General features: G+C 27.4%; 5 protein-coding genes across 10 annotated transcripts; all 5 read right to left on the bottom strand.

The window, feature by feature from the left end:
• Positions 1 to 2258: 2258 nt before the first annotated feature.
• LOC135926951 (polypeptide N-acetylgalactosaminyltransferase 5-like) lies at positions 2259 to 44485 on the bottom strand. The gene is made up of 13 exons (XM_065462884.1): positions 44296 to 44485; positions 44179 to 44230; positions 32136 to 32485; positions 24539 to 24686; positions 18249 to 18415; positions 13056 to 13220; positions 12789 to 13002; positions 12094 to 12211; positions 11861 to 12046; positions 5126 to 5254; positions 4082 to 4192; positions 2791 to 2919; positions 2259 to 2411 (listed from the first exon to the last, which is right to left on the bottom strand). Exons 1-13 carry the CDS (start codon positions 44483 to 44485, stop codon positions 2259 to 2261), a joined length of 2112 nt encoding a protein of 703 aa, XP_065318956.1.
• Positions 44486 to 48547: 4062 nt separating this feature from the next.
• LOC135927287 (polypeptide N-acetylgalactosaminyltransferase 5-like) lies at positions 48548 to 83436 on the bottom strand. The gene is made up of 12 exons (XM_065463245.1): positions 83384 to 83436; positions 71229 to 71808; positions 64197 to 64344; positions 61605 to 61771; positions 60058 to 60222; positions 59787 to 60000; positions 58149 to 58266; positions 57913 to 58098; positions 54769 to 54897; positions 54157 to 54267; positions 53455 to 53583; positions 48548 to 48929 (listed from the first exon to the last, which is right to left on the bottom strand). Exons 2-12 carry the CDS (start codon positions 71653 to 71655, stop codon positions 48777 to 48779), a joined length of 1947 nt encoding a protein of 648 aa, XP_065319317.1. The 5' UTR covers positions 71656 to 71808; positions 83384 to 83436; the 3' UTR covers positions 48548 to 48776.
• Positions 83437 to 85711: 2275 nt separating this feature from the next.
• Positions 85712 to 96806, bottom strand: LOC135927288 (tRNA (guanine(10)-N2)-methyltransferase homolog). Of its 5 annotated transcripts, XM_065463248.1 has the most exons (10): positions 96681 to 96806; positions 96571 to 96639; positions 96457 to 96530; positions 96329 to 96410; positions 94377 to 94463; positions 90836 to 90970; positions 90627 to 90783; positions 90503 to 90583; positions 87296 to 87420; positions 85750 to 85842 (listed from the first exon to the last, which is right to left on the bottom strand). In XM_065463248.1, the coding sequence occupies exons 1-9, from the start codon at positions 96744 to 96746 to the stop codon at positions 87308 to 87310; spliced, it is 864 nt and encodes a 287-aa protein (XP_065319320.1). In that variant the 5' UTR covers positions 96747 to 96806; the 3' UTR covers positions 85750 to 85842; positions 87296 to 87307. The 5 variants fall into 5 exon arrangements, with proteins under 5 accessions (XP_065319322.1, XP_065319320.1, XP_065319323.1 ...); XM_065463250.1 differs by lacking the exon at positions 87296 to 87420 and having other exon boundaries at positions 85712 to 85842; XM_065463251.1 differs by lacking the exon at positions 85750 to 85842 and having other exon boundaries at positions 87371 to 87504.
• Positions 96807 to 122811: 26005 nt separating this feature from the next.
• On the bottom strand, positions 122812 to 123405 carry LOC135926952 (DNA-binding protein HEXBP-like). Its single transcript, XM_065462885.1, has one exon. It carries the CDS (start codon positions 123403 to 123405, stop codon positions 122812 to 122814), a length of 594 nt encoding a protein of 197 aa, XP_065318957.1.
• Positions 123406 to 124950: 1545 nt separating this feature from the next.
• Positions 124951 to 133837, bottom strand: LOC135926352 (serine/arginine repetitive matrix protein 1-like). Of its 2 annotated transcripts, none has more exons than XM_065462195.1 (8): positions 133705 to 133837; positions 133577 to 133666; positions 133412 to 133534; positions 132870 to 133040; positions 126769 to 126839; positions 125623 to 125889; positions 125344 to 125434; positions 124951 to 125300 (listed from the first exon to the last, which is right to left on the bottom strand). In XM_065462195.1, the coding sequence occupies exons 1-8, from the start codon at positions 133726 to 133728 to the stop codon at positions 125112 to 125114; spliced, it is 1026 nt and encodes a 341-aa protein (XP_065318267.1). In that variant the 5' UTR covers positions 133729 to 133837; the 3' UTR covers positions 124951 to 125111. The 2 variants fall into 2 exon arrangements, with proteins under 2 accessions (XP_065318267.1, XP_065318266.1); XM_065462194.1 differs by having other exon boundaries at positions 125344 to 125437.
• Between the last annotated feature and the right edge of the window lie 10342 nt (positions 133838 to 144179).

Consider the following 144179-nt stretch of genomic DNA (forward strand, 5'->3'; position numbering starts at 1 on the left):
TCCTCACTGAATTTTTAATTCAACATGTTTAGAATATATATTTTTAGCAATTTGCTTTAAAAAAACTCAAAAAAGTTCAAAAATGGCGATTATGACAATTGTCACTTATCTATGGTACATCTTCACTGAAATTTTGATTTAACATGTCTACAATATATATTTTCATCTATTTCATTTAAAAAAGTTCAAAAATAACCATCATAACAAATGGCTCTTTTCTATGGTGCATCTTCACTTAAAAATTTTAAAAAATAACTATGATGAATAGTTAATCCAGAGCATTATAATTTAAAGAAGCTTTAAGTAACTTTCCCGCCTATAATATTAATATATACTAAATGTTATTTGACTTTTGGTCAAAAAAAATGATCTAGATATTGAGTTAAGGGTGAAAAAAAGCAACCCTAACTTTAAGTCATCTTTAAAAAAAAAGATCCATATTTTGGGTCGGATTAAATAAAACGACCCGATGTTTGAGACTGAGTCAGAAAAACGACCCAAACTTTGAGTTGGAGTCGAAAAATACGATCTAAACTTCAAGTTTGAGTCAAAAAATACGATCTAAACTTCAAGTATGAGTCAAAAAATACGACCCAAACTTCAAATTTGAATCGAAAAATACGACCCAAACTTCAAGTTTGAGTCGAAAAATACGACCCAAATTTCAAGTTTGAGTCGAAAAATACAACCCAAATTTTGAGTCGGAGTCGTAAAAAACGACCCATATTTTGGGTCGAGGTCGTTTTTTCGGCTTGGACTTGGGTCGGAGTCGAAAAAACGACCCATATTTTGGGTCGAAGTCGTTTTTTTCGGCTTGAACTCGGGTCGAAGTCGTAAAAAACGACCAAAACTTTGAGTTAGAGTCGAAAAAAACGACCCAAAATTTGGGTGAGCTGCGTTCGAGCCGACTCGGCTAAGCCGATTAACAACACTACTGGCGTTCTTTAATAAGAAACGATGTTTAGCTTATTTCATTCACAAGGAGACCTCAAACTTTATACAGTCTGATTTATATATATTAAAATCTAATTATTAAGAAAAATTAATATTTCATCACAAAATTAAGATTTTAACTTTATTGCATATAATTTACGAAACAAACATTTTTAATCTCATCATATTAATTATAATTATTTTAATAAAATTTATCATTAATCAACATTCAAATTTATTTAAACCCAATATCTTAAATATACTAACATTTGAATAACCCATCCTTACCTTAACCTAGTTTTAGTGAAATTAAGCAAAACAAAACATTTGTATTTATTCATTAATATTTTAATCTAACCAATTCTAATATATATTTAAAAAATTATATTTCGATTCGCTAAAATTTTGTGAAACCAGATTATTGTTAAATAATGGCCCGATTTGAAGCGATTTTTAAATAGGGTCTGATTAAGACTTTACTAAAATAATATTATGTAAGCCTGGAGGTTTTGGTCATAGATAGCAGAAAGGGTTGGACATCTATTTGCCAAATCTCGTGGCTTATTATTTTAGCTAAAATCTTAATCGTGTCGTTTTTAAAAATTGACCCAAATCGGGTCGTTTAACAACACTAACAGATTGTCTTGTAACTTATAAATACAAATAGCTATTTGTTTGCCACAATGAAGTAAACTTAAAAATAAAATAGAACTTGTAACCTATTTATCCATAATTACAACTCCTAATAAAATGTTAAAACTTAAGCAAAAACTATGATTGACCATGAAAGAATATTGTATTTTATTGTATTTGTCTGCCAATTATATTTTTGAATAGATTTATCATCGGCGTTTTAATAATTTTGGATAGATAAAGAATTTGAAAATTTAAATTAAGATATTAGAAATACATTATAAAACTGTTATTAACAGGAATCATCAGTTACCTCATACAAAATCAAAAACTTTACCAATAAGCTAATGCGATGTATTTTTAATTAACTTAATCTTATTGATAATGTAAGATTTATTTTATGTTGAATGTGAAATTGCATAATTGGTTATAACCCGGATAATAAAAGTAAATCTATATAGTTCTTACACAAAGATCACAATATAGTAGGAAGTAACTTTTTAGGAATTATATTTAAAAAATGTATTTGCGATTTCGAATTCGAAGGTTGATTTCAATAAAATTATTTTAATAAAAAAATTCGTAAATGATGAGCTCAATTATAAAAACGTATTTGAATTAATATAAGTGAATTGTAAATGAACATTTATTAATTAAATAAACCATAAATATATTTTATTTTATTTATTAGTTTAGACTTCGTTTGATATTTTATTGCCAATTTTATATTTTTCTAAATCCCATTGTTGATGAGGCGAGTTATTGCATTTTTCCATTGCTAATCTTATGCCATCTAAATTCATTTCTAAGCATAACTTGCTATTAACATGTTCGATTGACTTTTTCTATTTTATTTTCCAAAAAATTGCAATTTATTGTTAGCCAAAGCTATATATAAGTTAGGGTCAGGAAACAAAAAGTTTGAATTTAAAAAACAGAAATTTCAATTTTTTTTGGCAAAAACCAAAACTTCTAAAACCATTTTAAAAATTTGTTTTTATCCAGTTACTAATTACAATAGCAAATCAAATTTACTGTGTACAAGAATTTCCTTTCATAAAATTATCATGTATTAACAATTAATGTTATTAATAAATGATTTAGGAAAATATAAATTTTGTAAACAAGAAATTTTAAAACAGAATGATTTTATAATTCAAAATCAACTTTTTCAGCCCTATAATAAAATTATCAAAAATTTAATATTAATTTTAAATAATTTACAATTGGGTTGTAGACCCAATATTGATTTCCTTTTTGACTGTGACAATCAAATAAAACTGGAGATTTTCCAGCATAATCAAGGCACATATCATCTCGTCTGATTTCTCCATCTTTGCTTAACATCCAATACTAAAATTCAAAATTAGTAAAATTATAATAAAAATGAAATACTAAATTTATATATAGCTCTTTTAATCTTATTGTTTTTTTAATAAAACAAGGTGGCCTTTTGCAAATATCTTAATGTCTTTTTTCAATAACATTGAGCCTTTATTTTAGAAACAACATGTGACTTTTTGTAAAATGATAAGAAAAAATTGATGATATCTAATGCAAGCAAAACCGATCCAATTTGGACAGGTAGTAAGGCCAAAATGAATTTATTTATAAAAATATCTAAAAACCTTGTCAAAGTTAGCATTTAAATAATCTGGATAGGGAATGACTATAATTCGCTAATTAATATATTTTTAGACGTTAACAATTTTAAGGCTGCAAAATATTGCCTAAACAAGTTTTAGCCGAAAACTATCACTTTGGCCTCGAGGTTTTTCTTAAAAAGATAGCAGCTCAAATTTGGAAGAAACTAATATAAATTAAAACGCCTTAATGCTAGATTTTCTTATGCAAGCTAGATAGCACAAATTAGCCGACATCCCTAACCCTAATGACAAAAAGGGCATTATTATTTTCATCAGCAAGTACAATGTAAAAACTTCTAGCAAATATATTTTTTTCCTAAATTATAAATATAAAAATCATTCATTTTTTAAAAAATCAGAGTTAAAAATAAACTTAAAATTTATTTGAATTTTTCAAAAATCCCAAAAAAATAAAATTGGGACATTAGAAAGCCGGCCTGACATTAGAATTTTTATAACCTGGCCCTACAGCTAGGATTTTGAAATTTTTCAATGGGGTTGTAATATATTTCACGAAATTTGAACAAATAGCGTTAAAGAAAGATTATGCACATTAATAACTTTTCAAAAATGGTCTCATAAATTATAATTAACATATTTAAAAAGCAGTCAAACATGTGAATATGATAACGGTTCACAACACTATTTTGAAAAAAATGATATGAAAGTTGGTTTAATGTTCAGGGTTCGTTCTAATTAAACATTCTAATTCACACCCGGTCCCTGATTTGAATTTAAAAATATTTTAAACATTAATTATTCTTTGTATTATCTCAAATTATTTTAAACGAAAAGTGGTTGAAAACAATTACAACTATAATTCTAGTATAATTTTTCATGGAAACAAATAATTAATTTAAAAAGAATACCTGGTTTCCGCCTTGTCTATGGCAGGAATACATTTTAATCGGTTTATTAACACTTTCATGATTTGCAGCGGAGTCTAAACAATAATTAGAATCATTTCCCTTGTTCCTGATCTAAAAGAAAAAAAAAACCTTAAATATTTAAGATGCAAATGATTAAATGGCATTTTCAGTGGAGTAGTTAAGATTTTCTAAGGGGTGGAAGGTTGCAATTATATTTTACCATTTTTTTAAAATTAAAAGGCCTCAAAGAGCTCATCAAGATTGTCACCCAGACACGATTCATTATCATTCATACGTTAATGAAAAAAAAATGGAAAATTATAATATCCTGTTTGATGTTTCAGTGCGAGCTATCAGAAAATATCATTTAAATAATTGCAATCATAAATATAAATTATATTAGAAGATAGAGAAATTATTTTCAATTTTGATAAATTGAAGAAATAAAATATGAGGTTAAGAAGGATTTTTGACATACTATGCCCAGATGAAAAATTGTATAATCAAATTATAAAAACAACCAATTTTAGCCAAAAAACTTGAAATTAATTAATAATTCGCCAAATATATAAAACTTAATTATTTTAAAACTGCCCAGTCCAAAGTAATTAATAATGCTGCCCATTCCTCATTAAAAAAACTGTCTGAATAAGTTGTGGTCTTTATTTAATATATGTTTGGAATATGAAAGTTTTAAATTAATTTAATTCTGAGTTATAAAATATTTAATTTTGGGTTCATCTTAATACTACCTTGTCTCTTTTTTTTCCCACTTAAGCCATAATAGGTTAATAATAAAAAATGACATTTTCCTACCTATTATTTGATTAGAATTAATTCTTTAATTTTTATATCAAATTTATTGAAAAGAACCTAAAAATAGTTTTAAAAAAATTCAAAACAAAACTACAATACTAAATATTTACTAGTTCCTGTTTTTTGTTTCGTGTTAATCCTAGATAAATGGAGATTTTGAAAGACTTTAAATAAATCAGTCTGGTCTATGATCATTGCTAGGTCTAATCAAAAAAAACTATTAAATACTTCTCCGTTAGAATAAGCATCCGCGGGTACAAAAAGTTCGGGATACACATTATGAATGTACCAACTAAAATTGTGACATTTTAATCGTTCCCTTAAAGCTTTTCTCGCAGAAATATCGCCATATTTGCCCTAAATAAAATTAAATTTTCTAAAATTAATCAACTGCAGTAAAATTATTTATTTGAATATAAGCTATTCTCAATTAGCTCTTTATTAGTAAACTAAATAGTAATACCTCCAAAATGGTCACTAAAAAAACCGATTGATATTTTGACTCTGTAAAATTATGTTTCTAAATAGTTTCATGTTTTGGTATTGAATGATTTTTAACATATAAACATTTTTTGGAGAAAAAAAAGACCCATTTTAACTCTTATAATTTTTTAAAAAAATTCCATTATTATTTGAAAAGAAGTTTTTAATATTTAATTGTTAAAATTTTTGATGATTGTATGTTTTGATATAGTATTCATTGTATTTTGGGGGTTTGAATAAATTGCAAAAATTTCTATGTAATTTGCAAATGCCTATGTAAACTGCACATGCTGCAAGCATGTAAATTATTTCCATATTTAATCATGAAATAATATCAGAGTTATGCTTCTTTTTAAAGGCGCCACACATTTGTGGTCTTCCCACCTCAAAAGGATATATATCCCATTACAAAGTTTAGTAGGGTGCTCCCGATCCAAATTAAAAAAATAAGAGCCCTGATTTTTAGTCGCTCCTTCGAATTTAATTTTTATAATATTTCACAAAATAAAATCTTCTTTTTACCTATAATATTTTAATAGTTTTTATCCTGAAATGAGATATTTTTTAAATTGTAGGAGCTAACTTTTAAGAATGATATTGTTTTATTTATAACACTTTATAAATATATGGCCTTAATATTTGATTAATTTAGATGCACCTTTTTTAGAAGAGAAAAAAATATTTTCTATAGATTAGAAATGGAAATTTATATGTCTAAATTTTTTTCCCGTATGGGCGAATAAATAAAATTTTTGCTCCAATTTATATATATTTTTTATAATCGTAAATGAAATTTTATTCAAATTTTAAATGTAATAATAATAACACAGATAATAAAATGTTTTTATAAAAAACATATTAATTATTATATTTGGAATTTAAGGGAACATGACTCTCAAAGTTTTCATATAGCAAAGATCATCTTTTTCCACCAAAAACATCTTTGATAGATTAAATAATCTCTCAACTGGAGAACTATATGGGTTAGGGGTATTTTATTTTATGAAGAGGGATTTTAAAAGGCAAATTTTTAAATATTGTGAAATCGGATATGGGCTGATCTCTACTTAACAGCATTATTAAATATACCCAGTAATTTTTGCTATCCTGCAGAATTTGCAGTTTCATCTCAAACCGGTAATTTTGCTTTATTTTCAACACTCTTTACAAAAATTCTCATAAAATTTTTATTTATTAAATCTTCACAATATATTTATAATAATGTAAGGTTACAAGCCAAACCTTAGATAATCTCTTAACCAACGAATAACTGAGTTAGGATTTAGACTTGGATGCTCACTTACACAACCACAAGCAAACATGCTACCAATAACGCCCAACACAGCATTAACTGCACCCGTTGTCAAGGTCGCCATCTCTGTCATAAGCAATCAACAAAATCATCCATAACGCATTAAAATTCCTAACATCCTCTAACCAACTAAATTTTCAATGGCCTCAGACCCGACGGTTTAACCTGTACCCCCTGGTCCAAGCAAATCCCTTATTCGAGACGCAACCTGCGTCTCTTCCTTTCCTTCCTCAATTAATTCTAACCCTCTAACTACCGGAGAAAATCAAAAATATAATAAATATTCAAAACTCAAATATTTTATATTTCAGCCTATAGTCATATCAACTAACGGCAATTTTTCCCAGTCAACATATCTTTTTTTAAAAATTTTATCGCAGAAAATATTTAAAATAACTAAAGATTACCGCAAATCTATATTTCTCAAACATAAACTTCAACTTGAAACTTTTAAACATAATTATACTTACACTCATTGCAAAATTAAGCTCTTCTATACTTATAACGTCTAGCGACATTTTATCACGCGGCACTTTATCATGCGACACTTTATCACAACGACACTTTATCACTCAGTCATTTGATAACGTGACACTTTATCATGCGACATTTGAACACGCGATACTTTATCATGCGACACTTTATCATGATATACTTATAACTTAATTTAATATATTTAAAAAGTTAAATTTTGGTAATATCTCATTTTTTGACTTTTCAGTTTAAATTCTGATATTCAAAAAATTTAAATTAATTTTTTTTGCATTTTTTTTATTGAGAAAAACTCATATTTTAATTTTCATAAGTATATTTTTTTAAACTTAATTATCAAATTGAGGCATTTAACAATACTAAGTTACATCATTTTTTTTTTCACAAAAGTTTGAATTTAAAAAACACTATTATATTACGAAGATTTATTTTAGAATAGAAAAGCACCATTCCATTTATTTTATATTTAAAATCCAATTTCCGTTATTTTTTCCCCCCATAATTTATAATTTTTAGCCTAAAATATTTTTAAAATCAAAATTTTATGTTCTTTAAAAATAAAGAAATAAGAGACATAAGCTATAAAATTGATTACAATTTATACTTTTTATTAATAAGTAACTAAAGTAACTATAAATCAATATATCACGAGTAAAAAATATCAATTATTTATAAAATATTTATTTGAATGAAATATGGGCAATAGCCTTTAAAAATGTTAAAGAATCAGATAGTCCATAATTCAAACACATATCTGAAATCGATTTTTTATATCTTCATATTTCTTTGATAGGTAAGGTGTTGTTTCCCTTATGGCTTGAAGATATTAGGCCTTATGTTTTTGTATATATTTTTGAATCCCATCTAAAAAATTTCAAAGGTTGGGGGAGAACATTGGTATAGGGATTGAATTCCCCACCCTTCAACACAATTTGTTGTTCGGGCGACACTTTCTAACGTTTAATTGTGTTTGTTCCATAATTTTACATTATAAAGAGATTCTGCAAAATTATTTCGTTGCCCTATAAAGATATAAATTTACAACGAAAAATATAATTTTCAATTTTTAAGTGGTCGCGTGATAAAGTGTCGCATGGTAAAGTATCGTCGTGATAAAGTGTCGCAAGATAAAAGACGCGTGATAAAGTGACTGAGTGATAAAGTGTCCTCATGATAAAGTGTCGCCATGATAAAGTATCGCATGATCAAGTGACTCCAAATCACTTATATATACATTTATTTTTATTTATTAATTTTATATATTTTTATAAATAGTTAGAGTTATCATAATTTTTAAATTTTCCAAATATTTATAATGTAATATTATTAAGAAATAACAAATATTATCATTATTAAATAAAAAAAAAAATAATATAATAAATATCTAAAATATCAAAGCTTAATATAGAAATTTGAGTATTATATCACTGATAAGATTGAGGTAAGCTATGTAATGTAACACCTTACCACTTGCATAATTTCCTTCCTACAATAGAAAGAGTTAATAAAATTTAAAAAAAAACATTTGACATACAACAAAACATCTAAAATTGTGCTTCTTATATTAAAATCTTTGTTATGTTACAGTTAGACCTGTGCGCCGATGTCTCAATCAACGGCGGAGGTTTTTTAAAATTTTTTTATCGGCGTTCGGCGGCACGCCGATTTCGCCGCCGCCTACTAAATTTTCGGCGGCGGCGGCGCAATATTTATTTAAAAATTTTTTTTAATGAATTTAATTTATAAATCAATATATTTTTTAATGAATTTAATTTATAAATTAATGTATTACAATTTTTATAATTTATGTAGGCGATCTTTTCTAACACATTGCTAACATAGTTTAATTGATCTTAAATTATTTCCCGTCTCACTCCAATTTAAATTTATGTATTTTCTCATTCTCAGAAATAGAGTAAGGAATTGTATTTTTATTTTTACTCAATCAGAGTCATACCAACAACACATATAAGAAATATCCTATTGATTTTTATTATAATTAAAATAAATTTGGAATGCAGGCAAAATATGAAGTATGAAATATGATAAGTCAGAATTCAGATTTAGCAAAATTATAATTGTCATGAATAAACAGTATTTTATGAAGATTTGTAGGACATAAAGAACTCCTTTTAGCATTGAGTATTAATCCAGCAATGGAAAAAATTCTTTTGCTGAGTGTACTGGTTGCAGGTATGCAAAGAACCTTCCTAGCTAAATTAGCATGCATAGAAAGTTCCAGTCGCTTTTTCTTCCAAAAGCAATGCATTCTCTTCTGAAATGATATTTTGGCTGAGCAAAATATGGCATTCTTGTTTATGATTAGTAATATTGTTATAATCGCTAATAGGAAGGGATTGTTTTCGAGCTAATTTCGCTATATAAGAGCATGATGTACCATCCTCGACTTGAATTTCACGCTGATTCTATTGTTCTAAAAGTTTTAAATGTCGTATTAGAAATTGCAAAGATTTCGTAGAATTTGAATTTAAATATTGTGAAACAATATTGGGATTTTGAAATCTTAGATCAAGTAGAGTTGCTAATATCTAATGTTTAGAATATAATTTAATTAATAAAAATATAAAATAACTTGAAGTTCAGTGATCGGAAACCTATGATCAAGCTTTTTTTTCATATCTTCTTTTAAGCATATTATATCTGAGCAATCAGATTTATTGATTTGTATATGAGCTTCTATTTCACTGCTAAATGATAACCCTGAGTTTATTGTAGATCCTTTTTGGGAGGAAAGAAATTCCACCGACTCTCGGAATGGATTTACTTAAAGCTCATCTATCATATCCTATTCATTATTAAAGAGTTTTAAAGATTGTTTTCCTATTTTATTTAAAACATTATTTATAGGAATTTTGTTTACAATGCAAATACTTCCTAGCATAATTAATATGCTATGCTAGCGGTTTGGACAATTTATTTTTAAAGTTTTTGCATTAATTGGATTGGTTGGTGCAATGCCATTTCTATAATCCGATTCATCAGACATATCAAAATGGTAAGGTATAGATCAGAATCATCAATATCCAAGATATTACCTGTCTCACAAATTGACTGCAGACATTTACCATGTTCAGCCTCAATTTCACATTCCAAATCAGCTACTCGATATTTGAGGGCTGAAATAATTTCTCTAATTATTTTAATGAGAATATCAATCTTGGTAACTTTTTTTATGCCAACAACTGTAACCAAATTATGAAGTCCATGCCCTAAGCATAAATGATGCTCATAATCCCCTAATCTGACGCTTCTTTTGACATTGGCCCCAGCATCAGTTACTATTTGTATTATTTTGGTTTTAAATGGAAATCCTCTTCAATACTATCAATATCAGATAATATTGTTTCCCCAGTATGCTTTTGAGTCACATTTCTAGTTGAGGGTAAAATATTTTAAATCAAAATTTTCATCTAAATGTGATATAATTTCGACGCTTAAAATGATCGGTCCACAAATCAAAAGTGATAGAACAAAATTTTGGTCCAGAGTCAATCAAATTTAAAACATGCGCCTTCATAGATAAATAAACATTGCCTAGTGTATCCCGACTAATGGTTGTCCTATTTGGCAATTCTGACGAGGAATCAATTATCTTATATTTCTAATTTTTGAACAATTTATTTTTTAGTATCATTTTATATAAATTTTAAACCTTTAGAAAGTCTGTCATTCCTTTATTGTTTATAGAATCAAATGGCATTAAATCTAAGCAGACATCAAAACATAATTTCGCCTTATTAGATTTCATATTTATTTTAAACATTAGAAAGATATATAAAAACATTAAAATAGTTAGGGCTAGAATAAAACAAATTAAATTAGATATAGTATTAACTTTCAAAATAAAGCTTTACATAATTAATTTAATAAATTGTATATTAAGTTTATATTTTAAAAGATATTTAAAAACAAAATAATTAGAGCTGGAATGAAACAAATTATAAATTTGATTTAGTTTAACCTTTCTAATAAAGTTTTAAAAAATTATATATTAAATAATACTTTAAAAAGATATTTACAAAACACAAAATAATAAGGGCTGGAATGAAACAAATTATAAATTAGATTTAATGTTAGTATTCAAATTAAAATAATAATAATTTAATATATAAATATAATTAATATGCTTTCTAAAAATTACACACGCCGCGCCGCCGCCATAATAAAAATCGGCGGCGAGCCGGCTTCGCTGATCTCAATCGGCGGCTTTTCCGGCGTGAATAAAAATACCGGCGGCGCGGCGTGAGCCGGCGGCGCACAGGTCTAGTTACAGTTACTAATTAATAATATTTTTTAAATATTTCTTTTTCTGCTAAAACCTGAGTGGAATCTAGGCCCTAAGATGCTATATTAAATAGTTAATTAAAATAAAGAAAGATTGTTTGACTGGGATGGAAATATTTAATAATTATAAATATCAAAAGGTTCTTATATTCTAGGTTTTTATATTTAGAAGGGAATCAGAGATCCTATATAAATTCAAGTCTGCCCAAAATATATTTAAAAAAAATAAATAACTAGGAATATTATATCCCGACAGATCACCCTCAAGAGCATTTCTAGAGTCATTTTTTTAAGACTAATATTAATATGTAAGAAATTGTTATTTTATCAATTTAAATTTGAAAAAAAAGATATTTGTGGTTAATATTTACATAATCATGATTGATCCTTTGAAAATAATACTCGCCATATCCATCCAACCAAACCATCGCCAATCTAACGGAATTTTTTCTGAGAACATCTACTCCCGTGCTCCATTTGTAAGGACTTCTTTTGCGAAATATGTGCCCAATGTGAGAGCAAGGAATAAATTCTAACGTGCCTCCACACATCCATATCTATACAATTTTTATAGTTTTGATATATTGGTGTATGAATTAATTACTCTAAATGATAACTCTAAATTTTCTCCTCCCCATATATCCATAGCGGCGTCATAAGTTCCTATTTTTTCAAAATAGCCCCTGTGGATAGAAAATAATCCACCAGCCATCGTGGGAGAACTATAATTATGCAAAATTATATAAATAACAATAAAGCATAATTTTATCGCATAAATTTTAATTAGAAATTATAATTATAATCAGTGATGCACTAATACTGATTATCAATTTAAAATGTACTTTATATTAATATAATAATAAAAAAATTTAGATTATAACCAGCTATCGCTTATCTGTATTCATGAAATAAAAAAGAATACGAACATACGCTGAGAGTTTACGCATAAAAGAACAATCTTGCTAAAAATTTGAAAATTTTTTTAAAAAGAATTTAATTGTTATAATTTTATAAATTATTATTATAATAAAATATATAAATAACATTGATTTAATAATTAACATGAGCGCCAGTAAATTTTTTTCCAAGGTAGTTAAAAAAAATTGATTATTTTTGCAAAATATTTTAAGTTTCTAGTTTGACTTTTTATATATATAATCAAAAACAAATACAATCGAATAATTCACTATTTAGATTTGATTCGTAATTTATTTTTTTAAATATTATAAAATAATTCATACAAAAATATCTCTAATAATCATACTGCAAAAAAAGATATCTTTTGAAATATTAATTTACTAGAGAGGATCGATAGCCGACTTTCTTCTATTTTTCTCTCTTTCGGGAATAGGGTGCCAATTGAATTGTAGACCCCAGTCAAATCCGCCCAAATTAATACTTGTGGCTCCTGAATAATGATATTTAAATGTAGCATCGTCTATAACATCTATCACCGGGCACACCACGCGGCTTTCATCCTCCTTTATACGCTGCAATAAAGGCTCAGCCCAACCTTTAAAAAAATTTTATTGTTTAATAATAAAAGGTCGTAGGTTTAATACTAACCGTCAGCGCACTCAATATGAGAATCTAAGAATGTAATAACATCCCCTGTGGCATTAGCAGCACCGAATAATCGTGCTCTGATTAAGCCTTCTCTCTTTTTAGTTCTTATAACTCGAACTTTACCCAATTTAGCAACATATTTATCCAATTTTTCTTTCACGTGCTCTAAAATCCCAAAATAAAAATAACAATTATTATAGTATTAATTCTATAAATAATATAAACAAATCTTCCATCAATTCAAGAAATTTAAAAAGGAATGCACATTAGTGATCTGCATCGGGCCTAATTTTACAAGCCCGGCCCGGCCCGAAATTTTTTAAAAAAGTTTTGCTGGCCCGGCCCGAACCCGAAATTTTTTTTAAAAAAATTTACCGACCCGGCTCGGCCCTAATTTGTTTAAATATAGAAATTCATTTTTATAATTACGTAAAATAAAAGACATATTTTATATGTCGTTTAGTTTCAATAAATAAAATCAAATATTTTTACTTTACATAAAAAATTCAATATAAAATTGATAAATTTAGATATATTTTAAAAAAAATTCCAAAGTCCGACCCGACCTGGCCCGAATTTTTTTTAAAAATTTTAGTCCCGGCCCGAAGCCCGTTCGGGCCGGGCCGGGCCTAACTTTGCAGATCTCTAATATACATATCAACATTTATTTAACAGCTCAATTATTCTTATAAAAAATAAAAATTGAAATACAAGAGAAAAATTTGTAAATTATATAATTTATGGACCTTTATGGGAATCAAAAGTTTATAACTGATTGCACTATGATATCGAGTTATGAGGAATTATACTTAGAATCCAAAAATTGTTTAGTATTTCAAAAAGTGACCTATGTTTTGTTTTAGGTTTATATTTTTGTTTCAATTAGGCTCTTACTAAAATATTAACTGCAAATGAAGATCATTACAAATGATTGTGAATCACATATGGTAATCAAACACAAATGGGTCATAAATGATGAGATAGCGGTGAATCCCATGGTGGTGAATCACAAAAAGCCGTGAGCATAAATGGAAACAAAAATGGCGGTGAATCCAAAATGGCGCTAAATCACAAATGGTTGTGAATGTTCAAAGAAGATGAATCGTAATTAGTAAGGGATGAGTAAAAAAATATGACTAATCATATGATAGTGGAAAAGATAATTTAAAATTTTATAAACAAGTGATAAAAATTTATGGCATATATAAAAATCAATACGATAGAGTATATATTTATAAGTAGATTTTTTTTATTAAATATAAAATCAAATAATAATTCAGAACATAGAAAATTATAATCAAAAATAGTGATAAAAACTAAAGGGAATAGTGTATGATGTGAAAAAAATAGTATTAAAATAATCATGAGGAATGGGATAATTTGATTAAAAAATATATATTTAAGTAAGATCCTAATAATGTTAGGGTAAATAAACAATTTATATTATTTAATTATGTTATTATTTAATTTTAGTATAAATATATATATAATTGTCCATGAGCAAAAAGATATTAGGGTTTATAGCGGGACCTGAAAGAGTTTGGGAATGTAAAATTCCTATGGGTGTTATTATAATTATCAAGGGTATTTTGACGATAGAATAAGAACTTAGATATGATTTGATGCAAATTATTTCATCATTAAAGCAAAGAGCATATTTGTGGTATTAAAATGCGATGGAATAGGCTATCAATATTAGTAGATCAATCGAAGCCACACAAGAAACAGAAATAATTTTTGATTGGGATTAAATCATGTTGCAGAGTATCTTGACATAATCTGGTAAAAGATTCTAATCACTGAGTAATAAACCATTGCTAGATTTAAGCAACTTAATACTAAATTTATTCTGCTCGGTAAAGACGCTCATATAATCTCTCAAAGAAAGTATAAAAATTGATAAAATTACGTTACCTTCAAAATTATTATTATTTTGCATGAGATCTTTCAATTATCAACACAACGCATTGTATGTTTTTAATAGGTTTTGACAATATAATATCCAATGCCTGAGGAGATCTCAGATTTAATCGGGATAAAGTAGCATCAAATAATAACTTGATTGATTTAAAACTACTATAGATTATTATGCAACAAGCAAGATGAATTGAAGATATCCCAGAGTATTATCAAGAAATGTTTTGTCTAAACTATTAGGATCATCACATCGACAGTCTGTTTAATATATGGACCATCTCAAGAATGATCACCACAAAAGATAGGTAGAATGATACACTCGGGTTAAAATCTAATTTACTTTAATTTTTAAACATTAGATAAAATTATAAAGCATAACGCAAAAGTATTTATATAGCGAATAAGAATATATAGGTTTCTTTTCATAACAGGATTACAGGCAATATTGGATGTATAATAATCTATTTTCAACAGCTGATGATGCTTTTAAAAAATAAAGTTGTACCCGGAAACAGTATAAAGCATTATTGGGAATATCAAAATATAGGGTTCACGCAGGCAAACACTAAAGAAGAGTTATAAGTCTTAATTTATAAAATGGGTATGATAGGATTTTTATAATAAAATTTCTAAATGAAGGGGCAATTATTTTTTTATAATTTATTCTTAGTTATAGCAAGAATTTTTAATTTGCCATCAAAATGTTTTACAGCAAGAAAATTTAAAGAAAACACATTTTATTTAAAGGCACCGTGCAAATGCGAGGAGTGTTGTGGGGGGGGGGATATGATTACAGTGAAACGAGTGTTAAAAATCAACTAACAATAAAAGGGGATAAATATAATAAAATTGAAATTAAATATGGACAAGTAATTAATTAACAAGATTAATCGTTTTTAAAATAAAAAGAAATTATGTTGTAAATATATAATTTGTGATAAAAAATGGAAATTTTTTTTGATCTTCTTTGAGAATGTTCAAGTAAGATTTTTGATTAAATTTTATCTAAAATTCTAAATCATTTTTTGTAAAAAAGTCTTTTTGATATTTGGAAATATTTTAGAATTTCTTAAATGTAATCTAATTTGAATTTTGCATCCATTTATTTCGATAAAAATATGATAATACTATAAATTTTTATAATAACTTCGATAAAATAATTAATACATAAAAAATATAATTATAATTTATCAAAATATTATTTTGTTCCACGAATTTGATGATGGTACCTATTTAGAAATTAAAAGAGTTAATATTATAATTATTAATACAAATCAATTAAAAGGATTACCTAATTAATCAGTTGCCCGCGATAACCCAACTACAAATAGTTTTGCATGTGATTGTAAAAGTTAGTAAAATCATAAGGAATAAATCCGTGTAAGAGCTGAATAATATTCCCAATAATTTCATATCTTGAATTAGGGCAGGGGTTTATTGCTCGATATTTATTTTTCAAGATTCCAAAAAAATTTTTGATGGGATTTAGCTGAGGTGAATATGGTGGTAGATATTCAATCCTATCTTTATATGCAACGATAAGATGGCTTCTATGGATAGATGCATTATCCATCACAATAATTGCATCTGGTGGTAAGACACTGATAAGCTCTGTCACAAAATCACGGAATAACAACCCATTATAAGCTCCTTCGATTATTTTATAATGGATACCCCTCCAATTCCAATTGTACAAAGTATGCTTACATTTTTACCCTTGGAGGGTGGAATTTTTATTATAGACAGACATTGGTACAACGTGCAAGTTTATTCCAGTTTCATCTAAGAAATATAATTTTTCTCTTGGGGTATTTAAGATCTTTACACAATAGACTTGACGAATATTGATTGCCCCAGGAGTATTTCTTCTATCAGGCTTCTTGCCAGCTCTTTTTTTTGACCAACCTATATTTTTTATATATTTGCTAATTGTTGTTTTCGTTTTTGGACTACCGGGAGGTAAATTTCCTATTATCTTCTGGATAGTAAGAGTATTATTATCCATCAATAAATTTATGATGCGTCTTTCAATTATGGAAGTATCTTTTTTTTAACTTCCTCTTTTTTGAATATTATATTCTTTTAAAGATTTCCATTTATATCTGGGAATGTGTCCCGTCTAAATTTATGAACTGATGCTGTAGACATTTCGACGTATTTTGCAATGTCTTTAATCTTCATCTGTTCTCTTTCAGGCATTGATAACATTTTAGTAACTATACCTATTTTTTCTTTATTCCAATATTTGTGTATTCTTTTTGGTCTTTGAATTCTCGACGAAGATTGGGAGTTTTCATTTAAATTGAAAAATTAATATTACTATTGGATAATAAAGATTCTATATTAAACATTTTTTTTTTATTTAAGAAAAATTTAAAAAATTAATAAATATTTTTTTACTTATTTAAGAAAAATTTAAAAAATTAATAAATGTATAACACATTTTTTTATTTTTAATTAAATTTCCAACACATTTCGTTTCAACGATTAATTTTGTTAATTAATTACTTGTCCATATTTAATTTCAATATGTATTAAATTAATATAAAACTTTATTATATTTACCCCTTTTTATTGTTAGTTGATTTTTAACACGTTTCACTGTATTTTCAGTAATATAAAAATTATGCTTAATAAAACAAAGCATGGTATAAGCATATATTATTTTATTTTTCTAAAACTATTTTTTTTATAAATTAGCGACAGAGAGAAACGAATATTATATTACATTTATATTAAATACTGTATACAAAATTTGAGATTATGTTATACAAGTTGAGTATGATTCGTGCAAAATATTACGTTCAAATTTTAAAACTGAAAACAAACCAACAGTGTTTAAAAAATATCGAAAGGTGCAATGTGGGGTTTACAATAGAGACATTTGACTTGACGCAGCTTGTATTTCATAAAATATCTAAATAGGTAATGAATGCAATAATATTGAATTAATTAGGTTAATTATTAATTTATAATTGTCTTTTACATGGATTATATTTATAGCAATTTTAAAAAAATCCTGCACTACTTACATTAAATAATTTAAATTATAAACCTAAAATATTTTAGATTTCATTGTATAAATGTAACAAGAATGACCCATATATAGGACAGATTCATTTATATAAAAGAAATAAATATTTTCCAGACTATCACAGGGTTTTAAAATATGATTTTTCAAAATATTATCGGCCTGATTTGTTCTAGTAAATTAGGTGTGTTTGTACATCTTTAATGTGATGACTGCATATATAAAATTTTATGTGAAGTACATACCCATATCAGAAAAATCATCGACTAAAATAATTTCTTTGAGCAGGCGTGATGGTGTCCGATCTATAATTGAATGAACACCTCTTAACAAAACCGAAAAGGCTTCGTTGTGAAAGCACATAACAATACTTGTCGTTGGAAGATCATAATCATATTTTATCGCCAAACATCTATATTTTAGATACATATAAAATTATTAAAATTACCATGAAACCGACGATTATAAAAAAATATATATAGCAAACCCATAAAATATATGAAAAAGAAAAATATTTTAAAAAACATATTTAAAAAAAAACATATTTAAGAATAAACTTATTTATAAATATAACATATTTAAGAAAAAACATGTTAAAAAATAACATATTTAAAAAAACATACTTAAAGAACATATAAAAAACCATAACTAGATTTTAAAAAAAACTTAAAAAAGACTCAGGTAACCGTAAATCGAGCTTTCAAAGAGTTGAGCGTGCTCATTTTTCTCATTTGAACAGCGGAAATAGCTGTGAACTTCTCTGTGCAATTCCCTTCAAGAATTTAGACTTTTTTATCCAAAAAAGATATTCTACCATAGGCTTAAGATTTAGTTGTAACATTGTGTCACCTTTTTTATGCAAACAATGCCACATATCCTGACGCCATAGGCAGACATATTATTCATTACCATTCCTGCAAAAGCTATTTTCCTTATGCAATGAAACGATCAACATCTTCCTATACTATTTCCCCAACATTATTAAGACCCACTATTTATAATATAGATCTTAAGAATCAATAAATAAAGACCCACCCTTGGTAACTGAGATCTAAAGAACCAATAAATGCCTTAATTTATCCAGTTTATACCTTTTCTTCCTTTTCATTTCTATTTCCATATGTAAACTTCATCTCTTCGCTGATTTGAAGATACACAAGTCTTAAAATTTTTTTTTTTTTAATATTATTTTTTTTCAAATTATTTTATATTCTTTAAATTTTTTTTTTTATTCAAATAATAAAAAATATGTGATCGTCTGGATATTGGTGGAAATTTTTTGATGTAATAATAATTCAAAGTTTTATTACTCATAAGTTATAAGAATTGCATACTTTTTTGTTCAATTGCCATAATTTTAGATTAATTTTTTTATTAAAAATAATAATAACATTGTCTGGATTTTGGTGAAATTAAGGCGAACATCCCCAGAACTGGAAGAAAATCTTCCTATCATTTATATATATGTGAATATTCTTATTTTCGTAATATTAATAATATGTCAGATTTAAGTAAATTAATTATATTTTAAATGATATAAATTTATATAGAACTATTTATCTTTTTCCTTAAAATTATATATATCTATATTATCAATTTATATATTATGCTTATTTTGGGGTTTGATTAAACTGCAAATGCTAAGGCAAACTGCAAATGCTAAAGCAAACTGCAAATGCCAAGGTAAACTGCAAATGCTTAGGTAAAAATTTTTGATATATATTCTATTAATTGAAGTAAGATTCATTTTCTTATGATATGTATAACTTATAAAAATTATATTATTAGATATAATCAATAAAAAATGAATAGATATTAATAGTTGTATTTCCTTTTATCTCATAATAAATAGTTTAAATCCTTTAATATAAATAAATTAAAAAAAATTATAATTACATTTTAAAATTCATTAATATTAAATCCGCATGTTGGCCTATTATTATGTTAAGCAAAAAAATTACTAATTTTTTTTGTTTTAGTATATTTTAAAATCATATTATATTATTATTTAAAAAGGTGTTTGACGTGTTTCGTATGTTTGAGTAAACTGCAAATGCCAAGGTAAATTGCAAATGCTTAGGTAAAATTTTTTGACATATTCTCTATTAATTGGAGTGAGTTCATTTTCTTATGATATGAATAACTTATAAAAATTATATTATTAGATATAATTAATAATAAATGAATAGACTAATAGTTCTATTTTCTTTTATCTCATAATGAATAGTTTAATAAATCTAATAATATAATTATCTTAAAAAAAGTATTATAATAACATTTTAAATTACAATAATATAAAATCCGCCAGTTGGCGTATTTAACTTGTGGATTTAATATTAATGAAATTTAAAATGTAATTTAATTATTTTTAATTTAATTATACCAAAGGATTAAACTCTTTATTATGAGATAAAAGGAAATACAACTATTAATGTCTATTGATTTATTATTGAATATATCTAAGAATATAATTTTTTTTATAAGTTATTTATAGAATAAGAAAATGAACCTCGCTCCAATTAAGAGAGAATATAACAAAAAATTTTACCTAAGCATTTGCAGTTTACCTTAGCATTTGTAGTTTAGTCAAACCGAATAAATTGATTAATTATCTAGTATTTGATTTAATAGTCCAAGCTTGGTAGCATCCAATATAGCACACGCCTTTTTAAAATTTTAAATAATATACTCCACTTTTAATGTAAAATTAAAGAATTGTGAATTTTCACAAAAAAAAATTATAGTCCTAACTTAATAGCATTTAATACAGCACAAACCTTTTCCATTTTTAATGTAAAATTAAAGAATTGTTAAAGATTTTTACAAGAAAAAAATTTGGAATTCTTAAAACTTAGTAATGAAACCTTGAATTATTATTACATCAAAAAATTCCATATCCACACGATCGCATATTCATTATTTTTAAATAAAAAAAATATTTAAAGAAAAACTAAAAAATAATAATATTAAAAATTTCCCCGAGTTTCAATGAGTTTCCTCTTTTTTATATGTTTTTTTTTAAATCTGTTTTTTATGGGTACTTTATGTTATATAATTATTTTTAATGAAATTATTCTTGGTAATTAAAACAAATGATGTATTACAGTGTTGTGATGATTTAATGAAACACGTTGACGATTAAATTAAAACCCATCCATATAAAATATTTTGTTTGCAAAAATAATTAAAATAACAAAAGGAGGAATAAACGAATTTTCTATAAATCTAGATTTTCTTCTTCTTCCCTATTAAAATACCCCCCCCCCCCCTCCCACCCCCCTTCTTCCTCATATAATTATTTGCACTAATTATATTTCCATTATATCTATTATTATACTTTTTATTATGAAGTCGTTGTTTGAATTTTCTAGAATTATGTTTTGGACATGATTTTATTTTTATATTAATATAGAAGAATTAAAATAGATATGTTATGTATTATATTATTCTGTAATAAAATAAATTTATTCATTTAAAAATATTTTTATATGGATGGGTTTTAATTTAATCGTCAATATGTTTCATTAAATCATCACAACACTGTAATGTCTTTCCTTCAAAATAAATAAAAATATATATTTAAATATTTGGGTATATTAATGAAAATTATAAAAAGATAAAAACTTTTTTTAAATAATAAATATTGTCTGATCGAAATTTTTTCGTAAAAATAATATTATATATTGCCGTATAACTAAAAATTTTCTAGATGAGCTATAAATATAAAGATGCCAATGTTAAATTAAATGATGCCTATTGTCAACATTGTTTTCTTTCTATAGAAGAAAGATGTATAAAGTAAAGAAAGAAAGATAAAAAATAAGGCAACTAACGAGAATATATTTCCGAATAAGTTAATTGAATTTAGCAATGCATTAAACTCCATAAAACAAAGTGGCTTTGTGATCTTTTTCATTTAGGATTTTCTGAATATATCATATATCAATAATAATTATGGGAGTTATACATGACTCAAATAGGACTATCCATTCATCAAAAGAGATTCAGCAAAGTGATTCCTTAGGACTTGTTCTTTCTTGCTTAGACATACAAAATCATACACATCTCAACAACAAATGTAATTTATCTTTAATTTCAATATATGGTATCTTGATAATGGAACTCTACTTCTTGACTTCTAATCATCCACTATTTGGGAGATTCTGTTTCACTTGTTCACCAATTGGAGAAATGATTAGTTGTTATACCTATTATAAACAATTTTTTATTATTGTCTCAAAACTTCTTACTAATTCCTAAAATTACACATTGTTTTTAGCCATCTTCCGGTTATATAAATGATGCCATGTTAACTTTTCGAGAAAAAATTAAATTACTTATAGAGAAAATTATCAACCCTAAATTTTCACCACTTGCTTGACAACAAGCTACTTCCCCAAGCAGGTTTGGCGGCATTGACATTCGTTCTCCAAAAACCATTGCTTTAGCCTCCTTCATTTACAGACGGTTGTAATCTGACCACTATTTAACTTATCACGGATTTATCTGACAATCAGCTGATGGCTTTCTCTGCATGTGATAATGAAAAATTAGAAACCTAAAGCCCTGCGGATACATCAAAAATTGATAAAGAGACAAGGTAGCAGGCCATGATAAAACTATCAAATTTATTTAAGATAAAAAAAAAAAGATTAATTTTACATTACATTACAACATGTCTAAATTTTAAAGTTTATATAGTATTATAAAATAATATAAATTTGAATATAAAATAAAATGAAATAAAATAAGTTAGCAAAATTAGCGATATATTTTATAAAAGGTTTTAGGTAGAAATCACGATATATTTATAAAAGGTCATATGTAGAAATCGTGATATATTTTATAAGAGGTTACAATATTATAATTATTTTAATTTTATTTTAATTAATCTATTATTTTATTTTACATTTTATTTCACGTCTACAACAAATGGGATTTATCTTTAATTACTCGTTTCGTTGCTTTCACTAATTCGAACTTGCAATCTGAAGCAGAACCATATTTAAAGTTTGCCAATTTAGATAATGGCTATGAGGGCCTGAAGCTATCCCCAGTTTAAATTTAGAACTGTAACTTCGCATAGAAGTAGGTTTGCATTTGGAATGCCCAATTTTTTTTCTTTAGATTTGTATTTTAAGTAAGCGGCATTCAAGTACTACCATCCTCTCCACTTATAATTCATCAAGGAGAGAAGTATTCAACTGGGTACCCCATTTACACTGGACACCTTAGAATTCAACGCAGTGGACGGAAAGGCTAGATGGCATACTCATTCCATTCAATGAAGGTTAAGAATTAGCTTGAGATATACATGAATTTGCTTCTAGACATTCCTTTCAGGAAGGCATTGTCTAAACGGATACGTTGATATTTAATCCATTTTAACCACTATTATATTTATTCCATTGGGAACGACCACTTTAAGGAATTTTGACCCTAAAGCTATTAAATTTTTTAAAATTCTTAAGTAGTAAAATCTAATTAAAATCTGGAGATCCTAATAAATGGTTTTATCCAGAATAGAAAATCTCAAGGGCTATGTTCAAATCGAATCTAATCTCCATTCATGGTTCAATGCCAGCCATGACATAAAAAATTATTATTATTTTTATTCCTTTTATAAATGTTATTATTTTACCTTTTTTATAATTTTTTTAATGTTTAATTATTTTTATTTTCATTTTTTTAAAATGTTATTTTTCAATATATTCTTAATATACGATGTCTTTAGATTTTGTATAAAAAGAATAAATATATAAATTAAAAAAAAATAAAAGTACATTTAAAAAAAAACAAAAGTCGCTATTCGTTTAATTAATTTAATATTTTATACAAATAAAATTGTATTATAAATTCAACAATTATAAAAATAAAAAATCGACAATATTTATTATGAATGGCACAAAGTTGAGCAGTTTAAAACTTTTTGTTTTTATCATCATAAAATGTTAGAGGTTATTTTATATAATCATTTAGGCCATGTCATTGTCAAGTTTCATACATAATAGACATATTGTAGAGAGTAACTCCTATTTGGATCAGTTCTCCCTCCTATCAATAATTACTAAAATGCTCTATTATATTAAATTGAACACTAAAAGTTGGCCAAAAAGTAATCGCCATTCAGTGGTAGTAACCTTATGGATCTTTCTCTGTATACACATTAAGCTATTTAATAGCTCTAAACAAGGAAAGTTTTAAAAGTAACTAACTAAATTTATAATATAACGAAGGGTATATAACAGTAGGGTGGGACACTTAGGGGCTCGATCCCACATAAGAAATTTAAGAGCCTTCTAAATTTTTTTCAAAAATACATTAAAAAGGTAATTTAGAAAATATCAGTTAAAAAAAATAAAAAAAATTGAAAATATTATTTTAAGAAATTTCAAAAAAAAATTCCTTAACTTTCTGGGATTGTAAGAGCTAGTTACGCCATTAGATATACAAATCTATGTTTTAAATTCAAACAAACACTATTTTATTTAATATGAATACTTCTAAAAAACATATAATTGAAATAGCTGCTCACTCTTTATCTCTGATCTCAGGTAATTTACGGTGTAAAGATATACGATCACTAACAAATTGATTAAAGGCATTGTTTTTCCATCCTTCATCCATTTCTTTTCGTTGTTCAGGATTTAATTTTTTAAAAACAACAGCTTCACCATTATAACCTAAATATTTATAGATCAAAATTATATTGTTTGGCAAACGAATAAATTAATTTATTTATGAATATTTAATCAACAAGGCAAAAGGCTACTGGAGCAAATGTTCTTATAGTCCTTAATATCGTGTCTTGTCTAAAATTTTGGAAATATTTTATTTAAATACCAGAATCACTATAAATTTCCTTAATATATCCTTATAGGCACGGATGAGCTTTTGCCCGGCCTTCAGCCGAATTTAATAATTTTATTATTATTTACATTTATATATAAACGCATTTGATCCTTAACAAACCATATATATCTAATTATGCTGATTTCGATTTTTGAAATTATTATATTTAAGAGGTACATATTTATACAAAAATATAGTAAAACAAAATCTAAAATTATAATTGAAATTAAAAGCGTTAAAAAATAACATTTATAATATTATATATATGGCGTCAAATGTGTTTTTCCAATATGTGTTATTTTCTTAAATTTAAATAATTTTTTGAGGGCGTTTTTAAAATTTCAAAATCTGATTTTACAAATGTATGTCATGTTTAAGACACCTACTCTATGGATTTCAGATAACTTTTCCATGAACTTTTAAACTTAATATAATTTATATTAAATTTTCCAGATATTTTTTATGTAATTTATAAATGAACTCAAAGGTCAATAGCAAAATTGTCTACAATCATAAGATAGATATTCCAAACATGATGGAATATATTTACGTTAAAATCAGATTTTTATATTTTAAAAAATGCGTTCATAAATGATTTAAAATTGTAAATAAAACACATTGTCGGAAAAAACACTGACGCTAACAAAACGGTTTCAAAAACGATACCAAAATAAAAAATATTTGAAAAAAAAACAAAGTAGATATTAAAAATTATATGAAAATAAAATAAAATATAAATTTTTTTTTAGAGGAGTGCATGCTAAGGGAATTGGATCGGCAGATTTTGAGAGAAATCTATGACGAAGGTAGAATCCTTTGTTGGGGTCATCTGTAATCTGTCTTTCTTTTTTACATATGGTTTTGATAAAATTGAAGGCCTGGCTTCCGAACATGCCTAAGGTGTTGGTAACTATTGGTAAGAAGACTGTTTGTGAGACCGTATTTTTTTTATAGAACTTCTGCCTTTTCGATCGCAGAAAATGAGAGGTTAGTCTTCACGTAAAATCGATATAAGTGTAGTCCCAGGTCAAGGATATAATTATAACTAATAAAAGTGAGTCGAACAAGTTAAAATATTTTTTAAGTATATTATAACTATAATATAAGGCTTTAGTTTTCTATATAATAAAATAAAAATTATACACGAAAGTGGAAAGTAAAATGTCTTAATCTTATCATTTGAATCAGAAATCATGGATTAATTATTAAATAAAACTTTCACAGTGCATCAAGGCTTGCAAATTAATAATACAGCTATTAGTACTAGTTTAATTTCACATCTATTTTATCAGAATGAAATAGGATTAGTTAATTTAGATAACTAAATTGTTTTAAATGTTTAATATATGCTCATGCATTTCAGGAAGGGGCAGAAATTCTTCTGAAGGATCAGGGCAACCAAATGTATCCTCATGTAGTTATGTTTCTGATGAGAGTTTTATAGAATTTGGCCGGCCCAAATAGTCTATAATAATTAATTAGGAAAATTAGGAAACCCTCTAAAAAATTTTAATAGGTAAAAAGACATTTTTATAAACAAGCGAAAAGGATATTAGGAAAAATAATAAATGATAACTAATTGCATAAAAATGGATGCCATAGAAATGGTGTTGATATTATGATGGTTTATATTAGAGTTGTAACATGTTAGGTAAAACTAGTAGTTAAGGACATTGGTCATTATATTGAGTTATGACGAGGTGATTTTAAAAGTTAGGGATAAAAGAAACTAAGGCAAAGGGTAATGGTGATCGTAAGTCAAGACCGCCAGATTTTGTTGGTAGAGTGGTTGCAACTATTTTGGTGAAATTTTATGGATTTAAATTTTTGTTCTCTCATTTGTCAATGATTTATTTAGGAAAATTATTTTTTCCTAATTTAAACCTGAACCTGAAAGCGAGCCTGGGTTCAGGTAGATTTCCAAAAAAATCTAATCTATCTGTTTTTTTTGCCTAAACCGAACTAAACTCGGTTTAAAATTTTAAAGGGTTCACAAACCTGTTTGACACATATATATGCTCGTTATCTTAATTTCTGCGATACCTAACATGCAACGTTATCGTTTTACAGACGTGTGATAACTTTAGAAATATCTAGTCCTTTCTATTAAAGGATTAAATAATCGCATCTGACATTTGGCCATCTTTCATACAAATTCAATAACATGTGTTACAACACAAAGTTTTAAGTCGGATATGAGATAAATCTTTATATCCCATCTGTATGTTAAATAAGCAGCAGATTAGATTTTTAAGATGTCAATAGGAGGTGGTTTGATTTTATATTTATCATCACTTGATTGAGAAGTAGATTCAGTTTTAGCAGTTTTCATATCCAGGATCTACATCAGGGCTATGCAGCCAATAAACTTGATAATCAGTAGAAGTCTCGCAAGCCGCTCTCGGGTAAGTAATTTATTAACAAATGATAAATTAATACCAGATAGGTGAACTATGATCTCATGGACTCTGAGAAAATATCTCATTCTTTCTTGCATATTATCTTTCGCAGAAAACAATATTATGAGTTAAAGGGAAGTCAAAAATATAAATAAAAATAAGAAAAATTACCATAAATATTTATTCGCTGCTGCTTTACTGATTTTCTTCGACCCCTATAAATTGAGAACAATTAACCAATTTTCAACCCTTACCCAACTATATACAGAAGTCATAATATTGACTCCTTTTTTAAACATTATATCTTATAAATCCAAGATTAGAAGAATACATGTCGAGGTTCCACGTCAATTCGGCGCGGAAAATTCGGCGCACGACAATTCGGCGCAGAAAACTCGGCGCGGCGACAATTCGGCGCAACGTCAATTCGGCGCGGCGACAACTCGGCGCAACGTCAATTCGGCGCGGCGACAATTCGGCGCAACGTCAATTCAGCGCAACGTCAATTCGGCGCGGCGTCAATTCGGCGCGTATCTAATACAGTTGCAATTTATTATAAATTTATTAGTATAAAAAAAAGGATGATTAAATAGAAATGATTTTGAATGTTGGTCATATTAATTATTTCTTCGTATTTTTTTTACAAAAATCTCAATTTTATTTACTAAATGTGCAATATCAATAAAAAAAAATTAACAACCAATATTTATACCGATTTCCTTGCTGGACCAATTTACCACATTATAAGGTAGGGGAGACTGGGGTTAGTCGGACCGATTTTTACAAAATTTAGCTCCTGATTTTTTTAGATAATATAAAAAATAATATATGATTAGATACCTCCTAAAACTATACTCTATAAAGGTACCTTATAAAAATTTTAAAAATATAATCATTTTTTTTAAATTTAAATTTTTGAAAAAGTAAAAATAATATCCAAAAAGCCCCAATAGCGGAGTGAGGCAAATTCAAGGGGCTTCCTAAATCATTGGTTTTTTAGCCATAATAAATTGAAATGCATTTTTATTTATTAATAATGATACGCATAGAATAATTTTATTGTTTTATTGTTAAAAATATCATAATACTTATAAATTGAAGCAAATTATATATAAAAATTGAAACTTAATTTAGGTTAATTTAATAAACATTTTGGACATAAAGGAGATATTATGATTTCTTAGCATAAATCCTAAATACCAATCATAAACAGCCATGAAATTGCCTTTGTGCGTTAATTCGTTTTTGATTATTTTATAATAGAAAAAATTAGTTAAACATAATATATATTTAAAATGATTAATAGAATTATTTTAAGGATTTTTAATAAATCTAAAAAATGAATCAGTCTTAATTTGAATTTTATTGGATCAACATTAGTGTTGTTAAACGTCCGATTTGGGTCGATTAAGATTTTAGCCATAATAACATGTAAGATTAGAGATAGAAGTCCAAACTTTTCTTACATTTAGCGCAAAATCTCGCTTACATAATATTGGCTACTAATCAAAATAGGGGAGACTGGGGTTAGGTACCGGGGCTTGGCAAACCACTTAATCTCATCTTAAAATTAAATACACCAGATTTTATCATAATATAGTTTTTATTAGTTTACGTCTATAGACAAAAAATCTTTTGAAATAATTATTAAAAATTTTATTTAAGAAATAAAATATTGATGAAGTTTTTATAATTTGGGAAAGCTTTATGAGTATTTATTATATCCAGAAATTTAGAGTTAGCAGGGCTTGCTAAACCATACAAGTCAATTATGGCAGTTAATAATGAAAAAAATACAAAATGTTTATTAAATTAACCAAAATTAAGTTTCAATTTTTATATATAACTTGTCTTAATTTACCCGCTATTGGGGCTTGTTGGACAAAATTGTTCTTTTACAAAAAGTAAAATACAAAAAAAAATGATTATATTCTTAAAATTTTTTATAAGGAACCTTTATAGAGTATAGTTTTAGGTATCTAATCATATATTTTTTTTATATTATCTAAAAACCAGGAGCTATAGCCAATTTTATAAAAATCGGTCCGACTAACCCCAGTCTCCCCTACCTTATAATGTGGTAAATTGGTCCAGCAAGGAAATCGGTATAAATATTGGTTGTTAATTTTTTTTTATTGATATTACACATTTAGTAAATAAAATTGAGATTTTTGTAAAAAAAATACGAAGAAATAATTAATATGACCAACATTCAAAATCATTTCTATTTAATCATCCCTTTTTTTATACTAATAAATTTATAATAAATTGCAACTGTATTAGATACGTGCCGAATTGACGTTGCGCCGAGTTGTCGCCGCGCCGAATTGACGTTTCGCCGAATTGTCGCCGCGCCGAATTGACGTTGCGCCGAATTGACGTTGCGCCAAATTGTCGCCGCGCCGAATTGACGTTGCGCCGAGTTGTCGTGCGCCGAATTTTCCGCGCCGAATCGACGTGATACCACATGTCGAAAAATTTCCAAGAGCATTTTTAGAATTCAATTTTTTTTTAGAATTAGTAAAAAATATTCTTATATATGATTGAATTTATTGAAAATTTGAATATTTCATTTGGTAAAGTTTTAATTATTTACAAATATAAAGATATAGCATATATATATAATAACAATTAAATTAGGTAATAACATAGGTGAGATTGTCTTACTTGCATTGCTATCAGAGACCTTAATGAACCGGCCCGCGGCCTGCATGTCCATACCGACTCTCTGGTCCATAGGCTGAGCATGAGCCTAATATCATATTCTCTAGCGGCCTTGGCATTGGTTTTTTAAATATTTATTTTAATGGGCTGGCCTAAAGTTATTAAATTTAATTTATTTAAAAAATTGCTAATTTAAAGAAATGTTGCTATTTTATCTTCTAATAATAATGAATTTCAGTATTGTAAATAAAATGATCGCCTAAACACAGAAATATTGTTTTTTTTAATAAATACAATAAAACTAAAAATTTTTTTACTGCGGACCTGGACCGAGCTTGGTCTAAAAATTAAGGCCCATGAAGGTTTCTGATTGCTATATGGAACCATGAATATCAATGCTATTACTTTGATGAATAGCCATCATAATGGCTTGTTTGAAATAGAAGGCCTCTTTATGATCGCCACTTAAGAAATTCCTCACCTAAAATATATTGGTGACAAGGGAGATCAAATTATGCCATCAATGTCTGAATATTTATTTATTTTCAAAATTTCTGCCCAACTAATTGCTAATGTATTTCTGCTGTATCAAGCCTTGATGAGTATGCAATTCCAAACAACTATAACACCAGAAGACTAAGATATTAAGGCTAATATCATCAGGTCTTTTGTTGTTTCTTAAGCATACATGAGTAGGCTCTAAGGTATTTATGATACTGGTCCTTTTAAGAGCGTTTGAGAAAAAGTTATTTATGTTTGTATCCCGTGAAAAGCGTAATCTGTTATGAAATAATGTCCTTTGGAATTAGGTGGTAAAGAACAATTATAATTGAATGAATGCGCATCCGAGACGAAGAGAGGTTAAAGGAAGTCTCTTTTTAGTGGGAAGGAGGCCGAGATTTTGTTTGGAAAAACCAAAAGCTATTCGTAGCCCGATTTAGAATAGCTTAGCTGGGCATTGTTTTAATGAATCACTTGATAAAATCAATGGAGTGAGAGATTAGGAGATCCCAAGATTTCTGAAAGGTAGAAGCGAGTTCGCGAAGGTCAAAAATTGCTCATTCAAGAATAAATAGCGCTTTTTAGGTTAGTATCATATAGGTATTGAACTTGAACTGCTCAATTTTGAGAAGAAAAAGGCAGCAAAAAAGAGGGAGAAGGACCTCTCCAGCCATTTTTGAATGAAAGAGTCCTAGAGCTACGATTTGACAGAAAATTTTATATTGACTATAGTTAAGCCTTGTGCAGATATGTAACTAATGCATGAATGGGAAATCTTTGTAATGAAAGTAGGCTGATCTCATAGCATATGTGATCTTGGGTATGTTAAAATAATTTTTAATTAGAAAGAACGTCTAATGGGCTGTTCATTTGAAATAGGCTGTATTTCTACCAGATTAGAATACGTTTTATCTAAAAAGATCTTAATTGGAAAGCCAACCAATTGGAGAACTACAGTAATTCCTGAATTTATGTATATTTGATAGTGAGGATTGGTATAATAGAATTGGTGAGAGAAAATTCCACAAGGCAAAATAATAGTGAACAAAATGGGTCATTTATTTTATATTTTTAAAAATAGTATATTAAATTATGAACCTTATTTCAGGTCAAGAACCTTTATAAAATTGTGATGGTATTTTTGGAGGGTAAAAATTTATCACTTAAATTTGCAGAAACATTCTCTATTATTACAAGTATAATTGATAAATATCAATTTAATCTAAATCTTTATATTTACTCATATTCAGCTGACTAAATTATGTTAAATAAATAAGTATATATTAAAGCCCTTTACGGATTTATCCCACTCCAAATTCGATCTTAAGAACACAGGACGGTGGGCAAAGAAGGACATTATCAAACTATGTTGGATCTGACCTAATATTAATTTTGGCCGAATCTCGGCTATTTTAAATTATTCTCATTTCCCTAATGTTTTCATAAAAAAATTTTTTTAAGAATATGCTTATAATTTTTCCGCTCTTTGAAATATCGTACTTTTTCAACAATCAAATAATTTTTTTAAATTTTTTTTATCGGATCGGACTCAAACCTATTCCTAAAATAAAATTTTGTATAGGCACTAGGATATTTAAATTAATTTTACTAGGATTAGATAGTTTGGACAATTTTTTTTCTCGGGGATGGATCTGAAAAAATTGGTCCGAAGTAGGGTTTATATATATATTATTTAAAAAAATAAATTTTAGGAACCGTATCCTTTGGGGTTCATGATCTCCTCTTGATCCGGAGGTGGCAACACACCTACCCCCGCTTCATCCGGATGTCCGGCCCAATTATCCACTACCTCCGCTATATTTTGATAAATCTTTTTTGGTAAATTGACTATTTTTTGACCGAATCGATGAATATCGAATGGTTGAAGGGGAGATATATTTATAAGATCTTGCGAATCTCTGTTTAAGGCAGGTGTTACAATTTTAGAGGATATATCCTCGTTAAATGACAAAAAAATACATAAAGCTAGAATCCATAAAATGGCAAAACCTATTAAACAACGGCGCGAATAAAACGACGATCTCCCAGTTCTTTTCCTATTGTATCTTTTGGTTAAATTATGAATATAGAATTTTATTTTCGGTAAAAGCCTAGGACATATATATATCGTGGATGACATCCTTCCAGAGTTGTATTTATATCTCGATTTTAAATGATTTTAGGCGGAATAGTCATTGTTAAGTTGATCATTATGTTCTTTAGATTCAAAATAACAAATGATTGACGATTGTTAGCAATTATATTACCATAGATAGTAAAATCTTTTAAATAATATAATATATTATATAATAAAAAAAAAATGGAAGATCCAATTTAATTTTAATAAACCTATATTTAATTTTTTGATCTTTTATAAAGGCGATATATAATCCCAGTAGATCCCTACATTCAATAAATCTCTCTATTTTGGATGAAACTCAGCTCCACTGAGTAGTGTTGTTAAAGGACTCGTTTTGAGCCGATTTTTAAAAACAAATAACTCAATATTTTAGCCAGAAAAATATTGCCTAAGCCTTGAGATTTTGCTAATAGATGTTCAAACCTTTGTTCTTTCTACAAACAAAATCTTAAGTCTTGCTTAATATTATTCAGGATGAAATATTGAGTTAATCGTTTTTAAAAATCGGCTCAAAAAGAGCCGTTTAACAACATTACCACTGAGCAGGCGCGTACGCAGGAATTTGGTCTGGGGGGGGGGATAATAAAATTTTTTAAGAAATATTATTGTTTTTTAAAATTATCAAGCATAAATTTATTAGTACTAATAACTATTTCTATTGCACAATTTTAAATTAATGTGAATTATAAAAAAATTATATGTAAAGAATCACTTAAATGACCCAAAATAGAAATTTGAATTTTTTGAGCTTTAAAATTTATATATAAAGTATAAAAAATTTAAATGTTAGAAATATAAATTAATACACAAAAAGCTTAGGGAATAATTGTATTTTGTATGTTATATATTTACAATGTAAAATCCAATCTTCGTTGGGATTAAGCTATTTTTTCAATTATCTCATCCTTGCTTGTTGTCAAATGCCTATGAATATTCAAAAGATCCAAACCTTTCAATCTACTTTCAAAAGTTGTACTTCTTGGTATGTTTTTCAGAGACCTGCAAGCCCGGCCCCCGGGCCGGACCGTATTGCCGGGTCCGAAATTTAAAAAAAAACATCTAGGCCGGGCCTGAAATTTTTTTTTAAAAAAATATCCGGGCCGGACTGTATATTTTAAAACAGCCTATATTTGAAATCGTTATTATTAGCTATACCTACAAAAATACGAATCGAATAATAGAATTATTCGTATTCGTTTAAATCTAATAATTTATTTTTCGTATTCGTATGAATAATAAAATGATTATTCGATTCGATTCGAAAATTTTATTTACCATGAATTAAAAAAGATCTATTATAAAATTTATTTTGTAAAATTTAACTAAGGATAAAGACAAACAAATTTTATTAGTGAGACAAAATAGAAGTACATATATAATATATTTATATACAATGTGGAAAAATCAATATAATATTCATATCTATAATGTAGATAAATCTGACAACAGCCAATTTTTCAAACATAAAGTTTTTCGGATTGTTTCCTCCTTTAACGACATTCTGTATTATGTAACCATATGAGCTCCAACAGAAAACAGTGGCTCACATGGGGTTGAAGATCCCTGTATCGACAATATGTCCCTCGCCATTTTAGATAACACGGCATTAGCAATATTTTACAAATAAAGTGGTAAAAACTTTAGGCAAAAAGTCAAATTTATGATTTCTCCATCATCAAATGAAAGAGAAATATCAGGTTTGCCCGTCATTCTTGATGTGATGGGATTAACAGTTTATTATAATTGTATATGTTATGTGTTATATAAATTACCTTCTTCGTCCATCTCTATCATAAAAGAAATTTCTAAAGTAATGGTCTATTATGAGATAAATTAAAATGGAGTTTCAAAATTTGGCGCAATTTTCATTATTCCACTTGGAGATTTTATTAAATTGAAATAATTTCAAATAATTCCTAATAATAATATATGATTATTTTCCAATATATATTAATACTATAAATTATTTTAGTCGAATAATCTCGAATAATTCGATCGAATAATAGATAAAAAATTATTAGACGAATAATATATTTTCCTTATTCGAATTCGATTCGAATTTTCGAATCGAATAATTGTGTTATTCGTATTCGTAAAATACGAATCGAATTGAATCGTATCGAATATCGAATAACAAATAATTCGTTTTAGGTATATTATTAGCTATAAAAATCAAAAATAAATATAATTTATTTTTAAAAAATCCGGGTCGGGCCTGAAAATTTTATTTTAAAAAAGGCCGAGCCGGGCCTGAAAATTGAGCTTAGCCGTAAAAATCTTTAAAAAAATCTGGGTCGTGCCCTGCAAATGGTACCTCTGCAGGGCTCTGTTATTCTTCTTAAAAAAGAGGATGTTCTCTTATTAGTTTACTATTGGGAAGAGTTGCTAATATATATAAACCCTTTTAATACATTGGGAATATAATCTAAGATGTGTTTGAAATAATGCAGAGCATCCATACCATTTTTTGGGACTGTATCAACCATAGTTAATCTTATAAACATAGTTATTCAGCTAATAAGGCATCATAAGATACTTTAACATCTTCATGATAAAAATCCAACAAATATTTTTTTTTCTATTACCATCTGAAAAAGGTTGGGAAGGCTTTTATGAAAATAATATTTGCAGATTGGTAAGTGCTGCATAATGAATTAAAAATCATTCATTTATTTGGTTTATAAATGTATTTGTATCTAAGATATACTCTTCTACTGATCCTATATTAATGTTTTAACTATGAGCTTGCCTTGCTGCAAGTCGAGTGAGACAAATATTAAACACGTATAGCTCTGCTTTTGACTTAACAATAACATATAAAATATGAAAATATTCATAAACATTAGCCCTAATTTCCTTGAATTCTAATAAAATGCTCTCCGCTACTCATCTTCTTAATCAAGTCATCATGTTTTTGAAAAGCAATACATAAAATAGTTGTACATTCTAATGAGAAAAAAAATTTGCAATAAGCATTGAATCCAATAATTTTCTTGCTTCTAAGGAAAAATTTCTTTCAGGCCATTGCGATATGTCAGTAATAGCAAATAATCGGCTCTTCTAACTCCATAAAAGCTGTTACTGCTTGATGGCGGAGACTCTATCTCGTAGGACAAGGTTGCAATTTCTTTCTCCCTGTTGGAAATTTCAGAATAATTATTATTTGACTAGAAATTTAAAAATGGTAGATAAATATTACGCTACTAAAAATTTGAAAATAATAAGATAATATTACGCCGGAGAACTTGAAATCGAAATTAATTGATAAACTTAGTGATGAATGTGATAATAAATGTAATTAAATATATATTTAATATGAGATAGGAATAAATATTAACAAATATAAATTAATAAGTACTGTGTAAATTTAATTCAAAACATTTCCATATTTATTAATTTATTTGAATATAAAATTATTTGACTTGTAAAAAGTTGTTAAAATAACATATTTATATATTCTTATTTACAAGTTAAAATTTTTATTTACAAACGAATTAAAAAATATTGAAATGTTTTAAATTAAATCTGCACAACACTCTAAACAAAATTATTTTTGAAAAATATATCCGGCATCTGCATTTTTTGGCTTAAGGGGGGGGATTTGTCCCCCTGCCCCCCCCCTTACCCCCGCTGCGTACGCCAATGCCACTGAGTATAGCTTATTATATTTTATTTATTTTAAAGAATTAAAGGGCGATTCAAAATAATCTTTTATTTATAAAAATTAGAAAAATTAAGGGTGAGACATCAAAAAATAAGGTATTAAATTTTTGGCATCAGAAGAGTAGGGCAGGGTTGTTCAACATCGCTAAAATAAAAATTAGAAACCTATTTACTTTTATTTCTGAGAATTAAGTTTATTAAAAAATTTATGGATTTAAAGTTGCTTTGGTAAAACATTTATTTACATTTTAACAAAACAAAAAAAATGCAAATTTCAATTTTTTTAAAACGAATTTTTACTTCATAATTTAAGAGAATAACTTTTAAACATCCCTAAATAAAAAAGCCAGTGATGCATAATTGAAAATATAAGAGAATTCGCTTTAAATTTATAATTTACATTTAATAAGCCATTCCTTAATGTGTTAGCCTATAATTTTTTTTTTACCCTACCATCCAAAATAATATATAATTTCATAGGTGTTTAGAAAATTTAGGGCTACGTTTCACAGCCTCGGGGTTTTAGCAAATTGAGGATTTTGCAGAAAATGTATTCCAAAATATATTGAGCCGAGTTGTTAAAAAAATATTTTCACTGTATACTGATGACCGTTTTGCGTAAAAATTATTTAGATACAAACATAATATCTATAAGATACAATTAAGATACATTTTTTAAATAATATTTTTTTGATTTCAACCGGCTCGGAATTTTAGAAAGCTTTTTGGCCTATTTCGGATTTTTATTTTTAAGTATTTCCCTTTACAAGTTTTTATATGGTCCTAATATATTATTTTTTAAGGAGCGAGAATAATCAAAGAAGGTTTATCTAATTTAATTCTGGGTGCATAATGATTTTTATTTTTATAAAAAATTAAATGGCGCCTGACATACTCGAACAATCAAGTTTTTTTTAAAATTATACCAAAAATTAATTCAACAAATTAGAGGGTTTCCCATTCAAAAAGAGAAAAGTTTTAATCAAAAAAGAAAAGTGTCATAAAAGATAAAAGTCAAATCAAAAAAGGAAAAACCACAAAAGGAAAAGTGTCAATCAAAAAGTTCCAAAGACTTAGGAAAAAGTTCGATCAAAAAATGAAAAGTGTCAAACAAAAAGGAAAAGGGTCAATCGAATAAGGAAAATCGTTTTCTTTTTAAAGATTATAAAAAAATTGTCAATTTTTCTTAATTTTTTTTTTTTATACTCATTTTATTTCTAAATTTTTGCAATTCTTCAATTCATTTTTAATTTTTTAATCTTTTCTCAATCTATTTTTCGTCTCATCTTTGATCATTCTTTTTTGTGTTTTTAAAAATAATTTATTTATTTTTAATTTTCAATTAATTTTTATTTCTCATTGGTAGACAAATTTTTTTTATTAGTTTTTTGTATATAAAATTGTTTCATTACAATATGTGTATATATATAGTAAGAAAAAATTTATCAATCATTAATAATTTCCCCACTTCTACATTTTGGAATATAGGTCTCCATATTTCTACAACAATTCTTAGTATTCTCCTCATACATTCTTTCTTCATGCTTTATAAAACTAATTAATTCATCATCCTTAATTAGGATTTTGATTTCTGACAAAATCCTTTCATTGAAAAACATTTTCAATGGGATTAAGATAAGAACTGTATGATGGTAAATATTTTATTGTATGCCCCCTTCTTTTTATCGATTCTCCAATTATGGAACATTATCCTTCACAAAGATTACTTTCCTCTTTTCAAAATGATTTAGTATTTCATTTGCTATGGCCCCTGCAACAAGAACCTTTTATCTGAATATTCCTTCAATCGCGAGAGCAGCAGTGATGAATAATTCATTGTAGGACATTTTTAATAGCTTTTTTATTTATTTGTGAATATCCATTACCCGCCTTATTGATATTAAAAACCAGTTCTCATCGATACATTTTTATATATATAGGCTACATAAATATTTTTGCAAATCTCAATATTTGATTCTGTATTTTCTCTAATTGATCGTAGTGACCCTTTTAAAACTTTACCTAAATTCAGAGAGTACCCTTGATACCTGTTCTTTTGATATTTCTACATCATATCTTTCTTTAATTATTTCACATAACTGTTTTAAGGATAGAGTGCAATCTAAATTTAAAAAATTTAATATATACTCTCCCGTTTTTGATTTAATTTCTTGTGTACGTGAGACTCCTTTGGGTAAGCTATATTTTATTCTATTTTTGAGATGGGAGTATTTTATATTTGTCACTGTTTTATAGCTCACATTAAATTATTATCCTTTTTTAACTCGTCAATTATTAGAGCTTTTGTTGCACTATTAATGTTTTTTCCTTGTTAGTAAAATATCTTTATGGTTTTATTTTTTAATGCAAGAAAAAAATTCTTTTTATATATTTTTTTATCAAATGGTATGAATGACAAAAAAGTTTGAAATTCTTAAGATTATAACTTACCTCGTCTTTACGTTTAATTATTACTACTTGCAAAAAATTATTTACTTGCTCTAAAATATTAAATTTGTATAAATAAAATATTAAAATTTTAAAAATACGAATAAATATATATTAATTATTTTATTAATTTACATATCGTTTGGTATTTTAGTTCAAATTTATTTAATTTTAAAAAAGTACATTATAACCAAACGATTATTCTAATTAAGCAATTGTATTGAAATTATTTGAAATGCAAAAAATACTAATAAAAAAATTTTGTATGCCAATGAGAAAAAATAATTAAGTGAAATTTAAAATAAATAAATTATTAAAAGGACAAAGAATGAAATGAGAATAAAAATAAATTGAGAAAAAATAGAGATTAAAAATGACTTAAATGGATCGCAAAAGTTAGGAATAAAATAGGAAGGTTAAAAAAGATAAAAAATTTAAGAAAAATTGGCAAGAAAATTATATATATATTTTTTTAAAAATATTAAATAAAATAATAATTTTCCTTTTTTGATTGAACTTTTTCCTAAGCCTTTGGGGCTTTTCTTTTTTTTGATTGACACTTTACTTTAATTTCCTTTTTTGTTTGACATTTTTTTATTTGGACTTTTTCTTAAGCCTTTGGGAATTTCTTTTTTGATTGACACTTTAATCGGGCCTTCCTTTTATGATTGACACTTTTTCTTTTTTGATTGGGATTTTTCCTTTTTTAGATGAGAAACCGTTTATTATCAATTAGTTAGAAATAAAAAAAATTGGTAGGCTTAGGAAACCCTTTTGAAAAAACGTTCTATCTAAAAAAAAATTATAAATATTATCATTTATGAATCAAAAGATTTTTTACTATAAAATTTCAAGCAAGTTTTTATTAAAGACTAAGTGTAATTATTTAGGGATCGATTGGTGGTCCTAAAAAACTGGTTCACTTAACTTCAATATTCAACTTTATTGAAAATTCTTTAATGAATATAAATGATGTGTGTGGTATTATGGCAAAAAGAATTACTTTTTAAGTGCATCCTCAATTGGACAAATAAGAATAAATCTCTTTACATCGAATCAATACAAAGGTAAATAATGACTTTTTAATAAATTTCAATACGTGTATATTTTTAAAAATAAATCAAATGATCGAAATATAAATTTCGGATAATTCTCTTTATTAATCTTTTGTGTATTATTTTTTTATAAATTTAGATGAAATACTAAAAAAATATTAAGGGTAAATGAATAGTATTTCAAAGCGTCAAAATTGTCTAAAATTTAGAGTATAGGTAGTAAATTGTCTCTTTCTGATCAGATCCGATTTTTCGAATTTAGCCCTCAATAAATGATTTAAAATTTAAAGATTCCAAATTCCCATGAATTCAGTACACTATTACGATATTATATATACAAATACAATATTCTATATAATTTAATATAATACTTTATATCCTTTTAAGTGAATACGATATAGAAATCAATTATCATAAAAGAAATAAGAATAAACGAATAATTTTTCTGATATTTTAGACAATATAAAACGTGTAAAATAATTTGGAAATAAATAAATCTATTTATCAAATGAAAAAAAAAATTAATATTTACAAAGTAAAATTAACCTAAAAATATATATCATTTGTAAATAAAAAAAATTATTCGTGTCTTTCTTAAATACGGATATCAATTCGAGGGTTTTGAACCCACGAAGACTTTATACTAAGTTTGGTTCTGGTATATAATGAAAAATGGAATTGGGATGGAATTTTATTAAACTTGGTTTCAGGAGAATATATGGTCAAAAATATACCTTTTTTGAGAAATCGTAGAAAATAAAATTAGAGTTTTTATCAAGATCTAGGGACTTTTTAAAAATTTTATTGACTCAAACAGGGAATGGAGATTATGATCCAGCTAGAAATCTAGCATTTCGCAATCTTTATTAAATCATTTATGGAATGCTTTTTTTTTAATTTTGAAAGATTTCTTTTTTGTTATACACAATTTCTTATTTACTTTAAAAAATAATCGAGGTAAAATTAAAAGTGAATTTTTTATGGTAAATATCCCGAAATTGATAAGGTAAATACTTAACATACGGTTGCCAGGTGTCCGGGAGACTCCCTAAATTTATCCCTCAACTCGCATAGAATTCTAGTTCGCAAATCTCGGGCAATTTTTAATCTACCGCGTAAATCTCTCTCAATTTTAAAATTTCTCCCATATTTTTCACATTTTAACATTACTAAATGAAATAACAATTTTTAGAAATATTATTTGTTTAATTTTATTATTTAATAAATAAATTTAAAGAAGAATTATCAATAAACATGTCTAGTTTGTTTAAGCAAAAGATCTAACCTCAAAGGAGGAAATTTCAGGACCTTCTTTCTTTCTTTAGGAAGTCAGTTTTTAAGTTATAATAATAAATATTTTTGACACGAGCACAATATTTTATTTTGGTGGAATAAAGAGAAAAACTGATTGCTTAATTTTGAATCAAGCAAATTTTATCAATATTATATAATTCTTTTTTGATTGATAATTTTAAAAAAGATCATATTTTATATTAAATATATATTTTAAGGTAGTCAATATGTGAGAAATAACATTTTGTAAAAAATACTAGTTTATTTAAATATTATTTTTCCAATTAGTACCTTACTTACCATTTGACAAAATATTATTTGAAATAAAATGTAAAATAAAAGTGTTAATTTGGAAGCTTGATAAAGAATAGTGATAATGATTTTAAAAACGATAAATATAAAAGATATTAAAATAACCTTATCTGCTCCACTTCCATAATTTCAAATTTTTTTTTCCCTTATTTGAAAATTTGGAGTACAATAGCAAAATCTAGTTTTTAAAAATTAAAAAAATTTAGCTCTATAAATGATTTAAATTTTAAAGATTTTTCCATACCGAATCCAATACCGGATTACATTCCCTAAAGCCCTACTGTATATTATATATATAATAATAAATTTATAATATTCTTAATTTTATATTATATACGATAATTAAATTGTATAGGTAGTATATTATAGTGATCTACATTAAAAATAATTTTCCAAGCCTCACCCGAAATTCTCAAAAAATATGTCCAGCCAGGGCCGATCACGAATGAAATCTATTTGTCCCAAAAAACCAGACCCGAAATTAAACTTATTTGTCTAGTTGGCCCGCTTGAGTTGACTAGCAGATCTCTAGTCTGTTGACTTTTATGCATAATATTTTAAATAATGAAAAATTATCTTAATTTTATTGATAAATTAAATATATTAAAAATAGAAAGAAAAAATATATAAAAATTTAATAATTTAGTAGTAAAATATTTATAATATATTTTAAAGTTATGAATCATTGCGGTTAAAGAATGCATATTAAACGTATTTTTTTAAAAAAATGGTGGTATTTTTGTTTTATGTCTTTTTGTCCAGGTAAATTTTGTTAATTATTCCTTTTATTTCTATATTTAAATAAACAAAAAAGTATGATAAATTTATATGATAAAAAATATTTAGAATCGGAGTAAATCCTTAATCCATTTAGATGATAGATTTTAAATCTAATTTTATAATCCTATAGTCATAATAATCAGTAAATTATTAAATATAAAATATTGTAATAATAATATGCTGACAAATATTTTATCAAAATTTAATTTATCGCTAAATCTACCATCAAACTTATTACTGATGATAGTAGAATATATGAAATTGGACAAGCTGTTACTCAATTTATAATATAATATTAATGAAAATGAAATCAATAGTCAAGCAATTGGAAATGGGATATAAAAAATTCATTGATTGCAAAGACCTGAAGGATCGGTGAGCTGAGGGGTAAAAATTTAAATCTATATTTATAATTATATATATGTTTATTACCTTATTGTATAATTATCAAAATAGGTACTTTATTCGCATCGCTTATATTTGAACCGCATATATTCGCTCCAATTATAATCGCTTCGTTTAAATTCGCTCCGTTTTAATTTCCGTTTTAATTTGCTCCGCCTTTATTCGCTACGCTTTAATTCGTTCGGCTTTATTCGTTCCGCTTTAATTGGCTCTGCTTTTATTCGCTCCGCATATATTCGCTCCGCATATATTCGCTCCGCTTTTATTCGCTCCGCTTTTATTCATTTCGTTTATATTCGCTCCGCTTATATTCGTTTAGTTTATATTTGCTCCACTTATATTCGTTCGGCTTATATTCGCTACGCTTATATTTGAACAACTTTAAAAATGTTATTTTACTTAGAGATTTGCAAAGTTAGGCTCTGCTCGTACCCGGCCCGAGTCGAGCTCGGGCCTAATTTTATTTAAAATAATCGGCTTCGGGCCAGGCCGGATCTAAATTTATCAATTTTATATTGAATTTTTTATGTAATATAAAAATATTTGATTTTATTTATTGAAACTAAACGACATATAACATATGTCTTTTATTTTGAGTAATTATAAAAATTAATTTCTACATTTAAATAAATTCGGGCCGGGCCGGCAGGGTCGGTAAATTTTATTTAAAAAATTTCGGATTCGGGCCGGGCCGGCAAAACTTTTTTAAAAAATTTCGGGTTCGGACCGGGCCGGCAAAACTTTTTTAAAAAAAATTACGGGCCGGGCTTGAAAAATTAGGCCCGATGCAGATCACTAATTTTACTAACTACATTTTTGCATTTTTATTAACCTTAATGATATTTTATAGAATAGATGCATATTTTGTATTTTGAAATTATATCATCAGGTAGTATAAGATTTAATTTTGTTTAATTCTATAATGAATATTAAATAGACTTATTGTTAATTATGTCGATTTTTATTAAATAATGTAGTATAATTTATGATTGTTAAAATTATAACTTATCATATTACTATTAAATGAGAACAAACAATCATTCACCATAATATATTTATTAAATCTAAAATTTCGTAATAATAATATGCTGGCAAATATTTTATCAAACTATAATTTATCGCTAATCTACCATTAAACTTATTTCTGATCATAGTAGATGTATGAAATTGTAGCATTTTAATGAAATATATGGTAGTATTGTAAAAATTTAAAATGAAAGATATACAAGTTGTTACTCAATTTCTATTATAAATAATATTTATGAAAATGAAATCAGTAGTCAAGCAATTGGAAATGGGATATAGAAAATTCATTGATTGCAAAGACCTGAAGAATACGTTGAGCTGACTGGCAAAAATTTATATCTCTATTTATGATTTTATATTTGTTTATTACCCTATTTTGTAAATAATAAAAAAGGTACTATATTCGCACGCCTTATATTCACTCCGTCTGCTCCGCTTATATTAACTTCTTTTGTTCTCCTTATATTTGCTACGATAATATTCGTTTGGCTTATATTCGCTCCGCTTTTATTTGCTCCTCTTATATTCGCTCTTAAATTCGTTTCGTTTATATAAGCTAAGCTTATATTTGCTCGGCTTATATTTGTTCCGTTTATATTTGCTACATTCCTTCAGCTGATATTCGCTACGTTATTACCTCTTACATACTCCTCGCTTATATTCGTTTAGATTCTGGTAAAAATTTTTAACTTTATAATTTTATATAAGTTTATTACCATATTTAATAAATCTCAAAAAGGTCTTATATTAGCACCGATTAAATTCGCCCCGTCCACTACTCTTATATCAATTTCTTTCGCTCCGTTTATATTCACTCCGGTTATATTCGCTCCGCTTATATTCGTTTGGATTATATTCGTTCCGCATATATTTGCTCGGTTTCCCAAGCTGACATTCGTTCCGCTTCTTTTCGCCTTGCATATATTCGCTATCCGTACATTCATTATCCGATTATATTCGCTATCCATTTATATTCGCTATCCGCTTATATTCATTTCGCATATATTCGCAATCCGTTTATATTCGCTTCGCTTATATTCGTTATCCGCTTATATTTGTTTCGCTTATTCGCTTCGCTTATATTCGCTATCTGTTAATATTCGCTTTGCCTATATTCGCTATCCGCTTATATTCGCTATCCGCTTATATTCGCTATCCGCTTATATTCGCTATCCGCTTATATTCGCTATCCGCTTATATTCGCTATCCGCTTATATTCGCTATCCGCTTATATTCGCTATCCGCTTATATTCGCTATCCGCTTATATTCGCTATCCGCTTATATTCGCTATCCGCTTATATTCGCTATCCGCTTATATTCGCTATCCGCTTATATTCGCTATCCGCTTATATTCGCTATCCGCTTATATTCGCTATCCGCTTATATTCGCTATCCGCTTATATTCGCTATCCGCTTATATTCGCTATCCGCTTATATTCGCTATCCGCTTATATTCGCTATCCGCTTATATTCGCTATCCGCTTATATTCGCTATCCGCTTATATTCGCTATCCGCTTATATTGGCTATCCGCTTATATTGGCTATCCGCTTATATTCGCTATCCGCTTAAATTCGCTATCCGCTTAAATTCGCTATCCGCTTAAATTCGCTATCCGCTTATATTCGCTATCCGCTTATATTCGCTATCCGCTTATATTCGCTATTCGCTTCGCTTATATTCGCTATCCGCTTATATTCGCTATCCGCTTATATTCGCTATCCGCTTATATTCGCTATCCGCTTATATTCGCTATCCGCTTATATTCGCTTCGCTTATATTCGCTATCCGCTTATATTCGCTTCGCTTATATTCGCTATCCGCTTATATTCGCTATCCGCTTATATTCGCTATCCGCTTATATTCGCTATCCGCTTATATTCGCTATCCGCTTATATTCGCTATCCGCTTATATTCGCTATCCGCTTATATTCGCTATCCGCTTATATTCGCTATCCGCTTATATTCGCTATCCGCTTATATTCGCTATCCGCTTATATTCGCTATCCGCTTTATATTCGCTATCCGCTTATATTCGCTTCGCTTATATTCGCTATCCGCTTATATTCGCTTCGCTTATATTCGCTATCCGCTTATATTCGCTTCGCTTATATTCGCTATCCGCTTATATTCGCTTCGCTTATATTCGCTATCCGCTTATATTCGCTTCGCTTATATTCGCTATCCGCTTATATTCGCTTCGCTTATATTCGCTATCCGCTTATATTCGCTTCGCTTATATTCGCTATCGCTTATATTCGCTTCGCTTATATTCGCTTCGCTTATATTCGCTATCCGCTTATATTCGCTTCGCTTATATTCGCTATCCGCTTATATTCGCTTCGCTTATATTCGCTATCCGCTTATATTCGCTTCGCTTATATTCGCTATCCGCTTATATTCGCTTCGCTTATATTCGCTATCCGCTTATATTCGCTTCGCTTATATTCGCTATGCCGCTTATATTCGCTATCCGCTTATATTCGCTTCGCTTATATTCGCTATCCGCTTATATTCGCTTCGCTTATATTCGCTATCCGCTTATATTCGCTTCGCTTATATTCGCTTCGCTTATATTCGCTATCCGCTTATATTCGCTTCGCTTATATTCGCTATCCGCTTATATTCGCTTCGCTTATATTCGCTATCCGCTTATATTCGCTTCGCTTATATTCGCTATCCGCTTATATTCGCTTCGCTTATATTCGCTATCCGCTTATATTCGCTATCCGCTTATATTCGCTATCCGCTTATATTCGCTTCGCTTATATTCGCTATCCGCTTATATTCGCTTCGCTTATATTCGCTATCCGCTTATATTCGCTTCGCTTATATTCGCTATCCGCTTATATTCGCTTCGCTTATATTCGCTATCCGCTTATATTCGCTTCGCTTATATTCGCTATCCGCTTATATTCGCTTCGCTTATATTCGCTATCCGCTTATATTCGCTTCGCTTATATTCGCTATCCGCTTATATTCGCTTCGCTTATATTCGCTATCCGCTTATATTCGCTATCCGCTTATATTCGCTATCCGCTTATATTCGCTTCGCTTATATTCGCTATCCGCTTATATTCGCTATCGCTTATATTCGCTATCCGCTTATATTCGCTTCGCTTATATTCGCTATCCGCTTATATTCGCTTCGCTTATATTCGCTATCCGCTTATATTCGCTTCGCTTATATTCGCTATCCGCTTATATTCGCTTCGCTTATATTCGCTATCCGCTTATATTCGCTTCGCTTATATTCGCTATCCGCTTATATTCGCTATCCGCTTATATTCGCTATCCGCTTAATATTCGCTATCCGCTTATATTCGCTTCGCTTATATCCGCTTCACTTATTTTCGCTATTCGCTTATATTCGCTATCGCTTATATTTCGCTATCCGCTTATATTCGCTTCGCTTATATTCGCTATCCGCTTATATTCGCTTCGCTTATATTCGCTATCCGCTTATATTCGCTTCGCTTATATTCGCTATCCGCTTATATTCGCTTCGCTTATATTCGCTATCCGCTTATATTCGCTTCGCTTATATTCGCTATCCGCTTATATTCGCTTCGCTTATATTCGCTATCCGCTTATATTCGCTTCGCTTATATTCGCTATCCGCTTATATTCGCTTCGCTTATATTCGCTATCCGCTTATATTCGCTTCGCTTATATTCGCTATCCGCTTATATTCGCTTCGCTTATATTCGCTATCCGCTTATATTCGCTTCGCTTATATTCGCTTCGCTTATATTCGCTTCGCTTATATTCGCTTCGCTTATATTCGCTTCGCTTATATTCGCTTCGCTTATATTCGCTATCCGCTTATATTCGCTTCGCTTATATTCGCTATCCGCTTATATTCGCTTCGCTTATATTCGCTATCCGCTTATATTCGCTTCGCTTATATTCGCTATCCGCTTATATTCGCTTCGCTTATATTCGCTACGCTTATATTCGCTATCCGCTTATATTCGCTTCGCTTATATTCGCTATCCGCTTATATTCGCTTCGCTTATATTCGCTATCCGCTTATATTCGCTATCCGCTTATATTCGCTTCGCTTATATTCGCTATCCGCTTATATTCGCTATCCGCTTATATTCGCTTCGCTTATATTCGCTATCCGCTTATATTCGCTTCGCTTATATTCGCTTCGCTTATATTCGCTTCGCTTATATTCGCTTCGCTTATATTCGCTTCGCTTATATTCGCTATCCGCTTATATTCGCTTCGCTTATATTCGCTATCCGCTTATATTCGCTTCGCTTATATTCGCTATCCGCTTATATTCGCTTCGCTTATATTCGCTATCCGCTTATATTCGCTTCGCTTATATTCGCTATCCGCTTATATTCGCTTCGCTTATATTCGCTATCCGCTTATATTCGCTTCGCTTATATTCGCTATCCGCTTATATTCGCTTCGCTTATATTCGCTATCCGCTTATATTCGCTTCGCTTATATTCGCTATCCGCTTATATTCGCTTCGCTTATATTCGCTATCCGCTTATATTCGCTATCCGCTTATATTCGCTATCCGCTTATATTCGCTATCCGCTTATATTCGCTTCGCTTATATTCGCTTCGCTTATATTCGCTTCGCTTATATTCGCTTCGCTTATATTCGCTTCGCTTATATTCGCTTCGCTTATATTCGCTTCGCTTATATTCGCTTCGCTTATATTCGCTTCGCTTATATTCGCTTCGCTTATATTCGCTTCGCTTATATTCGCTATCCGCTTATATTCGCTTCGCTTATATTCGCTATCCGCTTATATTCGCTTCGCTTATATTCGCTATCCGCTTATATTCGCTTCGCTTATATTCGCTATCCGCTTATATTCGCTTCGCTTATATTCGCTATCCGTGTAAATATATTTTGTTTTAGGCAATGTAAAAATATTTTATTGCAATATAAATAAATAGTTAAAGGGTATAGCACTGTACAATCACCCTAAAAAAAATTTTATAATCAAAAAAAAATATTAAAAGTAATTCAATATCCTCATAAAAAAATCACAATGTAACAGGGAAGTAACTTTTTTGAATTATATATATAAAAAAAGTATTTGGCGATATAAAATTCTATGCAAGTTTATTTCAAGCATAACAAAATTATTACAATAAGACAAATTCATACAAAAAATCGCATTTTAATTAAAATAAGTGCATTGGGAGACCGAATATTTATTAATTAGATTAACTAAATAAAGTTAATTTATATTTATTAGTTTAAACTTCGTTTGATATTTTGACACCATATTTATATTTTTCTAAATCCCATTGTTGATGAGACAATTTATTGCATTCTTTCATTACCAACGTTTGACCGTCTATATTCATCTCTAAGCATAATTTGCTATAAAAATGTTCGATTGACTTTTTCTATTTATTTTTTTTCCACAAATTGAAATTTATTGATAGTTAAAGTTACATACTAAAAACAAAAAAAATTTGAATTTCAAAAAAAATTTTTTTGAAGTTTTAAAAATTTACACTATAAAACTAACATTTCAAAGGCTTATTTTAATATTTAAAAATAAAAAGTTTTTATCCGACATGCTTGTTAATAGATCCCTTTAAAAAGGATTGATTCAGTTTTTAAAAAAAGATCGCGATTACGATTTCAATTTTTTTATGGATCACATAAATCACGCACCTCGCCCACTTTTTCAATTTCAATAAAAATTTATATGAAAATTATATATATTATATAGTTAGAACGAAAACAAAAATTAAACTCTTTAGTTTTTATATTATCTGATATATTTGTAATTATAGGTGCAAAACGAAGTAATTTTAATCTCTTTTTTTTTATTAATTAAAAGCTAAATCAATATGAACAAATAAATTTGATACTGAGATTGATAATTAAATAAAAAATTAATAATCCCAAAGTTTTCACTGGTAATTTTATATCCAATTTTAAAAAGGAAAATGACGACAAATTCTTTAAAAATTTATATTTTCACTGATTACTAAGTCCTGGTTTCAAATTTCGTTCATGTTCAAACTATACCCAAATATTATTCAAACGAATTATATCTCAATTAAAAGGGGTCAGCTGAAAATAACAGTTTTTATAGATGTGATTACCCAACAATAAAATTTTTTACAATCCGGATTGCTTATTTGTTAAAATACTGAAGAAAATTTTAGTGTAATTTAAACTAATTTTAATTTTCTTGATGTATAAAGCAAAAAAATATATATTTCAATTTGATTTTAAAAGTTTATTTAAAAAAATTATATTTTATTTATTTATCATGTAAAAGTATTAAATATTTTTTTTAAAGGAAAGTATCCTTCATAGTAAAAGGATCGAATCGCGATCTTCATTTTTGATAACAAATCTGTATCTAGTTAATAAACTACCAAATCGAATTTATTGTATATTTTAGAAACAAAGTGGATACTTATGCATCGCTCAATCATGATTTTTACCAGAGTTGTTAAAGGATTGAATCAAAAGATCGCCCATCCTGGATTCGATCCTAAATTTGTCAATTTTCTCGGATTTAAGATCCTGACCTTAAAATGTGGAAAGTGTTCGAGATCATTTTTTTAAATATTCGATCCCGATCCTTTTAAAAATTATTTTTTTACTTAAAAAGCAATAAATAAAATAAAAATTTTGAAAATTAAATTTAAATATTATTTAAAAAAATATATCGCTCTCTACATCATATTCTATCAACCACCATTCCACCAGATTTTATATTTCAACAATTTTCCAAATTTTTTGTAAGAACAAGTTATATTTATTAATTATATTATAATATAAATTCTAGGTTTTAATAATGTCCTCCATTAAAGATTTAGAAGATGATATATCTACTTCTATTGATGTCACAGCAGATATAAGTGACAATGAGAATCTTTTACCATTTCATAATTTACGTAAGTATTTTACTTTATGTAAAACGGATGGAAGTAACCATACAATGATCTATGCAAATTGTTCTTTATGCAAAAATAAAATATCTTCTTCAAAGATTTGCAGTTCAAACCTAAAGAGGCATTTAGAAGTAATTAATTCTTTTAAAAATACAATTTTGTTATACTTATATTATATTATTCAATTACAATAAATTAATTAAAGATTTTATCTGAACATTGTAAATATAATCTATATATATATTATAATAATATGTTATTAGAAAGTAAATAGATATTAGTAAATCACAATTATATAAAGTCATTAATTCTTGCTATTTTTTATTGATTGAGATTCAAGTTCCCTTTTGGCGTTAACATTATAATAGGCACAAAATGGCCAAAGTCTATCCTATGCATAGTGTTCAATTGGGGGGTTTCAGATATTGAAAAAATAAAGCTGAGACAATTGTATTTTACTATGTTTATGGATATTCTTTGGCGTAGGTAGAATCCCTCGTTGGGGTCCTCGGTCCTAGCAGAGATCCGTTTTCCCAGCTCTTTAAAGAAGGCCAGGGCATGAGAGCCGAACGACGTTAGAGTAGTGGCGATTAATGGTAGGAATGTATAATTGGCGGGAAGAGATGGCGAATATTTAGTAGTTTATTCGCTTCGGCATCTAGTATGACAACTCTATTTATATTGGAAGGGCCAAGAGGATCGATGCATGAGAAATCCCAGGTTAGGAATTCCCCTTCTTCCAAGGGATCATAGTCGAACCATCGGGCCCTTACCATCGGAATTGTAAAGGCCGGTAGGTTCGAGGGTTGATAGGTTCCCGACGGATTTTAAGGCCCTGGCAATGGTATCATTGCATTTTGAATGCCTAATGAATCTGCCTCTACAGCGCTTGGAGTGTAGAGAGAGATGGCCTTTGGAGTTGACCGACGTTTGACAGAGGATACAGTGATAAGGCATTACCATATCGCAATTAAGTCTAAGACCTATGGCGTGACGTAGTACATCATTGCTTAGGAGCTGGTCAAGGTTCCGCGATGGGAAAGCCTCATGAAATTCGTATCCACTACCTGCGGAAATGGAGAAGAGTAGAGAATGGTCCTCTGATTGGCTCCTCGATTTAAGGAATGCAACGAAGTTGCCAACTAGAGATTAATCCCAATCCTTCTGTAGTGCCGACGATGGAGGATTGACTAATGAGAGGGACTTCCATAGATCAATTGCCTGTAGGAGTAAGGGGTCAGGATGTTTGGTGAGTGTTTGTATGATGGACTCGCAGGACAGGCGAGAGGATATGAATGCACTTATGCCAATGCCGCTGGATTTGGTTGGCAAGGTAGCCTGTAACCATGATAATTCCCAAATTTAAGATTGAGTATATCTTCTGAGAGGTGTTTAATCTCCAGTTCGTGTGCAGCGAGGTTGACGTCATATTGAAAGATCCGTGACGATCGGAGTGTATATAAAATTTTTGGAATTAGAAGGTAGTTCTTTAATAAGAAGAAAGCTTGGTGAGCTGGGAGGCGAGATAGTGTATCGCGCATAAAGGATATCTCTCGTAAAATATCGTCAAAGAACTTGATAAAGGACTCGTCTTTACTTACTGGAGATCCGAGATGTGTTAAAGCGTTCAATGGTGTATGATTGAACATAGTATCGCGGTTAAGGTCAATGGTCCCAAGAGGACAATATTCGCTTTTGTCTTGATTAACCTAAGTCTCAAACTTTTCTCGCTGGATTTTATTATTTGGATTGCCCACATAACTTCAGTCGGTGGGCCGCCTAGTATACCATCGTCGATATACCAGTTATGAAGATTTAGCTTGCATTGGTCATTAATGTCTCGTATTAGACTATTAATGCCCAGACAGAACAAAAAGGAACCTAGAGGGTCACCTTGTTTTATATTTTTTATATTAGTTAACTTTGTATCGATCCTCCTTTTTTTTAAAAGGATCGATTAACAAGCCTGGTTTTTACTATAAATGAGGTCTTATGCTCGTCCTAGTTCGATTTATTATATTAAATTCTATTTAGAATGGCAGCGTAGACACAATATTTTGGATTTTTTTTTTAAATTGTAGATTTTGATATAAGGTAATGATATCTTTAAAATATGTCTAAAGATGTACATTTCTATTTTTAAAATTCAAAATCGCTTTTAAAACAGTTTGAATTCAAAAAAGAAAAAATTCGAGTTGATTTAGGAGGCTGCCTTGGTCTTTAATGATTGATTAAGAAAAATAAATTTTGTAAACTAAAATATATAATTTTTAAACAAAAGATTAACTTTAAAATTCAAAATAAAACTCCACCTTTTCCTTTTCCCAGTTCTATAACAAAGTTATCAAAAATATAAAATTGAATTTATATAAATTATAAGATAAAACATTAAAAAGACAAAAATGAATACATAATTAATTATAAATTTAATAATTGTGTTCCCAAAAGTAACAATATTTATATCTAAAATTTCGATTTAAATGTTTGTCTAATGTATAGAAATTCGTTGGCCTTGTCAGTAAAATGTTTACTTTTGCTGCGTCAATGTTAAGTTGAATGTTATTTAATGGCTGTTTATTGATGGAACTATAGGAATGAAAAGAAAGTTGCTAAGATTTTAAAATTTTTTTACTTTATGGTTTCGGCTTGGATTAGCGGATGGATGTTGGTGTTTGAAAGGAATGAAGACATGCAAATATAGTTCCATATTAATGATTCCAAGGGATAGTCGCCATACAATCCGGATAAGTGGATGAGCTAGAATGGTTGGGAAATTGTGAGGCTTTTTAGCCTCGATTTCGCCAATAACATTCAAGTTATTTTAAAATATAGGCAACAAGATTAGACATTTTACCAACGAAGCGAAGGAATTTTAGACAAAAAATTCAAATTGAAATTTTTAGATATAATTTTGGGAAGACAATTATTAAATTTAGTCTCTTTAATGTTTTATTTTTAAAAAAAAGATTGTAAATTATAAAAATAATGAAATCTGTTAAATTATATGATTTACAATAGGATTGTAGACCCAATATTGATTTCCCTTTTGACTATGACAAGGAAATACAACAGGAGCGCTTCCAGCATAATCAATGCACATATCATCTCGTCTGATTTCGCCATCTTTGCTTAACATCCAATACTAAAATTCCAAAAATTTATAATCAGCAAACGATATAAAAATTTCATACTAGTTTGATATATTAAAATAATTTTAATTCGTTTTAATCAGGGACCCACCCGATACATAATGTTATTAGGTTACCTTTCACGTGAAACTACGAAGATTAGGTGTAGAGGCTTAAAATGATAAAAGTGAAGGTGGTTAAAAAATTGAAAAAGATTTTTCACAAATTTGATAAAATAATGAGAATACGTGATTTGATTAGTTTAAGAAAAAAATAATTATATGGCCGATAACTTTTCAAAGGTCTTAAATTACAATTGAAATAATTAAAGGTTTAAAATGTTCAAGAAAATGACAAAAGTTAATTTTACTATTTTATAAAATTGTATAGAGATTCATGAAATAAAAAAAGTATGCTCTGTAATTTAATAGCTTCTTTAATATAAAATGTTCTAACATCTCATCCCTTGAAATTTCTCAAATAAATTACAATGATAAATTCTTTTGAAGGCAATTTCAACCAACAGAATTCGTTTAAAAGATGTTTAATTTTTCATGAAAAAAATAAATAACCAATGATATACAAACCTGGTTTCCACCTTGTCTATGGCAGGGATACATGTTAACAGGTTTATTTATACTTTGTTTATTTGCAGCGGAGTCCAAACAATAGAACGAATTATTTCCCATATTCCTGATCTAAAAGATAAAAAAACATCAAATATTTAATTTTTTTCATGTTTCCTTATAAATTTTGATGAAGCACAAATTATTTATTCAAAGAAAACTTTAAATAAATTTATATATTTAAACAAATTTAAATGTAAACATTTGATTTTATTTGTTAGTTATGTTGAAATCCAAATTAACTCCTTCATTGATTTTTGCAACATCAGATTATAATTTTTATATATACCTTAAAATTTCTGAAATAGGTTACTAGAACTTTTTTATACATAATTTAGCAAACAAAATTTTAATTAGGTATTAGAGCAAAAAACTAGGAGACAGTAGAATTAAGTATTCGATTTATTTAAATATTTTAAAAAATAATAAAACTAGTTATGTAATTTATGCAATTCAAATTAATGGATCAATAATATAATATATTATGTTAAATTAATTAAAACGGCTATTTTTAACATACTATTCAAAAAAATAAAGAAATAAAACGAATAAAGGATCTAATTAATTATATACCTCTCCAGTAGAGTAAGCATCCCCGGGAACAAAAAGTTCGGGGTAGACATTATGAATGTACCAGCTAAAGTTGTGACATTTTAATCGTTCCCTCAGAGCTATTCTCGAAGAGATATCGCCATAATTGCCCTTAATAAATACACATATTTTTGGTGATATTAATAATAATTTTTTTATAATAAATTTCTTATTTGGATATTCTTAATTACCGAATATTTCAAAAAAACATTCGCCATAATAAAAAAAATGGATAAAAATGGTGCTTCCTTAAAACTTGATAGAATATATATATTTTTATCTATCCAGGTCCTAATTTGTCTTTATTAAATTTAAATTTGAAAAGGATATATTTAGAATCAAAATATTTATTTATTTGTTGATGTTGATAAAACTTAAGGTGAGATGAGAGAATAATCAATAATAATTAAATTAGGAAATATTTCTTTAGTTCTGATATGATTTTAAAAGAAACTAAAAGAGAAATACTCCCCTAAGATTTAAAAAAAATCTAACTTAAAAAAAAAAAATTGTATTAACATTTAGTCAAAGAAAATTTTTATAGTTAAATTTAAATCCAATTGGTTCTTCCCTATATTTATGATATTATATATCTCCTTCCTAGAGTTTTATGAGTAAACACACTTTTTATTCTATTTAAGAGTTGTTTTGTAACTACCCATCTTTTAAATTGTTAATTTTCTTCAAATTATAAGCATTTTTTACAAATTTTTTTTAAAAATCATTTTGAATACAGAAAGATATGTTGATGGAAATATATAAGATATTCCAGTATAACATCATCAAGAGTATTTGGGTTCCATGACAAATCGACCAATGATTCGGCCGACCATCTCAAAAATGAATGAAACTTTGCATGTTAGTTATTTATGTTGTAAATGTTAAGAAAATCAAAATTTTAGAGTGCTAGCTCAACCAGATCCAAAGATATACGCCTTCAAAGTCGAAAATCGCGAAGTGCGTTATTTCTTTAAATCGTGTTTTTTAAAAAATACTTAAGATAGAGTTACATATTATATATCATTTTATAGCCCTTAAAATTTTACGTGTTTTCTTATTTCCGGTAAAAATAAAAAATTAACATTGTTAGGAAGGGATTTTTTTTGGGTGTTAATATTCACTAAAAATGTTTAATACCTTTATATTAAACGATTTAATAAAAAACCTCGATATCCATTTTTGTTTTTTTAATTTTTTATTATTTTTATAAATAAAAAAATGCAATATAGATGGCGTTATATTAAAATATATAATTTTAAATAAAATTTAAAAAATCAATTGAGCATAACCAAAAATGATGTCCTGGGGCGATATGTAGGCAGGCAGCCCATACAGATGTTATTTTATTGACGCTATATTTTAAAATTTTATATTTAAACTATTATAATTTCGCGCTTATTATAGAAATTCCTAAGGTAATAATCTGTAGATATATCCTTTCATTGTTGTGGATCTACTATCGTTATTATTTGAAAATTTATCAGATTATTTTATTTTTTTATTCCTATCATCGCTACCAATCAATCATCATATATTTCAAAACTTAAACATTTTTTACAACCAAATGAATTTATGATAATTTTTGATTTCTCTGAAAATTATGCATCTATAATCTAAGACACTGTTCAATAATGTTATTGCAGTAAATTTATACCAGACAAAAATGATAAAATTTTTGACTAATCAATTCAGCATATATTACTGCTCTGATTCATCAGCTGTGCAATATAAAAACAAATTTTTATAAATCTATGTTATCATAAATCAGATTTTGGTGTAGCAGCTGAATGGCATTTTTCAGCTACATCCCATGGAAAAGGTCCATGTGACGGCCTTGGCGGAACATTAAAAAGATTAGCAGCACGTTCAAGCCTTCAGCGCGTCAATTCTGGGAAAGATTCAATAGCTCGTCCCATTTCAGGAACTCGGGAAATACATGCTGTATTTCCTTTGAGTTTAAGTAAACTTAAATCAAAAATATATTCATATGCAGAGGACTTCCAAATTAACAATATCTCAAATGCCGATAATTTGTCTTCCGATATTAAAGGATTTGTAACATGTGTTTATGACGATTTTTGGTGGTTAGCCACAGTACTAAAAAAGAATGAAATTACTGAGGAGATATATATTTCCTTTTTACATCCCCATGGACCATCACCATCCTTCTTTTACAAAGATATGGTTACTTATTAATTAAATAATAACAGTAGTAGATCCTATTACAGTGACAGGACGTACCTACAAATTATCGTCTCAAGAAATTCTATTAATAAGCACAAAATGGGATAAGATAAAAACAAGAGGTATTTATTTTTATATTGTTTGTGTATATTTAAAATATGTTTATTTTACAATATAGCGTCCAAATAAAATAATATCTGTATGGGCTGCCTGCTTACATATCGCCCAAGGACATCATTCTAGGTTATACTCAATTGATTTTTTAATTTTAATCACAATACTATTCATATTTTTATTAAAAATTATATATTATAAAAATATTTCAATATAACTCCATCTATATTACATTTTTTATTTATAAAAATAATAAAAATTCAAATAAAATTAAAAAAATAAAAATGGCTATCGAGATTTTTTATTAAATCATTTAATATAAAGGTAATAAACATTTTTAGTGAATATTAACACCCAAAAAATCCCTTCCTAACAATGTTAATTTTTTATTTTTACCGGAAATAAGAAAACACTTGAAATTTTTTAATTTTATTTTTATATTTTCCAACGTAAAACTTTAAGGGCTATAAAATGATATATAATATGTAACTCTATCTTAAGTATTTTTTTAAAAAAACACGATTTAAAGAAATCACGCAAAATAACGCACTTTTTCGACTTTGAAGGCGTATATCTTTGGATCTGGTTGAGCTAGCACTCTAAAATTTTGATTTTCTTAACATTTACAACATAAATAACTAACATGCAAAGTTTCATTCATTTTTGAGATGGTCGGCCGAAAATCTCGTTTTTTTGGTAATCACCCATTTTTAAAACCAAAATTATTGCAATTTCGTTAACCTAATATTAATATGAAAGAAATGTTTGTTGTATAAATTTTAATTTAAAAAAAATATATAAAAATGTATATGCTAGGTTAATATTTACATAATCATGATTGATCCTTTGAAAATAGTAATCGGCATATTCATCCAACCAAACCATTGCCAATCTAACGGAATTTTTTTTTAGTACATTTTCTCCCGCTTTCCATTTGTAAGGGCTTCTTTTGCGGAATATGTGTCCGATATGAGAGCAAGGTATAATTTCTAACGTACCACCACACATCCATACCTATATAATATATATATAGTTTTGATTCACTGGTGTTATGAGTTAATTACCCTGAAAGATAACTCTAGATTTTCTCCTCCCCATATGTCCATAGCGGCGTCATAAGTTCCTATTTTTTCAAAATAGCCTCTGTGGATAGAAAATAACCCACCAGCCATCGTGGGGGAACTATAATTAAGCAAATAACAATGTTATAATTAAGGTTTATATTTTTCCCAATTAGGGAAGGCCGGGGATAAGTTTTTGCTCAACAAGACAGATAAAAAATTTAAAATTCCCTTAACCAAATAAATTTAATATTAATTTGTAGCCCAAACATGAATCTATAAAAAAAAATTAAAATCCAGGTTATATTTCTTGTAGTTTCTTTTTAGTTACATCATTAGTCATTTTTTTGACATATACTCAGTGTTAATTGGTCATCCTATTTTATTCAAACAATTTATTATTACTAATATGAACTATATTAAACCAACCCTGAAATGTTATTCTTATTTGAGCCCAATATATATTTATTTCAGTTAAGATTCTGGCTTATAAAAAATATGTTTACTACCTATAAATATTAAAAACTTATAATTTTACAAATATTTTTATTTCATATTAAAAGAAATAAAGTAATTTATAATCTTATTAGTAAAATTTTACATTATGGTTATAGTCACTTAAACCTTAGCCAGTTATTACCTTCCTATTTATTATTATTAAATAGTTTTTATATAGTGCTAAATTTAGTTGATTTTTTTGAGATACCATAAGGTACAATGATTCTATTGATATAAAATATTATAAATTTGAATGCGTAAATTCTTTGTTAACAAAAGAATGCAGAAAGGGATTTTCGTTCAATAGGGTATTAAAAACGTTTGTTTTTTTTAATTGGATTAATTAATCGAATATATTAACATATCTAAGATATGTAGTATAATTATATTTTGAGAAATATTCAGATAAAATAGTATAATAGATATGAGGTTAAAAATCCCCGGTCCCTTCTAGTAATTTTATCGTAAAAAATGTAATTATATATATAATAATCAGAGATATAACAGTATAGGACCAACACTATCTGTATCGCCGATAATTTTAATACCTGATACCAAATTATATTTAAAAAAAAATTCCGATTATTTAAATTAATCGTTTTCTTTTACTTTATCATATAAAAATAAAAAATATTTCTTTATAAGTTATCCACCTGAGGCCTTTATGAATCCGTGAAATATAAAGGAATATGAAAAAAATCTCCTTGCTAAATAATGTTGAAAATTATTTTTGATTAAAAAGAAATTACCTATTTTGAATTTCATATAACAATTATTATAATAATAAAATATAAGAATTAAATTTGGGAAAAATATCTTAGAACAAACGGGATTCGTACCTAAGTTTGAAATGTGTAAACTAAAAATAAAATATAATTTCTTTCATGAATTTACTTAAATAAAATTAACTAATGATTTATTTTAAATTATGTGTCATGTATAGGTGGTATTGCCTAAAAAATGGTATCCGTTTGTGATAATAATAATAGTAACCCTGCATTCACAGTTAACGTGAATTGGCGGTGAAGTATACAAAATATATAAATTTTACATCCATTTTTGTATACTTCGACGCGAATTCGTGCTAATTATAAACGCACGGCAATACGGCAAAAAAATATATAATGCAAAATATCAACTTACAAAAGGGGATCGACAGCGGACTTCCTCCTTTTTTTCTCTCTTTCGGGAATAGCGTGCCAATTGAATTGCAGATTCCAATCAAATCCACCCAAATTAGTACCTATGGCTCCCGAATAATGAAATTTAAATGTAGAATCATCGATGACATCTATCACAGGGCACACCACGCGACTTTCATCTTCTTTTATACGCTGTAATAAAGGCTCGGCCCACCCTTTAAAAAAAATATTTATTTATTTATTATAACGACATAGAAGCTTTACATACTAACCATTAGCGCATTCAATGTGAGAATCCAAAAAAGTAATAACATCCCCTGTGGCATTAGCAGCACCGATTAATCGTGCCCTGATCAAGCCTTCACGCCTTTTAGTCCTTACAACGCGAACTTTACCCAATTTAGCAATATATTTATCCAATTTTCCTTTCACGTGATCTAAAATCCCATAAATAACATAATATGGATGTAATGTTACAAAAAAAGATTTGTATAAAACTCATCGCTATCTATATGGTTTATTAAATAATATTCACAATAAAATTTTTATTTTTAATTGGAGTAGTAACTCGGAGGTAGTTAGAGACGACACATGGGCCATAAAAAAATCGTGTGATTTGTTGATCAAACTGATAACTTACAGCTATTTGATTACAATGGGGTTTATCAGTTATGTCTAGGAAACCAAAAAATTCAAATTGATTTGTTTAAAAGGTGACTTTTAATTTGCTCAATTTTGGTCTTATTTTTTTAAAAAAAATTATTTTTTGGTTTATTTTGTCAGAAATAATGTTTTGCATTTTTTAAAAAAAATTATTCTTCCTTTTATACCTAAATAATCGGATAATAGTGTTTTGTAAATCTTAAAAAAAATATTGAATTTGCAGCGACAAAATAAAATACTTTATTGCTATGGACAAAATAAAATAATTTATTGTAATTCAGTCTATAGGCAATTAATGTTAATGAAAATATAATTTTTTCTGTTAATCACTTGAAAAAAAAATTAATTTGTTGTTTTTTAAAAAAAGTGAGATATTTCCTCTAGCGGTAATAATATTATTAAAAAAATATACTTTTACATATATAATAATATAAGAGTGTTTAAAAAAATTAAATAATTTATTACTATAGCTTAAGCGATACTAAAAAAAATGTTTATACCATTTCTTTCAATTGTATCTTTCTTAGGAAATGAAAGATTTTAAATGTGTAACAATAGTGTGCAGAAACATTTTGGTGTTTATACTGAAAAATTTATATTAATAAAATATTTAAGATAAGAAATTTTTAATTAACAAAAGAGATTACATTAACAGTTATGTGATTCCTATAAAATATAATGGATTCTAATATTAATAAACTGAAGCCAAACCAACAGTAATTTAAAAGATTAAAAGGTTGAGAATAAATTAGTGTTTGAAATATTTGACCTAATTTAAGCACAAGTATATTATAAAAAGACTAAAAAGTGGCAATTATTTGGAATTTATACTAAATAAAATAATTTATACCATTTCTATCAAATTTAATGGATTAAATTATAATTCAAAAATATTTTTTTTTAATTTCAAATAATGAACTTAAAATTTAATGCAAAGACCTGCAAGAAGTACCCATACTATTCAAATTTATAGCAAAGTGATTTTCAGAAATATTCCAAGTTTTTAAAGTGTTATCATTCTTTTAACAGCCAGGCCCTGGTTACAAAAATAAATTATTGTAATATTCTAAGGCCGGGACTATACCCAGTAAATTGGATCTAGCTTGTAGGTCTCTATATAATGAGTGATAAATTAAATTTTATATGTAGTACCCACCCATATCAGAAAAATCATCGACTAAAATAATTTCCTTGAGCAAATGCGATGGTGTTCGATCTATAATTGAATGAACGCCTCTTAATAAGACCGAAAAGGCTTCGTTGTGAAAGCACATAACAATACTTGTCGTTGGAAGATTATAATCATATTTTATCGCCAAGCATCTAAATTTTCGATACATATAAGTTTATTAAAATATTTAAGAAATTAATTTTATTAATTCCTAATTGAATGAAAATTTTCAATTTAAACTGAACTGTATTACTTAAATTAATTATAAAAAGTTTAATTTCTGCTTAAATATTAGTATTATAAAAGTTATTTTTCAAAAATAGTAGAACCTTTCTTGAAATGTAACTGGTTAGGATCATTCAAATCTAATTGTTACATTATGATTGCCTTATTTTTTTCAACAGATGATATTAATTATATTACCTATTTAATGTATTAAGCAAAAGTAGCTTTAAGAACAAAAATGATATTATTTATTGTATATATCGTATAAGTTTAGCAAGGGCTATACGCTACCACATAAAACAGTGCTATAGGCACGGGGGAGGGAAGTAGAGGTTCAAACACTCCTCAATTTTTTTTTAAATTTACCAAATTGATAATATAAATGCCTAAAATATTAAAAAAAAACTATTTTTATGTTTTTAATTTATAAATAATAATTTTGATCTACAATATTTGATTATTTATATATTTTTTAATAAATTTCCTATTACAACAAATGTTAAGCAGTGATATGCGACAAGTCAATTTAACTACATTTTTAAGCTGCTATTAAATATAAAAGCATCAAAGCTACAACAACAACAAGTCTCATATTTTAAAAGATGATAGGATTTTTTATAATAATAATAAGAGTAAAACTTATTTATAGATATATCGTTTATTTAATTTTTTAATTGATTTTGTGTTTCTAGAATCTTCATTCTATCTTGTTTAATGAATTTAAATTACTTTTAAACAAACTGAAAAGAAAAAATAACATCTATAAATATCATAGAATCATAAGATTCAAAAAATCTTGAATCGGGGAAAGAGAAACCTTAATGTATTCAGGGAAAATTGATCTTTAATCGTAATTTAAAATTAGATATTTAAGATTTAACCTGACGTGCGGTAATTTTTATTATTAGTTTCTATTTATTGGCTGAAAAAACTGATCGATGAACTAGTGAGTACTAAAAATGCATTACATATGTTCAGCTTCTGCATGATGCCAATCTTGGCGATTTATTTTATTTGCGAAAAATATTTTTCTTTAAACTATTCAACAAACGAGTTAAAGTTAAGAAGTATGAAGTAAACACTAATTATTGACATAAATTTCCGAGAAAATGCGTCCAGATGTTTGGTTAACTATATGCTTAAAACCACAATTAGTTTTTGATTTTATAATTCTGTTATATTTTAGTGGCTGGGGAAATTGATTAAAGAATTAATAGGGCACTAAATATTAACGCTAACTATATAGTTAGAACTTCTATATCATGGGTTCTGGCATAATGTTAATTTTGAAAATTTTATCAATATCTCTTTAAACCAATTATTAGACCGAATAAAGCAATAAAATAAACTAATAAAGCTCTACTTAATGGTTTAATATAAGTTTCAGAATTAGTGTTTCCAAAAGCTTGACTAACTTTACGCTTAAAACATGACGTCATAGTTTTTATTTTGTTTAAAACTATTTCTCTTTGAGGTTCTCGTATTTAAATGAGGAATTGAAAGTACTAGTCAGGCATTAAATACTAACGCATGCCAGATATGTGGTTTTTTATATTTTCTATTTTAGCACGATATCTATCTTGCCAATTTTCCTTTTTCTTTATAATGTCTATCAAGCGGATTAAATTATCATACAACTAAGCTCTAAACATTGATAAAATTTACATAGCACTTTTTAATCTTAAAGTCAGTCAAAATCATGTTACCAATAATTTTTTCCTTTATGCTTGCTATTATACTGGTTAAAGTAAATACTAATAAAGCACAAAACAATTGACATATTTTAGAATTAGGGCTTAGATTCTGGCTACCCCACTGACATATGAGTAAATATGCAGTGTCATGCATAATAAACATATATAGAAATAATAACATTAGTAATTGATTTGTTATATAAATAACAATTTTGTAACATCTTATAAAATTGTTTTACTTGCCGTAATTCTTTTTTTAAATTTTCAATATATTTTTAGAATAATTACAGCAAATACAATTTTTGTATAAGAAAATTGTTAAATAGATATGGAAATACTTTAAAGTAAATCACATTATTACTGTAGATATACAATCTCTGCCAAATTCCTATCAATTTATTAAAATGACATTGACCAAAAGAAAAGGCGTTTGAGATGGTCACACTATGGATTTTTCATGTCATTATTACCTTATTCAATCGCTATAATAAACAAAGACAACTTCAAAAGTAAAACAAACTTTACAACGAACGATATATGTAATATGGTTCAATTAAAACAAATTTTTTTTATTAAATACCACCTCATGCATGTTAATAGGCTTTAAAAAAATATCATCAATCATATAATTTTATAAAATTGTATTAGTTACACTTACTCTTTATCTCTGACTTCAGGCAATTTACGGTGTAGAGATATGCGATCACTAACATATTGATTAAAAGCGTTGTTTTGCCAACCTTCATCCATTTCTTTTTGCTGTTCAGGATTTAATTTTTTAAAAACAACGGCTTCGCCGTTATCGCCTAAATATTGATACAAAATATCAAAAAAATATAGCGTTTATTAAACGATTAAATTCATTTATTTGAAATATTTTAATCAATAAAATTAAAAATCACTCGGAGCTAATACTATTGTGGTCTAATTCAAAGTTTTGGGCCTATTTTTTCCATATTATTATGTTAAAGCGATAACCACCATAACCAAAAATATGTGAGTTGAGTAGTGATTTTTTTAAAAATAATTCACAAAAAAAATAAAATATCTTTTCAGAGTGACCTTAATAGGTTAAGCTGAATATTTTCAACATCCGGTGCAAAAATTTTTGGAAGAAAGTGATAGTACTGTATTTGTACTGGTATTTATTTTATTTAATCATGTTTATTTCTAGGTTTGCTCACATTCTAATTAATGGTAAAATTAATATAGCCAAAATATCCCTCCCATAATCAAATTTTTTATTTAATCAGGCATGGGCTTTTTACCTCTCTTTTTATTTTCCCATGGGCGTTTAAGTAAGGGGCTTTTCCGCTTCCGCGCACAGGTAACTGCGGCCTGCCCCAAAAACGTGGATGGCCCTCTTATTTATTTAATTATTTCCCATTCTTTTATCCCAGTTAAATGGGCTCTTATGAGAGAACCAAGCGTTGCTCTGTTATATATATATATATCAGATATATATATATAACATTTTAGGGCTAGTACGCTTAATTCACGTATCACGTAAAATAATCATATTTCAAAATATAAAATATAAATAAAGCCTCGTATAAAAGCAAAATGTCAGATTTTTTGTATTGACTAAAAGGCTATTTTTATTATAAAATAAAAATCGTACATGAAAAAGAACAGTAAAATTTCTTAAATAATTTGAATCAGAAATCGTTGAGTATTGATTAATGTTTCATATATATATATATATATATATATACTTCAAGGCTTGTAGCTGTAATAACTAAGAATTTTTTTCTTAATTTTTTGAATATTTAGTCTATATTAGGCAAAAAAAAATTTGTATATGAACCCTTGAGACTAATAGTACTAGTTTAATATAATAAATTATTGAATATTCATATAATAGTATTGTTGTAAATGACTAATTTATGAATATTAGATCATATTTTTAATTGGAATGACCATATTGTTATATTTTAATATCTTATATATTTTAAAAAGTTATATTCAAGGCTATTTGAATATTATATTATTGAGGTCAATCTAATTGCGTAATATTAGAAGTTAAATTACATAATTATAAAATACTATATATAGAAAAGAATTTAAAATGAGATACCAATTGTTTTGACTATAAAACATATATTAACTCAAAAATTCGTTGGAAGGGGATGGACAATTTTTTGGGTGGATTGGCTCCCAAAATGTAGTTACGACCTTAATGAGCATTTTTAGTCAAAAATTAATTTTTTATATATATATTAATGTTAGTATCTAATTTATGCATATATTATTTAATTCAGTATTAGATGATAAATTAATTTACATATTTTTAGTTATCTAATAAATATTTTTAACAGCTTTTTCCAATCATTGATTAAATAATTTATTTTAAAAAAATGTTTCTATCAACTAAATCACTTTAATAATCCTACAAATATAAAAATATTAGCCTTCCTTCCCCATATAATATGCACGTCTGGTGCGTCTAAAGTACAAGTATTGTCAGTCAATGCCTGATATTTTAAATATGCACGGGCTGGCTTTTTGGAATGTTAGATTATATTCTCTAAATATTAATATATCAATTTTAAAAAAAATTATTGCGCCCTATAATCTTCTAAAACGTAAAAATTTTGTTATTCCTTGGAAACAAGAAATGAAGTGGAAAGACTCTAAGAAAAACAGGTGGACTAAATAATTTGAAACAATGAACGGGCAGCTTTGTAGGCTAAAAGCCGCTCATGCTTATATCTATGTATATTTTTTTATAAAAACTTTTATTTATTTTAAAAATATTGAAAACATGTAAAATATTTTTAAAAAAAACATTGACACCTAATTGCATAATAATGTAATGGCATGGAAATGGTGTTGGTATTAGAAATTGAAGTTGAAATTTATTGGTATATTAAGATATTGGTATTTAAATTAAGCAATTATGACGGAGCTGATCTTGAAATTTCCTGTAGTTACTCTTCACCAAAATTAAGTTATCGATGTCTACGTCGATGATTCAGATAATAGTCGTGCCTGCTGATTTTATTTGACATTATAGATATTAGGTATTGATCAATGTAAATTGTTACAATTTTTAAGACTTTTATTTATTTAGTTTTAAAATCATAATCTTTATAAAAATAAATTATGCATTTTCTTATTATTTTAATCATATTTTTAATTATTTACTTTGTTATTTTTAATTTATCACTTCATAAAATTAATTATACATAAACTTGATAAATATATTTTATAAATTAAATATCATTGCTATAAAATTTTTAAAATATACGCCATTTTATCAGATCGGAAAATTTAATAATATCCACTGATAACCGATATTTGGAAAAGAGGAATAATGTTCCTATTCGATAAAAAAAATTGGTTAGTATTTGACTAAATTGCATAATATCTCCTTCAATAAAAAAATTGATACCTTTATTATTAAGATGATAAAATTAGGCTATCTATAGGGTACTCATAAAACAATGTTAAATTTTTTAAAAACTTGAAGATCTAAATGTTCCAAACCTTAAGTTGTTCATGAAATAATAATATTTATCGAATCAAATATTCCCGGCCATTTGATTTTTAGATATTTTTATTCATTGAAATAAACAGACATTTCTCGAATATTATTTATTATTTTTTAAAAAAAATTTTGAAATTAAAATTAGAGGGTCTGGCATTTCCTGAAGGACAGGCATGTTAGTTAGAATTTTTTGCAACTATTTAGAATTAAATGACTATAATTAATAAAAATTTGTAAAATTCATATAACAATAAATACCGCAAGGAAAGAAGAAACGAAAAATAAGCATCTTAAAGATATGTTAAGAATACTTAGATCCCTTTCATAAACTCTAAAAATTTAAAAATGTTTATTTTATCAAACACAATTAATAGCTAATAATAGCAATTAAAAATATACAGCCCAGTTTGATATTTAAAAAAATAAATACGGCCCGGTCCATGATTTATTATTATATCTGGGAAAACTTTTAAACCATCAACAAATTATACGAAAGACAGTAGAATTGATAGTAGTGATTCGCAAAATCAACCTAGGTAGATTTCTATTATTAAAAATAATATTTATTTTATATATTATTTATGAATTGTAATTAGAAGAAAGAAAATATTAAATATTTTTTGAATTATTAAAAAATACGATTTTATTTTTTAAAATTAATTAATATTATTTGCTATAAATTTGATTTGTAACAATCCATATAATACATGTTAACTCACTTTTGGCAGGTCTGTAACCAACGTGCTAGACAAGATTAGGATAGTAAAAAAGAAAAGATATTGAAATATTATTATATATTTTATTCTTTTAATTTTTGATGTTTAAAATATTTTTTATAATAAAAGGAAATTTTAATTAATAATTTTTATTTTATTGCCATTATAACATATATAAAATAGCAGGACTAAAACAATTATAATGGATGCAGCATTGCAATACCCTGTAACAAAATACAGTGTATTCTTGCAAGCAAAACCTTCTTTTGCATGGAAACATTTTGGATCCTTAATATTAAAAACTGACACAAATAATAAGAGAACCAGTGTTGCTACAGATAAAGTCTCTTGTAATATATGCTTGCAAATAGCACTTGATAAAGATGGCGAGGATTCAGAGTATATTTTATGATTATTTTTAAAAAATTTGTGAATTTTTTAATTAGTTATCTAATCAAATCTTTTCAAAAAATATCAGCACATCAAACATAATAAAACATTTACTTGACAAACATGACTTATCATGCAAAGAAGAAATATCTAAACAAAACTTAAAGTTATTTTTCAAACCCATTGTAAAAGATACAACTGACCCTATAAAAGATAAAAAATGTCTGGCAAGGAATTATGTTTTCATGTGTTGCACAGATTTAATGTCATTCTCTTCTATAAATACCGGAATGCAAAATTTTCTAAAGGTTATATATAAAATCATCATAATTTTTTGTAGGGCAATCTTAATTTTTATTTTAACTGTTAAAATATTTAACTATTTTATAATAGAATTAATTATTTTATAAAGAATATTTAAATAAAACTGATCTCATCCCATAATTAGTATTTTTTTAAGGCATAATGTTTTTATTATTAACTTTTTATTATGTAGAAATATGGCATTATTTCAGATATAAAAGATTTACCAGATAGAACAATATTTAGCCGGAGTGGATTAGATGATGTGTATTTATCAATGAAAGCATAGCATACATATCTCAACAAATTAATATAGGTCCTAAATTTTGTGCTATCGAAATTATATTACCTTTACATTTCACGAAATAGATAATAATTTTAATATTGTATTTTATACCTTAGCGCCACATCATGTCACTCAAAAACATACCGCTGAAAATATTCTTTCAGAGATAGAAAATGTTGAAAATGAATTTGATTTAGGGTCCAAGAAAATTCAAATGGTTATGGATGCAGGACCCAATGTAAAGAAAAGTGTTCGTCTAGAAGAATATGACCATCATTTATGTTTGGGGCATGGATTACATAATCTAGTGACAGTCGATGGAATAAAAAAAGATAATAAAAATAGAAAATTTCATTAAAAAGGTGAGAGAAATTATAGTTGCCTTAAGATTCAAAACCACGGATTTTGAAAATATAAACGTTATCGAAAATAGGAAATGTTTTGAATAGATATCATTTACATCGGATATTTTAGATTTGGATGATAATGATTCTTTTTATGAAGATAGTTTGGGGTTTGATGATGATAGTGCAAATCAGAAATCATATGGGAAAAAACATAAAACCTTAAAATTAAATGTGCCTACACGTTGGCATATTAATAATGTTGAAAAGTGTGACTGGTAATTACAAAAATCCTATAAATATTCTATTAAATAGAATGGAGAAACTGGATCTCAAATTATTTAACTCCGATTGGGACTTTGTGCATGAACTTTTAAATTTTCTTAAAACCTTGAAAAAAACTGTTGAATTTTTTTCCGAAAAGGAGTTACTATAAATTTATCCTTATTATTTCGTAGTGAAATTACAAATTATTTAATGGTAAAAGAATATGATAGTCCTCCCTCCCAAAGCATCCCTTAAACAAAATATGCTTACTAAATTTGATCATGGATTTCCAATAACCGATCTTCAGGTAGTATTTTAAAATACATAAATTAGTTCTTTTTATATTATTTCTCTTTGTTTTATTTTTTTTACTTAGGTATAAGGAACACTTTTGGACCTCGTTTTCAATCTATAAACATAGTAAATGAATATTTAAAGAAAAAAAATATTACTCCGGTGCAATTTTTATGTCAACACGCTACCTCTCTATTGCCTTACACGGACAAATTAATCGAATGTGAAACGACGGAAGTTGCTTCAATTCGATTATCTTAAGTCATTGGCTACGAAACATTCATCTATTAACAATAATCTGGAACAACAAGGCTATTTAGTTTAGAAAAAGAGTTTTATTCATTATTTTCGCTTTATAATTTAAGGGATAAAAGATGTCTTAGATTTTCGGAAGAGCATTGGATCTTCCTAAACTTTTAATATTGGCTAGAAAGGTCCTGTGCGTTCCAGCTACGAGCACACCCAGCGAGCGTGTATTTTTCATAGCTGGGCTTATTCTGAACTCTAAAAGATCATTATTATAAATTTTAAATAAAATAATATTTATACATAATAATTTTAACTTGATAAAATCATTAGTTATAAACATAATAAAGCATAAATTTTATTTTAAAAAGTGTTATCATGAATTTATAATTTTAATTAAAAAATTTAAGTTAGAAAAATATTTGACGCCGCCGCCGATAATGCTGTCGGCGCACATGTCTAGATATATGGCAATTTCGTGCTAGATTTTCCCAAAGCCTCGCCTAAAAGATTAATATAGGACACAATCAAAAAAACCATTAAATTTTTAAAACCAGTTAGTGATTTTTATCTCTGGCCACTAATTAATAGTGTATAAATGGATTTTCGATAAGATAGAAACTGATATTGTTTCATTTTTTTAAATCATTAAATGTTAGCGCCAATATGTAATTTTTTAACTTGAAATCAATCATTTTTTGAGCGTATATTTTTAATTTTAAAAATACAATTTTGCAGGAAATGTATCTCCTCCCGCGTGTATAAAAAATCTCTTTGATTTATAGTAAATTTTTCCATGAACCTTTTAAACTTAATATAATTTATATCGTTATTCCATAGACAAAATTGTCAGAATAGGGTAAGTATTTTAAACACATTGGATTATATTTTCGATAAAACCAGATTTTTTTAAATTTAAAAAAACCATGCACTCAAAAAATGATAAAGTTAAAATAACACGTACTAAAAAAACACATTAACGCTAACGTGTCCAATAAATTCAAAAAAAAATTATGAGTATGCTAAATAAAAATATCCCATTCGAATAGTTAACTTATTATATAATTGAATTTCAATAATACCATTTGGGATTGTAAATTCTTATAGACATAGAGTATTAATATATTAGATTGTTTACAATTCAAATATTTTATTGGGTAAAATAATATTTCTTTCAATATTGTTTAATATTAAATCAGGGATCACTTTTGTATGTAAAGGACCTCCACCTAAACTTTTCTATGGGGGATTTAAGTGTTTTCAAAGGCTAATATTTAAATAAATTGTTTCTACATAAACTTAGACTTATTCTAACAAAATAATATATTTATTTTTTAAAAGGAAATTTAATAACCATATCCTTTAGGATCCATTGTCTCGTCTTGATCTGGAGGTGGCAGTACACCAACACCAGCTTCATCCGGATGCCCTGCCCAATTATCCACAACTTCTGCGAAATTTTGGTAAAACTTTTTTGGTAAATTGACTATTTTTTGACCGATTCTATGAATATCAAACGGTTGAAGGGGGGATATTTTTATAAGATCTTGCGAATTTCTGTTTGGAAAAGATGTTACATTTTTTGCGGATGTGTCCTCGTTAAAGGACAGAAAAATCCATAAAGCTATGATCCATAAAAAGGCGAAACATAATAAACAACGGCAAGAATAAAACGATGAGCTCCCAGCTCTTCTCCTATTGTGTTTTTTTGCCAAATTATGAAGATACAATCTTAACTTTTGCGGTAAAAGCTTAGGACATATATATATCGTAGATGACATTTTTTTATGTTTGATTTATATTTTGATTTGAAATGATATTTCGCGGATTAAATAATCATTGTTGTTCCCTTGAATTGAGCATTAGTTCAATTTATATCCCAAATATCGATTAAGTCACAATTTGTTGATAATTATATAACCATAGATTGAATTCTATTTAAATAAAATATAATAATATATAAATTGGTATGAAGGTCCAGCTATTTAAAAAAAAAATTCTATTTGATTTTTTTAAAGATGAAAAGAAAATTGACATAAGATTTAGGGTATCGTGTCATTGTTAAATGAAATGATTTGCTTTTTAATACATTTTTTTTATAAATGTTCTTTATTTTTGATAATCTTTTATTTTATTATAAACAACTAAATGGGAATACATTTCAAAGATTGAGAAATATCAAACGGCACGGCATTACAATGCTTTAATTAACAAATAGCTTTAAATTTATAATAAGCCCTACTTAAGGTATAAGCTGAGAGTATTTTTTTTTAAATTCACCTTGACACCTAAAACATATTTATATAACGCGATTTTTCATTATCACATAAAAATTTAAAAAATAAATTAAATTTTTTCGAAGAAGGAATGACATTAATTCAGCAATAATTACTTTTATTTAAAGTATGCTGAATATATTTAAAATGATTAAAAAAATAAAATAATAAAGGTATAAAATAAATATAATGCGGTGAAAAGAAAATGGAAACAGATTTCGAAGGAGCCAATCCATATCTGGAGGATGAAGGTAGATTTTGCATTAGTGATCTGGCAGGATAATTATAATCCTATTGATTTTTGTAAAAAAACGACAAAATAAATAAATTCTATCTTTATGTCAAATTGTGCAAATTTTTTTTGAGCCTTTCCTTAAAAATATATGTATTATAGAGGTCTGCAATGAGCGTCTAGCCAACAAGCCCACTCACTCGTTGTAAAGAATTCTAACCCCCCCCCACCCATGATTTTGAAAAAAATATAACGCCCGCCCATTGGTTTTAAATTTTTTTACCAGCCCGTTCATTATTTAAAAAAAATCAACTCAAACTCGTCCTTTTCTTTCAATTTTTTTAAAATATCTACTAAAAAAAATGATTCAGATACACATACACCTGCAAAAATATTTTATAATTTGAGAAAATACAATGACCCATCATAACACAAGACTAAAATCACAGGGATATCGTCATGCATTATATAAAAAATGTTTTCTAACATTTCATGCTTTGTATTCCATTTTATATCAATATTTTTTTCCAGGGTCTTGCTTAGATATTTTATATTCCCACTTTAAATATGTCGTCGAAACGATTTGGCGGTTGATAAAATATTTTATCTGGGGAGTATTCCCAAGATTGAAATGTATTACTTAGAATTGTGTTCAGCATAGAAACTGAACAATTTTGTCTAATATATTATATTTTTAAAATAAAGGGAAAATATCCTATGAATATTTTTTATTTAGCAAAGCTTGAATATCTCTAAAATTAAAATGAGTTTTATAAATTTTACCCTTCCTTCCTCTTTTTTATATTAGCTCCTTGATCTGTCACAAATACAAATAAAAAACATTGTATTATGTAGTAGCGTCACTGGGAAAGGGGGAGCTCAAGCCATCTGAAAATTTTGAAATGTTTTTTTATATTAAAAAAAAAGGTTATTTTGTAAATGTCAGCTAAAAGGTCTTTTGAAAGTAATTTTAAAACAAATTTTTGAGCCCCCTAAGATTAGTGATGCTTGGTATTATGTATAAAATTATATTGCTATATTATGAAATTTAATTTCCAAGAAATTTTTATTTATTAGATAACAATATACTTTATTAAAAAAGATTTATAATGTGCATTTATATCTATGACAAACGATGACAAAAATATTATCATAAAACATTGTATTATAAAATCACTGATATGTATGTCCTGGGCATAAATATTTAAAAAATTAAATAAGTATTTTTGTCTAATGTCCTTTTGTTCATAAATATTTTTGTCCTAGATCTTTTCGTTTAGTGCACTTTTGTCCGGGTATTTTTTTGTCCAGGACATTTATATCAGATTCATAATTATGGATGTATATTAAAATTATATTGCCAAATAAGGAAACTAAACAGGTTTCAATTTATACGGGAGGGCATCGCTCATTATTTAAAAATTATTTTAGCCAGCTCGCTTGCCCGCCTATTTAAGATATATGGGCATGAGCAAGGGTTAAAAACTGACCCACTGCAGACCTTTAATATGTACTATGATTAAATTTAAAACTTTTTTTAAAAATCGCTGGGAAAAAAATTAAGCTTATATTAAAGACCGAAAATTCATTTTCAAATAATTTAAATTCTACACATTATTCAACATTTAATATTTTTTTGTTGAAAGAATAGAATGAGGTTACTGGTTTAAATTGGAGTATTATCAACCCCATATAGATAATAGAGGGATTACATATTTAATAATGAGAAATTTTATTATCAAGTACAGATAAATATAGGGATTAGGAAAAACTGTAAATTATTATTTAAATAAATTAATGTCGTAGAAAAATAAATAACAAAATGTATCTAATAATAGATGGATATAGTTAAAATATACCGCATCTATGTATCTATATGCTTTAGCCAACTCTGTTGTAAACAATTTTTTCTAAACATAAATTATTATTACTATGTGTATGTATGTTTAAAAAATATATAGTTGTTTGAAAATTTTATGAGGCTCGTAAAATTATTAAAAAACACTTTATATTATTACCAAATGCTTGATATAAAATTTATAACAGTTTTATTTTCAAAACAAAATTGGAATTTCTATTTTTTAAAAAAAATGAAAGGTATTTTTCCTTTATTTTTTTGGAAAGATTTTGATATAGTATCTTGATTTATTAGATAGCACTTACTTATTACTCGTTTTTAAATATATTTTATTAAGAAATAGTTCTTATAGCAAAATAATAATTTCTAGATGTGTCCATCTCATGGAGTCAAAATTGTCATCATGCTTAATGAGGGCGACGAGACAAGGTGTAAATCTGTTAATATAGTGGTGTTCTAATATGATACTCGTGGATTTTGGATTAGAGATACTATTTATAATCGTTACAATAAACGAAAGATCATTTAAATCAATAGGTGACAATTGGTTTGAAAAAATCTTAAATCCAATGGTATGGACAACTTTTTAGGTATTAAGCTAAATATACGTAATCAAATTATAGAAACAGACAATTAACGAGAACAGGTTAATAGAGAAATTAAATGCCAACTTATATCTGAATCTATGGTTAATCAATCGACTTGAAAAAAAAAACTTTAGTGTTGTCAGACATAATATACAAAATATAGAAGGGAAAAGAATAAATTATCCAAATTAATTCCCAAAATAAAATATTTCAAATTTAATAAATCATCTTCCTCGTCATTTATCCGATAAAATATCAGTTGGTAGCTCATTTTAAATATAGAATCCAAAGGTTGGTTCAATAATTTTATCGCAGTAATATAATTGTATATATTTGATCATGTTGAATTTATTTATCTATCCTAATAGTTTCGTTAACAAAATTTTTTTCAAAACTAGAGTTCTTAAAGTTATTTTTCTATATATTTATGCCAATAATAGTTATCAAATCGACTAACCGCTACCATTTTAATTAATATAAAGCCGTCACTCGATTCATTTTTTTAATCGTTATAGATTTGGCTGTTTATGTGTATTTAATTTATTTATATTCTAAAGAATTCTCCAACTTTGATAGTAAATTTAAAATTTATTATTGGTCGGAAGACACTACATCAATAGCTTTACATAACAAAAGAGAGTTGAGCAAAAGGAATATGGTTATCAAAAGGAAAAGTGTCATTATCTTATATAACACTTTTAACTTCGTTTTTTATTTTAATTTTTCATAAAAGTTTTATCCCAAATACTTCAAAAATGGCGGATAGAAAATATAATAAAATTTTTGAAAAAATATAAGATAGATAGAAGTGTTATTAAAGCTCGACCTAGATTTTTCTATATTTAGTCCAGTGAAATATAAGTTTATAGACTAACGCATTAAAATGCAGTTTGAAGCGTCACTGAGTACAAATCTAATGGTGGCAAAATTTTGGTTTTTCATATAATAATTTTTATAAATATTAAAAAAAAATGAGCGGTTTCAATTTAAAAAACTAAATACAAATATGAACAATATCAAATTAAAAATATATTTAAAAAACAAATAAATAAATATATATTTATAAATTTTTAGCTTAAAAAAAGCAACTTTAAAAAACGGTGCATATCACCCTAGAGAAGAGTGGATGCTTAAGAAATTGGATCGGCAGATTTCAAAAGAAATCTGCTGAAGGAGGTAGAATCCTTCGTTGGGATCGCCTGTGATCTGTCTCATTTTTTCCCCAAGTTTTAAAGAAATTAAGGGTCTCACTTTCGAACATGCCTAAGGCATTGGTAACGATTGGTATGAACACTGTATTGGTGAGGCCAGCATGTTTTTTAAAAACTTCTGTCTTTTCGATGGCAGAAAATGAGTGGTTGGATTTTACTGCAAAATCGACACATGTATAGTTTATAGTTTTCATAAAATTTTAACGTAAATTATTTAAATGGGAATCCAAAATGGTGTGACATCAGCTGATTGTATTGATATTCATTTAATTGTCTGAATAGTCAGTCTAGGTAGTATCATATCATTGATTTAATCCCAAATAATTTTTTTTTTATTTTATATATGGTTTCGTTTCAAAGTAAGATTAAAAATATAAGAAGCTAATGAATGTTATCACGTGTTATAAATTCAACATTGGACATTTGATTTGATATTATTTATTTTAATGATATGTTTCAAATTATTCATTCCTTATAAATAAATTTTTGGTTGAAATGATATTATTAAAAAGATTATCGAATGTCGATATCAATTTTATGTTGTGTCGGTACACGTTTATAAACTAAATTATTGACAGTTAAAAATTTTTTTAAAAATGCACATCTCTCCTTTCCCACTATATAGCGCCTACGATCTCACGCAAAAGCAAGCTTTGCTTTTCAACCTGAAGAAGCATACTATTGTTATGAACACCATTGGAGAAAAAAGACTTAGTCATTATTCGTCAATAAGCATGGAATAAAATATGCGTAATTTAATATGACCTCGAGGATAATAATTTATATTCGTTTACAAAACGTGAGACGCAGTAAAAAAATTATCATTTCTTATTTGTGTTTTGTTTTAGATTTTGAAATTTTAACGCCGGCTCGTATTAGAAAAATAAATAAATAATTTTCAAGTTATGCCCAAATTTCATATTTTTAATTATTTTACCCTTTCCACCCTGATCATTTTTAAAATAACGTCATTTAGAATAATGGCTGTATTTTGTAAATTGTTTCAAAGGGGAATTTACCTATTATGCAAGATTTAAAACTTTCAAATAGAAAAAAACGAATTTAATTATTTTGTCTGTTTTGAACACAGCCTACTAAAAAATTATCTTTAAATAAATTTTGAAAATTTCGATCTTAAAAAATGAAATATATATAGAAATTAGCATATCCGATAAAAAATATAATATAAAAAAAGTAGGTCACCGTGATTCTTTGTGAAATACCGTTCTGCGCTCAGGCTTTCATTTTAAATTTATCAATAAAAGGTTGTCTACTTTAATTCCGGTTTTATCATTTTAGTAAAATGAAATTTAAATTTCCGAAATCGAAATTGTAATGTTAGTGGCTAGTGTTGTTAAACGGCTCGATTTAAGCCGTTTTTAAAACGGCGACCTAAATATTTTAGGCAGAAAAATATTATGCAAGCCTTAAGATTTTGCTCATAAATAGCAGAAAGAGGTGGATATCTATTCATGAAATCTCGAGATTTGTCCAATACTTTCTTGGCTAAAATAGTTAGCCTTAAAAATCAACTCAAATCGAGGTTTGACAACACTATTAGAGGCAATGTATTATCCATTTTAAATCATTTCTTGAGCGTGTTTTTTTAAATTTAAAAATCCGATTTTACCAGAAACGTATTACAGCATATTTAGAATATGTCTTACGAATTGTAGATAATTTTGCTATTTGAAGTCATTTATGATATATATATAAAAAATATGGAAATACTAATATAAATAATAAGTTTAAAAGTTAATAGCAAAATTGTCTCAAATTCTTAGGGTAGTTATCCCAAACATGAAGGAATACATTTCCGGTAAAATCAGATTTTTAATTAAAAAAAACGCGCTCAAAAAACAGATTTACTTAAAGATAAAATATAATAAATATAAATCATTTAGTAAGTACAAATGATGAATGTGAATAAATGATAACGAATGTAAATTTAAATGCAGCCACAATTAACAAATATGAATAAATCTCTTTATATCATATCGATACAAAAGGTAAACGATTTATAATTGACCTAATAGCCTTTTTAAATTTCAATATGTGTATATAAAAAAAGAATATATCATATGATTAAAGAATACTAGTATATATAAATTAAATATATTATTCAATTCAATATTAACTACTTTATATCCTTTATTAAGTTGAATATAATTTACAAGTGAATTATAATAACTGTTACAATTGTATAAGGAATAAGGATAAACTAATAGATTTCGATTGATAATTTTAGACAAATAGAAAACGTGTGATGATTTATAAATCAAATTACAAATAAAATGACTAATATTTACAAAATAATATTGACATAAAATACATATATTTTATAAATGGATAATTAGGAACTCTAAAGATAGAATATATTTAAATAATATTATATAAAATAATTACCTCCTATTATTTTTGACAAAGATTTGATTAATTATAAGTTCGAAAAATTTATGCCAAAATAGTCAAATAATTATTAGGTGTGATATAATTTTAATTAAGATTCTTTATTTAATATTTGACAAATAACATCAAAGATTTTTAGATAGTTAATTAGCCGGAAGTAAAATTGAAATAGGTAATTTGCTTATTTCTATGTTTTTTGATAAATTTTAGCTGTCATTGTATTAGTCCAACCATGAGTAATGCAATGTTAAGAGAATTGCGCTGAAAACTCTAGGGGGCAAAGAGGCAAATGTTTAGAATAAAGTTAGGGTATGATTTTATCAACTAAGAAGTCTAGATTATGGTTTAAGCTATTCATTTTTATATTCTCAGTTAATTCGAATTATAAAAACCTAATATGCTTCCTAAAACTATATTTTAGAGTCATTTTTTAGTGTCGCCAACTTTTTAAAACGTTGGTTGTTTGTAAAACAATTAATTCAATGCAAAAAGGAATGTTAAAAATAATAATTGAAGTTATGAAATAAGCCCGATTTTTTGATCCTATGTAGCTAATTAAATTCAAATCATTGTTAAATAAATGTGATTAATTTATAGAACTAATTTTCACAAATCTAAAATGGCCATGGCGATGAATTTATTAAAACACAATTTTAAAAATTATAAATCTAGGGTTAGCCAATAAAAACCAATTTGATAAAAACAGCATAGTCAAAGATAAAAATTTAGATTATATTTTAATTACTATGTATATAAATAATTGTTAATTTTAAAATCTATGTTGTGAGAATTATTTAATTTTTCATATTAAAATAAAATATAAAACTTAAACGAATATATATACTAGAGATTAGCAAAACCCCACTAGTTAAAATTATTCGCCCAAGTGGCCCAGCCTGTTTTTAAATGTTTGGATGACTCGCTAATTTTTTTTATAAAACGCCTGGCCAGTTAAAATTGAAGGAAAACGTTAAATTTTTTAGGTGAATTTTAAAGCCAGCACATTTTAAATGTCTATAACCATATCTATTTTTTTCAATTTCTATTAAGGCTTTTATATTTCTACTTTATACAGCTATATCTCTTTCTATAACAACAATTTTGTCAATTATGTTTTAATATCAGTATTGTGTATTTGTAAATAGATCATATCACAAATAACTTTGTTAATTTTTTGTGAGTTTAATATTTTATTTATAGATTTAGTATTTTGGTTGGATAGCTCTTAAGATATAAAGAATTAAGCATATTGTAATTTAATTTCAAATAATATTAATCAAAATATTAGTTTGAAATTTAAAAAAATATATCAAAATTTTAATGCCCAGGTTGGCCCATTAAAATTTTATATAAAAGTATTTTTAATATATGAATTGTCTAGCATAGACAGTTTATTTTTTCTGCATAAATTCCAACCCAGCCCATTTAATTTTTTGACAAACTGGGCCATTATAATTTTTTAAACAATTTACCTGCTCAAGCTAGCAGGCTGAGCGTTGTATATCTCTACTATATAAACATTTTTCTTTAAAAAATATTGCTCATATGGTTAATGTCGAATGCTAATAATTCGTGTTAACCCTTTAATACTCCAGTGAAAAAAATGACGTTAGTACTTGGGTGGGGTATAATAGACCCCAATTTCAAATGTATATATCTCCAGTAATATTCATTTGCTATTTGGATATAAGAAAGATCTAACCTTAAGCTTGATAAAATATATTTCTTAAGCCCTAGATTAAATATGATGTGGATAATTATAATTTGTGCCAAAATTTTTAAAATAGCTACCTTTTTTAAATTTCAAATATAAAATTAAAAAAATAACTTATCCATCATATAATCATGATAATTCATAATATGGATCTTTATTCTTCAATATAAAAAAAAATTACACTAATACATTCAAATATAAAAAAAATATAGAACATACAAATTTAATCTGGTGGGGTCTCACAAACTCTAATCAGTCTCAAATGTTTATATCTTATAAACTACTCAACCGAAATATATGAAATTTGGAATATAGATTCTAAGATATATTTGATGAAGCTACTGAAGAATCCAGATTATAATATTTAACCGTTTTATGTAATATCATTTCTAGCATGCCTGGGGTTTCATACCCCCCCCCCCAGAGTATTGAAGGGTTAAACAGCTCGATTTGAGCCGATTTTTAAAAACGGCTAACTCAACATTATAGCCAGGAAAATATTCTAAACATGGAGATTTCACCAATAGATGTTCAATCCTATGTGCCATCGATGAGCAAAATCTTTAGACTTGCATAATATTTTTCTGGATAAAATATTGAGTTAGCCGTTTTTATAAATCGGCTCAAATTGAGCTGTTTAACAACACTACTAAAAATGCCTTTATAATAAAAAATTGAACAGTTTGTAAAATTAAAAAATAACATTCCAAATAATAATTAACCTCTATATTGGTATGGTATTTGAATATATTTAAAAAAATATATAATTCTTTAATAATTCATAAGTTTGGAATGCACTCCAAATTATGAGACTCTTTAAACTGAAGTTGATGATAAGGATAATATAAAATAATAGTTTTATTTACCCCGAAATAAATATTCCAACACTAATCATCATATTGAATTGGTTTAGCTATACTTATTATTTCATCTTAAAAAAGAATTTTATTAACCCTATATATTAATCTTATAGACAAATCACCTTCATACTAATCTATCTTAAATATTACGACAATATAAAATTTTAAATTACTTTAGAATGAATTGAGCATTAAGAAATTTTTTATTGTAAAATAATCATAATAGGTTTTAAATAATATGTTTAATTATAAAAACCACATGGCAGCATTGTGCTTGATATATTTGAAGATGCTTTTTTTTGAAGTGTCCACAGATAGTTGTCGTCATATGCATCAATTTTGATAGGCAAACAAATAGATTTGGGAAAATTTTCCCTTTCTTCCAATGGGTGTTCCCTAGAATATCTCTGATATCCATATAAGAGGTTTCAAAGTGATGAAAAAATCATACATTTTGACGTATTCATAATTTTTACAAGCAAAGTATTCTAATTCAGAAAATAATGACAATGGAAGTAATTTTTTTTTAGAAAATATTTTTTTAATAAAAATAAATACTAGTAAAAAAATTATATACAAGTGTATCTAAATATATAAATTTGGATATTTGTCAAATACACTTAGTAATAAATAGGAGTGTAGTATTCCTGGGTTAAATGGGTCAGCCCTGTGTTGAACTTTCAGATAGACAATATATTTCATTGCTAGTTAGGTCTCCTTATCTTCTAAACCAGCATATTCCAGGTTTAGAAAATTAGATCACAAATATGCCAAAGTTGAATAATATGATTTTGATATATTTAAAGGATGGGTTAGTGTTATAAAATAAGAATTTTAGCTAACTCCAAAATGGCTGTGGCCAAAACTAGTTAGTCAAAAATTAGGCATTGTCTAATGAGCTCAATCAGCATTACTATAAATAAAATAATTATACATAAATAAAATAATTATACATAAATAAAATAATTATACATAAATAAAATAATTATACATAAATAATATAATTATACATAAATAAAATAATTATATATATATAAAAAAATTATATATAAATAAGTTCACATAATATAAATATTCAATAATTATGGCTAAGCTTAGTTTTCATAATTGTGGTGAACATTTAGCTGAGTTCCTTAGCCAATGCCTAATTTTTGACTAATTAGTTTAAGCCAATTTTAAAGCTAAGCCTAATTAGGCTTAGGCAAAGTTTTTAGCCAATAACATTTTACAGACAGTAACACCCTATGATAATAAATTAATTTAAATAATAAACTTAATCTTTTTAATTTTGTCAAATCAATATATAAGCATATAAAGATGATTAGCTTTGCATTATTTTATTTGTATGATCTTTTACTAACAATTGATTCACCTCAGGCTCAAGAAAACAGTCACCTATTGATTAAAACATATTTATTATTTACAATTTAAAAAGAACAAATAGAATGAGAGAGAATTTAAAAACATCTTGATTTAAAGGTTGCCACAAATGATTTAAACAATACTCATAATAAATTTTTCAAAAAATGAGGAGATAAATGAGTGAATATTTCCTTATGCACTTTGACTAAATACATGAGGACACTGAGTTGAGAAATAGCAATAGCAAAAATTAAGATAACTGTCATCATTTTTTTAGTATAAATAAATTTAGTTTAAAAGTTTTTTTTAAAATATAGAAAAAACATAATATTAGTTTAAAAAAAAATATGGACTGATCTTCTTTTGATAATTGAATGTTTTAAGGGTGTTAGTTCCAATATTTTCATTCCTGACTTAAAAATATTTTATTGCCTTTTATATGCATTTTGCACAATGTCTTTTAGGGCTAAGAATGTTCAATCTCCACTTTCCAATTTTTATACTGAAAAATATTCCAAGCAAGAATTTTTTATCAAAACTACGATAACACATTCTTGATGAATTTCTGTTAATTTATCTTGTCTATTTTTTTTTAAACTGGGATAAGTTTTTATTTAATTATTTAAAAGAAGTTCAAGCTAATAAAAAATTTATTCCTTAATTAAAAAAAAGTAACTATCTGTTATTATGACAAAGATATTAATGATTTTTATTTTAATTATTCTTATTAGTATTTAATTTCTATTTTTAATTAAATTTTTTAGACTGGGAGAGTTTTAAAATAGTTATAGGCCAGGGTCACATAAAAAAAATTCTTGGGACTAACTTAAAAAAATTTAAAAGGACTTTAGCTTCTATTATATTGGATTAAATTAAGCCACTTAACAAATGTCTTATGAGGTTTTATACTCATACATTGAACCATTTAAATATTAGAAAATAATAATATTCAAACCATAAATTGGGTTCTTTTTCATATATTTTAATAAAATGTTCTTACCAAGTTAAGAATTCTATTTCTATATTAAGGATAACTGATTTACCATGTTGACTTAACTAATGCTAAACGATAACACTACCTGTCAAATAGACAATACACATACATTTCAATACACTCTTGGTGCCAATAATATAAAAAGACACATATTATTTTATAGAAATAATGTAAACCAACATGCGATTTAATTCCTTTTAAGTTTCACAGACTTGAAGACAATTATTTCAAAAGGTTTGTGGATTAGGGTAATATATTTGTCGAATTTATCCTTTAATATTACTCTTTAAAACTTAAAGAATTATCCTAAATATAATTTTTTTTAAATATCTGTATCTCAAAGATAATGTGTTAAAAAATATATATTAGAGTATTTAATTATAAATATTTTTTTTAAATTTAAATAAAAAATTTAATCCGAGTTTAGACATTTCAATTGGCAGTCATATAGCAATCTGCAAAACAAACAACTACCATATTTATTAAAATCTTGATGCATCTATCAAAACCCCTTATAACTATCAAAGATAAATGAAAAAATTTTTAAGTCACCCAACATGAACAATAAGAAAATTATTAAAAAATGTAAATGCCACAAATTTATGTGACTTTACAGACTCGTCATCTAATTTCGTAAAGCATTTAAACAAAAGAATATATAATTTCTTTATTCCCAAATTATATTCTCTTCTCGATCGTCTGCGGAAATTGAACAAGATTAACTTTTAAGTTATAAGAAACTATTAGTGATTAAATACAATCAAAGACCACACTAATTCTTAGAATAACTAATAATTTTAATCAATTATTTTCTAGATTTCCCTAGTCCTCATATCATTTACACTTAATTTGATATAAATATTTAATCACAATTGCATATTATTTTAAAAACTACAAATAATCATCAAGAAACATTAAATTACTTTAATGCATTTAAATCATCAAAATAATTAATCTTTTTTTTCTTCTCAAACAAGAAAATATTTTTATTTTATATAAATTATATATTAAAAATTACAAATTTATATTCCATTAAAATAATAGAAATAAAATAATCTTATATTTAAAAATAAAACAATTAAATACCTCCCTCATACATATAACAACCAAACTAAAAAAATTCATTTTGCCAATATATGTATTAATATACAATATACTCAGAGTTGGGCAGTACCGCGAATACTTGTATCTAAGATACAAGATCCTTTTGTATCTTGTACTCAGTATCTAATTGGCATTTTTAATAAGATACTAGTATCTGTATCTAAGTTCCTTTATTTTGAAAAGAATCTTGTATCTTTTTCATTTTCTTTAAAAAGATTAGTATCTGTATCTAAGATCCTTTATTTTGAAAAGAATCTTGTATCTTTTTCATTTTCTTTAAAAAGATACAGATTCTTTTTAATATTCTTGTTTAAAACATTTACATATCACACAATGTAACTTTATTTTATTCGTGAAATCTTGTATTATTTTCTTTATTTTTTCCCACTATATTTTAAATATATTGATAACCAAATTAGTTGGAAATGTTATAGGTCACAAAGATAGATAAATTAAAAATAACAACACCAAAACTAAATAAGAGAAGGATATATTTTATATGTAATATTTTTTAATTTGTAAAATGTTTAACAATCATGGTAGTGAAGATGAAATTATGGAGATGGGTTCTCCTGAATCAAATCCGAATCTTAAAATTCTAGATGGAAAATTTTATAAAATTCATGTGAAAAAGAACAAGGTACAAGCTGAATGTCAAAATTGCACAAGTAAAAAAGTTATTAAAGGTTCAACAAACTCCTTTACAAACTTTGTTAAACATATTAAAGTATTTTATATTTTTATTTTATAATTATCAACATAATAATACCTATACTTAAGTCCCTCTTAGATAATTGTTATTAAAATTTTTTATAGAAGATGGTTGATTACAAATTAAAATCATTTTGGATATATATTTTTTAGGGGTGTGTCGATACCACTTTTTGGAGGCCGATCCGATATTCCCGATATTAAATTGATATCGGCCGATTACAGATCCGATATCATATCTAATTTTGTATTCTCTAAAGATACCAATGCTTTTAATTTTTAATATAATTTATTAGTATAACATCTATAATTTAGCTATACCATAACTTATGTCATTTAAATATATTATAATGATGAGTTATAGTTTATATTCAATTCAATTGCAATTCTAAAAGTATATAAAATATTTTTATTATTAAATCACTTTTTATAATAAATAATAACATTAATCTATATACATAATAAGTAATAAACAATTATATTATGAAATTTGAAATAAATATTTAAAATAATATTTAACATTAATATAACGAAGATTTCTTTTTAGAAATACCAATATTTCCAATTTATCAGAGGTCAGCTTGCGGCAATAATAACTGTCAATATCACCAGCTTCACTAAAAACAGATTCTGAAGAGAATCTCGCACACCTTTATAAACAGAATGCGCAAAAAAATAACAATATGGCAGAATATTTATTAATTAATTATTAAACATAATAATTTTCTTTAATGCATTTAAATTGATTAAATTTTGTAAATAAATACTGTAATGTAATTTTACTTATATCATAAATAAATAAAAGTAACTAATAAAGTTAAATTCTACCTTATTATAATTATTTTATTAAGAGCCTTTTAAAATTATCTAATATTTTTATATATCAATCGTATCTTAAATATTTTCTCTAATAAGAACTTGCTAAAATAATTATATATAAAATATATTAGGGATGTGCTGATTTTTTTATCGGATCGGATCGGGCCGGTTTCACCCATTTTAAAATATCGGTTATCCGCCAATATTATAAAATTTGATCCGATATAAAATGGCTTCTTTAACAAAAATAAAATGTTATAAAATTTTTAAAAAAATTATATATAAAATCATTTATTTTTATAAATAAAATCGAAATCCATTTTTATGTATATTTTTTTAATAATAATTATGTATTTAATAATTATAATATAAAGTTGTACATTATTATGATATTTTTTATATATAATTAATGATTTTGCAAGAAATATATAAAAAAAATTTGAAAAGAGATTTAAATGATATTTATATATATGATATTACAAACGCAAGAATTAACAAGTCATATTAGAAAATAAACTAATTTAAATAATACATAAAAATCACAAATAAGTAATGATAAATACTTATTAAAGATAATGAATAAAATAAAACTAGTATATTTTTTTTAGAGATGCCATTTAGCCATATACTCCGAATATAAGCTATATTTAAAACAACACAGAAAATAACCTGCAAATTCTAATAAATCATTTGATTTAATTTTTTTTTCTTATTTGCAAATTTTCAACTCCCATTAAATATACTACTCTCTTTTCCCTGTTTAAGCGATTAATGGGCAAAAACTAATATTAAAATCCCTGGTTATTATAATTAATTTATTAATAAATATTTTATATTCTTATATGTGTATGCTATGTTCTTCACAAATAAATAATAAAAACGGTATTTTATAAACTATTCTAATTTAATTGGTATTTATAATTTAAAATTGTATTTAAGATACTCTAATTTAGTAAAAGATACAAGTATCTTTTATCTTGTATCTTTTTGATATTTTGAAAAAGATACTATTATCTGTATCTAAGATTCATTTTTTTATAAAGAATCTGTATCTGTATCTAGATTCTTTTTCTGGAGGACCTGCCCAACTCTGAATATACTAATAATAAATATTTAATAATTCCAACTAATTTAATAAAATTTACCCTATAATCTTCAATTTAAAATAGTCTGCTTTATCTCAATATCTATTATAATCTCAAATTAAATTGTAATCTTTTCTTATAATAAAAACGAAATAAAAAATATACAATTTTCTTTTATGCTGAATCTATAAAAAGGTACCGTAATCCGTCTTTAATTAAAAGGACCCTGACAGCAGGGTAAATTACTGCCAATCGATGGATGCAAATTTACTGCACTAGAGAGGCCCTTTAAAGAGCGGCGGAAGCCACTAAATTGTAAGTTTCCTAAGTGAACGACACGATATAACTTTACTAAAAATCGCATTTACAATGATATTCATTTCACATTCAATATCACGCATCCATTATCTAATTGATTTATTTGTTTTTTAATAATATGCAAGTATCTTATTGAAATTTTATTAAGTATCTAGTGTCTTAAATGCAAAATTTTAAAAAACATCTGTATTCGGCCATAATTTTCTGAAAATTTGCCCAACCCTGCTCGCTCTGAGACCCGGTTTATGATGTAATATTCAATAGTTCAACAACTTTGAGGCTCAAGAAAGGGCTAAAATGACTTTAAAAATATATAGTAATTACAAATGCAAAAAGCTCAAATTATAGCGCGCATTTATTTATTGACATGAATGAGAATTAAAATATATATCCCTAGTAGAATCTAAAAATTTCAACTCATTAATATTTATTTTTGTATAAACAGAAAAATCCGAAACGTTTAATATTTTTTTCCTCATGCATACAAGAAACCGACCCATTCTACTTCCTATGATCGAATGGTAATCACAATTCTCAAGTTCGAATAAATGATGAAACGGTAAAATCTGTTTTTTGATTTTAGAAATTATATCCGAATTCAAACTATCATAATTTTTAATATCTTCCATAACAAACGGGAGCCAAAACACTAATCTTCCACCCGGATTTAAAACGTTTAATGCGATATCCAACAAACTTTTGTAAATATAGCTCAAATTATATTCCTCCTGATCTAGACTCGAGCTATTTAAAGTATCAGATCCAGTTTGATTAAAATTTTTAGAGCAGCTCTCTCTAATCCCATATGGAGGATCTGTTATTATTGCATCAAATAATTGATTTCGAAATAAGGGAAGTGTGGAATCGGATAAGACAACGTCTAGATAATATCGCTCAAGATCATATTGCTTAAAATTATTCCAAATATTTTCATCTTTTGTCTTCCATTTTTGACCATATCTACTAGATTTTCCTAAATATATTTTTTAATTTACAATTAAACCGTAAAGTTCAAAAACCCCTAGAACCATGATTTTCTAAAGCGAATGACTCTAAAAAATAGTTCTGGGTCGATAACCTTTTCATTATAAAGGTATTTGGTAACAAAAATTTAATTTATTGTAAGGTAAGATCATAAAATTCATAATCTAATTTTAAATTTGTGGCCATTAAATTATTAGTGTTGTTAAACGGCTCATTTTGAGCCGATTTTTAAAAACGGCTAACACAGTATTTTATTCAGAAAAATTTATGCAAGCCTGAAAATGTTGTACATAGAAGGAGCAAAGCTCTAGACTAGTGTTGATAAAGCGCTCATTTTGAGCCGATTTTTAAAAACGGCTAACTCAATATTTTAGCCAGAAAAATATTGCCTAAACCTCGAGATTTCGTTAATGTATGCCTAGACCTTTGTTCCTTCTATAAGCAAAATCTTCAGACTTGTGTAAGATTTTTTGGATGAAATATTGCGTTAGCCGTTTTTGAAAATCGGCTCAAAATGAGCCGTTTAACAACACTGGTCTAGACATATATATCGAAATTTCGAGGCTTAATCAATATTTTTCTGGCGAAAATATTAATTTAGCCGTTTTTAAAAATCGGCTCAAAACGAGCCGTTTAACAACATTATAAATTATTATCTATATTTGTTATTGTTTCTGAATTAGACGGCCCTTCTCTTCGGACTTGGTCGTGATTAATTTTTTCACCTGGCCTGATTTTTTATCCGACCGGACTTCTACAAAAATTTTAATTATTTTTTTGTTTCTTTAATGCTTTTATAGATGTATGTTAGTGGCAATGTGTTATTTTTTCAATTTTACATTTACTGAGCACGTTTTTTTTAAATTTATAAATCTGATTTTACCATAAATGTATTTTAGCATATACCTAACTTATGAATCTTAGACAATTTTACCGTTAAATTTTGAGTCATTTATAATTTGTATAAAAACTCTATGCAAAAACCAATAAAAATAATATTAGATTCAAAAGTTCATGGCAAAATTGTCTTAAATTCATAGGATTATTCTAAACATGCTGGAATAGATTTCCGGTAAGGTCAGATTGTTAAATCATAAAAGATGCACTCAAAAAATGATTTAAAGTTGAAAAAATAACATATTGCCGGAAAAAACACATTGTCGCTAACATACATTAAGGTCTTAAAACCCCAAAAATATTTATATTTTTTAAGAGTTTTCCTATAAATATATCGTTTATTTTTTTTATAATTCCTCATTATCTTTAGGTCATATTTTAGTTTAAATAATATCTACTAAAAATAATATTTCGGGCTAGATCGGACTTTCGAAAAAAAACGGATTTTAAAAAACAGAACAAGAGGACTCTCTATATCATAACTGTTTAGACTTTAGAGAAATCCGATCTATGTTTTATTGACTCGGGTTTAAAAAAATTTTAAAACTTAGTGCATTTATAGCGCGCGTTATGTAATGACCAAATTTTGTCAGAAAAGTATTTCAACATATATCGGAGTATATGCGAGAGGTCGATGTAGCCTAGCCTGCAGGTTTGGGAAATTTTTGGGCGGGACCAATAAAATTGCTCATGATATTTTTACGAGCATGAAATTTTGAAATAATTTTAAAGCTGATTATTCGGCAAATCAAGGTCGTTTTCCTACATAAAAAATTATTATGAGTTGAGCCGGAAAACTTGTAAAAAATATTTTTTTACCATCCAGGCTAGATAAATCTAATTATGGGACGAGCCGAAATATCAGAAACAAATTTCCATGGGAGGGCCCGTCGCCTTCTAGTATAAATCCTGTCTATTTTAGACATTTTCGCAAATAATTTTTGCCTTTAAAAAAAATTGTATGAAAAATCTTTAAATTCAAATTAATAAAAAGCAGTAGTTGCCTGAAATCGGTGTGTAGGCCTAGGCACTATATAAATGATGAAGTATAATTCCGGCTTAATCTTTCAAAATTAAATAAAACCCGCGATATAATTGTAAGTTTTAAAAATTTCCTAAAAAAACCCGACTTACTAAACTCCTACAATAATATAATATTGAAAATAAATTGATGAAAATAATGAGTAAATTTAAAAAAACTAAAAACCTGTAGCATATAACATCTTTTTTTCGATATCGATACCGGATACATATGCTTCGTGGTATGCCGCGCTCAATATCAAACTACCTTTACAATATAATATTGATCGTTTAAATAAAAAATAAGTTACCGCTTCCAACAAATGGATCTAAAACTAAATCCGTAGCAGTTATTTGAGCTATATTAGTGAGCAAAAATGATAGCTTAGGATCCATACTCGTATTACCTATATATTTACGATCGGAGAGTTTAAAATTTGAAGCTATTGCTCTCAGGCCATTGGATAACTTAATATAAATAAAACGAGATCAACTTCATATAATTTGAAAGGTAATTTACCCATCGACCAAAATATAAGTGAGCATTATAATCGTCTATCGTTTGTGATTTTTCATCGTAATATTCTAACCATATAAAAACTTGTTCAGGATCATTTAATTTGACGCGACCTTCGAATGGTAAAAATGAGAGCATCTAAAATATAATATGATTAAATTATATTTAAACAATAGTAAAATTGTACACATCCTTATTTAATACTCTAAACTTTATCTTAAAACATACATAGAAGGATTTTTCATTTCAGTAAAGAGGACAAAAACGTGAAGGGAGAATCCTCTTTTAAAAATTAAATAAAAACTTCTGAATTTTAACTAATGTTTCATAGTAATTCAATTTTAATGACTCAGAGTTTGAAATACTCTTCAAAATAAAAAATCATCAATGATTTTTTAAATGCAGATATTTTGAGAATGCTCAGACAGAATTTTTGATTAACCCTTTCGCGCCCATGGATAACTTTTGGAATTATAATTTTTCAATAGTAATTTATATGCATTAAAAATGGCCACTGATAACTTTTTAAATCATATTTTTAATTTTTAATATTTGCTCTTTCGTATTTTATCACTAATTCTTTTGTTTCATATGTTATTATATCATATTATAGTTTTAAAAAATCAATTTTTTCTTACCATTTTCGCGCCAAAATTTTAATTCATATTTTCGGTTATCAAAACTTGCTAAAAATATAAGTAATAATTTTATTATTAATATATATATACATACATACATTAATATTTTTATATAAAAAATATCATCTTTTTAAACATTTTAGGTGCTGGAATTTGAGCATAATGCCATTTGGCATCAATGGTCATTTCTTATGCACTAAAATATTTTTTTATCAATAAATGGGAATTTTAGTCAAATTATTTAGGATATTTAGATTTAGGGTTAAAACGGAAGTGGAGGGGGGTAATCAGATTATATTTTGATAATAGTTAACGGTATTGATTATTTAATGTCTAATAGTATTCTTGGATATAAGGAGAAGTCCTAATAAATATTTTATATATATAACATGTAATAATATGAGATACTTTTTAATCACTATGCATTTAGATATGACTACACTTATCCCCAAGGGTGATATTTCTGAAGCTGATATAGAGAGCTCAGATGAAGAAGACAATTATTATCCTTTGCTAGGAGATGATTTGCCAACCTCATCTTATATTACAAATGAACTAGGTCTTGAATTGGAGGATATAATCGAAAATACTACTATAACTAAAATAAAAGATAACCCTCTTTAGTCTAAGAAAGACATTGGAAACATGAATACAGAATTTACTCCTATGATGGAAATTCCTGAACCAGATTCAACTCCTCTAATCTATTTTCGTAAATTTTTGGACAACCAAATGATCAGCAATTTTGTATCAGAAACAAATATTTATTCCTTCCAATGTTGTGGAAAATCTATAAATACTGATAGCAATGAAATCGAAAAATTTATTGGAATACATTTGTATACTAGCTTAGTAAAGATGCCTTCTATACGGCAGTATTGGTCGGTTGAGACATCTATTCAACGTATCAGAAACTATGTCCCCCAATCGTTTTCTTTTGATCCGAAAATTTTTCCATATTAATAATAACAAAAATATGGTAAATAGAGAAGACAAAGGTTACGACAAATTATTGAAAATTCAACCTTTCATATGCCAGCTAAAAAATTCAAAAAAAAATCAACTCGAAGAGAAATTCCTTTCAATAGGCGCTCTAAATTAAGGCAATACATTAAATCAAAGCCTTATAAATGGGGGATAAAAGAGCTTGCCCTATGTGGCTATTCTGGATTTATGTATGATTATCTGCAAATGGCAGGACAACAAAGCTGTTATTACAATATCTAATTTTATAGGTGTTTTACCTATGACCAAAATTAAACGATGGTCTGTATCGGACAAAACCTTTATAAATGTAGAAATGCCCGCTATAATTAAAAACTATGAGGGAATGAGTGGAGTAGATCTTCACGATATGCTGGTGGAGTTATATAGGACAGATATTAAATGGAAAAGATATTAAATGCGAATGGTTTTCCATTTATTGGATTCTTGTGTAATAAATTCATGGCTCCTTTATAGACGCCATATGAAAGCAAATAATATCAAATTTATGACATTATTGGTACTTAAAACTCAAATAGCAAAAGGGCTGATGCTAGCAGGAAAGGATAATAACAAAAAGACTGGAAGACCTTCCAGTATAGTTGTAAGGAGAAGAAAAGCCATAAATATTGTCCCCATGATATAAGATATGACCAAGTAGGTCATTTGCCAAAGTCCGTAACAATTAAACAAAGGTGCAAGTATTGCGTAGATGCATATTCAAGAATTATGTGTCAAAAGTGTAATATTTATTTATGTTTAAATAATAAACGAAATTGTTATTTGTCATTTCATATGAAATAAAATATTTTTTTAAATGAACTTGCATTTTGCCCATTGATGACATTTGGAATCATTGAATATTTTTTGATAGAAATACTCGAAATAAGTTTTTTTGATAAAAATGTGTTATTTGTGTCTATAATAAGTATCTCTTAAAAAAAAATTTTTCATCGAGGGAAAAAAAGTCGGGCATGAAAGAGTTAAGATTTATTAAATTTTTAAATCTTGTAATTTTTATGCATAAAAAATTTTTCATAAAATATTAAAAGAGTACATAAATACAGAAAATTAACAAAATTTAAATGATAATTTAAACTTTGGGAAAAAATGTTTAAATCTTTATCAAAATGCAATGTTCCAAATCAGGTTTCCACTCATATTATGGCATGATTATATTCTATTATATCATATTTTAATATAAATTAACACACACTCACATCTTACTAACTTTGTTTAAAATTCAAATTGCAAGTTTAATATGTATTTTTTTGACAATTTTTAACAAAAAATTTCACCATTGTTTCCCTGTGATTATCGTATTTTTTTAGGTATAGCAAGATCGCTTTAAACAATTATTATTTTATACCTAATTGTTTATATTTTTCTCTGCAAGGCAAGAAAGAACGTAGCAACTATTAATTTTCAAAGAATAACATTAGATAATAAATTAAATAGTTTTTGATGATAAATATCCTATGCAAGGCAAGAAATTATTGGATAACAAAAAAATTAATCACCTAGATTTATAATCAGATCCCTCTTTAAATTGGTTATATAATATTTATCATTATAAATTTAAAACTAACCTTCAATAGAAAGAGGGAATTGGATTTCTTGGTTGTAAAATTCTATATTTTGGGGATACTCTGAACCTTTTGGATTATGGATTATTTAATGTGTATATATTATTAAAATAAAATTGGAAGCCTTCGGTTTTTAAAACCTCAGTGTCCGTAATTTTTTGCTGAGATGTGAACAGAAATTACAGGTGCATTTAAATCATGTGAGAGGATAATTATAAAATTCATAATTGGAAACATTATAAACCAATATTATGTTCTACAGAAGTTATTATTTATATACCTTATTTATATGTTCTTTTAATATAAATTGCACAAGTTATTAAATTTTAATTTAACCTCCATTTTGTCCAACTTTTCTTCTTGTGAAATTGTTTGCCCAAAACAATGGAATTTGAATTTAAAATTTGAGTGTCTGTATTTTTCCTTTATTTTATTATGATAAATATATGAGACAAATAAAAAAATTGATAGTAACAAACCAAATAAAAGCAAACATGAGGGTAGGCTTTCTAAATCATAATCAACTAAATTTTACTTAATTTATTAATTCTTTCCAAAACCTTTATTGAAATTTTTACTGAACGATAGGAAAATAATTTTCGCACACCCCTTTAGATTTTGGTAAATTTGGTATGTAACAAAATGAAGAATAGGCGAAGAGCCCCAGGAAAAATTGGAACAATATCTATGGAAAATAAAAATTCAAATTAAAAATCAATTTTATTTAGTGGGAAATCCATGTATAGATAAAATCTAGTATAATTTATAGCTTAATTTGTATTCAAATTAAAAATCAATTTTATTTAGTGGGAAATCCATGTATAGATAAAATCTAGTATAATTTATAGCTTAATTTGTATTTTTTTCTGTAAGTAAAGGCCTGGAAAAAACCAATTCCTTTGATCCAACTCAACCTGTAGGAGGAAAATAAATTTTCCAACATAAAATTAATTGCATATTACCAACCCAATCCAACCATAAAATCAAATTTATTTTCTAGTATGTTATAAGAAATAATTGTAATCTGTATAAAATTGTAAAAAATATATCATCCTATCCAAAACCATCCAAAAAATAAAATAATTGCATTTTTTGGTTGGGAATATTTTCATTTTATACTGGTAAAATCCTGATTTAAAACTATATATCATAAATTATAGAAATACAAGATCCTATTTTTTTTAAATTCACTTAAAGCTCATATAGCAGAAATTTCATTTTCATTATTTTTTTTTAAAAAATGGTACTAAATTTACTGCAAATACGATTCAATAATTAAATCATGCACCAAAATGACATGTAAACAGATGCACCAGTAATTCTTAAAATCAAAATGCTATTAAGCTTAAATTTTGCTTGTTCAAATTAGGGTTGTGCCGATATTAAATATCAAATTGGCAATTTATATTTAGCTTTTTCAGGAAATTTAAAATTTGGACAAAATTTTTAAAAAAAGTTATCTAATCCAATAGTTTTATTGCTCTGGGTTATTTTGTGATTGTATAAATAAATATATAATCTTTTTCATTTAAATTTTTTACATAATAAATCAATAAAGGGAATTAAAAAACAATTTATTTGTTGTAATTTTTTAAGTTAAAAATTTTGCAATACTTTTTGTTTGACTTAATCTGCAACAAGAAAAGGATTTTAAACATTTAAAGTGTTCTTATAGACTCAATTTCACAAATTTTTAAAAGCAGTTAACTCATAATTTGTCAAAAGTAAATTACAATTGATTTTTCTCAATATGGCATAAAAGTTTGGACTTTTATTGGCAAAATTTTGAGGTTTAGGTAATATTATTTATTTACTTTCGATCAGTTTAAAAAAAATTAAATACACTTAATCATTTGTGAAAATTAATTAGTTTTTTTTAAAAAATAGAAAATATTGATATTTTTATAACATTGGTTTAAAGATAGATGGTAAAGAAAAATTGTTATGAATCTCGGATTGATATCAGTACAGTGTTTTAGTAATATCACATCAAATCAGTGAAAGATTTGTAAATTGGCATAGCCCTAATTACAAATATAATCTTCACACAAATTTTATAATTGTAGGGTTCACCAGAAGATGTTCCTTTTATTTTTTCTAATGGAATTATTCATTTTAAAAAAAAATATCTTAAAATTTATATTAAAAATGAACTAATTAAGAGTGAGCTATTTTTAATACAACTGAGCCCAGAGAGCTAACATATCTAATACAACTTAATCAAAAAATAAGTTATAATTAATATGCATAACTTTTAAAATTTATTATAATTAATAATTTAAATTTACATAAAAGGATATAGGATATGATTTAAGCTTGAGAACAAGTAGGTCAGAACTAGAAGAATTTGCCCAATATTCAAGAAGATACCTAAATTTTAGTAAATACAAAATAAAATAATCATGGCATTAAAAACTTTATCAATATTGATCGTTTAACAATATTAACCATTGAGGCTTTGTCACAACTTTCAACAATAATAAATGGATTCTTATATTTTTATAATAATATAAAAATATATATAATAAACTTTAGTTTTAAAATCATTTATGGAATATTGAACATTGTTTCCAAATAATGAATTGAGTGCTTTAAACTCCTAATAAAATTATTTTATATTTTATTCAAAATATTTCTTACTGTCAGCCTAAATTCTAAATATTCATTTGCGTATACTAAGATATATTTGACCAGAACTTTAATCATTGCATTTAAAAAAATTTATCAGAAAATAATGCTATTTATCCTAATCCTTATCTAGCACGTTGGTCATAGACCTGCCTAAAGTAAGCGAACGATATTATGAGGGCCCATCCAGTTGTAATTTAACAAAAATGAGTGGAACTTACCCTTCCCGATTTCGTAATAGTAAGATTTAGAAATATAAATTTAGTGATCTTATCTATTTTTGAATCCATAGAATAACCACATCAATATGTAGAATGAGTTAAGAATGTATCCATAGAATTACCACATCAATAATATATAATGAATAGAATATATAGTAGTTTCCATTTCATCGTTAATTTTTAATTCATTGAGTCTACAAATAAACATATGATTAAATAAAATTAAATATTAATTCAAAATACAGTACAACTACTTATCAATAATACTAGATCAATTAATAACACTTGTTAAGTCTTCCAAAAATTATTGCACCGGATGAATACCAGAGAATATCCAATTCAAATGGAAAGCTTTGCTATGCCGCCACATTTTGGCCGAGGGTAGGTGCAACCCAGATGAATTATTATAGCCATTATGTACTTGCGAATCTCATGTTATAAAAAGGGATCAATTGGAGAGGGTTTGGAATGCTGGCATTAATTAAGTTAATATATAAATTTATTCACATTGAATATGTCTTCAATATATAAATCGGTCATGTTGATTAATAGCCCGTTGGGTCGATTTTGGACTACCCGATTAAAATTTTAACCTAAATACTATTATATAAGACTGGAAATGTTGCTCATATATTATAAAAAGGTTTTGATTTCTACTTGCCAAATTTCTGGGTTTTCATAATACTAATTTGGCCAAAATTTTAAACGGGCCATTTTAAATAATCGGGGTTTTTAACAGGCCATGACTGCTACTCCGTGATATTTAGTGAAAAAACTAAATATCACATCTGCGATATTTAGTGAAAATATTAAATATCACACCCTAATCTCGTTTATTAAATATGTTTAACACCATGTGCCCACGATATTTAAAATCATCCATTTTATAAAAAAATATATTTTTTAAGTTATTTATGTATTATGTTTATATTTCAATAATTAACCAATTCACAATATAATTTTTTTTATATATTAAATTTAAATATTCTCTGTGTAATGTTTCATAATTAACCCAGCATTCAAATTTAAATAATAAATATTCACTGGTTAGAGCAAAATATTTTTTGATTCCACTTCTCTACTCCCATAAATTTGCTTATGGAAGGCACAATCAGAAAAAGCACAAAATTAAACAATTTTTTTTAAATCTAATAATTAAACATGACATGAAGATATTTTATGCTATTCTAAATACTTTTTCAGTTGAATTCAGTTCAAATGTTATAAATTTTATAAGCTAATTTCTGGCTTAGTTAATAGCTTTTATTATATATTACATAAATATCTTACTTCATGATGGAAACTTTAATTCTATATTAAGTTATGCAATGAACTATATTTTTAATCATTATTGTATAAAGTCTGTTGACACCAAGATGAGGTAGATAAGGTTGATCTAATTATAAGTGATGGAAACTGTTTTTTCAGGTATTTTATTATTAACAACTTATAGAATCTATTCTATATATTATTATAGATGTCTTAGCAAGGAAATCAGCAATGTTGAGCAACATCATGAAATGATCAGGACTGTTTGATATTTTATATGCTTCAAGAAAAACATCAACTACTTTAGTGGATTTATAGGGGATAACACAATTGATTACATTGTGAAAAACATAATGACTGCAATGGCACAGGGCTACAAATATTAAAATTTCCTGTGCTGCTACATTGCATCAAGCAAATACCTTTGTTTTTTAAAATGACAAATGGCTTTTATTTCATTCATGATTTATTATTCCTGAAATAAAGAATTTATTGGTTGTATATATATATATTTTTTTCTTTTTAACTTTCACCTTTTCTGGTGGAAGCTCCTTCACTTATTTATTCTTGCCATTTATTTTTATCTTTGTATTTCTGAACGATTTCACTTGTATCGATCACCGGTGTATCACGAGGCCAAAGTATCTTGATCTCCCCCATCGGTGCATCAAATCAATATCGACCAGATATCCCACCGGTGCATCAAATCAATATCGACCAGACCCACCTGAGTATTCCTCACACTGAATTATTAAATCGACAGATATTCCAATCCTGATCTCTCCCACTGGTATCAATACCGATGGATCTCCCACCAGAGTATCGTTATCAACTCCATTGTGACTTGGTTAGTGTTGTTAAATAGTCGAGTTTTTACGACTCTGAACTCAAGTTGATGTCACAAAACTCATTTCAAATTGAGCGGCTCAATGAGCCGCATGTCGGCTTCAGAGTCGGAAAAAATTTATTTGGAAACCGCCTGCTATTATTATTTACTCCACGATAAAATATTTAAAAAATTACCATTATGGTTCGAGAATTTAAATATTTTAAAATGTATAGTGTTAATTTGCTTGGTCGTAAAATTTACAACCAAATTATGGGCTCAGAGCATTAAAATCTAACAATCATTTATCTTAATTATATATATTTGTATATAGATGCGATATCAGCTCAATAAATTTTTTAAGTCAGTTTCTGCATTGATATTCAATAGTTGATGTATCGGTATGTAGATACGTTTTTTATAAATATGGTTAACTCAGTATTTTATCCATCAAAAATATTATGCAAGTCTGAAGATTTTGCTCATAACTAGAAATCTCAAGCTAGGTAATTTTTTTGGAAAATATTTAGTTCACTATTTTTAAAAATAAACTCAAATGGGGATATTTTGCATCACTGATATATTTATATCCATTTTTAGACGATGAATCTGGAACCATTTAGAAAGTATAGGGTAGCATAAAAAATTGTATTCCTATTAGGGATCTGTAAAACACCACCTGGCCCGGGTATATTTTCTAGTGTTGTTAAACGGCTCAATTTGAGCCGATTTTTAAAAACGGCTAACTCAATATTTTTTCCAGAAAAATATTATGCAAGCCTAAAGATTTTGCTCATAGATGGCACTGGCACATATTGAACATCTTTTAGGGAAATCTCGACGCTTAGGCAATATTTTCCTCGCTATAATGTTGAGTTAGCCGTTTTTAAAAATAGGCTCAAATCGAGACGTTTAACAACACTAATATTTTTATATAATGTTGGTTCGGGCTGGGTATAATATTTTTTAAATTTTCGGGCCCGGTATAATTTTTAAATGATATCATTATATTAAATTGATATACTTTTAAATTCTTCCTGGTAAATTTAAACATAAAATAATCGGATTTTAGTTTTTATGCTATTATTCAAGTTATTGCCCACTAAAAAATAAAATACTTTATATTTGGTATAATATAAGATTTAATACATACTAGAGGAAACTAGGGTTAGGTAAACCCCGGGGTTTGGCAATCCAGTTAATCTCATTTTAAAATTAAGTACACCAGAAGGTTAAAATTTTATCCTAATATAATTTTTATTAGTTTACATCTATAGACAAAAAATCTTTTTAAATAATTAATTATTAAAAATTTTATTTAAGAAATAAAATTTCTCTTGAAAAGGCAATTTCAGGCTGTTTATGATTGGTATTTAGGATTTATAATAGGAAATCATAATCTCTCCTTAAGATCCTTATTTTTTTATATCCAAATCATCAAATTAACCAAAATTAAGTTTCAATTTTTATATATGATTAGCTTCAATTATATTTTGAACGATAAAACTATTCTAAACATTTCAATTTATTATGGCCTAAAAAACTAATGGTTAAGGAAGCCTCTTGAAGTGGTTTCTCACCCCGCTGGGGCTTGTTGGGCAAAATTTTCACTTTTACAAAAAATAAAATTTAAAAAAAATGATTATATTCTTAAAATATTTCATAAGGCATCTTTATAGAGCATAGTTTTAAGTGTCTATTCATATATTATTTATATTATCTAAAAAAAACAGGGGTTATAGCCAATTTTGTAAAAATCGATTCGACTAAACCCAATCTCTCTTACTTATATTTAAAGTGTAATAACTGTTGGTCCACTCTAGGAATTTCTACAAATATTAGGTAGAGTGTATGTCAAAAAAATTTAAAGTAAAAAAAGATCAATTTTTATTTTATAGAGCCATTTAGGCTTATTTTCAATAAAGTAAATTATATAATATTAAAGGGCTATGTAATATCAAAAATACATTATGATTATAATTAAAAATTAATCTTATCTTATCTAGCACGTAGGTCATGGGCATATGAATTATATGTAGGCCCGCCCTCCATATAATTATGCCGTTCTCAAGGGTATCAACAAACCTTGTAACTTAGATGTGTTTTATAATAATGAGTGGAACTACACCCTATCTAATTTAAAATAAAGAAGAACAAGATTTTTTCTTGTTTTATATCATATCACAAAATTATCAAAATATAGTATATCTTACACTTAACTAAACCCCATCGAAAATTTTTTTGGCCATTTGAAAAATCAATATCGCTCTATATATCCCAAACAAAATAACGGAATCCATAAAATCGAGGCAATTACTAGCTTTTTGCTAAATTTCACTAATTATGATTTCACAGCCTTCTATTCACATACGATACGATAGATCGAAGAGGGAATCCGATCTATTCTTTTGAACAATTAATTTAAAAGATAATTACACAAGATTATTATATAATGTAGATATATTTTTTCTTTATATTATGTGCAATGCAATACGAATAGTAAATTTTATATTTTTTGATCTTTTATATAAATAAAATAAAGGTTTCACAAGTCATTCTCGAAACTAATATAAGAAAGGTAACTTTATAGAAAATAATATTAACAATGAAAAATAAGTTAAAAAATAATCATAATTTGACCTTAAGCTTTGCCCGAAAAGAAATTTATTTTTTCTCCAAATTTGGGTATCAAACTGGGAACATGGAGATGGAGGATATTTCCTCCATTTTTAGCGATTTTTTTAAAATTTTTAACTTAAATACAAGTCTCCCCTGGCATCTTAATATTAATTTCAAATTTACTTTAAAAAATTTTCTAGGAGATATAAGCGAGATTCCCAATTTTTGTTTTCGCGATTTAGAACTTTTTAACTCATTCAAAATTTTTTCCAATACCCTTCCCTACAAAGGAGGGGTAAATAATACCCCCGACTTTTATAATCTTGATAATAAAAAAACCTGAAGATATTTTGACCTGGTTTTTATAGTAGTTTAATATTTTGTTATTTTTAAATTTTTTTATAAATTGCAAATGTGTTATTTTCATTATTTATGCAAGAAAAAGACTTTTATTTATATGGCTGCGTTTTAATTTAATCGTCAATATGTTTCATTAAATCATCACAACACTGTATATTATCTTTTATATGGTACTCTATATTTTAAAACATCACTTTAAAAAAAAATCAAATGTTTGTTAAGCTATATAAAAAAATTTTTTCCCAGATGGATTTAAAAAAATAAAAGAAAACTAAGTTATCAAAAATATAAAATCAATCCCTTATTTTTTTAATGATGGATTTTTTATAAAATATATTATATTTATTTTTAATATTTATTAATAACTAATTTTTTTCCCATCTGGTTTTTTTTATTATAAAATTTTTTTTCTTATTTAAAATTAAAAATTATATTTCCATTATATTTCTAAAAAATTTATATTTTATTTCTTCGTTTTAAGACTTAATATTAATTTTAAATGATAAAAAAATCTCCATTCTATCATATATAAAAATATTGACAATAATTGTGGTAATTTAATATCTTCAAATTAAATTTTAATTAATTGTGAAGACATGGGGCAGGTTTTGATTTTGGCGGGGTGCCTATTAGCCATTTTTAAGCAGGGATTATCTTGAATAAAAAAAATTCGACCAAATTTATCAAAACATTAAAAGCCACTAGTTTTTCTTGGGCCACGAATGACATTATGAAGATGATTGACTTATTTTTTGTAAATTATATGACAGTTTTAAGTGATAATAAGTTCTTCCGGCTAATATATATAATATAGATGAACCTAATAAATTTAACATATTTGACAATTTATTTCTATTTATTTAATTAGAATTAATATTTTTATATAAATTTTTTAATTTCTACCATAGAGATATATGTAAAGAATAAAACTACGTTTAAACATTTTGGAAAAATTGCTTCGTCTATTTTTTATAGCACTTAAATTTTTTATGGACAATATAACCCCGGTCTCCCCTATAATATATTTAAAAAAAATCATACCCAGGTCTGAATATTGTTTTAAAAAAATCTTTTTTTATATATATTCTAAATAATTGTATAGGTAGTCTTGTTAAACGGCTCGATTTGAGCCAATTTAAAAACGGCTAATTAAACATTTTATCCAGAAAGCTATTATGTAAGCTTTAAGATTGTGGTCATAGATGGCACAAAAGTTTAGACATCTATCAGCGAAATGTCGGGGTTTAGATAATATTAATAATAACATAATCATATTCTTAAAATAATACATTTCGAATTTAAAAATATTTAAATTTTCGAACCATAGGGGTTAAATTTTTTTAATATATTTATCGTGGAGTAAATAAAAATAGCAGGCCGATTCAAAATAAACCTTAGACGACTCTGAGCCGACTCATCGAGCCGCTCAAATTGAAATGAGTTTTGCGACTCAAAACTTGACTAGATTTTAGGCTAAGTCGACTCGACTTAGCCAATTAACAACACTAGACTTGGTAGACAGACATTGAGCTTAAACGGCCCCCGAGGTCACCACCATCCCATCATCCTAGCGCTGGCCAAGAAATCGTTATCATCTGACCCACGAGTTCAGCTGGCCGTCTTTTTTGGATAATTGGACAAGTATCCTAGCACCCGGCTGTCCAAGCCTGTCGGTGACCGGGGTGGCATTTCTCAGCTCAGAAATTTATCATATCATATGTCTAAAGCCATACACCATCGAAGATAAACCCGAAAATTTTTAGCTCCTTCCCAGGATTGAACCAGGGACCTTCGGTTTAAAAGCCTTTATCACACACCGACACCACTGCAATAAGAAATTTAAATATCATTATAATATAGTTTTATCCTGTCATTTCAAAACATATATCCCTGGGGCATTTTTTATATTTTAATAAAGAAGTTACTAGTCAACTAATTGTATTTGTGCATAAAAGTATATTTGTAGCCTATTTTTATCATGTAAATAATATATTATCAATTCATTTTAACAACTATTTATTAAAAATTTTTATTGTTTAACTCTTCAAATCAGGTGAAAAACCCACATAATGGGCATGATCAGGTGGGTCTATGCAATCCCAAGCTCCAAAAAACCATTATAACTGTTGAATAATAAAACAAAATTAAAAATTATTTTGCAGATATATACTTTACCTACAAATATTAAGCAAAAAAATCCATGCAAAAAAATAGGTAATAACATTTTTTATACAACTAGAGTATGTATATCCCTTCTTCCCCTAAATGCTATAAGGGATTAAGTATTTTTTCTGTATTTATCATTTTTAATTATTTTATGAAAAGTAAAGAAAAATTTTCTTATCAGTTAGAATAATTTATTATTAAATTTTAGAAGGTTAATTATCAGTTTTGACTATTGGTCATAGTTATTAAATGTGAATATCGGTATTTATCCATGTATAATAAATAAAATTCAAAAAAAGCAAATTAATGCCTTAGAATTGTAGGAAACTTAAAATCTAAGAAACTAGATTAATATAAAAAAATGTTTTTAATTCTTATTTATTAAAAAAAAATAGAGTCTTTGAGATTATTACAAGGCAATTAAAATTTTATAAATTAATATTTTTTGTTTAAATATTAGGGTGTTTTAAAAAAAACTTGGGTTCAAATTATTTTTTAATTTGCAGATGATAAAACTAAAAATAAATTTTATGTCAAAATTCATCAAAAAATTGTACCATATAAAACTAGTGAATGTATTTTTAGGAACCTTTTTTTATTTTTATTTATATTTTTCATATTAATATGGTTCAATTAATGGGCATAATCAAAAAGTATTTATTGCATTTATAAACCCATATTTATATTTTTTAGTTTTTCAATTTGAATTGTTTGCTATAGGGAATTGTGTTGTGCATATGTAACTCTTTCAATTTTATAAGCTTAGGTTAATAAGTAGGTCTTCTTGAATGCCATTATAACCTTTAAAAAGGTGTATCTTTACTTTATATTAGTTATTTCCTAATCCTTTCAAGCAGTTTTATTTGAAATATCAGAATTACAGATCTGGACCATGCTTGATTTTAAAAATTGGGCTGGACTATCATTTTTCATTTTCAGAATTCAGCTAAAATTATTTTGATTTCATTTGCAGAATTCAGCTAAAATTATTTTGAATGATATTGATATTTGAAAATATGGCTAAGTTCATCTTATATTCCTTTTCATTGTTACTCCATAAGATCAATAAAAATATTTTTAGATTATTAATATAAAATATTACCTTAGTAGATTTTCACAAGTAAATTAAAATTATAATTATTAAAAAATGTAAGAATTAAAAAATCTTTTAGATATAAGAATATATCAGTTTTGAGCTTTAATAAACGAGGGTGTGATATTTAGTATTTTCACTAAATATCACGGGCGTTAGTAGCAGTCACGGCCTTTTTAACATTAGAAATTAAATTGGCACCTTTAAGAAATTATATAATTTTTTTTTATTATAAATTGAAAAATTTCTAAAACACTCTCCTTTATATAACTAAGCCAATTTAAAAAAAATGAAGCCTAAATCGTGCCATTTAACAACACCAATTATTGCGTACATATCATTTTTATATTTTTTGATTTATCGTGAATAGTGTTGTTAAACGGCTCGTTTTGAGCCGATTTTTAAACATGGCTAACTCAATACTTCACTTAGAAAAATATTACGCAAGCCTGAAAATTTTGCTCATAGAAAAAACAAAGGTCCATATATATATATATCGAAATCTCAAGGCTTAGGCAATTATTTTCTGGCTAAAATATTAAGTTAGCCGTTTTTAAAAATCGGCTCAAAACGAGCCGTTTAACAACACTAATCGTGAATGAAAATAAATAAGAATAAATGAATGAAATATTCGAATATTTTTAATATCCAAATCATGATACATCAAAACGATTTTTATATACGTGCGTTTTAAATTGTAATATACTAATATTAAAATTTTTAATGATATTTTTATATGTTTATATTTTTTAAGATTTTAATACAGATTATATTAATTTTTTAAATTTATATTCAAATTTTATATTTTTAAAATTAGATGATCCAGTAAAAATCAGTGATCCATCAGGTTAATGCGAAATAGTATGCACATATTCCTCTTTTAAATTACGGTTTAAACTTTACTCACCTATTCTTTAGTTTAAATAGTATCTTATAATCCTTAAATAATTTTTTTAATATTCGCGGTGTCCAAGTTTTAATTGGATTATTTCTTAGTAGTTTTAATCTTATATATTTCACTTTGTTTTGAATATTGACTTATATTTAGTGCTGTAAACGAACGTGTTCAAAAGGAGCACGTGAACGAAGTTCGTTTTTTTGACGAACTTTGAACGTGAACGCGTTCCTTCTTTATGAAGTACGCGTTCGAATTTAACGATCGTTTAATTAAAAACACTTTCTATTTTTATTTATTTGAAAAATTAATATTAATCTGAATTTTTTAAGAAAAAAGTCTTATATTTTGTAATCAACTGTTATTTCCTTTCTCGCATTTAATTTTTTTAATAAGCCATTATTATAGGATATTAATTTAAATATTATGGTTTATATTTTAATTTAAGATAAAAATAAGCATGGATATTATTATTCCAACATCATCAGCTGATTGTGAAAATTTAAAATGAAGACTAATTAACATTACCATGGCCCAAATATGATAAATATTTTACAGTAACATCCTATATTGAAGGAACTAATTCAATGCTTACCAAATGTAAAATGTGCTTAAAAAGTATTATATCATTTCAAAATCTTTAAGTTACAATTTAAAACGACATTTGATTGTAATATTAATTATTTTATTTTATAACTAAGTAAAATAATTAAATTTGAAGAAAAAATGCATTGGCTATTTGACCACCACAATAACGATAATTATTTTAAAATTAAAAAAAATTAGTGTCCTAAGACATGGTTAACCATTATAGATGCAGCATTAAATCAGATTAATAAAAGGTATTAAACCTATCACTATCAAATTAATTGCATATATTTTATATTTTGATTTGAACATATATATATGAAGATCAATATGTTCTTTCTACATACCTACAGTATTCAAGCTTCAAGGGCTCGTGAACTTCCACAGAACAAACCTATAAAAAATAAAATAATAGCGTTTTTGAAAAAATGTAATGAAAACCCTTGAAATGGAAATACAAGAACTGTTAATTTCGAGATATCTTTTTTTTGACGAACAAGTAGAGGATGGATTGGAGGAGGATAACTTATCTCGATTTTATGAAGCAAAAGATAAAACAATAAATGTTTTTAATAAATTCCTGAAGTTAAAAGAGTTATTTAATATGTATGATACTCAATCCCCTTATCTGCCTCTGTACAGCGCGTTTTTAGAATAGCTAATGCCGTATTAACTGCCATATGTTTCTGTCTATCAGATAAAAAATTTTAAAACAATTGTTATTAAAAATTAATAAGAAATTTTTTTTATAAATAAAATATCGGTATGACTAAATACTGTCTTGCTAAACTGTCTTGCTAAAAAGCAATTAATCATAATTAATCATAATTTGATTATATAATATCTTTTAAAAAAAATTTTTCAAAAACATTTTTTTTATTTTACATAAATAAATTTTTAATTAATTAACAAATTGATAATAAATGTCAAATAATTTAAAATTCTAATTTTACTTAATTTTATTGGAAAAAAAATATATTTACTAGCTAATTACAACTTATATTTTATTTTTCAATTACAAAATTTAACAAATTTATATCCATAAGAGGGCGTTAAATACATAAATATGAAAATATATTCTTAGGTAACCAGAATAAATATTGGATAGCGCTTTTTTTGTATTTGGGTGTAAATACATGTGAAAAACCTAAAAAAAATTTTAAAAATAGAGGTTTCTTTGAGAATTAATTAATGAGTAGGTTTAGAAGCGAAAAATAGTAGAAAGTTTGTAAGGAACATATTGCTGGCGTTATTGATCAAAATCTCTTCATTTTTGGTTTATACTTGTATATTTAGGTGTTAAACATTATCCTAAAAAACATTTTGAAAATATTATGATTTGACCGAATGGCGAGCTCAAAACCGACCACTTACTAAATATTCGATCTTCCAAATTTGGTAGTAATATTATTTGGAAAATGTTCATTTTTGTTTAATATATCTATAAATACGTGCAAATCATTATCCCAAAAAATATTTTAAAAATATCGTGATTTGACCGATAACCGATTTGAAAACGAAATACTGTCTTGCTGGCGTTATACATAGAAAATCTCTTCATTTTTGGTTTATAGGTGTATATTTAGGTGTTAAACATTATCCTAAAAAACATTTTGAAAATATTATGATTTGACCGAATGGCGAGCTCAAAACCGACCACTTACTAAATATTCGATCTTCCAAATTTGGTAGTAATATTATTTGGAAAATGTTCATTTTTGGTTAATATATCTATAAATACGTGCAAATCATTATCCCAAAAAATATTTTAAAAATATCGTGATTTGACCGATAACCGATTTGAAACCGAAATACTGTCTTGCTGGCGTTATACATAGAAAATCTCTTCATTTTTGGTTTATAGGTGTATATTTAGGTGTTAAACATTATCCTAAAAAACATTTTGAAAATATTATGATTTGACCGAATGGAGCTAAACCGACCACTTACTAAATATTCGATCTTCCAAATTTGGTAGTAATATTATTTGGAAAATGTTCATTTTTGGTTAATATATCTATAAATACGTGCAAATCATTATCCCAAAAAATATTTTAAAAATATCGTGATTTGACCGATAACCGATTTGAAACCGAAATACTGTCTTGCTGGCGTTATACATAGAAAATCTCTTCATTTTTGGTTTTAGGTGTATATTTAGGTGTTAAACATTATCCTAAAAAATATTTTGAAAATATTATGATTTGACCGAATGGCGAGCTCAAAACCGACCACTTACTAAATATTCGATCTACCAAATTTGGTAGTAATATTATTTGGAAAATGTTCATTTTTGGTTAATATATCTATAAATACGTGCAAATCATTATCCCAAAAAATATTTTAAAAATATCGTGATTTGACAGAAACCCGATTTGAAACCGGCCCAATGACTAAATACTGTCTTGCTGGCGTTATACATGGAAAATTCTTTATTTTTGGTTTATACGTGAACAATAACGTGTTAAGCATTATCCTAATTAATATTTTGAAAATATTATGATTTGACCGAATGGCAAGCTTAAAACCGACCAATTACTACATATTTGATCTACCAAATTTGGTAGTAATATTATTTGGAAAATTCATTTTTGGTTAATTTAAAACCGAAATACTGCGTTGCTGGCGCTCTCCATGTAGAATTCTTCATTTTTGGTTTATAAGTTAACAATAAGGTTAAGTAAGCATTATCCTAAATTATTTTTTGAAAATATTAAGATATGACCGAATACCCAGCTCAGATAATCTTTATTACAATAAATTTTTAATCTCCAAAAAAAATAATTTCTATAAAAAATCATCCCTCCCCTCACCTCCATCGAAAATTCTCGGGTTCCTGTTATTTTTTTATTTCATAAAAATTAAAAATTTATACAAAATTATAATTTTTTCAAAAAAATAATTTTTTAAAAAATAATTTGGCATATTCCTAAAAAAAATAAAAATCAATGTGCATAAAAAAATAATAAACAAATAAATAAATAATTTTAAATATTTTCCGTTAAAATTTATTATTATTATATAATTATAAATATTCTTTTTGTGATAAAATGCCTGATTTCCTGCCCTATATGAATCGGTAAGTTCTATAAAATTATAAATATTAATTTTTTTTTATATTAGATTAATTGAGAAGCCATCTCCTGAGGTGGCTCTCGAAATTCTTAAAGAGATAAAAAGTGAAGATATTGTGCCTATGATGTATCATTCTTCAAATGGATTAGTCGGGTATGTTGATGTAATTACTAAGCATATATTAGAGAGAATTCAACCAACAATATTGTTGAAGTAAATATAAATATATATATATATATTACAACTTTTATCCTTGGCCCCGGGTATATGTAGCAGGCCATGTTTAAATTTTTTAAAATATAAAAAAGACAATGGCCGTACCGAAAAATTTGGTAAAATAAAAATTCTACCCGGGTTGGTATTTTTTTTAAAAAATTCGACCAGGCCGTTTAAAAGGAAAATCTGCTTTTATATGAATATTGATTAGATAATATGAACTATATTAAACTTTTATTTGAATCATTTTTAATTGTTTAAAAAATAATGAATATTTTTTTAAAAACAAACTATATTATTAAGATTTTCACCAAGGAAAACGATTGGGGATGGAAATTGCCTATATCGTGCTGTGTCATTAGCAATTTTCGGTGAAGAAACGTACCACATTTATATTCGTATTATAGCCGCAATCGAGGTCATACTCAATAGAGACTTTTATGATTTAGAAAATGTTAATTATATTGTACCAGTTTCCATGAGAGAACGTATTTTATTTTATTCTTATAATCATACTTTAAATAACATACTTAAAATAGGGGATTGGTCAGGCATGATTATTATTTTTGTTTTAAGTGGGGCTTTAAATACGCCTATTAAATCTTTTTGTCCCCCTTTATCATTTAATTTATTAAGCCCAAGTCCTTATACCCTTGATATATATGGTCGGGATGTTAGCAGATGTTCTGATATAAAAATTAACATAATGTGGACATCTTGTAGTATACCCAATGATATTTTAAATATTTCTATAAATCATTTTATTTATTTACAAAAGCTTAATTTCAACCCACATGATAAAATAGTTAATATTGACAGTTCATTTGATACTATATCTATTAATGAATCCCATGATTTTATAACTAATACGGATAATGTTAAAAAATCGAATTTAAATTATATAAACTCTTCCCCAATTAATGATATCAGCGGTAATTATGATAAAAAATCTATTAATGAATCGCCTAAATTTATAATAAAATCAAATTTAAATAATATAAAATTTTTCCCAATTAATGATAATTATGATAAAAAATCTATTAACGAATCGCCTAAATTTATACCTATAAAATCAAATTTACATTATATAAACTCTTCCCCAGTTAATGATATCAGCGGTAATTATGATAATAAATCTATTAACGAATCGCATGAATTTACTCCTATAAAATCAAATTTAAATAATATAAAATTTTCCCCAATTAATGATAATTATGATACAAAATCTATTAACGAATCGCCTAAATTTATACCTATAAAAGTAAATTTAAATAATATAAAATTTTCTCCAATTAATGATAATTATGATAATAAATCTATTAAAGAATCGCATGAATTTACACCTATAAAATCAAATTTAAATAATATAAAATTTTCCCCAATTAATGTTACTTATGTTAAAAAATCTATTAACGAATCGCCTAAATTTATACCTATAAAATCAAATTTAAATTATATATTCTCTTCCCCAATAAATGATATAAGCAGTAATTATGATAATAAATCTTTTAAGGAATCGCATGAATTTACACCTATAAAATCAAATTTGAATAATATAAAATTTTCCCCAATTAATGATAATAAATATACTAATAATCAAAAATTCACTAATTTTTCAATAAAAAACATTTTATCATCAAACTCTTCACAAAATAAAAATTTTTTACCATGCGATAGTAGTGATATCATCTTAAAAAATTCATTTATCGAGACTACACAGGTAATACAGTTTTTACTAGATCCTAAAAATATTTTAAATTCTATACCAATAGGTATCAAAAATAATAAATATTATATAATTAATAATACTAATAATATAAAAAATATTGGATATCGCAATGCATATGTTGATGATTGTGGTGCTTGGAGTAGTGTCAAATCCAGTTTAAGTCAAATCATAATATTTTCAAAATATTTTTTAGGATAATGTTTAACACCTAAATATACACCTATAAACCAAAAATGAAGAGATTTTCTATGTATAACGCCAGCAAGACAGTATTTCGGTTTCAAATCGGTTATCGGTCAAATCACGATATTTTTAAAATATTTTTTGGGATAATGATTTGCACGTATTTATAGATATATTAGCCAAAAATGAACATTTTCCAAATAATATTACTACCAAATTTGGTAGATCGAATATTTAGTAAGTGGTCGATTTTGAGCTCGCCATTCGGTCAAATCATAATATTTTCAAAATATTTTTTAGGATAATGTTTAACACCTAAATATACACCTATAAACCAAAAATGAAGAGATTTTCTATGTATAACGCCAGCAAGACAGTATTTCGGTTTCAAATCGGTTATCGGTCAAATCACGATATTTTTAAAATATATTTTGGGATAATGATTTGCACGTATTTATAGATAAATAAACCAAAAATGATTATTTTCCAAATAATATTACTACCAAATTTGGTAGATCGAATATTTAGTAAGTGGTCGGTTTTGAGCTCGCCATTCGGTCAAATCATAATATTTTCAAAATATTTTTTAGGATAATGTTTAACACCTAAATATACACCTATAAACCAAAAATGAAGAGATTTTCTATGTATAACGCCAGCAAGACAGTATTTCGGTTTCAAATCGGTTATCGGTCAAATCACGATATTTTTAAAATATTTTTTGGGATAATGATTTGCACGTATTTATAGATATATTAACCAAAAATGAACATTTTCCAAATAATATTACTACCAAATTTGGTAGATCGAATATTTAGTAAGTGGTCGGTTTTGAGCTCGCCATTCGGTCAAATCATAATATTTTCAAAATATTTTTTAGGATAATGTTTAACACCTAAATATACACCTATAAACCAAAAATGAAGAGATTTTCTATGTATAACGCCAGCAAGACAGTATTTCGGTTTCAAATCGGTTATCGGTCAAATCACGATATTTTTAAAATATTTTTTGGGATAATGATTTGCACGTATTTATAGATATATTAACCAAAAATGAACATTTTCCAAATAATATTACTACCAAATTTGGTAGATCGAATATTTAGTAAGTGGTCGGTTTTGAGCTCGCCATTCGGTCAAATCATAATATTTTCAAAATATTTTTTAGGATAATGTTTAACACCTAAATATACACCTATAAACCAAAAATGAAGAGATTTTCTATGTATAACGCCAGCAAGACAGTATTTCGGTTTCAAATCGGTTATCGGTCAAATCACGATATTTTTAAAATATTTTTTGGGATAATGATTTGCACGTATTTATAGATATATTAGCCAAAAATGAACATTTTCCAAATAATATTACTACCAAATTTGGTAGATCGAATATTTAGTAAGTGGTCGGTTTTGAGCTCGCCATTCGGTCAAATCATAATATTTTCAAAATATTTTTTAGGATAATGTTTAACACCTAAATATACACCTATAAACCAAATATGAAGAGATTTTCTATGTATAACGCCAGCAAGACAGTATTTCGGTTTCAAATCGGTTATCGGTCAAATCACGATATTTTTAAAATATTTTTTGGGATAATGATTTGCACGTATTTATAGATATATTAACCAAAAATGAACATTTTCCAAATAATATTACTACCAAATTTGGTAGATCGAATATTTAGTAAGTGGTCGGTTTTGAGCTCGCCATTCGGTCAAATTATAATATTTTCAAAAAATTAATTAGGATAATGCTTAACACGTTATTGTTCACGTATAAACCAAAAATAAAGAATTTTCCATGTATAACGCCAGCAAGACAGTATTTAGTCATTGAGCCGGTTTCAAATCGGTTTTCTGTCAAATCACGATATTTTTAAAATATTTTTGGGGATAATGATTTGCACGTATTTATAGATAAATAAACCAAAAAATGAACATTTTCCAAATAATATTAACACCAAATTTGGTCGATCGAATATTAGTAATTGGTCGGTTTTAAGCCCGGCATTCGGTCAAATCATAATATTTTCAAAATATTTTTTAGGATAATGTTTAACACCTAAATATACAAGTATAAACCAAAAATGAAGAGATTTTGATCAATAACGCCAGCAATATGTTCCTTACAAACTTTCTACTATTTTTCGCTTCTAAACCTACTCATTAATTAATTCTCAAAGAAACCTCTATTTTTAAAATTTTTTTTAGGTTTTTCACATGTATTTACACCCAAATACAAAAAAAGCGCTATCCAATATTTATTCTGGTTACCTAAGAATATATTTTCATATTTATGTATTTAACGCCCTCTTATGGATATAAATTTGTTAAATTTTGTAATTGAAAAATAAAATATAAGTTTAAATATATTTTTTTTCCAATAAAATTAATTAAAAATAGAATTTTAAATTATTTGATATTTATTATCAATTTTTTAATTAATTAAAAATTGATTTATGTAAAATAAATAAAATGTTTTAGAAAAATTTTTTTTAAAAGATATTATATCATCAAATTATGATTAATTATGATTAATTGCTTTTTAGCAAGACAGTTTAGCAAGACAGTTTAGCAAGACAGTTTAGCAAGACAGTATTTAGTCATACCTATATTATATTGTATTTATAATTATATTATCAAAATAAAACTATATTATTTTTTAACATGGCTAATATATTGTGTTAAAACATATTCGGCATTTATTTATATTAAATTAAATTTAAAAAAAAATTTATCATAAAATTTTGAACGAACGTGAACGCGTTCTATTTTTGTCAATGAACGTTGAACGCGTTCGATTTTTTAGAAATGTTTACAGCACTATTTTTATCAATTTTATTCTTAGCTATATTATTTTTTTGACTTTATTTAAATTTTTTAATCTTTGAAATTTTATATTGTGAACGAATCTCTTTTAATTTCATCCTTTTTTATTATAGGTATATTTATTTTATGGTCATTGATTATCTTAATCACTAAAATTTCTTTATAATTTATAATATGATCATTTATCATTTCTGAAGAAAGTAAGGATTTTACTAGCAATAGATAGTATATTTATTAATTTAAACTAAACAACTAAATAAACTAATAATATAAAGAAGTAATACATAAAATATTTTAAATTTAAGCGTTACATTTTTTTTAATATATTGAATTATTTTTTCTATAAATACTAAAAAAATTTAACTTGATTCAATTAATCCAAATTTAACAAAAAAATATTATATCTGCAATATTATTTAAGAAAATAAATAAAAAAATTTAAAATAATGACTAAATTGAGAATGGACTTTTTTTTTGTATTATTCTTAAGATAATGATCGAAATGGGGTATTTTGCATTTTACGATTATGTAAGTTGGTAATAATAAAACACAAAATTAAAAATGTATTACCCATCTAGCGGATATATTTATTAATGTATATTAATTTAGTGTTTATAACTTTTAAATTGTATATAGTATTATAACTGAATTTGTATAATTCTAAAAACCAAATTCGTCAGATAAACGATTATATATTTAGCTATTTACTAATTAATTGACATTAATCGATAAATTATTGAAATTTAATTTTTTTAAAAAAATGATAGATTATATATAAAAATTTTACCTTGATAATTTCTATTTACCTGTCCAGCCTCAGTTTAGTTACTACATCCATAAAAACGTTATGTTGGGAAATGAGCGTTCGGATTTTAATTTTTTTATAAATTTTGAATTTTAGGAAATATATTTAGTTTTCTTGTCCTTCATTTTCGTTGAACGAGATAACACCTTATTATAGATTATTTGTCTATTAGTTAAAATAGGCTTTACTTCTTCTAAATTAAGAGTATCTTCAAATATATAAACCATAAGAAAGAAATATTTACTTTTTAAGCAATTACAACATAATATAATTTCCAAATCTCGATAAATTAATCTTTATTTACGACAATTATAATTTAACTACATTTGATTTCGATTTTTTCGACACCGACACATAAATATGTGGGGTCAAGACACCATTGCATAGAAATTTCTGTATTGTAGATATCGTTCAATTTAAAAAAATATATCGGATAATTTAACAATTTTCAAAATTACTGTCATCATTTTTAAAAATTAACCTTTTATCTTATCTTAAAAGATAACTCAATGTATCTGACTCCAGTATTAACGTCGGTCCCATATGAATTATAGTTTTTAGGAAGCATCCCATTTTTTCAATATATTTTAATATAATTTTTAATGTGAAAATTTTATTAAAAGATGTTTTTTAATGCCTTTTTTAAATAATAGAGATTAGACATCTTTATTATGTAATTAATAAGTATAATTCAATATTAAAGGTCAATACAGGAAAACAAATTTGAAAAACGAACACAAATAATTTTTATTCATAAGACAAAAAATAATACCAATGTTTGGAAATTTTGATTACAAATATTTTTAAAAAGTGGTCTAGTACGTAAAATTATGAATAGTAAATTTTGGTTATAACATTTACACAATTCCGGGCTTTAATTCAAAACTCAATGTTATTAAAAAATTTAAATAAATAAACCATATAACATCAATCACATACATTATAAACATATCGGGACAGCGAATTATCCTTTATGCATAACGAATATGAATAGCAGTTCGATTAGCATTATACGAATAGGATGTGCACAATTTCGATTCAAATAAAATATATCCGTCGAATAATATTCTTTCGATTATTCGATTAAATTATTTGTAAATATTCGGAATTTTTTGTCAATATTTCATTTTTTGATTCGTATAAGTAAATAATCAAATTTCCTTTCCTATTGGATAAATTTTATTTCCACTCATGTTTTTTTTATAATTTCGTTTGAAAGAATGGAACAAAGTAAAATATATTGAATGAATATGAATAATTTTTTTTTATATTTACGTGTTATATTGAACCATCACTATATAGGTGGAAAACCCCCATTGCACAATTTTAAAGTTATGTCGCAGAAAATATTAAAAGTTGAGACCTAAAATTTGCGTAATTATTTAAAAAAATATAAAAGAAATTTTACGTATTATTTTATTATATTCGATTTTTTGTAGGGCTATCAGAGACCTAGCAGCTATCTAAGAAAATTCTGGTTGAGAGGCAAAAAATTATAAAGATTACATTCGAATTTTAATTAAAAAAATGATAAAATACACGCTAAATACAATAAGTATTTAAGATTTATTAGTAAAAATATGATTAGTATATAGGCAATATGTGTTCCAAAAGTCCAAATTATAGTAAGTCACGACATCACCCTTCCAACTGAGCCTTGGGTTGCGAGGATTACGAGCATTTTTGAAGTTAGCCGAAATAACTTGCTATATATCTTTTTGCCTCCCAGTAAGAAATCAACGATGGTACATTTCAATATAAAAGTTTAGTTCATCTTAGGGATGTACCGATTTTTTTATATCGGATAGGGTCGATATTTCACCCATTTTAAAATATCGGTTATCGGTAAATATTATAAAATTTTCCGATCCGATACAAAATGGCGTTTTTAACAAAAATAAAATATTAAAAAAAAGTTATATCTAAAATACCATTTATTTTTATAAATAAATTTAAAATCCATTTTTATATTTAATTTTTTTAAGTAATAATTAATTAATAAACATTCTGCCATTGTTGTTTTTTTCACATTATGTTTATAAAGTATGCAAATCTCTTCAGAATCTGTTTTTAGTGAACCTAGTGATATTGACATTCCCCATCACCGAAGACTGTCCTCTGATAAATTGGAAATTTTGGTATTTCTAAAAAGATATCTTTTCGATATCTAAAAATAAAATAAAACAAAATATTAAAATACGGTCTAATGATGAACCTGCACAATTTTATTTATTAATGTTCGCGCAATAAATATCATCAAATATGTCACTCATTCATGACATTTCCCCCCTTTATCGGACCTCGTTGGCCCCAACAACTGCCTATACTCATCTTCTCCTACCCGTAACACTGGCGTGTCCGACGCCATTCGTTGATCTGATTGTATTGCTCTGTTATCGGAAGATGCGGACGTTGGCTCCGACTCCTTCCAGGTTCGCCCTCCCATAGTATCAAACCGTTCCTTGGGACACCACCGGCGGATATGTCCCGCCATTCCACAACCATAACATATCACCCTGTCTCTTTCTTCACGTACCGTTTCCCTTGAGTGCTCTGATGGTCTTCTTTTACCCTCCATTGATCTCGTGCCTTCCTGGGCTAAAGCCCTCCATTCACTAGCAAGCGGTTCCATATCCGCACTAATTATCGTATTTCGCATCAAATGAGTACCCAGGTCTACATATCTATATCACATAATCATTTACCTTCTCTTATTATTATTTTATTTTATTCTGCTTTCCCCCTTTTCTTCCCTCCCCTTTCCTCATCACTCTCCTTGCATATATATATATATAACGACTTACTTATTAATAATCGGCATACCGAATAAAATGATATTTTCCTCTACCGAATAAAATTATGAATTTTATGTTTTCTTCTTCTCTTACTTATTCAAAATTTTCCTTTTCTCAACACTCTCTTACTCGTAAATCATTTCCTTTATATTTCAATACCCCATCTTCCTAACTCTATTTTTTTTTTCTCTTTCTCTCTCTATTTTCGTTAACAGAAAAACTTTTATTTATTATATTTTTTATCATTTAACCTTAACTCCTACTATTTTTCTCTTAAGAAAAATTAAAAACAACAAACAACCATTACTCCCTTTATTAACATCTTATTATTATTATTATTATTTTTTCCTTTTAATTCACTCTTCCCTGCCAACAAAATACAACATTATAATATAAAAAACATTATAATACAAATCACTCAACCCTAACCCCGTTATTAACATTATAATATAAAAAACATTATAATACAAATCACTCAACCCTAACCCCGTTATTAATTTTTTTTTTACCATTACTTTTTGTTTTTTTTTTTTAAAATTAATTTTTATTTTTCTCAATACTTCTCTTTATTACATCATCCCATCCACCTATTCCCATTATTCATACCCATTCTATTCCTGCCTCCGCCCCTCCGTTTACCACAAGAACCTTCAACTATTTTCGCTTCAATATTATTCCGCCGCTTATTCCTTCTTCGTTACCGGTTTATTCCACCAAATATATTTCGAAAATTTATTTTACTTAATATACACTTTCAAAACCCTTTTCCCTTTACATTATTTTATTTAACCTAAACTTCCAAAAAATATTTTTATTTTTTTTTTAATAATTTATTTCTCCTTAATTTACTTAATTCAACATTTTTTAAACATTTCTCTAATATTTATTTCAGCTCCACCAAATTTCACAAAAAAAAACAATTCAAAAAAAACAATTTTCCTTTTACTATTTTACTCTGATACATTATAATTTTTCTTTACAATTTGACTCGATCATACTTTGACTTATATTCCCACCTTATATATATATACCCCTCTTTATATCATACTTCCCCTTTCCCTTCCGCCTTCCGGAACGACCACCTACACCACCCCCGTGACCTTGACCTATATATATTTTTTTAACTTCGGACCTCTCGTTGACCTCTTGCCCCTGTCACTTTCGCCCCGCTTCCGTTCCTCTGCGTATCTGATCTTCATGTCTTACACCAACCTTACCATCCTGAAAACGGACCCGACTTAACTTTTTTCCCACCCTTTCCATCACAACTCCGGCTCGCCATTTCTCCTTTTCACCATATACCCTCGCCCACACCGACTGTCCCACCATAAACTTTGCTAGTTCCTCCTCCTCCCGTTCTCTCCTCGGACCCTCAGACTCTGGCCTCAGAGCATCTAACCCAATCCTCGTTCTGCGCCCTAAAAACTTCTCTGCTGGAGACAAATCCTCTCCCCTCCTACTATTATTATAATACATCACCGACGTCCATACTTCTCCCTTCCCATACTTTGCCTTTCGTAACCAATCTTTCACCAACCCCACCATCCGCTCTGCCTGCCCATTGGAGCTTGGGTGGTATGGAGGAGATAAAATATGCCGTATCCTATTTTCTTTGCAAAATTTCGCAAACTCTGCACTACTAAACGCTGGTCCACCGTCGGACACGATTGATTTAGCCACTCCAAACTTTGCCCACAAATTCTTCAATTTTCTGACCACTACTTGCGTTGTCAACCCTCTTACAACCTCAAACTCCACCCATTTAGAAAATGCATCAACCACTAGAAAATAATCCTTTTTTTCGTACTCGAAGAAATCGACATGAACCCTCTCCCATGGCTCCGTTGTTTTCGGCCAAGTCCCTTCTCTATCTCTTGCTGGCATCCTGGCCCAAGTATTGCATACTACACATTGTCTTGCTAGTTCCTCAATCTCCACATTCATCCTCGGCCACCATACATATTCTCGTCCCCATTGTTTCATACGCTCCATTCCCTGATGACCTGCATGCAACATTGTTAAAACCATTCCTCTCAACTTCCCAGGTATCACTGCCCTATTTCCCCGGACTACACATTCGTCCATCACCGTCAATTCTCCTCCAACATTTTTATAAGCTCTATCTCCTTCTTTCCACGGCTTCCGGCCCATTATACATTCTTTTATTCGACTCAAATCCCTATCTTTTTGCGTCTCTTTCCGAATCTCCTCCCACGTTACCGGACCTCCCTTCAACATTCTCGATACCACCATGACCATCGCTACCTCCTTCTTACACATCTCCTCCGTACTACCTTCTTCCACATCCTCCCCTGCTCCGCATCTCGACATTATGTCCGGCAAATAATTTTCTCGGCCTCTACGATATCTCATCTCCATGTCAAAACTACCCACCATCAATAACCACCTCTGCAACCTCGGCGACATCATCAACTCCTTGTTATCCTTCCGGAATAAATGAATCAACGGCTTATGATCCGTATAGACTACAAAACGACGCCCAATCAAATACTCCCGACACTTTGTCAATCCGAAAATTACAGCTAATGCCTCTTGCTCAATTACCGAATATCTCGTCTCCGCGGCCCTAAAAATTCTAGAAAAAAATAACACCGGTCTCTCCAGCTCTTCTATACGATGCAATAACGCTCCTCCTACTCCCCTTTGAGACGCATCTACCGCCAATATCACCTCCAGTTCATTATTAAAACACACTAAGACGGGCTCTTTTCCAATCCGGCACTTCAACTCCTCAAACGCCTCCTCCTGTTCATCTCCCCAATCAAATCTCTCTCCCTTTTTCAACAACTGGTACAAAGGTGCCGCTATCTCCGCAAAATTCTCTACAAACCTGTGATAATAGTTAACCATTCCCAGAAAAGACTGTATTTCCGACTTGCATTTCGGCCTCAACATGTTTGCAATACCCACCATATTCTTATCCAACGGTCTAACCTCTACTCCCTTAATCCGATGACCCAAATAAACAACCTCCATCACTCCAAACACGCTTTTCTCTCTACTAGCACGCAATCCCTTCTCCTTGATTCTCCAAAATACCTCCTCTAGCCTCCTATTATGCTCCTCCTGCGTAATACCTGTTATCAAGACATCGTCCATATAATAAAATACTCCCTCCAAACCCTGAAAAACGGCCGCCATTGTCCTCTGAAATATGGGTGCCGAAACACTCAACCCAAACGGCAATCTCTTAAACGCAAATAGTCCCTTGGGCGTAGTTATGGTCAGCAACTTCTGCATCTCCTTCCTTACCTTCAACTGCAAATACGCATTAGAAAAATCCACCTTCGAAAAATATAAACTCCCCTTCAAATTCGCCAATATCTCCTCTATCCTCGGTAACGGATATTTTACTTCCACTACCCACGGATTCAATGTTACTCGGAAATCTGCACATAATCTCAACTTCCCATTAGCCTTTTTCACCGGTACTAAAGGTGTCGCCCACTCGCTATATTCGACCGGACATACAATATCTTCCTTTACCCATCTATCCAACTCTTGCTCTACCTCTCGCCTCCATTCAAAAGGTACACGACGTACAGCACAATACTTCGGCACACTTCCCTCCTTCATCCGAATCTCCACCTCATAACCCTTCAAACAACCCAACTCTTCCTCAAATATTTCTCCATACCTCTCCACTAACTTCTCCACCTCCTTTTGGACATCCTTTATTCCCTCTCCACACCCCCACAAATTTCTCGCAACTCCTTGTTCTACAAAATTCTCTCCCTTCTTCTCACTAACCAGCGGCCTCAATACTCCATATCTACTGTCTTGGACATTTCCTATTTCTCCATCTACATAAATCGGACCTCTTCCCAACATATATTCTCTCGCATTCTCTTCGCTTTCCCCCCAAAACATGGATCTTCCATCGTCTACTTCAATATTATCTCGGCCCTCCATCCATTCCAAATTTCTTCTCGACATTCTCTCCTCCTCATTCACTCGGACCATATTTATCAAGTCTTCCCGAATATCTTCTTCGATCGCCACAAAGACTCCCCATCGCGCAAATACTCCCCAAAATCCATACTTCGGCCCTACATTTGTAATCCAATCCCATCCCATCACCGGCTCAACGTCTCGGTTAATTATCCATAAGTCCAACATTTTACATCCTTCTCTTCCTACCTCCCCAATATGCACTCTTCCCATCATCTCCATCTCCGATCCATCAAACTGCCTCACTTGCATAACGTCTCTAATTATATTACTACCCGGCCAAAGTCTTCTAAAATCCTCATATCCCATCACCGAAATAGCTGCTCCGGTATCAAATAACATAGATACCATCTTCCCGTTGATATCGAACCATACCCTTGGACTCGGCAGATACATTAACTCCCTTTGAACCTCCTGCTGCAACATTTTAACTCTCAACTCTTTCTTGCCTCCTCCTAACGCCACGGTCATTATTTTACTCTCCTTCCCATCATATAGTCAATCTTTATTACAATCTCTGGCCCAATGTCCCCTTTCTCGGCACTTGAAACACGTCATCTCCTCTCCAATATCCTTTCCTTCTTTTCCAGCTATCTCCGTCATACTCCTCATATTCACGACCCCCGACGACTCTCCTCTCTGTGGAAAACCTGCCCTTGTTTCCACCTTTCCCACTCGGCAATCCTTTAACACATGTCCAAATCTTCCACAACCCGTGCAACGTATTCTCTCTGCTCTGCCCAGACAATATGTCGAAATATGTCCCATCTCCCCACACGCAAAACATTTGACATCTCTACAATTCACCGCAATATGACCCATCTCCCCACATTTATAACATCTACCATTCCGACCTCTCTGTCCCCCACTGTTGAATGGCCTTGGCATATCTTGACGTCCACGGTATACATCCAAATGTCTGTCATCTATCCTCTCGTTCTTTAACCGGTCAATTTCTTCATTATTGACCCAACCCTTCATTATTTCTTGAACCGGTAACCACGTCACTCTCCCCAATCTATCATCCTCTCCATTATGCCCCTCTACCAACAACGATTGCCCACGAATCCTAATACTCCTTTCTCTTCGCATTCTCCTTCCAAAATATAAACTACACAACCATATCATCAACACTACCACCGCTCCCAATACATTATATTGCAACTCCACATATTTTGTAATTTTAAAACCCTTCATTAAAATATTTACGTATTTAAATTTTTCCTAATTTATTTCTCTAACAACACTAAATTATATAAAATATTCACAGAAAATTAATAATTAATTTCACCAAAAATATCTTAACTACTTGTAATGTCAGACAATAAGATAAAATCAATAAGGTAAAAACTCCAATAATACACATATACATTTATCAATTTCAAAAAAAAATATCAATACCTTCCGCTAATCTTTAATCTCTTACGTGTATTGACGTCTTTTGAAAAAAAAATCGGCAGCACTTTCGTGTAACTTGCTTTCTAATAAACTTTTTTGGAATTTCTTCTAATAGATTTATATAGACAAAAATTTGGGCAGCACTTCCGTGTACTCTACTTTTTTAGTAAATTTTCGATTTTCGTCTAATAGATTTATATAACCAAAAATTTGGGCAGCACTTCCGTGTACTCTACTTTTTTAGTAAATTTTCGATTTTCGTCTAATAGATTTATATCGGCAAAAATTTGGGCAGCACTTCCGTGTACTTTACGTCTTTTGAAAATTTTCACTCGACGGTCACCTCTTTTGACGGTACTTGTTCTTGACGGTCTTTCAACCCAAACGGTCCCTTATTACACACGGTACTTGTCCTTGACGGTTCTTGTTCTTGACGGTACTTGCTCTTGACGGTACTTGCTCTTGACGGTACTGCTCTTGACGGTACTTGTTCTTGACGGTACTTGCTCTTGACGGTACTTGCTCTTGACGGTACTTGTTCTTGACGGTACTTGCTCTTGACGGTCGATATATTAATTTCAAAATATATTTGTTTATTACTTATTATGTAAATAGATTAATGTTATTACTTATTATATAAATAAGTGATTTATCAATAAAAATATTTTATATACTTTTAGAATTGCAATTGAATTGAATATAAACTATAACTGATGATTACAATATATTTAAATGACATATGTTATGGTATAGTAAAATTATAGATGTTATACTAATAAAAAGTATAGTAAAAATTAAAACCATTGGTATCTTTAGAGAATACAAAATTATATATGATATCGGATCGGTAATCGGCCGTTATCAATTTAATATCGGAAATATCGGATCGGATCGACCTCCCAAAAGTGGTATTGGTACACCCCTAGTTCATCTGATCCCTTAATATATGTATATAAATCACTTGCACTTTTATTAGAACTGTTAATTAAATTTTAAAATGGGTACTTGTTCCTAAAAATTTTAGATGTTTTAGGTTTTTGCCTCCAAACTTTAAATGTAACCAAAAATAAATTAATTTAATTAAGGCTCCTCTTTGGGAATTTATGTAAATTTAAATGTTATATTTAATTATCAAATTTAGAAATTATTTTATACCAATACCATGTAATTATTATAGTGATTTTTTTCAATGTATATCAAAAAATATTTACCATTAGACACAAACTTAATAAATCCAGTATATATTTTATAAAAAAAGTTTACATATTTAATAAAATTCAATCAACATTAGCCTCACAATATGGTATGTTTACATCATATTATATATTCATAAATAGAGTATATATTTATTTACAAAAATATGAAATAAAGTAAATCGAATTGTATTCTCAGGACGTTCTTCAGGGATCTTCTTCATTACTTGTGCTCTGCGAGGAATCATTAGAAGAAGAAAGGGTATCTTTTATAACACCTTCATTTTTGTTTTTATCTTGATCCTTATATTTGGAAAGAGATTGCAAAGCTTTTATTCTTAGAGCCTTTTCATTCACTGTTTCATTTATATCATTAATATTATCTTTTTTTTTGCCCTATAATAATAATATATTTATATAAATTTAATATTTAAATAACTTTGGGTTTGTCAATTTCAACTTCATATTTGGAACTTGGGGATTGTCTTTGTTTTATTTGGTCACTTTTGTTATGTTGTTTATCATGCTTCCTTCTTAATATTATTTATATAATATAAGTTATTAGAAAAGAAGCTTAAATCTATCCTCAAGTCAAGAGTAATTATTATCTTACTTATAATTATCAACTGAGTTATAGCTATTAATGAAAAATCAACTGGCATCTTAAAATGAAAGGCAGTAAAAAAAATAAATGTAAGTAAAAAATAAGATGAGGTACGAATGGTGATGCTTGTGATGATGATGATGGCGACGCTTGTGTGGTCTATTGCGATGCCGAGAAGATGAGGAAGTACTGGCAGAAGATGAAGTTGTACGACGAGAGGAGCCAGAAGAGGAGGAAGATGATGACGAGTCACGTTTTTTGGAACGTTTTTCATGCAAATTTCTATGATGCTGCTGCTGCCCATGATGTCCACCATAATGTTGATGTTTTCCATCAAGTTGCTCCAATTCTTTTCTTTTTGAAGAATCCTGGCCTGTCCAACTTGTAATAGACAATTTAAAATATAATAATTTTTGTTATTGAAAAACTGATTAATATTTTTAATATAATCTCTTTATGATTAAATATGAAGGTTTCATTTTAATATTATTCTATTAAAACTTATTTTACACTAGAATTTAAATTAGACCTTAAAATTTATGTAAAATATATAAATAAGAGGAAATATGAATTATTGTTTTTTAAATTGTAATTAATACATATCTGAAATATTACATTGTCATAACAAAATATAGCTTGCATATTTGTAATGATTTTCCAAAATGTATATAAATTGTATAATTTTGATATACAGGAGTTATCAAGATGATTCTTAGAAGTTAGTAAAATAAATTTGTGGGGTTTAGTATGCCTGTCCTCACTGCAAGTGAATGTGGGTGTCACAAATTTAAACATCACGTCGGTGAGCAGGCTGGTTAAAAATATTTATAAAACAATAGGCAGGTGAATTTAAAATATATTTCGGAAAAAATGAGCAGAACGGGTCTATATTTATTTCTTAAATTAAAGGTGGAAAAAAGCATTTGATAAAACAAAGAATCAAACCAACCAATAAAATAGTAAACATTGGGCTGACAGATTGAACTCAATTTAGATAAATGGATGGGGAGGTGAGTGAATTTTTAAAAAAAATTATGGGTAGTCAGGAAAGCAAATTAAAAAATTTTTTTGATGGGTAGGTGTTTGGGTTAAATAACCTATTACAAACCTCAAATAACAGGTTATTTTGGAAAAATGTAGTAGGAATTAGATACTTTTATAAGTCATTTTAGCAACACATATAATAAATAAATAATTCAAGCTTTGGTAAAGCTTGGATTAGTGGTGACTCTAATGTTAATAGATCAAAATTATTTATACTTATTAGAAACTTGGTCAGGATTCATTTTTAATGAAAGGTCCCTTTCTGCTGTTGCTTTGGCATCTTCTTCCTTTATTCAAAAATAAATTTAAAAAAAAAATATTCATGATATATTTTAAAAAATTTTGTTGAAATAAAATTTGATTAATTACGTACAATCACTAATAGCCGCTGAAATGTAATAACTAGTTTCCACATGAAATCGCTAAGATCAAAATAGCCAAATATTTTTTATAAGTCACCACAAGTAAGATAATATAATACTGATATAATACAATACTAATAAAATATCCTATTGAAACGAGGATGAAAATATATCAAAAAATTATTGATATATAATATTTAGAAAATCTAAAATTTCCATAAGCAATTGACCCCATTTATAACTATTAAGAGTCATATTGACAGATTTTTGAAAAAATATAGGCCTTCCATGCCGCATTCAATTGATGATATCATTTTAACCCCAGCATATAAAACAACATCGAGATTACTTATCCCTACTGAAACTAATAGGATATTGGTCTTTGGGACTACTGATATGCTCAAATTGATGGTATCTGCTTCAACAATATATACGGACGGAGCTTTCTACATAGTTTATAAATCATGTTGTCAGCTCTATACATTGCACATCATGTATAAAAATGTCAGATCCTGGTTATATATGCTCTTCTTCCAGATAAATTAAGGGAGACATATATTCAGCTATTTCTGATTATCATAAAGTTTTGTACCTTAAATAGTATAAATTTCAATCCGACAATGGGACAAACAGAGTTTGAGATGGCAGCTATATCTACTCTTAGATTTGTATTTCCAAATATGGTGATCAAAGGTTAATTTATAATTAATGTATATTTCATTAAAATATTAAGGGCTTTTCCTTCATTATTTTTAAGCTTCGTGGAGGAAATATCAAGCTTTGGTTTAGTCAGAGACTACCTGAACGATTCCCATGTTCATTTAGTTGTTAGGTGGATTACAACTTTATCATTTTGCAAGGATAAACGTTTGGCTGAAGTTCGTTTATCTTGCTACTCAATGGCAACTCACAATCCATACCGACTTCGTTTTAATGGAGAATATGAAACATACGTGGTTTGGTGAAACTGCATTATTTCCACATCATATGGACTAGGTATAAAAACTTGAAATAATTATATTGAATCATTTTTAATATTTTTCAATATTTAATTAAGGTATCATGTAGATGGGCCACACATTAACAACCATCTCAAGGGGTTCCATGATGCTCTAAAATAAAAAACAAACTGTGCACATCCTAATGTGTATGTCCCAATCAAAATTTGAAGTTAAGTTTATACTAATTCATAATGGATTGATTGTTCAGCAAGCAAATCAGACTTATAAAAGATTAAATCATAAAATAGACAATTTAATGTCTATGTACGTTAGACCAACTTATATTTGTTTCCATTTTTAGAATTTTTTTTAGTTAATTATCAATAATTTAATAAATATTTTCGTTATTCTAATTAAATTATAACAATAATATATGTAAATAATATTAAATAATATTGTCTTTTTTAGTATATTTATTTATTTGAATAATATAATAAATATATTGCTACCTTTTTATATTTTTACAATAATATATGTAAATATTATATTGTACATTTTTACTTTTGTTTTTTTAGTATATTTATTTATTTGGATAATATAATAAATATTACTAATTATTTATATTTTTCTAAATTGTATATTAAAATGTAATTAAAATGAAATTTCAAAATATTCTGAAAAGGTTCAACAAAATAAATATTAAGATTTTCCCTAATAAGATAAGTGACTAAAATACCCTTATTAATCATTAGAAACCTTAAAAAATATTATTTATTTAGATATTTATTCAAGTAATAAGTAAAAATAATTATGATAAAAAATATATTCAGAAAGTTTCTAGTAGGCAAAGTGACTAACATAACATGTCCTAATTAATCATTAATAACCTGCAAAAATAATAAAATATTATGAAATCAGATATTTATAGGAGTAATAAGATATAATAATTACAATAAAAAATTAATTCAGTCCCTTGTAAGATAAGTCATATCCTTAGTTGAGCACATCAACTAACCAAGTTGATTGACTGTGCCAAATTCATAGACAATAAAGGTCCTCATTCGCTACATTGCAAATATTCTTGAAAAGGCCCAATTAAAAAAAGTTCTAATTATAATTGTATTTTATTTTTATATATTTTATATTATTATTATATATCACTATATTATATTAGGATTTTATTATATTATAATATTACATTGTATTAAATTATATTAGAATTATATTATATTAATATTATATATTTTTATTAATATTATATATTTCATATTATATTATTATTATATATTATAATAATACATTATATATTTTAAAAATTATATTATATTAGAATATATTAGTCATGGATTATATCAGTATTATATTATATTCTTTTTATTACATTATATTAGTATTATATTATATCACTCTCCCAAAATCCTACCTTCAGCCTCATCGTGGCGGGGGAGTGGCAACGTCTTTTGGCGGCAAATGGAGGTCTAAAAGGTTCCCTGTGATCTGGGTCTAGAATAGGATCACCGTCTCCTCGACGGGGTGTAAAAACCACTTAAAGAGGTTGATGTCAGGAAGGGCATCCGATTGTAAAAACCTTGCTACAAAAATTTCCCTATAGTTACAACAAAGCATGGGCGGGGTATAGCCCAAAGTACCCCGTGGGCCTCCTCATCCGCCTACGACAAAAAGAAGGATGGGAAACTTGGTGGAACCACTATTCATGAAAATGAAACCTATGACGGCCATAAACGACCTGATAAAAAGTGGAGAAACCAGTTTACGGGTGATCGAGTTAGGGTCGTGACATGGAATGTTGGGAGTATGACGGGAAGAGCGGGAGAAGTCGTCGATGTATTGCACAGAAGACATATAGATGTGTGCTGCATACAGGAGACTAGATGGAAAGGAAATGGGACCAGAATGATTGGCAAGACTAGCGAAAAGTATAAATTCTTTTGGCAAGGAGGTAATGATGGTAAGGCTGGAGTTGGGGTATTAATTGCGGAGAAATTGGTAGACAAAGTAGTCAAAGTGAGAAGGCTAGACAACCAGATAATGGTTATCAAGATGATTATTGGTAGAAAGCTATATAATATGATCTCGGCATATGTTCCTCAGGTTGGAAGAAGTGAAAGATGTATTTTGGGACAGTCTATTGGGGGTGACATCGAGACTGGCAAATGAAGAGGGGATTATCCTGGCTGGCGATCTGAATGGACATGTGGGAGCGAGTAGTGAGGGTTATGAAGGAGTACATGGAGGGTTCAGTTACGGCATGAGAAATTTGGAAGGAGAGAGGATTTTAGAATTTAGTGATGCTATGGATATGATTGTTTGTAATACAATGTTTAAGAAAGAATCAGAGAAGCTGGTGACTTATAAGTCGGGTAGTACCAAAAGTGTTGTGGATTACTTGTTATTAAGGAGATGTGATCGATGTATAATAAAAAATGTGAAAGTGATACTGGGAGAGGAATGTATAAATCAGCATCGACTAGTTGTAGGAGATCTCACTCTTAAAGGTGCCAGGGTTACTAAAAGAAAGTTTGTCCCAAGGCTGAAGGTTTGGAAATTGAAGGAGGAGAATGCTAGACGTCAATTCAATATGGCATTGGCGATTAGGGAGGCGGAGGTGGCACAAGCATCTGGGGTGAATGACAAGAGGGAAGCCATGAAGAAAGCTTGGGTAATGACAACTGAGGAGGTATGTGGATGGACAAAAGGGCCGCCTAGACATAAGGAGACTTGATGGTGGAGCCCAGAGGTAGCGAAAGCCGTGGATGAGAAACGGAGGTGTTTCAAAGTATGGTATAATAGCAAAGAAAATAGTGATAATGATATTTACAAGATGGCTAAAAGAAATGCTAAGAAATTAATAGCAAAGGCTCAAGAAGAAAAAAGACACGAGTTTGCTAAAGAAATGAAATGCGCTGATGGAATTGGAAATATGGTTAGAATGGCAAAACAGATGTCAAAAAAGAGGCAGGATGTGATAGGTGTAAAGTGTTTGAAAAATATGGAAGGAAAAATGACGATTGATAGTAGTGGTATTAAGAACACCTGGAAGATTTACATGAAAGAACTTTTGAATGAAGAAAATGAATGGAATAATAATATTAGTTGTGCAAAGGAAGAAGGTCCAGGGTGTAAATTTGGCAAGGACAAGATAAGGAGAGCAGTGAAAAAGATGAAGAAAGGGAAGGCATCGGGTTAAACGATGGTGGTATGAGATGTTTAAAGGTTCTGATGATTTAGGGATTGAATGGTTAATGAATTTAGCAAATCAGATTGTCACAGAAGGTACTATTCCAGAGGACTGGTGAAGAAGTATAATTATCCCAGTATACAAGGGGAAAGGTGATCCTTTAGATTGTGGGTCTTACAGAGCTATTAAACTCTTGGAACATGCAATGAAAGTATTTGAGAGAGTGTTAGAAAAGCGGATAAGGGAACAAATCAAAATTGATGAAATGCAGTTTGGTTTTACATCGGGAAAAGGCACGACAGATGCAATTTTTGTGGTGAGACAAATTCAGGAGAAGTATCTTGCGAAGGAAAAGAAACTCTATTATGCGTTTGTTGATTTGGAGAAAGCATTTGATAGGGTGCCGCGTGAGATTACAAGATGGGCCTTGAGAAAATCCGGTGTGGAGGAATGGTTAGTTACCGCAGTGATGGCAATGTATGTTGGAGCACAAACAGCAGTACAGACGGATTATGGTGATAGTGACAGCTTTGAGGTGAAGGTAGGACTTCATCAAGGATCCGTGCTGAGTCCATTATTATTTATCTTAGTAATGGATGTGGTGGCTAGAGAAATGCGTGAAGGACTTCCCTGGGAGATATTATATGCAGATGACCTTGTATTAATGGCAAACAGTGAGGGAGAATTGAGGGATAAAGTTAGTAAATGGAAGATGACTATGGAAGCAAAGGGCCTGAAAATGAATGCACCAAAAACAAAGGTGATGATTGGTGGGGAAAATCTAAAGATAGAAGAATCAGGTAAGTGGCCTTGTGGTGTATGTGGGAAAGGAGTTGCTAGAAATTCTATCCAATGCACCAGATGCCAGAAATGGGTACATAAAAGATGTAGTGGGAAAAAAGGCAGTTTAATGTTAGAAAGAATGACCTTTATTTGTAAAACATGCATGAAAGGGATACATAATAATGATAACCTAAAAAATGGTGGTCTGGATATTGGCAATGGGTTAACCCTAGAAAAAGTGGATAAGTTTTGTTATTTAGGTGATATGCTAAACGCAGATGGTGGTGTAGATTCTGCTGTTGTTGCAAGGATCAGACAAGCTTGGAAGAAGTTCAGAGAGATGTCGTCTATTCTTACAAATAAAAAAGTTTCTCTGAAGTTAAAGGGGAAAGTTTATGTAAGCTGTGTGAGGAGTTGTTTAGTTTATGGCGGTGAAACATGGGCAATGAAAGCAATTCACGAAGCCAAATTAGAAAGAACAGAGATGAGGATGGTTAGATGGATGTGTGGGGTATCTCTGAGAGAGAGAAAAACTAGCAAGGAATTGTGAGCAAGATTAGGTATAGAAATGATTGGTATGGTAATGCGACGAAATAGACTAAGATGGTTTGGGCATGTGGAACGTATGACAAGAGATGACTGGGTAAAGAGATGCACAATGATAGAAGTAGGAGGATCAAGACCTAGAGGAAGACCCAAGATGACGTGGACAAATGTGATAGCGGCGGATATAAGAAGCTTGAATCTTACAAGTATTGATGCTCAGGACCGTCAAAAATGGAAAAGAAAAATCAGAGGGAAAACTGGCCTACCCGGGTAAACCTGGAAATTGCCATAAAACGGAGAAGAAGAAGAAGTATTATATTATATCAGTATTATATTATATTACTTGTGGTGTTATAAATTATGTATAAAAATACTTGGCTATTTTGATCTAAGATATCATGTGGGAACCATTATTTATTAGTGTTTATAATTGAAAAATTAATAATTATCAGTTATCTTTTTGACAAATTTGTATATAAAACTTACATATTTTTGCATAAGTTCTGCTTTTTTTTGTTGCAAAAATGCCTCAGGAATTCCTCCAATATTGTTTTGTGCACTTATAAGTAGTGACCATAAATCTCCCATAAATATTCGAGCATTTTTTGCATTCAAAAAACCAGTCAAATTTATCTGCATAATTTTTGGATCTACTTTCTAGTTATGATTAATAAGTAAACATTATTATTTCAAATATATAATAAATTTAATTCTGGAATAACAATGATTTAAATTTTATCTACAAGTTCATAAAATATATTATCTACAAATCTTGGGCTTAATTTATAGAAACCATAAAATTAGTGTGCCTATAGGTATATAATAAAACTATGCCTTCATTTAATGATGAATTACCCACCTTTTTAATAACATGAAGTTTACTATAAACAATGCCTTATTCAGATCTTGTTAATTTTAAAAAATCTTTGGTTATATTTGAACAAAATTTTATTCCTTTTTGTGATGTGTATAATTTAGACTCTCCATTAGATATCAATTTATTATCTTAACAAGAGATATAAATAAACTTTTTCCATTAATTGATTGAACACAAATTCGATTATAACATCATCTTCAAAATTTAAAAGTTCGCATAAGCGTTTAGTAATCCACGGCTTTAAAACATCTAAATTGACTTTAGTCATATCAATCTAAAAATTAAATGAAAATTAGTGTTTTCAATATTTCAAAACTTTTTGTTCCAAATTTTCTGAAAATTTCATCTGCTTCATTAATTTCTTATTCTTATCACTAAATCTACTGTCTTGTTCGGCATTTGTGCCCTGATAAAAATATATAAGAGACTAAATAAAATATATACCCTATAAAATCCAGCGTCTGTCATTAGCGTACAAATTTTAAATGGTTGGTAGTGACTGTTTTTTGAAAGGCAGTACTCACTCCTCAGAATAGAAAGACATCAAAACGGCAGTGACTGAAAAAGTACTATTGAAAGAATGACAGTTGTATAAATAAAAAAATGACAGTTGATTTGCTCTTATTAGTTTATATAAAATTACAATATAATAAATTACTTGTATTGTATATACCTTAATATAAAAGCATGGTAATAATTTATTTCAAACAATTATAAGAAATTTATTTATAAAAAATAAGTAGACATATAGTTGATTTTACTATATTATATAAAATTAGTTATACGATACTAGGTAAAATTCCACTTTTACAGACATATTTGACAGTTGGAGAATATATTACAGTTAATAATCTAACAAAATTTACTAATCAATGCTCTTGATATTAAATATAGCAACAATATGCATTCAATTATTTAACGCCATCTATTTTATTTTAGTAAAAATATAAGTTAAATTTAATCTTCATATTATTCATCCCACAATGTCTTTAAAAGATATTTTCTGATGTCCTTATCAATATTTTATAGTTTTCTGTAAAATATATAATTCGCTATATTGGTAAAAATTACTTGATTGTCATTTAACAATTAGATATAGTAAATCGACGACATATAATATTCCACTTTTTATATTGTGCTTTAATATTTTTTTAATTTTATCAATATTTTTATAATTATATTTTACTTTTATTAAGATAAATAAATTAAAATTACTCACTTTATAAAAAATTATATTTGATATATTATATTATTTAGTAATTTTATGGATCTATTATTAATAATTATAATACATTTCACTTCTGTCTTAAGACTTATCTTTGGCTTATTTTCCATTTATTAAAAAACATTTTTGGTTTATTTAATATATTTATAAATTTATTTTCCCAAAAATCTATGATGAATAGTTTTATAAAAAAATATCAACTTTTACATTCTTTCTTTTAAATTATTATTTAAGATATATGCATACATATTTGAGGGTCAGGGAGTGGGGGGAGGACTAAGGGGGATATTTTTTATTAGCTAAAAGTGATATTTACAAAAAGTGATAAATTTCTGAAGGGGGGGGGAATTTCCCTTGCCCCCCCCCTTGGTTACGCCTATGAGCCAGGATTTTCCTAAGGAGGGGGGATTAAAAATTACTGGGTCATAAAATATTTTTACAAGATAGGAGATTAATTTTAATAAAAAAATAAGCCTGGAACAAATATGAAATATATTTTTATTAGTTTATATAAAATATAATAAATTACTTGTATATACATTAATATAAAAACGTTGTAATAATTTATTCCAAAAAGAAATTTATTTTTAAAAAGTAAGTAGACATATAGTTGATATTTCTCTATTATATAGAATTAGTCAGGGGCGTCGCTAGCCTTTACAATCTCAGAGGGCTCAACTAAAAAAAATTTTTGGGGGGTAGGGTGGCGGCCGGGTTTTATATTAATATATTATACTTTTTTTAAATTAACTAACTCTAAATAATTATTCTGAATGTTATTTATTATATTTTGCATGAAAATAAACTAGCATATAAATCATTAAAATAATAGAAGACATTTCTAAAAATAATATTTTTTAATACAAAATCTATTTATTACAATATAAAATATTTTCGATTGTTGATAAAAAATTTGCCCCTAAAGAATTATAAATGATAAAAAAGGTTAATTAATTCATATATATGCCTCAATCTGCGATCATATGCTCTCAGCAGCTGTAGTAATAATCTTAAATTACATAGCCACACAAATAATAGATGCTGGTTAATTTGCAGTCCTAGGCATGACACTCACGATGGTAGCACATATCAGAATTTATTCTGTTAGATAAATTGATAAAACAAAAACACTAAAAACCTTTAGAAGAAATTATGCAAATATATTGAAGCCTTGAGTTATTTACACGGCAAAAATGCCATATTAGAAATGAAATATTTTGTAACTACAAAATAAGAACCAGAGTGATATCATGAAAGCAATTAAGATTTTATATATTATTGTCGCACCATCTCTAGTTGGTATATATTTAAAATAATAGTAGCTTGTAATAATATTAAAAATATATTCGTATTAAAAATTTAACTCAAATCTATATTCCGAAGAAGAAAAAAATAGCTTCCTAAAAACACGTAAAAAGGAGAAGAAAAGATATCTAATTTATTACATCCATTGTAGGATGAATAATAATACGCTTAATTTTAATTATATTGTAAATAAATAGATGGAGTTAAATATTTGTAAGCAAATTATCACTTATATTTATTGTCAAAAGCATTTATTAGTAAAGTTTTAAATTATTAACTGTAATATATTATATAACTGTCAGACACGTCTGTAAAAGTGGCATTTTACTTAATATTTTATATAAAATTATATATAATAGAGGATTATACACTATATGTCTACTTACTTTTTATAAATAAATCTCTTATACTTATTTGGATTTGGACCTTGAAAATAGTTTTAGGAAGAGACATGATAATTAAATTTAAAAATCAATAATATAGTTGATTAGTGATTTTGAACTCGGCTAAAATATTAAATTATTAATTTTCAATTAATAAATGATTATATTTATTTAATTAGGGTTATATAATAATTTAAATAATAAAAGTCAATAAAGCTTCAACTGTTAATGCTAAATTAATATTTAGTGAGTGATATTGTTATATTTTTAACATAGAATTTGATTGCAAGCTGACATAGTATAATTTATATGTAATAATCTAATCTAATAATTAAAATAGTTATCATTTAATAAAAATTAAGATAGACTTATTAATTTTTTAATAAAATTAAGTCTATATATATCTCAATAGAATTATAAAAGAAATTATTCTGAGGGCAATTAAAAACATTTATTTTTAGCTCAAAGGGATATTAAGGAACCATTAAAAAATTGCTTCAGGGGGGCTATTCTAACTTTTCAGAAGGCTCGAGCCCTTGTGCGCCCCCCTCCCCCCCTAGCGACGCCCCTGGAATTAGTTACAAAATACTAGGTAATATTCCACTTTTACAGATATATTTGACAACTAGAGAATATATTAAAGTTGATATTTTAACAAATTTTACTAATCAATGCTCTTAATAATAAATATAGAATAACTTTCATTCAATTATTTAACGCCATCTATTTATTTTAAATAAAAATGATATTAAAAATTAATCTTCATATTATTCATCTCACAATGTCTTTTGAAGATATTTTCTAATGTACTTATCATATTTTATAGTTTTATGTAAAATATATAATTCGCTATATTGGTAAAAATTACTTGATTGTCATATGATAATTGATAAAATTAGATATACAAATCTACGACATATAATATTCCACTGTTTGTATTGTTCTTTAATTTTTTTTATTTAATTTATGATTTAATTTTATCAATAGTTTTATAATTATATTTTACTTTTATTAAGATAAATAAATTAAAATTACTCACTTTATAAAAAATTATATTTGATATATTATTTTTTTTTCTCTTTAGTTTTCACCTTTTCTGGTGGTAAGCTCCTTCAACATCTTTCTCCACTTTATGTTATTAATACAATCTCTTTTATCTAATTTATACTTCTTTATATTGGCTCTAACTTTATGGCCCCATTGAAATTTTGGCCTTCCTCTTTTACGTTTGCCCATCACTTCCAAACTCTTAACTTTATTTCCTATGTAGTTCATAGGCCTTCTCATTGTGTGCCCATACCACCTAAGTCTGTTTACCATTAACTTAGTCTTAATGGGCACTACCTTTAAACTACTTAGTATTCTTGTACTGTGCACATTATCCTTTCTTGTTACCCCAGCAATCATCCTCAGCATTCTCAATGGTTTGTAGACTTCTCTCGTCTGATTCTTTGGTTGGCCATGCTTCCGAACTATATAGAATAGTTGGTTGTATTATGGAACTGTAAATTTTCCCCTTTAATTTGTGTGGGATTCTTTTATCAAATAGCACTCCAGATAAAGATCTCTACTTTAGCCACCCTTGATTAATCTTACTCTTTATCTCTTTTTCTATTGTGCCGTTTGTTTATATAGTGGAGCCCAAATATTTGCAGCTTTCAATTGCCGATATCTGCCATTCATTTATATCAATACTCTCTGTTTCATCTCCTCCTATCACCATATACTTCGTCTTTTCTCTATTTATTTTTAATCCGTGCGTTTCTAGGATATTTATCCAACTCACTAGTCTTTCTTTCATTTCATCCTTAGATTCGGCAAGTATCACAATATCATCTGCAAATATCATATTCCACGGGACTGTTTGAGGTATAGACAGTGCTAATACATCTATTACTGTAATGAAGAGAAGTGGGCTGAGAGCCGACCCTTGATGAACTCCTTCGGCTATTGTGAAGCCTGCTGAAGTACCTGTTGTGCTACGGACCATTGTTGTATGGCCCATATACATATCCTGTATTATTCTTATATATTTTTCGGGAACATTTTTGTGGCATAGCGCCCACCAGATAAGTTTTCTTGGGATTCTATCAAAGGCCTTTTCTAGATCGAGAAAGACCATGTGTAGCTTTTTGTTCTTTTCCCTGTATTTTTCACTCATTTGCCTAATTGCGTGGATAGCATCGGTTGTTGATCTTCCAGGCATAAAGCCAAACTGAGTCTCTCCTATTTCGATTATATCTCTTAATCTCTTTTCTATTATTTTTTCGTATAGTTTTAGACAGTGTGACATTAGTTTTATGCCCCTGTAATTTTGACAATTATGTGGATCCCCTTTATTTTTGAAGATAGGAACTAGATAGCTCTGCCTCCATTTTTAAGGAACCTATTCATCTCCAAGTATTTTATTGTACAGATTTGTGAGGAGATGTATTCCATCATCTCCTAGTGCTTTAAGGCTTTCTATTGGAATATCGTCTGGACCCCTAGCTTTGTTATTTTTCATATGCTTGAGGCATGTGATTATTTCTTGTTGTGTTATAGGTTGTACAAGGTTTTGACAAGGGGAGTGTTCGTCTAGATGCAGTATGTGCTGATTAAAGTTGAGAAGCTCCTGAAAATATCCTCTCCATCTACTCATTATTTCTTTTTCCTTTATTATCAATTTCCCATCTTTATTTTTTATTACTTTCGGAGCTCCGTTTATATCCCTAGAGTTCTTTTCTCGCTGTTTGGCTAATCTGTATATTTTATTTTGCCCTTCTTTGGTATGTAGATCTTCGTACATGTCATCGTATGCCATAGATTTGGCTCTAGCCACCGCCTTTGTAGCTAATTTCTTGGATTTTTTGTATCTTGTCTTGTCATCTGCGTTTTTGGATTTGTACCATATTTTATAAAGGGCTTTTTTCTCCTGTATAGTGGTTTGTACCTCTTCATTCCACCACCATAGTTCTTTGTATGATTTGTTGCCTCCTCTTGTCAAGCCTAGTGTCGATTTGGCAGTGTCTAGTAATCTGGATTAAAGGTCTGTCCACATTTTTTCACTGACTTGTGAGGAATCTATTGTTTCAATGTTTGCATTGATTGCAGCATCTGTCATTGTTTTTAATTTGCCCCATTTGATGCATGGTTCCAGTTTTATCTTGTTTTGAGTGGATTTATTTGAGATGTGTAAATCCATGACTAGTAGCTTGTGTTGTGCGGCGATATCTTCTCCTGGGATGACTTTGCAGTCTATTACATCTTTTAATCTTATGCGAGAGATTAGTATGTAATCTATCTGTGTTTTCCTTGTACCACTTTTGTATGTTATTAAATGACTATCCTATTTCCTATAGTGGGTGTTGGTTAAGGCAAGGTCGAAGGCTTGCGCAAATTTCAGTATATGCTCTCCTTCATCATTTCTTTCTCTATATCCAAAACCACCATGATGCCTTTTGTAGCTATCTCTTGCTTTCCCCACATGCGCATTTAAGTCACCACCAATTATGACTAGGTCATCCTTAGGGATTTCCATTACAGCTTCATCGAGGATAGCTCTAAAATCATCTTTCTCTTCTTCCTTGCAACCCGTTTGAGGAGCATATAATGAAAGGATGTGTAGTATTGATTGACCAATGCAGAGTTTTATCTTCATTAGTCTATCAGAGATCCTGTTGACTTCTACTACTGAGGAGGTTAGATCTTGACTGAGGATGATGCCGACACCGTTCCTATTGCTAACAAGTCCATTATAGTACAATTTATACCCATCTCCAATCATCAAAGTCTTCTGTCCTTTCCATTTCGTCTCTTGTATGCACGCTATATCAACTTTTCTCCTGTTCAGCATTGATGCCAATTCTCTCGTCTTACCTTTAAGCGTCCCAATATTCAAACTTGCTAATCTTGTTTTCTTTGCTTTGACCTTTACTTTACTTTTCACAGGATGGAGGTCTACACCCTGCGCGTCGCTTGGAGGGAACGCCCTATCTTTCATATTCATATCATTTGTTTTCTATTTGATATATTATATTATTTAGTAATTATATGGATCTATTATTAATAATTATAATACATTCTTAAAAAACATTTTTGGTTCACTTTTTTTATATATAAATCCTTTTTTCCAAAAATGTATTGTGATATAGTTTTTTAAAAAAAATATTAACTTGTACATTCTTTCAAATTATTGTTTAAGATATATGCATATATTTTTGGGGGTCAGGGAGTGGGAGGAGGACGAAGGGGGATATTTTTTATTAGCTTAAAATGATATTCACAAAAAGTAATAAATTTCTGACTGGCTACGCCTTAAATGTATTCCTATCTAAAATCTTAGCTATTAATGATTCGCTAACAGATTTTCTGAATATTATTTCAGTATTAATTAAAGTATAAATAGCTCGATGAACGATATGAATATTACAATTTATTCCTCTGAATTCATCTTCAATAAGCATTTAATAATATAATGTCTGCTTTAAATCTTTCAAATAATTGTTCTTCAAAATTCGAAAATATATATACTTCTATGATTAGTAGTATTATTAGGGTTGTTAAATGGTCAGATTTTTTCCAACCTCGAAAACACGAGTCGGAGTTGTAGATCGTCTCCGTCCCTAGCCAGCATTGAAAAAAACCCCGATATAACTTGAACCAATGGGTCGCTTAAGTTAACCCGATGGGTCGAATAATTGAAATAAGATAATATTAAATATATATATATAATCAAATAATAAAAAGCGATAGATTTATCAAAGAGTGAAGCTGCAAGAAGGTAAAATGATATTTAATATTTTATTTTTAATTTAATTTCAATATTTTTAAAAAAAATTTCCAATTTTACATTTTTTATGATAAAAATTTTCGATGTTTTTTTATATTTTTTTCCTATATTATTATTATTATATAATAAAATATTCTTAATTTCAATATTTTTAAAAAAAATTTCCAATTTTACATTTTTTATGATAAAAATTTTCTATGCTTTTTTATATTTTTTTCCTATATTATTATTATTATATAATAAAATATTCTTAGTTTATTATTAATTTTGTATTTCTTATATTTTAACTTGAGATAATATTTTTTTAATTAAAATTAACCCTCTATCTTGAAAAAATATTATATGAGTATATATAAACTAAAAAATGGAGTCTGGGAGAAGCCTCTGGAAATTATTTAATCCCCCCCCCCCCTTTAAGAAAATCCTGGCTACACCTATGCTATAGCCAGTTTCTGTCTGAGTAAAAAGCCTTCTAGCGAATCGCCAGTATGCTTGCGGATGTGAGATCCTAAATACTTGTAGAAGTATAATGCAAGTATACCGAAGGAGGTTAATATAGTAGATATTATTGGGATAACGATGTGTTCTTCTGATACTTCCTAATATTTGGAAATTTATTTTATGTTGTTCTTTTTGCTTAAATAAGTTTGGAGTTTGGTTGGATAAAGCTAATTGATCTATACAGAATAATCCTAAACCAGAAATTGGCCCCGTTTCCATGGAAACAGGGTGATTCAATCAGGCCACTTTCCATCCGATCTAAAAAGTCCTGGTGGTTCAAGTACAGCGGGTATTTGGACGGATTTCAATGGTCGCTGGATCAAGTGCATTGGGTGTGCCTGAGGATTCGTCCTTTATGACAGTTGTAAATAATAGTTGGCCTTAGTATTGACTTATTCATATCATACTTTATGTCATTTAGCATATTTATGGTTGTTTTATTTATATATATATCGTGTTTTTATTTCTAATAAAAACTTAGGGCTTTTGAAATTCGGATCTAAAATTTATCCTACTTGATGTAGTGGCTGCATAATAAATCTTTCCTTTAAAAGAAATCCTGTCCAGTTTTTTAAGGTTTTGATTATTATTGTATCTTAATAAAGTTGACAAAATTTTACTAATTTTTGTTTCTATAGATAAACTTTATTTGTTATGGGTCGAGAATCTGCGCTCAGATTTTCCGAGCATTCTTTAAATATTGATAAAAAAAATTTCTAACTCGCGTATGTTAATATCAATTATGGCTAATCTATTTAATTCTTGCTTGCTAAGCATGCACACCTGTATTTCAGAATATGATTTTAAGAAACTCTGTATCATGATATATACAGTGCAGAATTCCATCTAATTATTACATCTTGTTTAAGGATTTGACCTCGTTTGCTATTAGCTGTAGACTGTTTGGTTTGAAATTTATATTATTTTTTTACACCATTTATATTTACGCCTATTTTAGGTAAACAATTTTCAAAAATATAATGCATAATATAATTTAATATATGGCATATACATGGTAGCCTTTCATCAACTTTGAATGCAATTATAAGATTTGCTCCGTTGTCAGTCATACTATACATTTATTTAAATAATTTTCTACTAAAATTGAATTGACTACACTTTTAATATTGACCCCTGTTTTTTTGATCCATTATCCTTGTGGCCTAAACTTTATAATTCATTATTGATAATATGTCCTGCAATGGTTAAAAAAACTTTGATTTTTATAGTCACCCGTCCAAAAATTGGTGGTTATGGACAAATATTATTATTGATCATGCTTTTAATCTTAATTTCATCGTATATATTTGGAGCTATAGTATTTATAAGAGTTTCGGCTCACAAATATATCTTTTATATTTTGTTGTACATATGTACAACATTTATTAAAGCCTAGCTTGTAAAATCTTTCACTTCCTTTTGCATTTAAAGGTCGAAGATCTTTATAAACAAAATATAACTGAAATTTCTTTAAAACTGCTTTTAATTTGTACATTTATCTTTTAGACATATTATATATTGTCTGATTAGAATGATTTTTTGTATATTTTATGGCTTATGTCTTAATAAACTGGTAGTACCGGTTTACATTTATATGCCATCACGTTTTGGCAACTTGTACATTATGCAAAATTATGTAAGGTACTTTTATGATAAATTGTTAAGAAATTATCCAGTATCTTGTTTTTTATGTTTTCTGGAGCTTTAAATCAATATCAATGTCGTTCTTTCTTATTTTAGTTAACATCTCCGATTTTGAAATCATGTCCATCTCAATTATTTTATTATCCTTATTAACATTATTATCTGCACTGCTTTGTGTATGATTTTCCTTTTCAAGGTCGCTTAAGATTATTTATTTAATAAATAAAATGAATAAATTAAGTATTTTCGTAAAATTATTTACCAAAGATTATAGTAAAAAAATTAAGCCCATTTCTTTAAAATTTAAGTAAGTAATATATTATTAGAAAAATATATCATGTGATTTTCCTTAGACTGATTAATAAAAAGGTATAAACCAAGATTAATTAAACAACAAGATTTCAAATTATCTACATTAGAACATTTATTTAAGTAAGCAAGAAACTATTAAATTGAATAATGTTTGAAATTTTTAAAATATTTGTTCATTATATTTTAAAATATATATAATCCAAACAAGCAACTTTATTTATGATGACAATTAAATTGAGTGTGTTAGATTTGTATGTAAATAATTTAAGTGCAAACGATAGTAGAAATAATAAAGACAAATAGAAATAAAACATATTTGAATTTATTTATTATTACATTGCTGAACGATAATTAAGTTTATTATTTTCATTGGTTTTTGGGTTTTGTTGGGTCTATTAATATAGCTGGTTTTCCTTTAGACCTTTGAGTTTCTTAATTATTAATAAAGAAGTGTATTTTATTAAAAAAGTATGAAATGTTTTACTTTGAGGAGTATGTAAAACTAAGATTTGATTAGGAATCTAACAATCCTATTTTTTAGTTATAAGTTTCATGGATAATTTAATACTTATTATATGTTAATATAATATTATAAATTCTACAACTTCACTACTTATATATAAAATAAAAGCGTTTATTAAAAATAATAAAAAGTAAAAACTTACAATGAAATTTGCAAATATGCTAAAATTTATGACTTAATGCGAAGAATTACATTTTCATAGTAAAATAATATATATAATAATAACAAGAAAGAAGATCAACTTAAATGTAGATA

The sequence above is a fragment of the Gordionus sp. m RMFG-2023 genome, chromosome 3 (genome assembly GCF_954871325.1).
Source record: "Gordionus sp. m RMFG-2023 chromosome 3, tfGorSpeb1-WG-v2, whole genome shotgun sequence".
NCBI lineage: Eukaryota > Metazoa > Nematomorpha > Gordioida > Chordodea > Parachordodidae > Gordionus > Gordionus sp. m RMFG-2023.

Excerpts from the sequence above, each read along its gene's own strand:
- LOC135927287 (XM_065463245.1), bottom strand. The coding sequence starts at position 71,655 with ATGTCATCTACGATATATATATGTCCTAAGCTTTTACCGCAAAAGTTA. Across the intron at positions 60,001-60,057 it reads TCACATTGAATGCGCTAATG|GGTGGGCCGAGCCTTTATTA; the intron begins GTTAGTATGTAA and ends TTTTTTTTAAAG. Across the intron at positions 54,268-54,768 it reads ATGCTTACTCTACTGGAGAG|ATCAGGAATATGGGAAATAA; the intron begins GTATATAATTAA and ends TTTATCTTTTAG.
- LOC135926951 (XM_065462884.1), bottom strand. The coding sequence starts at position 44,485 with ATGAATGTACGGATAGCGAATATATGCAAGGCGAAAAGAAGCGGAACG. Across the intron at positions 12,047-12,093 it reads ATTTAGAGTTATCATTTAGA|ATATGGATGTGTGGAGGCAC; the intron begins GTAATTAATTCA and ends AAAATTGTATAG. Across the intron at positions 2,920-4,081 it reads ATAGACAAGGCGGAAACCAG|TATTGGATGTTAAGCAAAGA; the intron begins GTATTCTTTTTA and ends TTTGAATTTTAG.
- LOC135926352 (XM_065462194.1), bottom strand. The coding sequence starts at position 133,728 with ATGACAGACGCTGGATTTTATAGG. Across the intron at positions 133,041-133,411 it reads TCAATCAATTAATGGAAAAA|AAAGTAGATCCAAAAATTAT; the intron begins GTTTATTTATAT and ends AATCATAACTAG. Across the intron at positions 125,890-126,768 it reads CCTGACCAAGTTTCTAATAA|TTGGACAGGCCAGGATTCTT; the intron begins GTATAAATAATT and ends GTCTATTACAAG.
- LOC135926952 (XM_065462885.1), bottom strand. The coding sequence starts at position 123,405 with ATGCGAAGAGAAAGGAGTATTAGGATTCGTGGGCAATCGTTGTTGGTA.
- LOC135927288 (XM_065463246.1), bottom strand. The coding sequence starts at position 96,746 with ATGATTAAAGTTCTGGTCAAATATATCTTAGTATACGCAAATGAATAT. Across the intron at positions 96,640-96,680 it reads ATTTAGAATTTAGGCTGACA|GAGTTTAAAGCACTCAATTC; the intron begins GTAAGAAATATT and ends TAATTTTATTAG. Across the intron at positions 90,784-90,835 it reads ACTTATATTTTGGTCGATGG|TTATCCAATGGCCTGAGAGC; the intron begins GTAAATTACCTT and ends ATTTATATTAAG.